Source organism: Condylostylus longicornis, unplaced genomic scaffold (genome assembly GCF_029603195.1).
Source record: "Condylostylus longicornis isolate FDR11 unplaced genomic scaffold, ASM2960319v2 ptg000016l, whole genome shotgun sequence".
Taxonomy (NCBI): Eukaryota; Metazoa; Arthropoda; class Insecta; order Diptera; family Dolichopodidae; genus Condylostylus; species Condylostylus longicornis.
Window position 1 is genome coordinate 3,448,939 of NW_026577985.1, and position 144,179 is coordinate 3,593,117.

Sequence of the window (144,179 nt, forward strand, 5' to 3'; positions counted from 1 at the left end):
TTTGAATGAGATTAGTAAAATAAAATATTGGTGTGAGTTACTTATAAAATGTATTGTTTTAGAATGAATGAATATGTACATATGTAAGTAGGTAAAGCTAGTTGATTAATGAGGAAGTTTATGACAATATACATCTACTTTAGTGAGTAATAATCAAAATAATAATTAAAATTTGTTTTAAATTATATAGTTTAAAAGTCATTTTGTGCCTGAAATTCAAAAAAATTAATAAAACGTCACTGAAATAACGTCACGTTAAAAAATGTTTTACTAATATGGTCATCAACTACATTGCAAGTAAAAACTAAGATGTCAAAAAAATATGTTCAATTTCTTTTCTTTTAATGTTCATTGTAATATAATAACATGTGCATATATTTAATTTCAATTAAAAAACAAATTTATACAAAAAAAAAAAAAAATAAATTAGTTTGTTTAAATTAAAATTCATCATTTGAAATTGAACAGATTAATATTTGTTCAATTTCAAATGATGTCGAAGAAAACCGCTTGCGGCAAAATAAGATTTATTTAGGCAATTTTACTGCCGGTTGCTAAATTTTCGGCGGTAATTTCGCTTAATAGCCTGCAGTCTCATGTAAATATGGCTTAATAAAAAATAAAATGAAGAAATATGAAGATAAAAAACTTGGAAAATTGAAAAAAAAGAATTATTTAGTATTTTATAAATAGCAAAATCTAGAAGACTTAAAATTAAGACTTCGAGCGTGTTATGAAAATTAACATAACACATAAGCAATTTGAACTAATATCGAATTTGTACGTATTGTCATTCTCTGTGTGGATGCAAGTTTGCATTTTGTCATGTTGGGAACCTCAGTAAAACTTTGAAGTTAAATCAAAAATTCTAATCTTTGCATTTCATAAAGCCGGTGTGGCTGTCAGTCACTGAAAAAAAATTTATTAGACTTTTAAAATAGAGTATAAATTCATCTCCTTGAACTTTCTTTGCCATATTTTGTCAATAGAAATCAATTATTTATGGCATTCAAATAAAGATAAGGAAATAAGTATTCTTTCCGTTCTGCTATTTGCTGTGGTGACAAATAGATTACGTGTATTAAGTTGTAAACTATGCGTTGAAATATTTTTATTTGATTTCTTAAGAATTTTACCCTTTAGCTGAAACACTAAAATGTTTTTGAAATATTTTTCAATATTTACAATATTTTCTGTTGTCTCCGCATTACTTTCAATTATTTGCCAAGCATACTTTGCTTTGAAACACTTAAATACTGTTACAACGATATTGGGTGAGTAAATATAACATGATATATATGCTGACTGTAATATAAGTCTTTAAAATTCCAGCTAGCCTTTTAGCAATAGAAAATTTAGGTCATGGGGGTTTGGCTAATCCTAAACAGAAAGTCGCAGTCGGCTATGGTGCTTGTGTAGATCTTATAGTTAATGGAACAACCTTTCTAAATTTTTCTGATTTTGCTGTTGGTAATGAAGAAAACTTTTATATTGATGATGTTACAAATTATAAAGAATTCATACAGAGTTTTGGCTATTATTTCAAAAACGGAGCTGCCGCCGAGCGTTTTACTCCTGACAAATTCTTTTTTCAAAATTTAGTGAATAAAGCCAAAACAGAGCATGATGTAAAATGGGTTTTAGGAGGAAATGCCCCTGTAATGGGTATTCGTTTTCTTGCTGAAGGTTGTAACGTGTTACTCGGATCAAGAATGTCTACGAAATTAAGGAAACATTTACCGGAAAATATACAACTAATTGGAAATGAAGTTGATGAAGACGATATTCATTTAATATTGGAATATAAAGCAAATGAAGAATGGGGTGATCTAATAGCGCCACGGGCAAATCGCTATATTTTACACAATGATAAAAATAATCCGCAATTGAGCACTCTTGAAGAATTTGGGGAAACTTTAAAAAAGTTCAAACCAAAACTTTTGGTTGTAAGTGGTTTGCAAATGATGGATAGTTATAAATACGAATCAGGTCTGCAAGTAGTCTTTGGTATATAAAATAATTAATTATGAATTTTCAGGAGTACGTGAAGAAAGGTTAGAAAAATTGCGAAAACAAATATCTGCTCAGCCTAAATCAACATTAATTCATTTTGAGATGGCGTCATACGTCGAACTAAAACTTTTGCAATTATTATCTGAAAATATTTTGCCATATTCGGATTCAATTGGAATGAATGAGCAAGAGTTAGATAATCTGCAGAAAGTTCTGTCAGATGGCCAAATTTCGTTTGCTTCTGATTCAAATCCTAGGGTTGCTACCGCTCTAGATCAGATGAGAAAAATATTTTTCATAATAAATAGCAATTATTTGCAAAATAGAGCTAAGAATTCAAATTGCCGTATGCTAACCAGAATGCATGTCCACACATTAGCTTATCAAGCAATTTTAACGGTAAATGATTCCCAATGGACCAATAATAAGTTGGGGGCCGCGAAAGCCGCTTTAACAGCTAATAGATATGTGTGTGACTCTGATAGGGTAAGTAATTTGTTTTAGCATTATCAATATTTAAATAAACGTTGTCTTTTTTTTAAGATAAATCCAGATGCAGCCACTTTAATTTTAGATGAAAGTTTTGCAACTTCTGCTAATGGTATAGAGTTTGATGTCAATATGCCGAAGCGCATGCAATTAGACCCCAAAGATCCTGTGCCATGTTGGAATGAATCTATGGTATTTTCTAAATTTAAAAATGAAAAAATTTTGTTTCAAATATGCGTGGCACCAGTTTTAGTTTGCCGAATAGCAAAAAAAACTGCTGGAGCTGGCGACAATATTTCTGCATCAGGCCTTTCACATCAAATATGGTGAAAGCAACAAGTATTTTATGCAAAACGGGCTACTTACGTAATTTCATAGATAAATAAAAAATACTCAAGTTGAAGACGCAAGGAAATTTTTAAGTGTTCTTAATCATATTTTGATTTGATTACCATCGATATTGATAGATTGACAAAAATCAGATTCGCATTTTTTGTAATATAAAAACATAGATATTGGAACGAAAACAACTTTTTGTATAAATATAAGCTACAAGTCATACCATATATTTTATACAAAATGAATTTATTTGGTTCTCTTTGGAGAATGTAAAAAATAAATATAAAATATTTTAAAACATTTTATGAAAAATATAAACATAAAATTTTACCAAATGGACGATTAAGTTGTCGAATATATTTTTATATTAAGAAATACATGAGATTTTATCTCTTTTAAATACTTAATACAATTTCGAGTCTAGAATAAGCCTTACAAAAAGATTATTATAAAAATAAAAGACAAAGTAGCAACTTAAGTCTGATCACATTTTGAAAACAAAAATATTTAAAATTGTTGGATTTATTTAGATGAATTATGTTTTACCCTGTTCCTGTTATGTGAAATTTATTGTGTTCGAATACTAAATTCCTATAAAAACCTACATCATAAAACATTCCCTTTAAAAAATTATTTTTAATATGTATTAAGATAAAATTTATAAAATTATATTATAAATATATATGTAATATATGTGTAAACTTATGTTGTATACACATTAATTATATTTTGTACGTAGTTAAAAATCAATAAAAAAATACTAACGCTTAAAATTTTCAAAAAAAAAAGTGAAACATGGAATGGCAAATATGAAAAATTAAAATATTTTTATTAAATATACAAGTTTTATTTTTTTTGAAGTGATATTCTTTATTACATATTTAATATACATTTTATTGTATGTATATTCAATATAAAAACTGAATTTATAAAAATAGTGTTTAGTTTTATTGAAAAAATGTTTTATAAAAATAAATAATCTTATAATTTACATTTAATCCTATAATTTACAATATTATTCATATAATACTCTTAAAGTCCAGGCATTATATAGGCAATGTTGTCTAAAGTTTTGTGCATATTATCGCGCAATTTTTTGTCTGTATCTGTACCAACGTTTGGAATTGAACAAGTTAAACACATTAATGGTCCAAGAGAACACAGTAAACTATCAAGTAAAACTGATAAGCTTCCACTAACTGTAATTTGCCCCTCGTGCTCCTTCAGCCGCTCACCGATAATGCTTAAACTTTCCCCGAGTAAATTTAAATGTGCAGCAACATCTAAAGGCTCCAATCCCGTAACCTTATAAACCCCTGGTTGTATTTGGGGTGCATTCTTAACAGGTGATGTTTGAAATATTGAAAATGCTGTCTCCTCTAATGTGTCTTGCAACTCCTTTTCTTCCAGTTCTCTTTTACTAATTTCTTTCGCGGAAGAGTTTCCAAAGTGATCTTGCGGTTTATTATTTGGAATTTGCTGTACCCGTTTTGGTGGTCGTCCAACAGGGTTTCCTGTGGGTGCATATGGTGATCGATTTATGTAACTGGATGTTCTGAATAACAAACAAGTACTGTTACTTTTATTAATATTACCTTGGTTTAATTTAGCGTCTTGTTTTTTGTTTTTATTTGCCAAACGCTTTGCCTTTCGGCGCCATATAATTTTTTCTTGTGTTGGAACATTAGCCCACATTTCAGCCAACCTTCTTGTTTGATCTCCTTGACAAAAAAAAATGAGTAACAGATAGTTATTAATTTCACTTTCGATAGCTACCTGAATCAGTTTGTTTCATGTTAGAACGATTTTCTCGGCACCATAGCATATAAGCTGTAATTCGAGTTTTTCCTTTATCTTTTCTTGTCGATTTTCCATACACAACCTAAGAAATTTTTTATTTACTGTATGTACATACATATATTTTTATTGTATGTAATACAACTCTTATAACGTAAACTTTCAAATTTTCTCACCTTCCCGTCCTTAAGTACCTTTTTTTTATTGAATTTTTCTTGCATGTATAAACTTTTTCGTACAGTTGGATCCACCAAACTTTCGTCTAATTCTCCTTCTTCTGCCTCAACACCTTGTTCTATATCATCAGAATCATCTTCTGAAGCCGACACACTTTCAGATTCATCAGTTGCAACTGATTGAAGGGTAACTTTCCGGTTTTTTTTTGGTTTAGTATCAATTTCATCTGGATTTTGAAAATCCATTAGTTTTGAAGATTTTTTTCTAATCCGACCGCTTCGAGAAACTCCTAACATTTCACCTCCTAAAGTTAAATGCATAACTCATGAATTTTAATAAACATGTGCGTAAGGTACCTTTCTGATTATTTGTTGAATCCATTATATTTTTACCACTTTTTATGCGTGTTCTGATTTTGCAAAAAATTAAGGAAAACAAATACGTACTGCCAAATTCTCTTAACTCGACGATATTATGATGAATATGAATAATACATGTGTTAATGACATATATGTCTATCAGGCCACCAAGTTGAATTTTTTTCCGAAATTTTGAATCGGAAAAAATTACAAAAACAATTCTTAGTGTTTTATAATTATTTTTATGCTCAAAAACTTCACAAAAAAAATAAAAATATATTTCAATCGGCATACTTGAAAAGCATAAAACATTAAGAATTGTTTTGTAATGCTTTTCCGAATCAAAATTTTTGGAAATAAATTCAGCTTGGTGGCCTGATAAATATATATGGCATTATGTATGTGTACATTTCATTGGAGTAAAATGTAGGATTGGAGCAACAACAACGAAAAATCGGTATATATCGATTATTATAATATCGTTGAAATTAATGATAATATTTAGCGATATTTAAAGCATAAATTTTTCACTTCACTTCCATTATTACTTAATTCTTTCAATTTAAAAACCTTCACATTTAATCTAAAAACTCTTCCCTCTTTTCTTTTTTTTACCCTTAAATTTTCCATGATAAAAAATTTTAATAATTTGGTCCGCTTTGTTTTTTCAAGTTGAAACATCAACATTTCCATTAAAAAATATTGAAAAAAAAATTAAAATATTTTGAAAATCTGAATTCTGAGTTTTGTTTGGCTATGGAAAATAGTCTGAATACATTTATGACAGGAAAAAAATCGAAAATACCAATAATGGCCATTATTTTTGATGACGGCATATGGAAGAAACGATATCAGTACTTTTTTGCATTATTTGAAATACGCACTTTGAAAGTGAAAAATGTTGGAACCACAGCATGCAATGTACATAGAGCTAATACAATTATCAAATACGAATATGATATGATATTACTGTAAAGAATGATGTTCTTAGAAGTTTTGGAAAGGGGACATAGCTGCTCATTCCTTTAAGAAAGTAAAATTAATTTTTTAAGATAACTATAGCGCGGTATTACCTAATACCTTCAACTAAATATGCAAAGTGTAAACTAAACTACAAAATAATAGGTCTGTCTATCCCAGCATTTACACGTACAAGTTACTTGCAAGAAAGTTGCAATACATACAAAAATAACCCAGCATTTACACATACAAGTTACTTGCATGCAAGTTTGTATAATATTAATTGTCAATTAGTTTTTCGAAATGTCAAATTACTTGCTATTATGACGTAGGCGTTTAGCAAGTTAATTTTTGAAAATGTCTTTGAGAAGAAAACAACTAGCAATATATATAATTGTTTATAAATTTTAGAAACCATAAGTTTGCTAAGTTTAATTTTTTCAAAACAAAATTCAAAAATTTTAAATTAAAAAAAAAAAAAATCAAAACAACAAATTTTTTTTTGTGAATTTCTCAATATGTCAAATTACTTGCTCAAATTACTGGCAGCAAAATTTTCTTGCAAGTTGAACTGCAAGTAAACAAGCAAGTAGAAATATTTCAATATGTTAGTAAAATTTTTGTATGTATTGCAACTTTCTTGCAAGTAACTTGTACGTGTAAATGCTGGGTAACACATTGAAATATTTCTACTTGCTTGTTTACTTGCAGTTCAACTTGCAAGAAAATTTTGCTGCCAGTAATTTGAGGAAGTAATTTGACATATTGAGAAATTCACAAAAAAAAATTTGTTGTTTTGATTTTTTTTTTTTTAATTTAAAATTTTTGAATTTTGTTTTGAAAAAATTAAACTTAGCAAACTTATGGTTTCTAAAATTTATAAACAATTATATATATATTGCTAGTTATTTTCTTCTCAAAGACATTTTCAAAAATTAACTTGCTAAACGCCTACGTCATAATAGCAAGTAATTTGACATTTCGAAAAACTAATTGACAATTAATATTATACAAACTTGCTTGCAAGTAACTTGTATGTGTAAATGCTGGGTATGATAAAACTTGCAAGAACTTTAAAAAGAGTGACGAAATTTCTCTCAAAAAGAAAAAAATTCTAACTTAAAAAAAAATTAACCAGACAGAAAACTTGAAAAAACTTTTAAAAACTATATAAATAGATGATAAATGTCAAATTTCAAAGAATTTATCAAACATAGACCAATATTTTTTGGTTATACCTAAAACCGAATATTTTGTTTTTGGATTATAAAAGTGTGAAATTTAGAAAAACCATTTTGGTTATTTTATTTTTAATTGAAAAGTTTTGAAAAAAAAGTTATTCTTGATGGAAGTTTTTTTTTCAAAAATAATATCTACAGACATAACCAAGAAAAACATATGTTTCGACAGCTGTAAGATTTGAAAAGTTTTTAAAACACTAAATTTTACTTTACAAAACTTGAAAAAAAACTTTAAACTAATGCCATATACATAACATTTTGCAGCCCTCCAAGCTGAAAATATTTTCCCAAATTTTGTATTGGAAAAAATATAAAAACAATTCTTAATGTTTTGTTTTCAATGTATGCCGATTGAAATACTTTATTTTTTTTCTGAAATTTTTAAGTATTCTTTATTAATCTCATTTTATTTAGTATATTATATATAAAAGCCATTTAGATCAAAATTATTATTTTTTTGCTTTTTTCTTCAATTTATTTTTAAATTCTATTTTTTATTCAAAAAATTTACGCTGTTTGCGATAAAAATTGCAATTTTTTTTTTTAATGCATTTTTCAGATGGAATTTAACAACCGATTTTTTTGAAATTTAAATTTAAAATTTGAAAAAATATGTAGAATCAGTAGAGGCAAAAATATTGATCAATTTCCTTCACACAAATAAATTCCGACACCCTTTCCCTTAAAACTCCATGTAAATTTGGAATTTATTTTGGATTTGCTCTCTCAGCTTGAAGGCCTGTAGATTATATAGCATGGCATTATTTAAACATTTAGAAAATGAGAATGTCATATTTTGTCTCATTTTTGTTCAAAAAGTATTATCCCAGACAGTTTGTATGCGAAAACTTTATAAAGTTTTTAAAAGTTTTTAAAAACTTTCTTATCCCAGAACGACTTAATTAGTAGTCAATAAATAGTAAATAGGTACTCAAATATTTTAACCGTTATTGAAACGGTTTAATTTTTTAAATCTGATTTCTGTGTAGTCAAAATTTTCATTATAAATATTGTTGTTGTAATATATATTTTATTGAAAATCGAATTTTTTGTTTTTGAATGTTTTTGTAAAAAAATGCAATCATTCTTTGTTTCCTTTATAGACTTTCGAAACTTTGAATCATATATAGGTGAGTCGAATGACTAAAATTTTTGTTCACAATATAGTGTCGAATCGGGACTGTTTCGGAATTACATTTTAAATAAATTTGGTGAATCCTTAACATGCTCACATTTTTTTGCTTATAATTTCCGTTTATAAGTTTTTGCTTAAAAGCAAAATAACACATTATTTGGGCTTTTATGTTTTTTCGAAAATACAAACATTCAACCTTAAGGAAAACCCAATTTTTCCATTTTTATTTTTTACTTTGTTTTTCCCTGACATGAAATTTTTTTAAATTTTTCAAAATGCTTAGCTACTTAACACGTTCCCTGTCCCAATACAAAAATGGAAAATTGACCGACAAGTCAAACGAGGTTTTTTGAATAATTTGTTTTTTTTGCAGTCATAGTCCAGTGCAGAAACTGTACAGTTCCGTTACGTCAAGCCGAATAATTTGCTTTAGAAGTTTCATATCACCCCCTGACGCACATATGGCTCAGGAACGTATCAGTGCTTATCAAGCGCACGTTTCCTGAACCATATATGGCTCAGCGGACAGGGAACGGTTTAAGCTTTACTTTGAGTCATTAAACGTTTTCTCCAAAACGTTTCAAAATCTTTTATGGTACAAGAGATATAGAAAAATAACTATTCGAATCCAAGATTTTAAAGAGTTTATTAAAAAGTATTAATTTAATTACTTTTGTTTTTTATTTTTTATAATTATTTTTCTTTTTTATCAGTTTAAGTTGAAAAAATTATAAATTATTAATAATTTTATGTTAAAATAGTAAAGTATAGAAAGCAGTTGACATTTTTAAGAACCGTTATTTTTCAAAAAAAATAAAGAATTTTAAGAACTTTATTCAATCCAATTCATTTTAGAGAAAAACTCCTATTGTTTTATTTTTTGAAGTTTTTTCCACAAATTAACCTTTTTTACAGGGGCTGCGAAAATAATTAGTTATCGTAGGTGACTCAAACTGATGTCACATTATTCACCCTTTATCGGGGTTAGTTTTTTGGCCACCAAGTTCCGTGTTTTCAATTCCGTCCAACTTATTTCGCTTCTGGAATTCCTGAACAGCTTGAGAAATTGAGTGTTTGTACCAAAAAGTTGGAAAAAAGTAAAACCAATGGGATTTTCCACTAAAATTTATGTATTAATCTTAAAAATAAAATTTAGTAAAATTATGTAAATTTTATTTGAAATTGATAATAGTTGAGATTTATGCCACTTGAAATTAAAAAAAATTAAAAATAATGATAGTTTTTTTAGTTTATACATTTCTCCTTTAATATAAAAGATTTCTTAACGTTTAATAACTTAACTTAAAACTTAAGCAGCCAACCAAGATTCTGTATAGAGCTTTTGGAAGATTCAAAAGTTTCATGAGAAATTGTCGTGATAGAAAAAAACAAAATAATAAAACATGAGGAAAATTAGGTTTTTCCTAAAATTCGAACGCTTGTATTTAAAAAAAAAACAAGCCCAAATAACGTGTTATTTTGCTTTCAAGCCCTCTTTTAGACCTATTTGTTTGAAGCTTTGTTGGATGGAACAAGCAAATAAACTTGGGTATCCACATATGTTAGGATTTCATAAAATATCCTTCAAATCCCTGTTTTTTGGAAACGGTTTCGATTTGACACTATGTTCCGAACAAATATTTTGCTCATTTTCGAACGTCTACCCGAAATTATGTGGCTTCTAGCTTGTTGCTGAAGCACCTTGTATATAACAGCCTATTTAAAAGATATCTGTAAAAAGGAAAAAACTATGCATTTCATTTCGTTCACTAACATTCAAATGTATTATTTTAATTGAAACTTAATTAAAACTTTCATATTCATAGAATAATTGGCAAAAGTAAAATATTTAGTTTCTGCAGATTTATAAGTACATATGTATGTGTAAAAAACTTTTAAAACTTAATTTAGAACTTTCAGTGCATGTCTGAATTATCGAAAGTCCCTGAAATTATAGATGAAATAAGTAAATAAGTTAATAATTTACTTAATAAATTAGACCGTAATTCAAAGGAATAAATTATTTTGCATAATTATTTAATTGAAATAAAAACTACCTTGTTCTTGTTTTTTAATTCTAGCTACAAATTTATTTTATATTTTAATATGAAATGTGGTAGTCCTAAATAATGTTATTTTGTTAAGTTTTTTTACTTTTTCCTCTTAAAACATGCATAATTTTGATTCATAATTAAATAGAAGAAGCCTGAAGATTATTACATTATAATATACTTTTTTCACATTTCTTATATGCAACTATTATTAATTTTAATTATTTTATTTTTTTGTCTACCAGAAATTATATAAATTATTATGTTCGAAATTACCAATTAATATATTAAGCACAAAATTTAAATTTTATCTGAACTTATAAAATTTTCATTATTATTAAATATTTTGCAAAATTTTGAATCAATCAAGTGTTTTTTTTTTACTATCAAATGTTTTAGACTTAGTTTTTTACTTATATGTAAGAATATAATCGTAAAATCTATGTAATAATATTTTATAATTAAGAAATTTTTACAGACAATTTCTTTAGTATGTTTTTATCTTTTTTTTTTTTTATTTTTTTTTTCCTTTTCTTATAAAATTTGTTTTAATTTTATATTTTATTTTCGTGGTGTCGTGTTTTTTTTTTTATATAAGTGTGTGGGTGTGATTTTTAAATATATTAAATATGTCCTTTACTTTTTAAACTTTTCTTTAAACAAAAAAAAAAATAAAAGAGTGAATACAATTTAAGAAATAAAAAATTATTATACTTAATTAAGACAAAATTAGAGTTAAAAAGCAAAAATACAAATAAAAAAGATATTTTTTTCAATCACTTCGAATTTTTTTCGATTCAGGTTGACTATTTGATTCTGAGTCGCAGCAATCAATTGACCGTTTTGCACTGCTTAGGGAATCACTGTTCTCATCAACTCCCGTTGGAATACATTTTGTCAATGGCTTCTCTAAACTATCGTCTTCAGATCTTGTACTACTTTCATCTAAGCTATCCAACGCACCATTACCATTATTATTTCCGTTGGCTTTTGCGGTTTCTTCTACAGGATTTTGTTGCAACGGCGGTGGCTCTAAATTGCTCTCATCGGATATAACTGTGTTCAGTGGTTCACCACCAGTTGTTGTAGTTGTATTATCTTCTTCAACTGTGGTTGACGAAGCTGTAGTTGTATCGTCGTTAACCAGTAACATTGGGGATGGGATTTCATCATGAGATTGATGATGATGAATCGGTTGTAATGTATTTAACTCGTTATTGGTATCTTGTGAGTTATGTATAATAGGTTGTAGATGTTCTGTGTTGGTTTTATCAGTAGTCGTTATAGTTGTTCCATCTGTCGATGAAGTTTCAGAAATTTTGTTATTATCAATGCTGGTCTGTGTATTATTTGCCGAATCAATAACGGCATCTTGAGAATCATTTGAAATGGAATTTTCATCCGTTGTTATACTAGCTGAATCAATACCGCCTCCACCATCACCGTTTCCATCACCATTACCTCCACCATTAGTTTGTTTTACATCTGTTGTGTTTGCGCTATCATTTACGCCAGTAACGACACCGTGAATTACGCTGTCCTCATTTTCGTCTTCTTCACCAGAAATGCCTGAAAATTTATTTGAAGGATTAACCAACATACTTTGATTTGGCATATCATCCAAAAGTTCTGGTTTTAAATCTCTAGCCACATAATGAGTCCATAATGCTAGCTCAACACGGTGGGGTGTCCAGGATGAACTACTATCTTTTTCTGAATTCAATCGATCAACAGTTGTCTGAATATGCTGAACAAAATTTAAATATTCTTTTGTTGTATAATCAATTCCCTCTATTTCAGGAATCGCCATTAAACATTCATCAGCCATAAAAGGTGCATGATCAGGAGCAGCTGCTGCTAATAAAGCAGATGCCATTGTTGTACCAACACCCTTTAAATTTGACAAGGCAGTTATAGCTAATTCCAAATTTGGTAATTTTCTAAATGCTTTTTTAGTTTCTTGCATTACAGCACGTGGAGTATTTACTTTAATTAGATATGAAAGTTGTGGGTAATATTTTCCACGAGATTGCTTCCATTTCATGCATTGAACAAGTTCTTCGTGTACCATATGTGCGTCTTTCCCCCTCTGCCTAATTAATTTTGGAAGTTCATGTTGATACCAATTATCTAATTTAATGAGTTCCTCTGGCTTTTTTGAACGAGCTTCTGCTTTTAATTTTAATATTTCAGGATATAGTTTGTAGCAGTAATCAAATTGTTTAGTATTTCCATTTGCAAAAAATGACGCTGTGTCTTTGACCGAAGCCATATTGTAAAATATTTTGCTTTTATATTTTCAGTTAATATCTAAATATTTTACACAAAAGTAAAGTTTAGAATTTTTTAAAACGTTATTTTCATTTGTTTTTAAATAAGTAACGCAGGCGCATATATATTTTTTTGTTCTTAAATTTTTTTATAAAACTTAATTTATGTTTAAATATTACATTAGTACGTGATGTCTTTTTTTTCAATTTTATAACTTAAATTAACTATTTTTTTTAATTACTACTTTTCAAAATTTTGATGCAGTTCGAAACAATATGTAGAATAGTTTTTTAATAATTTATAAATTTGTTCCTTTTTTTTCGAACTACAACCAATTTTAATAAATTATAAATGTCACCTCCTCACACACCGCTCAGTGAAATAAAACTAGAAAAGAAAGGAGAGTTTGGCGTGCACTTTTTATAAACAATTACATGTATATATATGTCTGTGGTGTTCGAAATCTTTTCAATTATATAAAATAATTTGTCCAAACTCCATATAAATCTTCCATTTCATATTGAATATCCTACTTGTTTACTAGACTCAATTTTTATGAATTAGGGATTGAAGTCAAATAAATTTAACTTAAACTTAAAAAAACGAAATACCTACTTGGTATTATTTGTTACATACAAATTTACTGAAACGTCAAATGTCAGAAAATGTAATGGCGAACGATATCATTTATCGAACTCTTTCATGCAAATTGAAAAGAGAAACATACATATTAAATTTTATTAAATGCTTTAATGATATGTCAACACTGCTCATGAAAAGAAGCAAGCTGCCAGTTTTCAAAAAGGTTAAATGAGCTCTAACATGTTATCAAAAACAGTGTTGTCAATCAAAAAAAAATATCGTAGTGTTTTTATAATGGAAGGAAATTATAATATAAGCAACATGTAGAAGGGAAATAGTTTTTATAAAAATCTTATTAGAACAAATTAATTTCTTTATTAATTGCTTATTATCATAAAAATTAAATAAAATTAGATTTTACAAATTATCACCCAAAAAATTTTAAAAAGTATTAAATAATTTTAAATTAACAGTAGTTATGTAGATTTTCGGTAACCTTTAAGGAATCAACCTGGATGGGTGTATAGCATACGCAGGCACGAATATACGCGTGGAATAATCGAATAGAACCCAGAATATTTCATTTATTGTCAAAAGTTTGTTACATGTATTCTTTTTTTTTACAAAAAAATATCTCTGTAGTGTACAAAATCTTTTCAATTATATAGAACAATTTGTTCAAACTGCATATAACTCCATTTGTTATATAACTTTGTTTTTTGTTAAAATGTATGGATTTGGACGTGACCGTATGATCAAAATACGATAGAGCTGGATTCATTTGTTCTTTCTAACGAACTAGAGATATTGAAGAAAACAGCAACTTTGTTTCTATCTCACTTACACTCTCTAAAAAATCGTATATTGAAACAAAAACATAGCGAAATCAAAAACTTCAGGTAAGTCACTTACACATATATTGTGTTTAGAAAGTGCAAGTGAGATGGAAAAAAATGCTATTTCCTTTAATATTTCAATTCGTTATAAAGCTTTTTCAACTTTTTTCCTGGTGTATATTATTTTTGAATCAAATTTTTTTGTCTTTACGAGAAAAAACGCCACTGTTTTTCAATTTTGCGAGAAAAAACCCCACAATTTTTCAAGTTTGATACCAGACCCAATTATACCATGTGGACATAAAAGGAAAGATATAAAGGAAAACAGTAAGTGTGTTGTATAGAGTTTCACACGAAATGCATAATTAAAAAAATCGTGCTTGTCAAAAATACAAAATCATTCGTTTATCGAAAGAAGTGTATCGAAACGAATATCTTGATATTTTTATAAAAAATACCGATACTTGTAAAAGAATATAATGGTGTATTCTTCAAAGAAAAATCAAATTCAAGAGACAAGTTCTTAAAACAAAACATTAAAATTTAAGATCAGAAATCATAAAATATTTAACAAATTACGTTAAAACATATTGAAATTACATTATTGCATATTTAAAATGACTTCAGAAATGAGTAGTTCAATGCAATCTCGACAAATTGGAGAAGAGTCTGAATTTAGCATATTCCAAAATTATACTGCTGCAGAAGTATTTAATTTACATTTTTTCGGGAAATTGAAAAAACTGATTTTGAAAATTTTAAAGGTTTTTATTCAAGGGCTTGCTGGAATAGTTAATCAAAGTGATGTTGAAAGTATGATAAGAGCGCAAAAACATATGTAAGATTTTTTCCTATTTTGCTTCGGGAAATCATTGGTTCTTTACTTTAGGCTTCAGAGATTTGAAAAGACAAATGAAATGATAGTAAATTGTAACGCATTATCTGTGAATAGACTAAAAGTTGCTAGTGAGGATTTTAAAAAACATGTAAAGCTGTTGAATGATATGAAAAAAGATTTAGATTATATATTTCGTAAGATTCGCAACATTAGAACGAAGATTAGTCAACAATATCCAGAAGCATATGCTGAAGCGCTACCTCAACGTAATAGCTTTGCTGAAGAGGCGGAAGATGATGATGATGTTTTAAGTGTCGTCGAAAACACTTTAACAACAATTGCGAGTAAGCCATCATTAAATTCTAAAACTCTGGAAACCGATCAGACAACCATCGAATATGTTCAAATGGATGAAAATTCAGACAATGGAAAACCGATTGAGAATGAGTTAATTAAAAGAGTATGTTCTATAGAAAATCCAAATGTAAACGATTCATCTGATTGCACATCTGAGGATACTGGCTAAAAGTTTAAATGAAGGCTATAAAAAAAGTAAACTTATAGAATTAAATTAATTTTCTTTAAGAAGAATATAAATTGAAATTTGGTATGGGAACATTTAAGTATTTTATATACTTACATGTTTACATATGCTAGGTATGGTTGAGGAAAGCTTTTTGAGCGAAATTTTTGTAAAAAAAATTATTTGTATGACATGGACCATTATAGCACATTAACTATAAAACATATTAAAGAATCCGATAAATTATTCTTTAATTTATATTTTATCCGATAAATTATTCTTTAATTTATTCACCTTACTTGTTTTACATACTTAACTAAACAAAAAATATTTTAAAAACTTCTTAAAAGCATTACATCAACAAATAAAAATGTTTCATTCGACCTTTACAGATACTAATTGTATACATCTTGACAATCTGATTATAAAATCAAAAACCTACCTGAAGAAAATTTTTAAGATATGTATAAACTATGATTTGGCTTTTTGTTACCGAATTTCCTGATGTCACCCCAAACGCTAGCGAATTTCAACCGAATTTTCTGGTGCTACACAGCTACTCAGCTGAAATGCCAAGACATATTACTAAAACTTCTAAAATATATATGTGCTGCAATTGGACACATAGCTGCAACCCTTCATGCACCTTAGAGAGCTTTAATTCTTCAAATATTTAAAAACAGTCAATGAGCTGTGATTGAACACATGTCTTTAATTAAATTTCCCTAAAATTAGTAACAGTCCGTGGTAGAAATAAAAAAAAAATTTTGAAAGTTGGGTGGTGTTTGCTCTTTTAAAGTGAACATTTTTGATCAAAATCGCACTGGATCTTGTCTAATTAATTTGCTATAACTCTTGATCCCTTTGTCGAAACTGAAAATAATTTTATAGTAAAACTCTTAAAACTATAAAACTACTAACAAAAATTGAAGGAAATCCCATCGTTTAGTTTTGAAATAAAGTGTTGTTAAACTTCAAACGCGATTTCCTCGATTTAAAATTTATGGCGTGTGGATCAAAATAGCACTTAGCCGGTGAATTGTTGAACGAAAACTCTTTGTGCGAGGTATTTTAAGGACATAATATGTTTTAAAAAGTTTTTCACAGTTACAATATACTCGCGTAGGTTTATGCGAGATTGCTTTTTGAATTTAGTAAAAAAATTACATATGTAAGTATGTTAATTTAAATTCAGATAAAGGTAATGTACCACATTACTTTTTTCTTAATAAACTAAATTTTTCGAAATGGAAGCTATTCTTTTATAAAGCATTTAATAAACTATGATTTTCAAACAATAAAACTAATAAGAACGTCCGTAGTAAATTTAAATACGATTGATATGTATTTACTACATACGTATGTATGAATGTGTGTGGCTATTTTAAATTAATTTCCTTTGTACGAAAATTTTGGGAAGAGCGTCTAATATTAAACAATGCATAAAAGATAAATTAATTTCAGTAGTTGGTACCTACCTGGGAACTTTAAATTTTTTGATTGAGTTAAAAAGAAATTTGCGTTACATTTATGTATACATATGTATGTATACGTGAGATCTGTTTTATCAAAATTTTTTTGCATATAAAGCAAGTGATATCACTGGCGGAAAGTCAGTGATGAATTAATATTCAATTCGAAAGCAAAACAAAATAGCAAGGCATTAATCATCTTGTGTTTTAGTTATACCTACATACATACTTACACATTTGTTATGTAGATACATTGCTATTTTTTCCAAGAGTTTTCAATCATGCTAGGGGGATTTTCGAGTAATTTGTGTTTCAAGATAACATTTTTTGTATTATTATTTTTAAATGAGAGTTATGAATATTCTATACCAGTTCCAACTTTAGAAATATTATCACCTAAGGGGTTTCGAGTGTATATCCCAGGTAAGTTGAATTTTTGCTTTAGATATGCGGGATTTAGACTTTTTCTTTTTTTTGGCTTTATTTCGTTACATTATATGTATTTTCATTACGTTCTTCCCCTTTGTTTAAAGAATTTTTTTTTATTTTTTTTTAAATAACAATTATTCATTAATACAACTTGTTGACAGGTACATACATATATGTATATGTACCTACTCACCTACAGCCGAACTCGTTTATGCAAAATTAAATTCTGGTGGTTTTATAGTTTCCAAAATATGGCCTTATTATTTTTTGAACTTTATGACTTCTACTATAAGAGCTGCTTTCTAATTAACTATTATTTTTCTTTTAAAAAGTTTAACAACTTTTCGTTTAGCTGAATGTTTTAATTTGAATTTAAATGTTTAATCTGTGGCAAGTGATGATAGACCCCTAATTAACTTTCGCTGATTAAAGTATTAAAGGGTCAAAATATTTAAAACCAAGACAAGGTTTATTGTATATAAAAGTATGTATTTAGTATTAAATTCATTGCAGCGTTATCACCCTCAAAATTAAAACAAATACTTATATATGCATGTATATTTAAGCTTAAAGCTAAATACAATATTTAAGCTGGGCTCTGTTTGGTTCAACTCAGTTCCATTGTAAAAACTCAGATGTTTGGGGAAAGTAACGATCCATATATGTAACGAAGTATATGTATGTGCATGTATGTATGTACATATGGATATTGTATAAACGATTTGCATATCCACATATATGTACATATGTAGGTATTTATGTAAGTATATTATATACATACATCCATATGTATCTTTGCAACTTTTGGTACCCCAGAATGACGAGCATTTTATGTTTGTAATTATTCTAGTTATACGTACATACATATTTTATGTTGTTCTATTTTAAGATGAACCTGGTATTGCTTTGTTTGGGTTTCATGGTGCTATTAATAGAAAACTAAATGGGATTGAGCCTGGAGATTTCGAGGAAGATATTTTAAGGGCAAATAATGGTCATTGGATTTATGAGAATAAGAATCAAATACTCGAACCCGGTGACATTCTTTATTACTGGGTTCATGTGCAGCATAATAATCTTGGTTACCGACTACTAGATCGTAGCTTTTTGTTATCTAATGAATCAAAAGTTGATAATGGTTTAAATGAACATTCAAAAATAGATAAAACTTTAACCAAATTAGTGGAAAAGAAGACAGACGAAGATATAAGTGACGTTGAAAGATTACAATTGGTTGACGAAAGATTGAAATTAATCGAAAATCAACGTATAAGTAATAACAGCATTGAGAACTGTATTATATCTAAAACAACAGTAAACGGGCGAAAGGTTTGTAGTAAAGCGTTAATATTTGAAGAAAATTTTGATTATTTCAATTGGACTAAATGGGAACGTCTTATTCAAATTCCATCGGATAGTGAAGATGCCGAGTTCGTTTCATATCAAGATTTTCCAGAAAATTGTTATATTACGGATGGAGACTTGCATATTGCTCCAACACTTTTAAAGGATGCTCCAGGTTATAGTCAAGAATCTATAAGAAACGGTTTTATAAATTTTGGATCAAGGTAACAAATGCTGACATACGGTATTTTGTTTCGAAAAATAATGAACACATGCGTATATACATACTTGCACATTTATATTTTTTATTAGGTGTACCTCAACAATTGATATTGACGTGACATGCAAACGTGAAGCTGAATTCTCTAGAATACTACCACCGATTGTATCTGCCAAGTTGCGAACGAAACATTTTTTTTCATTTCGGTATGGTCAAGTAGATATAAGAGCAAAACTGCCTATAGGTGATTGGATTTTTCCTCGTAAGTATATTTTTTTCTCTTATTTAAGGCACACAAAATGCTTAACTTACTTTTTAAAACAACTATTTAGAGCTGTTCTTGCAGCCCCTACATAATGAATATGGTATAAATGGATACGCCTCTGGACAGTTAAGAATTGCGTTCATTCGCGGAAACTCTTTTCTAAGGACGATAAATAATAAAGAAATTGATGGGCGTACATTGTTTGGAGGGCCGGTTCTTGCCGTAGGCGAAAAGTTTCGGGACATATGGCTAAAAAGCAAAACTCTAGACGAACACTTTGGAAGTAGATTTCATGTAATGATATTATAATGCATGTACATATTGTATACTCATTAAAGAAACATTCGAATTTCCATTTTAAATTTTAGAAATATACTGTAGTTTGGGATGAGCACTCTATTACTCTGGCGCTAGACGGTAGAGCTTTTGCAACCTTTCAAAAAGGATTCAAGAACTTGTACGACATTTACAATATAACTCACGCCGAAAAGTGGGAATTCGGAGAAAAATTAGCTCCTTTTGATAAAGAAGTTAGCGAAATTTTTAAATTTTTTCTTTTAATTTACTAAATGCGTTTTTTTTTTGTGGCATTCCCAGTTTTTTTTAGAAATCGGAGTTTCTGCTGGAGGGATTTCTGACTTTCCTGATGGTAGCCGTTCTGGGACCCAGCGCAAATTGAAGCCTTGGCAAAATTTTAATCCAAAAGCAGAACTGAAATTTTGGAATGAAATTAGCACGTGGCATTCAAGCTGGAGTTATGACAAATCTGCTTTGGTTATAGATTATATAAAAGTTTGGGCAATATAAAATAGAAACCATCATTTAGCAAAATAAAAAAAAAACATTCCGAATGTTTAATTTAAATATGTTTTTTACTTCCAATTTTTTCATATACATTTTCCCAGTTATTTAAAATTACTCCATTTTCTAAGTTATGTATTTCTTTTTAAATGATTGAGTTTTTCTATGCTTCCTGGACACCTTAAAATACATAAACGTATAAATGTTAAAGCTAATAATATCGATTGTCCTAAAAACTCTCGCTTAACGCCATCTAAATTTTGAAATCGTTTAGTAAAATCTTGCGGTATTGAAACTTTGCTTTCTACATTAGTAGTGCTGTGCTCTATGTTTGTAGAACATGTTTCACTTGAAATATTTGCAACATTATAATGGTTTTTAATAAGTTTTAATATAACTTCGGATGTAGTAACACTTTCTGAGCCAATTAATGTGTCGAAAAGGCGCGAATGTAAATATCTTTTTAAAAAAAATAAATTTGGAAAAGATTTTGAAGACAAATTTCTGTTATTTTCCACCCATTTTCTATTTCTTAGACCGTAAGAAATAATTGCAATTATTTGAGATTTTTGTATATTTATATTAATTTGTGGAGGGCTTCCTGGTTGTGCCATTTGAGCTACCTTTGGGTTTTCTAATACATAGCAATCTGAATCAGGTATTTCGTTAATCAAAACTAAACATTGTTCTACTAAATCATTTACATGCATTTTTTTATGAAGAATGTCAATACAATTCCAATGTGTCAACGTACATAGGTCACTCACATTTAACTCAAAACGCGTCCATGAAATTGTAGATACACCAATGTAGAGTGATAGACATGTTTTCATATGCATGCGAAGGGATTCAGGTATTGGTGGGATTGAATACTGCATTCCGACTTTAGTTTTTTTTTTTCCATTTTCAAAATTGTTCCGGTCTTCACATTTTGGATTTAAAATCTGATGTGCAAGTTTTTCAACTATTTTAATGCCAATGCCGTTGATACTTATCAGGTCATTCATATTTTTGAATTGTCCGTTTACTTCTCTCCAAGCTACTATGCGTTGGGATCGTGTTTTGGCAATTCCTAAACTAAATAATAAAATAGAAAAAATTTTCTATCGTTTATTTAATACCTAATAAGCTCTTTTTCCGTTGAATTGTTGATAACATTTAAAACGCTTTCCTCATCGTTCTGGTTAAATGTTTTACTAAGCCCGGTCATACACAAATTTCGTAAGAATTTAGCTTTGTGGTAACATTCCTGAAAACTTCGTTGAGGAACCAGATTTTTTAATACGTTTAATTGAATCTAGAAAAGATTTATTACATTAAATAAAATTAACCCCACAAGAAAAACAAAAAACAATAGCTGTATTTGTACCATTATGCAAAGGCTAAAGTAAAGTAATTTCAGATAATATGTTCCATAAATTTTTGTCAAATATTGGAAGGTGGGATATAGAAAATAATCGATTAGGAAGTCGATTTCCGTGATAAAATTTTTAGAAAAATCGACTTCATGTTGTTACATTAGGTCCTTTACAAATTAAGCAAATTGTACGGTTTAGTTTGTAACGATCAAAATTTGAAACATATTTGATTTGTAAGCATCCAATCCCATTATACTAAATCGTATGAGAAAAATAAAATCTTGTCATATTTTCCAACCAATTTTTTGATAGTTGAAACAATTAAAAATTGTTAATACTAAAATTTTCGATCTGTTGTAAGTGTGACAAGCTGATTTTTATTCTTTTTTAACTACAATCATGAAAAAACGACAAAGTAATAGAAAATTTAACCAAAAAAAAGGTCTGTCTGGTATAAAAAAGTTTTTAAAAACTATATAAAACTTGAAGAAACTTTGTAAAGTTTTTGTGTCCCAAGCGTCATTTTCTCAATGTCTAAAACTTTTTCAAGTTTTATAAAGTAAAGTTTAGTGTTTTAAAAACTTTTGAAATTTTACAGCTGTCGAAACATACATTTTTCTTGGTATGTCAGAAGGTTTTATCTTCCAAAAAAATTTTTCCTTAACAATTTTTTTTTTTCAAAACTTTAATTAAAAGAATTTATTTTCTTTTAACCAAAATGGATTGTTAGATCATTTTTTCCCACTTTTATAATCCAATACCAAAAAATGTTTGTTTGACAAATATTTTGAAATTTATCACTTATTTAAGTTTTTTATGTTTTTTCAACTTTTCCGTTTGGTGAATTTTTTTTTCTTTTTGCCGAAAATTTCGTCATCGTTTCTCTTTTCAAAGTTCTTTTAAGTTTTATACCAGACAGATCTAAAATTTGAAATTTAGCTTGAGCTGTAAACGCGGCCTTGTAATTATTTTGTTCTGTCATATTTTTTATAATTGTTGAATCGAATTTAAAATTTTAAATACATAGATCAATTTGCGTTTTATATTGTTATTCTTTAAAACACGTATGTACATACATATATATTTATTTATTTATTGTAATAACCAAAGTAATAAAAAGGAAGAGGTTTCCTATTCAAATTTTTGTAAAACGTTTCAAATTCTACTTATAGACTTTTTTGCAACTCAATTCATCAATTACATAGGTCTGATTCTTATCTTTATAAAACAAAAATAGACACATTGTTTGTCTTCTGATTTTAACTTGTTTCTTTTTTCATAATAACTCACTGATACAGTGAGTTATTAAACAAAAATAAAAATTTGATGTGGTCAAAATAATTTAAGTAGTTTATTTAATATTTTGTTTAAAAAGAGTTATTTTGAGAAGCAATTTAAAATTTTAGGATAATATAAAGTTTTCTTCTTCTTTCTGTCTTTCTCACATCTTTCTCTTTCATATGTCAGTTTTTGAAATTCAATACGTCAATAAAATTCTCCTCAGCTAAAGATTTTAATGTTATATCGTATCATAAATCGATTTGGTCAGATTTTTTTTCTCTGTTAAAATTCTTTGTTTGCCCATCTAATTTTTGTTGTATTGTGTGGAATTACGCAATGAATTAGAAATGCTAAAGAAAGGAGCATCTTGGAAAAACAGTGAACGCAAATTTTTTCTGGTTGTCTCTCTTTTTGCTCCGAGCATTGTCAAAGTCGCTAGCCAGCCCATAGCCTCGCTTATAGCAGCCACCTCCACCTGAAAGACGCTGCAGTGGTCCGGAAGACGAAAGGAGATCTCCACCCCAAGTTCTCTGGAGTAGACTCCCCCCCAACTCTCTCGTTTAACTTGGAACTCGTTTCCACCCGTGTAGAAGTGAATAGAACCGCCCCAAATGTTGCCTTCGCTCCCCTAAGTTTGACTTGACGGGAGCAAGGTGTTAAGGTTTCTCGTGAATGAAAGCAGAGGAGAGACATAGTCAACCTTCTGTGCCACATCCTCGCCGCCTTCTAATATGGCAGCGTGAACCACAGGGCTGCCGAACCAATGTGATGCCGCTCTTAGCCGCCTCTGCCGCAATTTGCCTCCCCCGGAATATCAAATGGAAGAAGATGAAAAACTACCTCGAGGGCCTGTGTAGGGGATGAGCGCAACGCTTCTCCAATGCACATCAATGCCTGTGAGTCCCATATTGATGGACCGGCTAAGTCTCATCACTGCGGTGTAGAGACAGTGAACCATGCGTGATTCAATGGCTCTTGCCAGAGTAAAGCACAGTTGCCTTCCTCATTCTCTCCCTGATATTGGGTCCCCAGTTTAACTTATAGTCCAAGATCAATTCTAAGAATCTCGTCTCAGAGAAGAAAGAGAGCCCAGTTCCATTAAGTTTTGGCGAAACCAAACTTGGTATTTTGTATTTTCTGCTGAATATGACCAGTTCCGTCTTACGAGGGCGCACTTTCAAGCCAGTGCAAGCAGCCCAAGCAGAGACGAAATTAAGAGCTCTCTGAATCAACCCATTTAGGGCGTGTAGGTGCTTTCCCGACACAGCTACCGCCAAGTTGGCAGCATAAGCAACCATCTTGTAAATTTAAATCAAACTCACTATTTTTTTCTCTTTGAATAAATTTATTTTATAAATTGCAAATATTTATAAGTATTTTAATATCACAATATCTTATGACCCTCGAATATGAACATATTTTATTATAAAATTTCTTATATTATCAGTTTTGGTTGACAATTTTACTGAAAAACTCTAAACAATATTAATAATAATAAATATAAATGCATACTTATAAATTGTAATAACTTTAACACAGTATAATTTTTAACAAATTTTAATTAATATGATGGTTATTACTCACCTTATTCATTAATTGAGCTTTACATACTTATTCATTCTAAAACAAATATTTTAGAATATAAATAATTTACGCTAATATATTATTTTATTTACTGAATTCAACTGCATCCGCACGTCTTCATATATTTTTTTGGTGACCACTCTATAAAGCGAAATATATTTCATTTCATCATTTCTAGGAAAACTCTAATTATACAAAAAAATAAAGTTGGGTCAAACCAATGGTTTGTATTGTAGCACTTTTCCCATCAACAAGTGAAAATTCTGCTTTTAAATACAGTCTATGTATACCTATCACACTAAAATTATTTTCATTCATATACAAAACTATTTCTAGGATTGCATATATTTAGGATGACGCATATATGCAGTCTTTGAAATAAAGCAAAAATTAATATAAAGTGGGGTTAACATAACGCTCGATTTTAAGGGTTAATTGCGTGAGTTAAGAAAAATAATTATATTTTTTAATGTCATGGAATTTACCGTTAGCTTTTTGTGTTTATAGAAATTTGAAAAAGCTTGTGGTTTCAGAAATATAACGTGTCAAAAATTCAAATTTTACAAATTTCAAGAGGCGATAACTTGAGAGGGGGTGGAGATGGAAAAAAATTTTCTTCTAACGAAATGAACTTTTTGTTAATGTCTAAAAGCCCCTAAAATTTCAAGCTTCTACAGGCTGGGGTCTAGAAGAAAAACGAAATCAAAAATATGAAAAAAAAAAGACTTTACATAACGGTAAATTTGGACGGCCATTTTGTTTTTCTAAAGTTTAACTATAGTATACCGTGCTAGGGGAAGCAAGCCGCTGCCTTTCTGCGTTTGCAAAATTTTAAAAATGCTTATGGTTTCACTGCAACAAATAGTTAAAAAAGGCCATTTTTAGAGTTTTGGGGGGGTATAACTTCTAGAGGGGGGGTGATAGGTAAAAATTTTGGTTTACGGAAATAAGTTTCTAGTGAAGATATATGTACGTATTAAATTTCAGCTTTCTATCTTCAAAGGTGTAGAAGTTTTGTAAACAGACACACGGACAGACGGACGGACGGACGGACGGACGGACGGACGGACGGACGGACGGACAGAGTGAAACTAATAAGCACTTTTTTTCAAAAATTTTTTGGAAAAGTGCTAAAAAGATCATTTAAAATATTTGTTTGTCTTCTTTGTTTACAAAATCTTCTTTATTTAGTTTTTATATAGCGGTGCGTAATTCTCTAGAAAAAAAATAAAACATTTACATTTGGTATTTAAAGTTAGTTTCATTTTGACAATGCTCGGATCAATAGACTTACCTGAAGTTTTTGGCTTCACTATGTTTTTTTTCAAGATACGATTTTTTGAGGGAGGGCATGCGAGATAGAAACAATGAAGCTCCTTGTTTTATTATTTTTAATTCGTTGGCATGATCATTCAGTGTTGTAGTTTATATTTTGTGTTTCATCTGATGTTTCTATCTAACAAGTCCCAATGCTAAGAGAGAAATTTGAAAGCACAATCTTTTTTATATGGATTTTTAATTCGAAATAGCTATTTTTTGAGAAATAACAAAACAAACTCATACTTATTATAAAGCAGATAAAATTCCGCAATCTATTTAAAAAACCAATTAAATATAATAATATTTTCATTCGCAATTATTTTAAAATTCTTAAAGTACATGCAAAAAAGCAGAAAAACTACAAGCGGAACCTTCCCCTTCAATATTCTATATGGTATTGAAAGCATTTCATTATTTTTAAATGAGGACCTTTTTACCCATAGGGTAAGTTGACTTAAGATATGGGGAGTAACTGTAGTGTTAAGTTGAAATATAATTAGTGAAAGAATAATTACTAAATAATGATACGAATACATAGTAAAAATAATTTGAAGAGGGAATTAGAAAGTAATATCTAAAATACAATTAAATATTATTTTACCAATACAAATTTTATATACACTTCAAAATTCTACCCCTATTTTCATTTAAGAAAAATTTTAAAAACTTAATATATCAATTACCTAAGCAAAAAAAATATTTAAAATTCTTTGAAAAAGACAATCATATATTTTTATGACCGGATTTGAATATTTTTTTTTATTTTTGAAATAAATAGTATCTTAGCAAATGAATCAAAAATTCCGATAGTAAAATAACAAGTACTTACATACATATGTACATATGTAAATTTTTGTTTATTTGCGTTGAGTATTAAAATGGGCCATACATACACAGGCATTGTTTCATTCAAAAAATGGCACATAAATAGATTACTCTTGTTTACCTACAAGGAAAAAGTGAAAGAAGAGCACAAATAAATTTTGCACGTACTAAATATAACACTTTTGAACTAGTTTTAAAATATTTATCTACAAAATAAATTGTTAGGAAGTAGGTGAATGTATGCTTTTTTTTGACGTCTTGTTCCACACTGCGTTTTATACATTTATAATGAAATTATTAGCTTCCTTTCCAGTTGTTTAGCTGCTCTTAATGAAATGTTTAAGTTAATACACCAGTTTCCACAAGAATCCACAGCAGTTCGTGGTTTTATTTGAGAGTTCCAACGGTTCGCTTTTTAAGATAATTGTTTTAGTCACAGTCAGGGTGATAGAAAAATGATCTCATGTCAGATCGAAGTTTTCAGCAACATAAGTGTACCTAATAGCTATGCCTTTCGAAATGAAAAAATCTATGAGATCTGGAGTACGGTTGGGATTTGTTGGCCAATTTATTGGTTTTCCAGATGATAAAAAGTTACATTTTAATTAATTTACAGTTTTAAACACGGTCCTGCCCCTGGGAGAGGTAACTTTCAAAACCCAGAATGTTTTTTAGCATTAAAATCTCCATTTATAATGAAATTATTCCTCAGCTCTCAAACAATGCTTTATATTCAGTTATTTTGAGGTTGTTCTATTCGGGCAATAAATAGTTGTGATTTTGAGCTTTTTATTATTTAATTTGATACATACTTATTCGACTTGCGTAATGTTTTTTTTATTTTTGGCTCCACGTAATGTTTAATGTTGTCTTCGATAATGACTGGCAATTTTTCATACAAATATAGCCTTTAATATTATATTTTCATTAGTGAATATTGTTTTCATTAGTGAAAATTATTAAATTTTCATTAGTGAAAATTATTAAATTTTCATTAGTGATTCAATATTTTCGTTGTATAAAAATGTTTCTTGAATTTGAAAAGACAACACACGATTCAAATATACATATGTATGTACATATGTTTAACACTTAATATTGTGTTGTTACAAAAATATTGATGTGGCCCCTCCCTAGTAAATATATGCCCGTGCGTAAGTCTTGGATGTCCTAACCTTATCCTGGTAAGTGCGACAGAGTCCCTTCGACCAAAATTGTCAATTGATGACTAATATTGAGTATCGTTTTTTAGAGAACGTAGTTTATTCGATGTTGAAGTTGACTGCCACTTATCTTCCCATTCATCGCAATTTTTTTTATAAATACTCTGTTTTAAATCTTTGTAATAATATCTAAAGTTGGAATCTTAGTTCATAGAACTTTTAACTAATTTGTCCACATCAACATTACCTGGTATATCAATGTGGCCTGGAATCCACAAAAATCCAATAGTTTTATTCGCAGAAAAGAGTAAATGTCGTATTTTTAGTGCAATAGGATGATATGGATAAATTTTCTTTAAAATTAGCAGAACACTAATGGAATCACTGCATATTACACAATATTTTACGTCCAAAGTTGTTGCATATTTAATAGACTTAAAAATAGCATAGAGTTCAGTAGCACAAATATTGATACGCCGCGTAAGATGATACATTCTCGGAAATGATTGAGCCGTCAGAATAGATTTTCTGATAGCTTAAATATTTCTTGTTAATTTCATTAAAAAGAGCCACAAAGATTTTCGAACAGATCTTGCTTTTCTGATGCGCCAAAAGACTCAAATTAGGAACTATTGCGGGGCAAAGTCAAGGGGGATGAATTGGAAATTTCTGTATGCCAAAGAGAAAGTTATTCAGCAAATTATTATCATTTAGTTTTCTAATTAGAGGAATATATGCTGGCTGGTATTTATCTTGTTTTATTGTATATACTATACAATATATATATTTTATTTTCCATAGGTTTGTTGCACATCGGATGTTCGCGATGGCTCAAGACCTTACACAAATAATTCAGAACCTGCTTAAGCCTATAACAAGTCAAATCCTTTTATCTTGGATCAATAAGAAAGCTTTCAACGGAACTTGTCCGAAGTGCTCCGGTGCAAATTCTCCTACCAGCATTACTGTACAGAAAATTTCCATAGTTCAAAATTGGAAGGATCAGAAGTCTTAACAGCCATTTTCTATCGCTACCGTAATTTGAATGGGACAACATTTTAAGTAGGTTTAATTTTTTTTTATGGTCTTTGAATTTCTTTGACTTATATGATTCTTTCACCTAAGTTTTTGAGTCGAATGTTACACCCAGAAATATATGTATGCAAAATAGTGTACACTAAATCCGAACCATAAAAAGTTAACCTTGGATATATCTTCTTGTGTTTCCGTGAAAACGCCATGATTTTGTTTTTTCCTATTGAAAAAGAGAGCCCCGTTTCTTCACACCATTTCCGTATATTTTTTAGAGCATTTAGATTTTCTAAATCTTCATATAGCTTATGAAGATTTAGAACGACAGAAAATTACTATATCAACACAATACAGTGAATATTTAACAGAGTTAGGAATATACCTGGTAATAGAGCTAACTAAAATCACAAAAATGGTAACACTTAAGATCGAGCCCTGGGGAATTCCATTCTTCATATTCCATTCATTAGAAAAGGTATTGCCGATACATAATTGAAAGGATCTTGAACTAAGGAAATTTTTTTAAAAAGTAACCATATTTTTCTAGATGCCCATTCCAACCAACTCCTCTAGTATCTTATACTTCCAGGCAGTATCATATCCTTTTTCAATATCAAGAAGGATCGATACAAGGTACTCCTTTTTACAGAAAGTTTACAATTTGTGTTTAATAAAAGGGTTAGACAAAAGCATAGATTTGCTTGCAGCTACTATGATCTGTTCCGTAATATAATGGCATTTCGTAATTATATTATCACAATCATTCAAATCAAAGTGTATACTATTTCTAAAAACATTCCAGTCCGTCTTTTTAACAATAAACTTTTTCCTTATTTCAATTTCAGCACATGAACTAGTTACAGGTAATACATGGGGTCATGATCGCTATCATGTAAATTCTCGTCAACGAACCACTCAAAATAGTTTAAAAGCCCTGGGTGCACAATTCTATAGCGCTTGAATTACCATTAAATGAATCGAAACGAGTTGATCTTCCGTTGTTCATTATAACTAAATTATACTTTTCAATTATTGATTCAACCACTTTTCCTCAAGAACCCAACTTACAAGACCCCCACAATGGGTTGTCGTCTTCCGATACAATATATATATGTTCTGCACCTGCTAACTATGCGGTGAAGACGAATCACCACGAAAACGGACAAATTTTAAAAGATATGTGCAGCCAATGCATTTTCTGTTACACTTAGTTTACATCAAAATATTTCTGGCACGTTTTTGTCTTAATGTTCTAGGTTAAAATACAGAAGAGAAGAGGAGGTACTCATTTAACAAAGTATCTTTCTTACTTTCTTCTAATAAATTTTTAAATCTGCTCAGTAAAGTAACATTTTTTTGAAGAAAAAGCTTTAATATTAGCAGCTCTTTAACAGTTTTTAATATTTATTTAGTGTTTGACAAAGAAATTTCCATATTTCAGCAAAATTTTCAACTGTAGCCAATTTCGGCATTTTTGCAGATTTGAGAACATTAGTATCCACGCCAAATTTAAGACTTAAATTTAGTTCTTGTCAACAAACAACATAAGCATTATACTTCTGAATTAATAATTTAAATTCCTCAAAATGACTAAAGAAACCATTACAGTTCCACTGTATTAAATTGAAATTAGAATTACTCATTTTCAATATCGTTTAAAGACAATGATTCAGAAAAATTACTTGCATTATCTGAATCCGAAATTGTTTTTTTCTTTTGCTTAGCTTCTTTGCTTACAGATTTTTTAATTTTTTGTAATGATCTTTTTGATATATTTTAAAAAAGGTAAGGTTTTTGTATTATTGTTACAATTTTTTTTATTATAATTAGATGGTGAACTTACCATGTTTTTAGTTACAACATTAAATATACTTTCATTTGAGGATTGCAGTTCATTAATAGTACTATCTACTGGTAAAGTTTCTGGTAATGGTAGTGGGAATGGTACTATTTCCAAAGTAGGTGCTGCCACCGTTGGTTTTGTTCTCAGTATTCGACGAGTATTTAGTAGAGTTTAGTATCGCTTCATTTGTGATAGATTCTACTAAACCCGCATCTGATGTTATTCTGTTTGGTGTGAATATGCTTTCTAAGTGATCAGCAAATAATTCGGCTTTCAATGCCATTTGCTTTTATCAGTTGCGCGAGCGTGCTTAATCGGTGTCCTTTTGCTCTTTGCTGCCCTCCATAATGAATAGATCGTTTGCTTAGTAGCTGACATGTTCTTTATATTATTTTCATATGTTGCCGATTTAAATTCTTGGATTTTTCTTTCAAGCATCTGGGAAAATCCGTTTAAAACAGTTTTACCAACAGGGAGACAGGAGCATTGGCACCTACGTTTAGCCCTTCTTTTTTCACTTATTAAATCAGTTATTTCTTTAAGATAGCTAATTGCTGTATTGGTTTGTAGTTTGACATTTTTTATTATTCCATGTAGCTTTTTGTATGATTTCAATAAATTTTTCTAACTCAAGATCTAATTGTTCTCTTGGTTGTATATTAATATTTACGTCAATATTATTTATTATTTCGCATTTAAAGCTCGCCAAAACTGTAATGCTATTTGTCAAAGTGGGTTTATATAATGTTGTAGTTATTTTTTCACTTATCATATGACAGCAGAGTGATCTGAATTAAAATCATAATTATATTCAAGGCTTAGAATGTTTTCTGATATTTTTTTAGTTATAAAAAAGTCAATAACGTCAGGAATCTTGTTGGTGTCAGTAGGTCAATAAGTAGGAGTGCTAGTGGAGTGATATCAACAACCAAGTTTTTGAGTAGCTTTTCTTAGCTTTCTTCCTCTAGTTGAGGTGATTCTAGAACTCCAGTCGGTATGTTGGCATTTTAGTAACCTCCTAATAGATATCTATGTCCATGTTTGCGTCCATCCAGGAGATCTTTAAAAGTATTTTTCTTAATGGTGAAATTTAATGGACAGTATACAGCACCAACATTAAAGTCCGGTTTAGTAGATTTTTTTATCGAAATAAGCTGGATTTCAGCTGTTTCTATCTTGAATTTTCATTATGTTCTATACTTTCTTTTATTAGTATTGCACTACCTCCGAGAAGAGTATTACTAATTTTATTATAATATTTTAAGGCCTATTTTAACAAGAATTAGAGATTTTTTAAGAAAAATCTCTAATTCTTGTTTCTTATTAAAAATACCATTGCATTCAAAGTTACTATACGTATTTGATTTACCTGTATCTTTTCTCAATTTTTTATTTGCTGTCACCGTATATACCTCAGTGTATCCATTTTCTATTTTTAATAGATCTCGTCATTAGATTATCTTGTAGAGATCTCGTCAATTCTATTCAACATACTATGGATCATTTGCGTAATGTCTTCGTCAGTTCTTTTCATTTGTGAAGCACCTGCGAATATGATACTCCCTTTAACACTTTGTTAGGTGTTGTTATTCTGGTTATTTTTCGAGCTCTTTGCTCATTTAATTTAACTTGATTTTGTTTGGTTTTACCCTTTTTTAACCTCCTTTTTTGCAATTATTTTGCAAGCAAACAACCTCGATAGCTGCTGGCAGGGCTGAAATTTGGGCTGAAAATTATCCTTTTTGTTGCACTATGCTGTCATATGATTATCAGCATATTTTACACATTCAACCTCTCTTTGGCAAAACTTTTGTGTTTGTCCAAATCTCTGGCATCTTGTGCATTGCGGAATGGACTTGCTGCTTCTCATGTGCTGTAAGTATTCTATTTTATAGATTTTGGTTATCTTTTCCGAATGGTCAGAAGATAACATAAAGAGCGGAAGTTTTACTGAAATATATTTTCCATTTTCTTTTTTCCTTTTGATTTTATTTACAACATCTAGACATTTAAAGCCTTAGCCAATGAGTTCATTTTTCATATCTTCGGGTTTACACGATGGAATGAGATTTCTAGCTTTAACTGGCCTTGTCAGTTTATTCTCATATGTGTGCCACTCCAGTCTAGCCTTATTTATAGCTTTTGTTAGCAATTTGTATTAATTTTCATTCTCTACATTTATTTTTAATTGGTCGTTATTGATCATGTTGATCCTAACGTTTATTTTTGCTTCTTTTAATATTTTAACTATGTGGGGGTTGTTTTTAATATTGCTCAATATAACCGTAGGAGGCCTGTGCTTCTTTGGATTTTCAGCCTTGGTTTTAGGGCGGGTTTCATTATTTTTTTCTTTAAATTGTCTTCCCTGAATTTATTTCAGAAGACTTTTCCATTTTTCATATGCAATAACTTTCGTGTCTTTGTTCTTCTTTTCTGTTGATGCAGATTCTATTTGATTTTTTAAATTTACGTTCTCTGCCTGTCTCTCTAACTCGGTTATTCTCATGTAGTCTCTCCAACAGATTTATTTGACTTTTCTCAGAGTTATCATCCTTAACTCTGTTATTTTTATCGGCAATCACCAATGGAGGTGATCGCATGACCCCCGATCTCCTTTTAAATGGGTCCATTAACGCCGAACTACCGCATCAGGAACTTTAAAGCTTATACAAGTTTCCTTATAATATTTTTATTATGTTCGAGGGGACAACTGATTATGAAATTACAAAGGCACTATAATAATAATTAAAATAATAATTAAAACTTAAAATCTAATGATTACAAATTTAAATTCTATTTTACAATCTAATAAAATTTTTATTAACTTTATTTTATGTCGCGTATTCTAGACTGATAAATATCACATCAAATTCTTTTTATTTAGTGTATTAGCCGTGGCCCAGGCCTTGATATTTTTGCTATATCAAGGTAAACACCTAAAAAATATTATCAAATATTATCAAATTATTGAATCAAATAGCTGAAAGCAAAAATTTTCTCGACAATTTAACAGACAATAAACGGGCAAAATTTTGTATGTATTGCAATGAAAAGAAAACTTCCTTTTATTCGGAATAAAATACTTTTTTTTCTGATAAAAATACTTTTTTCAAAGCTGATTTTCTTCTTTGATAAAGTGCGTACGTAAAAAAAAACAAATAAAAAAAGTATTTTATTTCGAATAAAAGGAAGTTTTCTTTTCATACCAATAAAAAAAAAAAGAATTATATTTCGGAAAAATTATCAACCATTGAAAAATTTTTTGAATGTATTGCGACTTTTTTCCCCGTAGATTGCTTATGTAATAGTTCGGTAATGGGCAAAAAATAAAATTTGTAAAATTTTAATGCTTGCAACAACAAATTAGAGATACTAAAGGTAGAAGCATCTTTGTTTCTATCTCGCTTACACTGCCTAAAAAATCGTATCTTGAAAAAAAACAGTAAAACCAAAACCTTCAGGTAAGTCTCTTTCTTTGCTCCGAACATTGCCAAACTGAAAATTTAAAATTTTTTTTCTTAGAAAATTACACGAGGCTAAAAAAAAAAACAAAGAAGATTTTGTTATATTGTTCATAAAATTAGTACAGTTTGTAAATAAAAAATTATAAAATATTTAATAAAAAGTGTTAAAAAAGGAATACTATTTTATAAAAACTTATAAAAAAATATAACAAGTGAAAAAAATCTGTTGAAAAAGCAAAAGGTGTATAGTTCTAAATTGTTATTCCCATTTGTAAAAACAAATAGTTTTATTACAACAAACATGTGAATATTATTCATTTTAATTATTGAAAGAAATATTTATTAAATAGCGCTTTCTTTGATTAATTCTTATTTTGTAATTTTATTTCATAATTTGTAATTCAAATGTTTTACCAAAATTTATAATTTTATAATTCATAAAATAAATTTATTCAAAGAGAAAAAAAATAATGAGTTTTGTTTAAATTTTTAACTTAACTTTCTTACAAGTTACACATATTTTTTAGTAGAGGCCAGGTAAGAAAATAAAATAAATACGCTCCTCTTACGACTTTGACAATGCTCGCAGCAAAAGAAGAGACAACTAAAAAGAATTTGGCTTCATTGTTTTTTCAAGATGCTCCTTCCTTTACATATACGAGTATATTTCTAATTCGTTCGGTTGCAAACTACCTAACATCAGGGAAAATGCGATTTTATGCTTCTAATCTTTCTATGATGTGATTTTATACGTCACTTTTTCTTATATTATATATTTTTCTTTTTTCATATATTATGCACATCTGTTGTGTTATCTGTACGAAAAAAGTTTATGTACTTTTTGGAAAAGCCAAATTCAGTTGGAACACAAGCAAGATTTTCTGAAAAATCAATTTTGTTATATATTAATATTGCATTCGAACGACTTTTGATTTTCCATACATTATACATAATATAACAAAATTAAATATATAGACCGATAGATGAACAGATCAATAACTCGCCAGGAAGCGCTTTTTAAACATGGAAAGGTCCGGAGAAAAATTTAAATTTGAAATTTTATATGATCATAAAAACTTCCGTGTTGTACATATGTAATGTAATTAATCGTGATAAAACATACACAAACTAAGGCAATGATAAGCTATAAATAAGTAATTATGTATGTATGTATGCGCATAAGCACATACGAGTATTATTATGTAGAAATAGGTTTTAGAGATTCTCTTTATCATTTGATGTTATGTTACTTTAGTACTTATAATTTATTTGAAAAGGAAAAATTTTTCTTTTATATACGTACATAATTTATAATGATGTTTAATAATATTGTTAAATAAGAGTTTAATCATAGCAAGATTTAGTTTTGATTTGTAATTCAAACGTTATCAATATTAGAAAAATTTCGAATATCGTATACGTTATGTACATACATTTATGTTTTTTTTTAAGTTTCAATGGCGTATATTTTTTTGAAAAATTTAATTATATCATTTATAATTTGCACTTTACTTGTTATAAAAAATGGTAGAACATACACAGTTCCAGCACCAATAATAGAAATATTGAGACCTAAAGGTTTTCGAATATCTATACCGGGTAAAAGAAATTTAACTTATCATTTTTGTTCAATTTGAGATTAATATGAAAGGTGATATATGTAGGTCAATGGTAATTTAAAATACTACTGATTTTAAACTTGTATTCCGGCTGTTATAGACCCATTATATCAAAAACTTAAACACAATTTAATCAAAAATTATTTCGAAGTGATTTTTCTTTTAATTTTCTGGTAATAATTAGTAGCTAATTTTGAATTTATACTCGTACCAAGTGTTGATGTAAGAGAAAAATTTATTGATAATGCAAGCTCATAACTGTGTACGTACTTTCATATGTACATATGTATATATACATTCACAATATTTTTATGCAATGATGATAAATTGAAATTATTTAAAATATGTATGTATGTATATACATACTTAGGTATCATATTTAAACATGTAACAATTTCAATTGTTAAAAATTATAAATTAAAATTTTTCATGCCGTTTCCTAAATCTGTAGAAGTTAATTTTGATTATATTGAGAGTTATTGAAGTTTCATGGCTATATTATGTACATATATTATGTATGTATTATTTACAACTTATATAATTTATATAATTTTCTTACAGGAAATGTTATTTATTTAGGAAAAATTTAGTTTTATAATTTCGATATTTATTTTAGATGAGCCTGGTATAACTTTCTGCGCATTTCATTTCAAAATTAGGTCTAATGAATACACCTCAATGACAACGGTTGGAGTTAATGACGAAAGTTGGATATTCGAGAATAGATTGGAAGTTATCGATCTTGGTCAAGGCATTATATATAAAATTGATGTAATGTATAATAACAATCTTTACAGTATAGAACGCTATATCCAAATTCCCTTTTCGTTAAATAAAAATTTTACGTATTTACGTTCAGATGACGAAAAAATAGATATGCGCAGAAGTGGATTTCGAATATCCTATCCCGGTAAGTAGGATAAATATAAAGGTATAAATAAATTGAGTTTAATATTTTACATAAAACATATCATCTGATTAATCGATCGCATTTGATACCAATTTTATGTGTGAATAACAAAGATATAGTTCTGGTAAATTTGTTTTGAAAATTTTATTTGAACGAAATATTTTCTTAACAAAAAATATTGTACTTACTACGTTAATTAGACATACTTATGTTAGCTGCAAGAGAACTAATTTCATAAACCATTATTTAAAAAAAATAAGACATTATTAATATAACATTTATTTTATACTAATATAAAAAAATTATAAATTGACATTTTTTTTTTAAATTTAATTTAAATGTATTAATTTTTATTTTAGTTAATCCTGATTTGACTTTTTTGGAGCTAACTGGTTTAATCTATAATGATTTTAATTTGGATTATATTTTTAATATTCCTATTATATCTGGTAAAATTTCGAATGAAACAATTGTTTATGAGATTAAAACACCCAAAAACAAATATTATTCGTTGTGCTTTTATACATTACACTATTGGATAAGAGTATTTTATAAAGACTTTGAATATCGAATTCACAATAGTGTTCACTATTTTTGTGTAAATAAAATTTTGACGTTGGAACCTAAAGTAGAAATATTAATGCCAAGAGGTTTTCGTGTCCTTATCCCAGGTATTATGTAGTCAATTTTTAACTAATATTAAAATGAATTTTGTCGTTTTACTATAAAAATATTACAATTAAAATAATTTGAAAAATTCGTTTGACTTGGTGCAGTTTACTGTTATTATAATTGTGCAAAAGCCCACATACAGTTGTGATTATTCATACAAAATATATTTCATCCGAAACCAGTTTGGATGATAAATGAATTTTAAATATAAAATATAATTAAAATCCTATTATTCCAAAAAATTTATTCATAAAATAAAGTCGGATCTTTTCAAATACATATAAATAAATTATTATGTAACATTCATTTCTTCGTTTTAAATTTAATAAATTAAAACAAATTAATTATTATTTTATAAAATAATTCTTTTTAAAATACAAAGTATAACTTATATTGAATCAACAAGTGAAAAAATCCTTTATTCTAAAGGGCTTTTATGCATTTTTATTATACAAAAATTAATTCTATATAAGTAGTAGTTGAATTTAAAAATTTTTGATTTGATGCTTGATATCCATGGATTTTTAATACTTCAAAAATTTTATTTAAATTTTTAAAATAATTAAATTATACAAGTTTTAGAGAATTTATTAAAAAAATTTATTTATGTATAACGTTTTAGATGAAGGTGGTAAATTTATATTCGGACTACGAGGTGTAATTCATAAGGGTTATAAACGCATTGAACCTGTAGAATTTACACTCGTGAGCAATAAAGAGAAAGTAGTCTTTGAAAATCTTAGGCAACTGATCAGTCCTGGAAGTACGCTTACATACACAATCTTTGTAGAATATAATAAAAGCTCAATCTACGAACAAGGCAGTTTATTTCTTTCTTATGAAACTAATACGACCGAGATGTTTTTGAAAAATGATTTTGAAAGGATTTTTATTAATAAAAATTACACAGCTCCAATACCTATATTGGAATCAGTAACTTCCAGGGGCTTTAAACTATATTTTGCAGGTGAGATAATTTTGCTGTATAATACAAAACTTAAAGCTTTTGTTTCAAAAATATTAAAACGTACAATATTAATTTATTTCTGTATTTCATAGCGCAATGAAAAAAAGAAAAATTAATAACACAAATTCTCGAGAAATTTCGAGTTTTATAAAAAAAATTTCAAAAAAAAAAATAAAAATTCTTACTTCGACGTTTATGTATTATTTAATCGTAATTTTTATTATTTTTACATTATATTTAGATGACCTTGGTATGAGAAGCATAAATTTTCGTGGCAAAATTAACCAAAATATAAAAAAGCATACAAAAGCCGATTTTCATTTTACTATAACAAGAAATGAATCAGTGGATGGGAGGTGGAGTTATGAATATTCAAAAAAAACTTTGAATCCTGGGGACCGCTTATATTATCATCTTAAAATTACATATGACAATCCAAATCCAATTACATTCCGGAACAGCATTTTTATTCCGTTTAAAACTGGAAATAAAAAATATATTTTGCCAATTAAAACGATAAATACTACAACGCATGCTTCGTTAAGTTCGAGACTTGAAACAATTTATGAGTCGGCTAAAAATGAAATTAATATTTCTGAAATTACTAGTGAGGAAGAAAATTGCGTGATGTCAGTGACAACTGTAAATGGTCGTCAAGTTTGCAGTCGTCAACTGATTTTTGAAGAAAAGTTTGATAAATTAGTTTGGAAAAAATGGCAACGTGTTATTCAAATCGGATCGGACAGCGGTGATGCTGAATTTGTGTCTTTCCAAGATTATCCGGAAAATAGTTTTGTATCTCGCGGATATCTGCACATAATTCCAAAGTTGCTAATGTTCATAGGCGATTATATTTATGAAACTATTCGGACAGGTTTATTGGATTTTAAAGAGAAGTAAGTTAAATGATCTCTGTAGTTAGAATATTTATTCGAGGATTACAATTATTGCTTGTTTCAAATACATACTTCATATTCACTTACACAAGCATGCATATTTTTGTATTTCATAATTAATTTAATTTTGTATTTCATAAACTTGTATAATTTGCAATAGCCACTCTTGTTTTGAAAATGTTATTAGCAAAAACTAGTTATGCATTTGTATACGTAAACAGTGTAATAAGTTAAGGTTTGCAAAAAGCCATCTTGGTCATTTTTTAGAGCTCTAATATAAAAATTAATTTTATGTACATATGTATGTATAGTTATTTTCTACATGTTCCTAAATGCTCTTTTTTACTAAGTGGTTGTTGAGTCTCTAATTTATGAAGACAAAATTGGGAAATGCGGCAATTTAAAAAATGTTTACCTGTAAAAATTCAAGAAAGTTTTAAAATTTGGGGAGCTTAGGCGTAAAATTTTAATTGTGTACATAATATGTAAAATACAAAATGAAATCTAAGTACCTATTTCTATTTTCAGCTGTACGTCAAATGTCAATGACGGTACTACGTGCAAACGACAAGCCCGTTTTTCTACAATACTACCACCAGTTGTCTCTGCAAAATTCAATACAAAACATTTTTTTTCATTTCGATATGGTAAGGTTGAAATAAGAGCAAAAGTGCCCAAAGGAGATTGGCTGTTTTCAGGTATGTAATTTTTATTTTTATTATTATTAAATGTTTACTTGCATTAGTTGGTGTTTTGATAGAACTACTTCTCCAGCCAACTGATAATTATTACGGAATTGAAAATTATGCATCCGGCCAACTAAGAATGGCTTTCGTTAGAGGAAATACGGCTTTAATCGATGCAAACGGCACAGATATTAGCGGTCAAAAAGTATATGGTGGCGCCGTTTTAGCTGTTGGAGAATTATTAAGAGAAATGTGGTTGAAAAATACAACAATAGATGAACATTTTGGTAATCGATTTCATGTACATACATACACATATACATATATTTGTAGAAAATTTCCTTTTCTACATTTTATTTTGAAATTGTTTTAATATTTATATTTTATTTAGAACTTCACTTTGATGTGGAAAGAGGATTCTATAACTACAATGGTTGACGGAGACGTTTATTCAGAATTATATCAACAACATTTTGAAAATTTATACGAACGTTATAATTTAAAATATGCGAAAACTTGGGGATCTAATACTAATATGGCACCTTTTGACAAAGAAGTTAATAATAATTTATTTTAAATTTGGTACCTATATGTATTTAATTTTGACTTATTTTTTTTGTGTTTAGTTTTATATAGAATTAGGGTTATCTGCTGGTGGAATGTCAGATTTTCCAGATGAGTGTTATTCTGGTGTATTCAGAGATAAGTTAAAACCTTGGAAAAATTTTGATCCTAAAGCCGAACTAAACTTTTTTACAAAGATAGATGATTGGTATGATAGTTGGCGATATCAAAAACCTGAAATGCTGATTGATCATGTCAAAGTTTGGTCACTTTAAACAATGACTATAAAATACCTAAGTATCTTCCTTTGATATTATCTAACTTATTAAAATATATATGTATACAGCTAAAATAAAACAAATATGAAAGAGCAAAATAGATTTAGAAATTAAGCATAAAAATTTAAAAATAAATAAGTAAATTTTTTTATGAATTTTCAATTACAAATTTATTAAGTAAACCTTTGTATTTAATTCTCAAAAAGAAAAATTAAGCACACTATTGAATTGCTGATTACAATTAATTTGTGCATACTTGACTAAAACTAACCTAAACATGTATTGTTTTACAAACATTTTATAAACATTTATTGTAAGAATCACACATGCATTCGTTTCTCAAAATACGCAAACCAAGCTTCATTAAGCTTTCCTAAAGCAATTTTAAAGTTATTAATTTTCAAAAAACATTTCAATATCTATGTATGTGATAATGAAATTCCTACACGCATGAAGAAAACGAATACTTCAAACAAAGAAATTATCACAATTAGAATGAATCATAACAAGGAATTTTAAATGCAATTGTATAATAAAAATAAACTGAAATTTATAATAATTTTTAAATAAAAATGTTTAAAATTTCATGAAAAATAACAAATTTTTTCAAAAAACTTTTGCTATGAAGATGCCAAATACACAGACATCTTTATTCTCAAGACTCCGTAATACCAGAGACTATAACTCCTATAATGTACAAGACTTGTTAATATTTTTGTATTTGTTTCTATAGCATAAAATAATATCTTTATATCTAACAAGTCCCAGTGCTCAGAGAGAAACTTGAAAGCACGACCTTATTTTATATGGGTTTTTTTAAATCGAAGTGGCTATTTTTTGAGAAGAAATATGAAAATAAATTTACACTTATTATAAAGCAGGTAAAATTCTAAAAATATATTTGAAAAATCAAGAAAATATATTAATATTTTCATTCAGAATTATTTTAAAATTCTTGAAATAGCGGAAAAACAACAAGCACATCCTTCGCCTTCAACGTTTTATATGTTACTGAAAGCATTTCATTATTTTTAAGTGAACACCTTTTTTTTCTCATAGGGTAAGTTAACTCAAGATATGGGAAGTAACTTTGGTGTCAAGTTGAAAATATAATTAATGAAAGATAATTATTGAATATTGATATAAATACATAGTAAAGAAAAAATTTTAAGAGGGAATTAGAAAATAATATCTAAAATACAATAAAATATTATTTTTTAAATACAAATTTTATATGTATACACTTCTAAATTTTACCTTATTTTACCTTATTTTAATTTTAAGTATCTTACGAATAGCAAATGACTCAAAAACTCCGATTGTAAAATGAGAGGTAGTAGGTACTGATGTAAATTTTTGTCCGTTTGCGTTTACTATTAAGATTCATACACAGGTAGGACCATTTTATAAATAGATTTCTCTTGTTTACCTGCTAATAAAATATGAAAGAAGAGCACAACAAAATTTTGAAGCATAATATGTTTGAAATAGTTTTAAAATAATTTAAAAAAAATTTTATTGAAAGTAGGTACATACATATTTATTTTTAATAACTTAAAAACTAACTGAAATTATTTGAAACAATTTTATAAGTAACGTATAAATAACCGAAATGAGATAATTCAAATTGTTGAAATGTGTCAACCTATATTACTTTTACTAACATTTTTGTTAGCCGACATTACTCAACTTACCTTATTGGGAAATACAAAATGTGCATGAAAAATCATACATCCTTCCTCATTAACATTTGAAATCATACTGAAATATGAATTTGAAATTTTTTTTCATTTTTTCTTTCCTCCTACCTTTCTTTCTTTTTCGTGCAGTAGAATTTAAATGGGAAGCTTTTTAAAAAATGTGTATAATATCCTGAGATTTTTTAAAATATTAAACTCTTTTTTACGTAAAAAAAAGAAAAAAATAATAAAAAATATGACACGATCAGTGGCATTTAAAGAAAAAACCAGCAACGAAGCCAAAAATTCGTATTATTTCGTAAAAAAAATTGAGTATTGGGACCAGCGTTCCCACTTGGATACAATTGTATCCATTTGGATACATTTTTGCTTTAAATTTGAGCTTGGATACAAAGATACTCAAATCTGCTAAAATGCCGAAATTGGCTACATTTTAAAATTTTACTGAAATATGGATACATTTTTTTTCAAACACTAAATAAATATTACAAAACAGTTAAAATGCTGCTAATATTAAATCGCGAAGTTGCTTTATCATCAATAAATGTTATTTGCTGGCTATTCTAAGCAGGCTTCCGAATTTTTTATAAGAAAGTAAAAAAGATACTTTATTAACTGCCTCTTCCTGTATTCAAATTTAGAAAATTCATACAAGAACGTACCAAAAATATTTTAGTGTTAGCTAGATGTAATAGAAAATGCATTGGATGTACATATTTTTTAAAATTTGTCCGTTTTCATGGTCAATCGTCTTTACCGCATAGTTCAACAACTACAGAAGGCATATATGCGTATGTTTTTTCTGACCTTAACTTTCACATTTAAAATATAATAGAAGTTGTATGTGATTTCTTAAAGAATTTAGTATAAATAACAAAACTCATGTTGTGGAATGAAGCAAATTAATATTAATTATGGGTTAATTTGTACAAAATAAGAGACTTATTATAATAATGCTATTTTACGAGGTTGGATACATTTTGGATACATTTTTTTCTCGAAATTGGATACATTTTGTTTTTTCCGAGTGGGAACACTGATTGGGACTTGTTAGATATAAAGACATTATAAAGACATTAACATTAGTTTTACACAAAATGAGACTATGGCATTTCTCTGGTCCATACGTATATATACATTTCGTACAGGAAGGCTGTGCCGCTGAGCTATAAAGTAATTTATTTACTGTTTAAAATTTAATTTTAATTTAGTGAATAATTATATTAATTTTTTTGTGTTATTAAATATTAATTATAATTTATATAAATAAATTTTTTCTTTGTTCGTAATATTTAGTATGAAACAAATGGGATTTTGAAAAAAAAAAACTAAAATTTATTTGAAAAGAAAAAATCACTTAATAAATTAGTAAGATTTAGTGTACTTTTTAAAATTTTTATTGTAATCATATTTAAATAAAATATAATAGTATATTTGATTACGTTCATGTAATACAAATGCCTCGAAAGTGTTGCGTTAAAGGATGCAGAAGCAATAGTAAGAGCTTTATATTTTATTCTGTTGCCTGTGGCAAATATAATTTAATTAATTATTTACTAATGTTAAGATTTTTACAATTTAAATAAGTAAGTAATTTAATCTCTAATAAAAAAAAATTAAATAATTTTGTAATATTTATGTCATAAAATGTATAGGTTTTCTCATCAAATATTACTAGTTTTAAAAAAAATGGAATAAAAATTTTATTCTTTTTGTAAATATGTTATGTAGGCAATAAAAGTGAATTAAAATTTTTTTTTTAAAAAACAATCGTTTTATGTATTTACTATTTTTGTTTTACTTAAAAAATGTTTTGCTACCTGTAATTTATTATTCTAGTTTGTATAAGAACATGAAATTTAATTTTTATTACTAAAGCGAAATAAAATAATTTCTATATATGTACATATATTTTGCAGTTAAGCGTTATTTAGTTATTTACAACAAAATAAATCTAGGTATATAGGTTTAGAAAATTTTTACTAAATTTTTAAAATATTCAATTTGTAGAAGGAATAATATATTTTTCTAAATTAATCTTTCGCTTAAAAGTTAAAAATTGAAATTTTTTAACAAAGTTTCTTAAAATTGCTAAAATACTTTACATATTATAGAGAAATTCTAAAATTTTGCTTTGGATAATTACTTTAAGTATACGTGCATTACCATATTATAAACCAGGCGATTCGAAGAAATATCATTTACAATTTTTTCATGTTCTCGAAAAAGTAGATTATTGAGAAAAGTTAAAATCAGAATATTAAAGATCAAGAAATAGAACGCTTATAAGCACCGTTGTTGATTATGATAAATATCATAATATAAAATACGTCACGCAAAAACCAGATTCTTAGAAAAAAATTGTTTTAATAATATCATTATTTTTTATTTCCTTTGTTTATCCTTTATTCCATATTTCTTTCCATTTACTTTCCTAAGAATAAATCGTATGACAACAGTTGGTTAATAGTAATACATGTTTCATTTAAGCTCATTAGAAAATGGGAAACATATTTTTCTTTTCTGGCAAAAAATTTTAGACTACATGTAGATGAATGTCTAATAAATATATGCGACTTTTAATGAAGTATGAAATGAGCTGGTTTTTTTAAAAGTGGTGTAAGTCCATTTTTTCATATATTGAGATATTTAAGGTTTTGCATTTGAATCAATTTAAAAATATTAACCATAATAATATATTTTGTTTGTTTTATGTTAAACAGAACTCTATTGAAATTGTAACTGTAGAGAGAAGGTCTCTATAGCTTATCAAAATTACCATTAACTTAGTCTTTTTAAAAATTAGACTTATATACTTTCAAAAAAACCAGCTCAAATATGCATTTTCGCATGTTTTTTGAACATATATAACATGTTTTACTGACAAAACTATGAGAAATAGAGAAAAAAGTTATATGGGTTACTTTTTTGCTCTTATCGTCGCGGATCGAAAAAAACAGAAAAAAAGGGAAAAATATAAGTCCAAAAATTTTGGAAAAATTTCGAGTTTTATTAAAAAAATTGAAAAACAAAAATTCTGACTTTTGCTAGCTGCATCTCGAAAACTATGGCAGCTCGCCAAAACTGTAGCTCGAAAACGAGTAAACGAGTAAATTGAATCTTCAACTTTGAAGTTTCACCTAAGTTCATGAACATACGAAATGTGAATTATCATAATAATCAGTCAATATTTCTCAGTGTTTACATGTAAATCATAGATTGACAATCATGATTCAGATTGATGAAAATTGACCAACTAAACATCATCAATCCACCATTTTTATAAAACTTTTATCGATGAAAAAATAGGCTTTGGTTATATTTTCGTCAATAATTTTTGGCAACAATAAATTAAAAAATTGTGTAAAGATGAGTTTTCGAATAAAGTAGGCTGTGATCAACTATTTTAATGTTTTTCCGTTTTTGCTGCGATTTATCATTTGATAGTTTTTAAGTTTTGAAATATAAAGTGCATATACGTAGAAGAATTGGAAAAAATTTATTGTCATGTAAACGTTAATTCTCGCGTACCTTCAATTGATTGTCAATTTTGATTGACATGAAAACGCAACCAGTAAAGATTTCTTATTGACATTCGACTTTTCAAACTTCAAAAATAAAAATCAAAACAGAAATTTTTGAAGAATAAAAAAGTTAATTCAAGTAAATACAAAGACAAATTTAACGTTATTCATTTTCCAATTTAACTTACATATTCGCTTTTTATGATACGTGTGCACATTTATGTTAAAATTTTAAAGGAATTAACAATTTGCATAATAAGCAGCCTAGCGTTAGCATCAGAACACGAGGTTATTTTGTTTACAACCTAGGACATTAATTTTTTTAATATGGAAGATAATATGAGTCTCAATGCTGAGATAAAAATTTCTGAAGATTTTTCTTATCTTGAGCGTGAAGAATTTACTTCCGAGATATTCAAGATCGAAATTCGGAATTTAGGAATATTTGGAATAGGTGTAGGTATAGAGATTATTGTTATTTTTAATGTTAGCTTTATTTCGAATTAGGCAATAAAAGGTTCGTGTGGATTAAATTTTTAATATAACATTGCAGGAACTGAAAAAATTACTAAGAAACCAATTTTCATTGGATGCAAGCAAAATTAAATCCCCTCGAAGGCGAGATTTTGCGTATGTGTGTTTTCGGACACAGGAAGATCAGGAAAGCGCACTAAAAAAGTTGAATGGTTTTAAATGGAAAGGGAAAATATTGAGCGTATCGGTAATTTTTAAATTTACTACAAATATTTAATTGAAACCTGTAATATTTTGAATTTCAGCCAGCGAAGGCAGCCCCAGATCCACTAGCAAGGAAACGTCGGGAAGAAAATAGTTGCCCAGGATTGTCAAAAAGAAGAAAAACTTGTCTTGAGGCCACTTGCCCCTTAGGTCATTTAAAGTACGAGGAGCAGGTGACTAAAAAGAAAATTGAAATGGAAGAACTGTTAAAAGTTTTTGGATGTGAATTAAAAAAACTTAATCCACAAGCAAAAAATTTATGCTTTAAAAGTAATAGTATGGATATGCCGTGTGAATTTCTAGGCTTGAAACTCTCTCCTCAGGTTGATGGTTATCGTAATAAAACGGAATTTGCAGTTGGAAAAAACGCGGAAGGTAGTATTGTGGTAGGGTTTAGATTAGGTAGCTACGCAGACGGTTCAGTGGAAGTAGGCTCTCTGGAAGGGCTACCCCACATATCAGAGAAAGTAAAATTGGCTGCAAAAACTTTTGAAGAATTTATAATAAGCTCTAAATACAAAATATTCAATCCAGAAAATAATTCAGGTCATTTTAAACAGCTGGGTGTAAGAAACTCTGTTACAAGTGGAGAAATTATGCTTATTATAGGCGTATACTCTGGAAACTTAAACAATGAAGAAATTGAAGGGTTAAAAAATGAAGTTACAGATTTTTACCGAAGTTACGACGAAAATATTTTCAAGTGCGACAGTCTTTATTATCAAGATTTGAATCGCCGCGATGCTGGTCAAATGATGAATCCAGTAGACCATCTTCTTGGGAAAACTTATATAACTGACGAAATACATAGCCTTAAATTTAGAATAAGCCCTTTAGCTTTTTTCCAAATAAATACGAAAGGTGCTGGTATTTTATATGAAAAAGTTATAGAGCTGGCCAGACCAACGAAAAATACTATTGTATTAGATATTTGCTGTGGTACCGGAACTATTGGATTATGTTTTGCGAAGCATTGTAAAAAAGTCTTAGGCGTTGAAATCATTCCTGACGCAGTTAAAGATGCTGAATATAACGCAAAAGAAAACAATATTAAAAATTGTAAATTTTTTACTGGTAACTCAGATGACTACATTCAAACCATGGTTAGAGAAACATATTATGAAAATGTTGAAAAGAATGAATTAGACATTGTTGCAATTGTCGATCCGCCAAGAGCAGGTCTACGTAAGTGTTAGAAAACTATTTTGATTATTAATATTTTTCTAAAATTTTTGATTCATAATATTAATAAATTTTTTAGATAACCGTTCTATTCTTGCTTTGAGAAGTGCACATGGTTTAAATCGATTAGTTTATATATCATGTAATCCAAAAAGTGCTCAGAGAAATTGGTTGGATTTAGCTAGGCCAGAGTCTAAATCTTACAAGGGTCAACCTTTTTTTCCTAAGTTAGCAGTAGCTGTTGATATGTTCCCACACACAGCACATACCGAAATGGTCGTATTATTTGAAAGAGTCACAGTTAATGACCAAAATTTAATATAAAACGAGGATAAAAATTTTCAGAAAAATGAAATTGATGACAAATGTAGTGTAAAAAATTTTTGTAATACGTGCAGTTTTGTTTAAAAAAATGGCTAAAAATTAAAATTTTACAATTCTAATTCAAAGATTTATTATTAAGCAGTAAGTAATAAACAATAATTTCCATTTGAGTTCTTTTCTTTATATTCGATTCTCTTTTATTGTTCTGAATAAAATAAGTACACATTATGTTCAATATTTACTTTTGCTGTTTTCAAAGTTGTGCAACAAGTGAAGTGGACTTATATCACCCTTGCAAAAAATTTTCATTTATAGCCAAAAAAAAATCTAAAAAATTTTTATACGAGAGAACTTACCAATAGCTCTATAATTTCCTAGTATCTAATTTAGAACTCGATTTAATAATAAACTTAAAAAGTTTTCAAAGGTCTAGAAGGATACTTAAAAATAAAATACATAGTGGATAAACCAGTTTGTTACATTTTTTTCACCACAACTAGTGGCCTTCCATCAGGACCGGAACCAGTGTTTCGCCAAGACTGTCCGTGAGTTCAATAATGCGCTTACGAAGTAAACTTTACAAAGTATCACATTCCAAAAAGTTTAGTAAAAGCTCTTGACATTATAGATTTTTCCTAAATGGGTTCTATACGCAGTGGATACTTTTATTTTACATAAAAGTAAATTAGGTATCGAAAAAATCGAGCATGTTTTTCTTATACATGTAATATAATGTTGCCAAAAATAACTAATCAAATAAACAAGCATATATTTTCAGCAATTTTTACAATATTAATACATATTTTGACGTTTGTTTGAAAATTTGAATTATTAAAGCTTTGTGCAAATGTTAATTTTTAACAAACGTTACCAAATTATTAAAAACAGGATTTTTATGCTGCATTTTAGAAAAAAAAAACTTAATAACTAGCACTTCATTGCTGAAAATGTATACTAGTTTATTTAATTAGTTATTTCTGGCAGCATTTATATGACATGTATAAAAAATGCGTGCTCGATTTTTTCGATACCCAATCTACTTTCATTTTACGTATCCACTGCGGATAGAACGCATTTTGGAAAAGTGTAACAATTAAAAAAGAAAACACGTTTTTGATCAAAAAAGTCAATCTTGCAGAAAATCATGCAAGAACTGGATGTAGTATTTTACTACACTTTGGCATTCTATACTACTGCAACGACATTTTTACTACATTTTTGCGTTTATATTAGAAAATATTATTTTCCTTTTTTTATGAAAATGCTATTATTTTATTATTTTTTTACAAAATCAGTTGCACAACACACAAAAATAAATTGAGAATCTTGTTTGAAATATGTACGTTATCGAGAAAGATACGTCTAACGCTGATATTTCGTATTTATTAATCAAAAGAAAATTTTTTTATCTTGTCATTTTTAATTTGAAGTATAAATGCGAAGTGTTGAAAGCAGGTACATTATAGATATAAGTTTCTTGAAATTTGTTTTGAATATAATTCCACAAAATCGTAAAAAAAGTCTTTACAAAGCTAAAAAATGTAATAAATATGTAAACCAGTTAATTTTTAATAACAAAAAAATATATATCAATAGTATATATTTTTAAAATTAAATATACTTCGTTCAACACCTTTGCAATTCATATATTCTTATTAGTTATTGCAACTAATTAACAGAAGAAAAAATATTAATTGCTAATAATTCATACTTTATTAATTGCTAAAAAATATTGATTGCTGCCAATTCATTACAAAATTCTGTTTCAGACTTGTTGTTTTTAGATTTTAAAAAATTGCGAAAAAAATATAATTGTTGTCATAAACGAAATTTGATTTAAAATCATTTTTAAACAAAAATGAAATGAAAAAACGAGTGTAATTTTTTTAATGTCACGTTTTTTGATAAAATCTTTAATCTTTTATACAAATATTGTTTCCATAAAAAAGTTGATGAAGACCTAAAAATATTTACGTAGATTGTTATTACGTTTTTATGTAGATTGTTGTTACTCCGTTTACACCACACTAATTGATTGCAAACCAATACATATTTGTATACCAAAAATTCTTTTAGCTAAAAGAGTTAAGCAATATACCTTATTTTTTCGTATATAAAGTATAGCAAAAAATATTAAGAATTTTGAAAGCGGGAATTTCATTTCTGTAATTTATTCCACTACGAGGTGGCAGAAATGGTGTATCCATATTATAAAAGTGAAGCGATTTAAAAACAAAATTTGACTATTAAAATAAAAAATTATTTTTATTTCAATTTTGTTTTAAAAATTTAAAACAAATATTTCTTGTGAATATAAATACATGCACACGTATCTGTACTAGGCATTTTTTTTTATAAATTGCTTAATTTCTACGCATCGTCAGCCTCATTGCCGCTGACGTGAAATCAGCTCGAAACTCAAGCTGCGTTTTTGCTGTGTTCGCTTTTTAAGCCCAAAAACAAAGTTTAGCTATCAAATTTCAAATCATTATTAACATTTTAAGTCAAGTAAGCGACTTAATTGAAGCCGGCTTTAAGTCAAGTAACATTTATATAGACAATAATAAGCTTGAAGCAGCCATATAAACGGGTTACATACATATTACTACCTTGAATAGGTACATATATATACTGTAAGTTAACATATGTTCCTATAGTATTCAATAATATCTTATTTTCCAAATTTGATTAGGCTGCAATATTTTTGTTATTCAATTTAGGATACGATAAATTTGTTATTGAAATTGATTTTTTATGTTAAACGCACACGATATTTGAAATTGATTATTATGCAATATTTTTATTATAAAAAGCTTGTAATTATTAAAGAAAAGGCAGAATAAAGATAACATTAAACCTTAAACGTTCTTTTTTATTCAAACACTGTGAACTAAGCCATTATTATTTCTAAGGTGAGGCTGCCTTAAACACAGTGCAATTTTGAATAAGAACTTAAAGGAACTATTAACTGGCGCCCAACTTGGGGCCATAGAGAAAAAAAAATCAATAAGGACAAGGCCCAAAGGATCCAATAATAACATATCGCTGCTTTATTGCTTTATTATTAATTCCACATGAAACTGTTGTAAGTCAAGATTGATTAATATCTTTTTAAATTTCGGTTTCGGTTATTAATTTCACATTTGAATTTTAAAACCCTCTTAAAAAGAGACAGTTATAGTAAAATATTTTTTTTGCTTCTAAAACCCTCCAAAATAATGAGTTAGAGTAATTTGTGAAATTATCGTTATATTTTTCTCGAAAATTAATTTTACTTTTGAATACAAAACCCTCCAAAATAGTGGGTTACAGTAATTTGTAAAATTAACTTAAAGTTTATTTAAATAAAAACCCTTAAAAAATTGCGTTATTTATCAAATTAATGAAATTTTTTTAATAAATTAATAAAAAATTTAAAGTTTAAATTTTTTAAAATAAATATTAAAAGTTTATAAAACTGAACAAATATTAAAATATTAAACCCCAATATTAAATTAAAAAATTATTATATTTAAAAAATAACTAACATAAAATAAATATTAAATGCTAACACAATTTTTGTAATCTTGCCATTATTATTAGCAAGATGAATATAACAAAAGACCAAGTTCAAGAACCAATTACTGCCGTTATAGAACGGACTAAAAATGAATTCTCAGTCCAAATTTACAATTCAATGATTCATGATCTGCACCCTACTCCTGTAGAAACATTTCAACCAGTCTCTATTCAACCTGGAGTTAAAGAAACTCACACCAGTTTAAATCTTGTTAAATCTCTTCCAGAATTCCAAAGCGACAGTACAGCGTATCCAGCATGGAGGAACAGGCTCAGAAACCTATTATGTTGCGACAGGAATTCTGCGTAATAAAATAACAGATTCTGCTAATGCAACCCTTGCAGCCTTTAACAGAGTACTGAACTTTAACGCAATTCTCAATAGACTAGACCAAACTTACTCAGATAAACGCCCATTACATGTCTTGGAAAGTGAACTAAGCATTCTAAGACAAGGTAGACTTACTATTTCAGAATACTATGACAAAGTAGACAAACAGTTAACGCTCATTATTAATAAAAATGTTATGACTAATTCAAATAATAAAGACCTGACAACATCTATAAACGAACGAGCACGTGACGCTGGCCTTAGAGCGTTTATTTCTGGATTACGATGACCACTATGTGATATCCTATTCTCAGCTAAACCTGCGGATTTAAAAAAAACTGTGGCAACAGCGTAGGAACTGGAAGTCAATCATAAACGATACGATTTCGCCAAAACATTTGCTGCCGGTTATTCTAATAATAATAACTTTAAAATACAAACCGCAAGACCGAATAATTATGATTCCAATCAAATCACGCCAATGGACGTAGATCCGGGAAGCTCTCAATTTAGAAGAACGACCCAACTAAGAGCTACAGCTCCACAAAACCAAATTAATTTTATTCAGCCCAATTTTAATCGATCTAACCCTAATCAACCAAATTAAAGATACCCTACAAACACTTAACGTCCCCGTGGTCATTATAATTCAGATAAGTCCCCATTACAAAAATTTCAAAAACTAAACTATATGTCTGTTTCCGACAAAGAAGATGATAATGAATCTGTAGAAGATGATAACATTACTGAAGATGTTCATTTTTTAAAAAACTATATAAAAAATCATGCCTTCCTGAACAATGGTTCACCAGTGGACAAACCCTTTGTAGTCAAATCAATTAATGTTAGTAACTTAATCACAAGAAAATGCAAAATTAATATTTTGGGTAAAAACTCAACATTCTTCATACTCCCAGGTTTGAAAACCTTTGATGGTATAATCGGATATGATCTTCTTAAAAAAATTAACGCTTTAATCAACTTTCAAAAAGAAATATTATTCCATAATACAGGCCAAGAAAAACTGCAACACGTTTCATCTGAACAAGCCAACTTAGTAACAATAAATAATGAGTCAGTCCCAGCAATTATCAAAAATGAATTTGACAACCTTATAAAAAGGAATATAAAAGTTTTCGCGGAAGCCAATCAAAGCTTACCGTATAATACTCAGGTAAAGACAACAATCAGAACTTCAACTAATGAACCAATTTACATCAAAGGATACCCCTATCCAATCTCTGCAACTGACTTCGTCAACAAAGAAATAGCAACACTACTGAAAAACAATATCATTAGAGAATCTAACTCTCCCTATAATTCACCCAATCATATTGTTAATAAAAAAGGCGTTGATGAAAACGGAAAACCCAAATTACGTATGGTAATTGACTTCAGAAAAATTAACGAAAAAACCATACCTGACCGGTACCCTATACCGGACACTTCGGTCATTTTAGCTAATTTCGAAAAATCTAAATTCTTTACTACCTTAGATTTAAAATCCAGTTTCCACCAGATTATTTTAAATAACGGCAAATATGAGTTCTGCAGATTGCCGTTTGACTTGAAAAATGCTCCTAGCATTTTCCAAAGAGCCATTGATTACGTTTTGAGGAATTATATCGGGAAAACCTGTCATTCAAAAATTTTTTTTTTTTCAATGGTTGATAATTTTTCCGAAATATAATTTTTTTTTTTATTGGTGTGAAAAGAAAACTTCCTTTTATTCGGAATAAAATACTTTTTATTTTTCGCTAATATATTTCGTGCGCTACATACGCACTTTATCAAACAGAAGAAAATCAGCTTTGAATGCCCACATTGTAAAGCCTTTAACTAAGTATCTTAGAGGAGAAAATGGACATGTAGGGATAAACCAGTCAAAAAAAGTTAAAATTAAATTAGACACGGATTCCCTAACCGCCTTTAATCGTATTAAAAAAATTCTTGCTTCAGAAGACGTACTTCTACCCTATCCCGATTATAAAAAACCATTCGAACTTACCACAGACGCATCCTCAGTAGCCATCGGTGCAGTCTTGTCACAATGTGGAAAACCCATTACCATGATATCACGAACTCTCACGAAATCTGAAGAAAATTACGCCACAAATGAGCGAGAACTTCTTGCCATTGTGTGGGCATTAAAATCCTTGCGGCATTGCTTATGTGGAATTAATAACATTCACATTTACACAGATCGTCAACTACTAATATTCGCTATATCTGATAAAAATCCAAACACAAAATTGAAAAATGACGAGCATTTATTGAAGAATTTTCGCCCACATTTCATTACAAACCTGGTAAAGAAAACATAGTAGCTGATGCTTTTTCTAGACAGTACATTGATAATCTAACAAATAATGACAATAGCGGCACAATGCATAGTGAATTATCGAGCACAAACATAATAAAAACAATTAAATACCCAGTAACCAATTCTCTCTCAATCTCCACATAACAGTAAAACCACTAAAATCATTTATCAAAAAAACATTAGACACACTATTAATTTTAAAACCTTTAAAGATCTCTTGAAATGTCTCAAATTTTGTATAAACACCGATGTCACAAATGCGATACACTGCGACTTGACAACCTTAGCCCAAATTCAAAATGTAATTTCGATTAATTTTCCTGGTGTTAAATTTATCCACACTGATAAATTTGTAACAGATTTAATAAATAAAGACGATCAGATAGAGGTGATGACTACAGAGCATAATAGAGCGCATAGGTCTATGCAAGAAAACCTCAAGCAGATCGAAAGTGAATATTACTTTCCTAATATGAGGAAATCTGTTATATGTTAAAATCTTTAACTAAGAATTGTAAAATCTGTATGGAAAATAAATACCAACGCAAACCCCCGAAACCGCAAATTGGAAAAACACCCATTCCGAACTTTCCAGGAGAAATCCTTCATATAGATATTTTAATTACAAACAAACAACATTTTCTAACATGTATTGATAAACTTTTGAAATTTGCTATTGTTAAACCTATAGCATCAAGGTCCACACTAGAGATCCACACTAAAGTTTCAGATAACGAAAGGGCATTTAATGCTAATTCTATAAAAACATTCCTAAGAGACCACTTTGAAATAGACCAATTTTTTATTCCGCACTTCACAGCGAAAGCAACGGTCAAGTTGAGAAATTTCACGCGACACTACTTGAAATCGCTCGCTGTATCAAAGAGCAACAAAATATCATTGAAACTACTGATTTAATACTATTAGCCTGATTTTAATACTGATTTAATACATACAAATACAATAATTCCATTCATTCTGTTATAAATGAGAAACCAATCAATATACTTCATCAACACTCCACGGAACACATCGAAAATTTAAAAGCAAAACTTAGACATTCCCATGGAAAAACTCTCAGCAGATTTAATTCGAACTCTAATACAAAAACATACAAATCGGGTGACAAAGTTTTTTTGCGCATCAACAAACGCTTAGGCAATAAATTCTCTAAAATTTTTGTTGAAAAAACTGTAGAAAAAGATTTAGGGACAACATTATTAATAAATGGTAGAAAAATCCATAAAAGTGATCTCCGTTAATTTCAGAGTATTTTTCGTCGTCATCCCTCGGCTGACCTTATCTAAAATAATAGACTACTCTTCAGCACACTTTATTGCCATAACGCAAGGAATGTAGCAATTTATGAAGAATTTAATTTTGAACTTCTATATTTCCCACATAACGAATCTTACGGACTATCAAGAAATTATTACAGAAAATTGGGAATACCTTGAACAATTACAAAACGCAACATGGCATCGTAGTATTTTAAATCAACAAATAGAAGAAATCTCACATGCAATGCATATCCTAGAAATTCCAAAGCGTATGACTATATCAATCAACTTCCTTGGCAGTGCATTAGAATTTATAGCAGAAACACCTGATCATGACGATTACGAACTTTTATCAACAAAAAATAATATACTGATTGAAAACAACAATCGACAAGCAAATATAAATTCAATTTTACAAGACAGAATAAACGATCTTACAAAACATATTCACTATTTGGGTATGAAATGTTTCTCATCAATTTGAATATTAGGTATTGAAATACCCAACAAAATCTTTTCGGATTACGGGGAAGGTTAATCAGATAACTTTTGGCTGAATATCAATCGTATGAAAACTTTAATGGTTTTCTCTGATGGCTAACTCTTTAAATATCGACGGTGAGGTTTGCATGATTGCAGTCACAATAGCAGGAAAAATAAATTTATATTTTACAATAAAATAATTTAAATTTATATTTATATAAATTTATATTAACGCGTCTCAAATATTTGACATACCTACCAATCCGATAGCTATTTCATATATCAATAGGAATCGAACGACCGTTTATACGAGTAGTAATTTTCAACTCTGCTCCACAAGCACGAGTTAAGTTATACAAACAATTTCTTCTTTAAAATCTTCTGCTGCGACTGGCTGTGATAGAATTTCTACAAAATTTATCTTGCTCCTGTACTTGTTAAGTTAAAAAACAGAAAAACAGTTCCTTCTTGAATTCAATTTTTCCACAGTCCTTTAAAACGGCGAAAGTCATAACTATACATAAGACGGAAAATACTTCTGAACCGTCAATATCAGAGTATGATTGGACCTTTTGGGCTCCATTCTATTATGCGGTAATAAAATATGCATCTGTGACAGAAGTCCTTCTGAAAGCTTTTAGCTTTGAGGGTGGCCTGAAAAAGATGAAGGTTGGAAAAACAATGATTTTATTACTAGGCAAGAGAATTTAAAGGTCCCTGTCGACAACCTGAAGTATTTGGGTTTTTCTATTTAGGTTAAGATTTTCCCATATATTTTTATTTTATACCGGGTTCATAAATTTATTTCTGGCAACGCGTTATGCACCATTTATTCCTCTTTTTTATATTGACTCGCATAGTTTTCCTGTGTAGGGAGGTGCCAGTCAAGAGATGTTAAATAAACTAGATGTCATACACAAAAAATTTTTCATTAACTTTAAAATATTCAATTTTTGCTAAATTGATATATAAAGTTACAATACGCGAAATTGTCCAAATTTTTATTTGTCACTATTTAGAACGGAGAAATAATTGCAGAAAAATAAATGCATAATTGCATAATAGGAGAAAAATAATTGTTTGTTTAATTGCTTGAAATTGTATAATGGACTGGCGACTAGATTGAAATAAAATGATGCTATACGCGTTTTTAAAAATTAAATAAAGAAATATTATATTCAATAATGGTAATTCAATCAGTGTTAGTTGATAGGTCTGAAGTAGAATTAAATCTGCGTAGTTATAAGATAACTAGTTAAATTTTTACTATTTATATGCTTTTGTTTGAATAAATATGTGTTATTATATTTTCTTAAATTTATAAATAAAAGCGTGGGTTTTATAAATGTTTTGAAGAATTGTAAAATATCTTTGAAAATCAGACAGCTACGATTTAAATCGTAGGCTACAATAAAAAAAAATCGTATTTGATTAACTTATATTGTAAGAATTGTTACCTTTATACATTTTGGAAAGTAAGCAAAAAAAAATCTTACATAAATGTCTCATTTTACGAATTTGAAAAAAAATGGTTTTAAATAATTAGCAAAAACATCACACAAACAAAGAATTTCTCATTTACTAACGTCAATAATTTACCTTAAATTATATAAAATAGTATATTTCTTAAGAAAAACAATAATGGGTTTTGCAAACTTTAATATAGTTTGAAAATGTATGAGTTTAAGAGCTCCTGTCTTAATCTTGCATTAGTAGAGTGCTTCATGAACTGAATTGTTTATCAATACAGTATACCTGTGATTTGAAGTCGGTTATCAAAATAACTTGCTATATTTAATTGGCAAAAATTTTAATTTTTTTTGATGCTGTGTCAAAAATGTCATATTGGTGCCTTAAGTATTAAATTAAATGTCCGCAAAAATGCAAGTCTAAATACAATTTAAAATTTCACTTATATTTAAACAACTAAATTCTGTTATCTGCACAATTAAGTTTTAAATAAAGCTATCTTGACATCGACATTATGATAATATTAAATGAATACGCAATGCAGTAATTCAAGTTAATAAGCTAAGTAAGTGTGTATTAATACCGTATTACTACACCGTATTTTAAAAGTCAAAGACTTTGATAGAATGCAATTTTAATTTATAAGGCTTTAATTATAAGAGTAAATTTATAGATAAATAGGGGACACATATGAGAGTAGGTGAAAAAGTTTATTCTTTTGTATCATGCATTAATTGTCTTTTTGCGTGATGCCAGAGTAATTCCAAAATCAAAGCAAGTAACGCTATTCCACATCCAAAAGTAAAATACAGTAATGGATATCGGCTCTCAGTTAGCCCAATTGATACAAAACCAGCAACTCTGTTTTCGCACAGTGGCTTTGCTGGTAACCATTTTCTGAATTCTCTGTTCATAAGCCCATTCTCACGTTGCCATCTCAAACGTTGTCTGAATAATTCTTTATAGGGGAATTTCTTTTTAACTGGAATTGCCATAACAGGTAATTGAAATAGTTCAAGTTCTTTCAGACCACATTTTTCATGTTCATCATATGTAGCACTTACTACCTGATAAGCGGCTTGCGATTCGACTTGGTATGCAAAGAGACCTTTACGAACGCTTTCCATGCCTTCGTGTGGTCTGATAAAAGCATTTTCTCCTTTCGGAGCGATTTTTTTCTTATAAAGAGCTTGAGTTTCTGGATCAGTTGTTTCTTCAAAATAGATTTTATTATATTTCACATCCTGAGCACCAGCGTCCAGTGGAGAATGACTTAAGTCGCTGTAAAAAAGGAAATATATCATTTTCTACATACTTACATATTTTTAACTTGCTTTTTATACTTCACAGTTTTTATAGCTTCGCTAGGACTTTGCAACAATGCAACAATATTTGCCGAAAATGATGTAAATAAGAATAATGTTGATATAAACGTTGTAAGAACGATATAACGTCCAGATGCAGAAGAAAAGTCTACATGAAATCCCTGTTGACATACAGCACCCCAGACAAAAATTAGTGACTCTTTCAAATCCACGTTATTTGACATTGGGTGAAAAATTATATGAATGATGAGAAGAATAGTTGTAATTACTATAAAAATTATGCACGATATCCAAACATCAAGTGAAAACGGTAAAGTAAAAATATTTTCTACAGCTGAAAGTGGTGGTTGACGAAATATTATGCATGCTCGGATATTAATAGTTTCTGACACAAAATCACATAACGTAAAACGTTCTAAACGCATAAATATGGCATTAACACCAAAATCTATTGTGCCATGTTGAAAATGACCCATCATTCCATCAAAATGCGCGTCAGAATGATTCCACCCATAATTATCCATTTGCATTAAATCAAAGCTAAAAAAAGGCATCAATATATTTAGGTCTTTTTTATTAAAGATGGAAATATTTAATATAAATAATTTTAATATACTTAATATGATATATTTAAATGAGATAGCGTTTCTTGATCGCAACAAAGTTTTTCAGCGACATGAATAAACATGTTCTGAACTGTTGGCAAATTTTTTATTGAACAATTAGTTTAATATTTTTAACATATACTTTGCCTGCAAGAGATTGCGTTAGATTATATTTTTCGCGTGGATGTTGGAGAGTATCATGCGAGTTTGGTCCAGAATGGATGGCGTCCTCGTCTGATCCCAGAGCACGGTTGTAGAAAAACCTTGCTGGGTTAATAGTCATATAAATTATAATAATAAACAAAATTTCCAATATTAAGAATATAAATGCGGTAGAGACATCTGCCAAAGCGGCTACAGAGACCATGGCTGTCGGCGAGAGCTTGGCTGAATGTTCAAGACGCTCAGAGAAGATGGCAGTAGAAAAAAAGAACACTTGGCAAAATTAATGAAACCGTTTGGCAAGAGCTCAACGGATCAAGAAAGTGGACTAATGATCGATTTGCGTATAAGCGATTTGGAAAACCTGTGTAAAGGGTTAAAAAAAGAGATTTGCAAACCTAAGGCAGAGAATTAAAGATTATTGGGGCAGCAGAATACAGTTTTAAATGGCACTGAGAGAAATAAAATAATTGTGGTCGTATACGAATCAGATGAGTAGAATGGCCAGTAAAACCGATCGGACATTAAAAACCAGAAGAAACTCAAAGAAGAAAAAAGCCAAAAGTTCATAAGAAATAGAACCGGCATTAGAAATTAATAGCACTAAAGTAGAAAAATCTCCATCGCTAATAATTGTGTGAATGTAAACATGATGAACAATGATCAACAAAAAATAAATGTTAAAAATGAAAATGGATGTAGAAAATCAACTAAAGCTGTTAATAAACCCAAATTGGAACGGCGTACTTACGAAAATATATAAAAGAAGCCAATTAAATTAACGGTTTGAAACCTACACCCATCATGCGAGCCGAGGATATTGAGTGCGAACTTATCTAAAGAGGATTCTAATATGTACAAGTCATAAATAAAATAAAAACAATAAAAGAAAACGACGTCAGTATTATTAAAAAGTTGTGCCTTTTCATGTTTTCCTTCGATTATACCGAAGACATAAATTAAATATATAAGGCTTCAGCACGTGGGAGTAAAAGTTGAGACTCTTAGAAGGAGTTGGTCCGTCTCGCGACGTAAGAGATGCCACAGCGTAGGACAAACACAAAAATTTTGCCAAAGTGCAGCAATTTTTTTTTGTTCTTTGTTTTTTTTTTTTTTTTTTTTTTAAGATAAACGTAAACTATATAAAGTAGCAAGACAATTAAGAGAAATTTATGGTAAGTTGGATAACAAAACTTATTATTAAGTTGTTCTCTATTTTGTGACAAATCATCAAAATTTTTATAGTTCTTAACATTAAATAGAGGAGAGGGACAAAGGGAGCCATTCGGTAGTTAGGATGTTCCCATCATTCTACTGGCAGTCCGACTTATTGGCCTACTGATGCTAACAAGGTCCCGGATTTTTTTTATTTTTCTATATCTAAAAGGATTTTAGCAAATTTTTGAACTTGAAGATGATTTTAATTTGAATTGCAATCACTCTGCTGTCATATTAATCGTTAGTGAGAAAATAGCTAAGAAACGCTTCACTTTAGTCAACAAAAGATTGGGCAGGTTTCAAAAATGATGTTGTTAGAAATATAAATCTTAATGCTGAACTGAAGGCTAGAGATCAAATAGGTTCTGAAGTGGAGGATTTTATCAAATTGATACAGAAAGCCGCCTGGAAAAATACAAAAAAAAAATTCTCTGAATTCAAACCTGTGTGTCATGTAATCCTTAGAATAATACAGATTTAATAGCACAAAAAAGAAGGGTTAGACATAAATGACAAGAGTCGCGTCCCCCAGACAATAAAATGGTTATGAATAAATAAAAAATAGAAAAATAGAAAATTTTAAATCAGTTTCATACGAGAATTATATAAAGAGCTTACCTGCAACTAAAGAAATGAAGAGCTTGGTTGGGAAAAGCAACGAAGAGTACCAAGAAACCGATAAAGCGAATTCCCCACTGAAAAGAGTGGAGGGATCATAGGCAAAAAGGAACAGGGATAAAGGTGAACTATTTGCTGATTACTTGGAAGGAATTTTTCAACCAAATGAAATGAACTTTAGTGTTTGTTTAGTAAAATACAAACTTGTCTATGTGCCTTTAGGCAAAGTCACATAGACCGATTTCTCGACTATCAATGATATAAAAGTTTTTTGAAAAATTGTTGTTTACAAGGATGATGCCGATAATAGAAAATAAAAAATTGAAAATAAAACAAAGCATGCAAAAGTTGACCGAGTACACAGAATACCAAATTCGTTCGATAAGGTTTGGCGCGACGGTTTATTAGTTAAATTTAAAAAATTGATACCTTTGCAATTTGTTGAGTTACTTGAATCATAAATACAAATAGGACGAGGAATACTCTACATTTAGATAAATTAGGGCGGTGTGCCTCAAGGCAGTAGTCTTGGTCTTATATTATACGTGCTTTATATGAGCAAATTTAGAGATTTAGAAAGGTGTAAGTTTGGCTGCATTTGCCGACGATACAGCAATATTGGCAGTGGGATCTAATTCGATTTTTTTGTTTTTTAATTTTTTCAACTCTTTATCAAACCACGATGGTGAGGAGTAAGCGGATCTATCGCGCCTAGCAGGAATAAATAAGGTGAGGGCATGATTTAGAACGTTGTAAAAATTAACCACCACTTCATCGATCTCCAAGTTAAAAAAAGGAAAATAAAGTAACTGTGGGAATATAATTATTTAAGGCTATCAAGTTGGCTTTAGAAAAGTCAAATTTTAAACGAACATCCAATATGTTTTCGATTTTATAATTATAAAAGTAAGAACAACAAGTTGGAGGATAATAATTATCTGCTTTAAGCAAATGTATACCGCAGTCATTTACAATTAATTTACACCAATCTGTAGTAAAAATTAAGTTCAGTTGCGTGTTTTGAAAATTAATTTTATTAGACATTTGCTGTAGGTCATTAACGTTTTAAATATTTATGAAAATTGCTTCATAATCATTTACAATATGACCAGTTATTAAAAAGCCTTCTTCAACATGAAGCATCAATATTGGTTGAAATCTATCTGATTCGTATTAAATCTATTTTTAACTGATATCAGAACATCTCCTCCCTATGCGACCAATTATAGTCCGACCGAATCACTTGAAATAGCATCGTATCTGTCTTTTCTGTAAATAGTACTAGTATAACAGTAATTATTGATATGAAAGTAGGTTGAAGATTTATATTTTAATTGAAATAAAAGTAGGTTGGAGATTTATATTTTTACAGTTAAAAGTGGTAGTGTTATTAATTAATTATTAATAATAATAAAATTATTATTAAAAGTGGTATCAGTACTACTTTAATTTGGCATGTTAGGAGTGAAAATATTTACTGTGGTTTCCTCTGGTCAGTTGAAGCTAGCTAATTCTTCTCTTGGAAACGTCTCTTCTTCTCTTGGAACGCAGCTTTTAAATGTTCTGCGATATCTTGGATGGTACCCATTTGTTTATAAAATTTCGTGTACAGATGTCTCAATTTCTGAAAATCGCATAGAAACTTCTCCAGGTGAATCAAGACCTTGACGTTTGTCTTTTTTCATCAACACAACCATGAAACATTTCATCAACGTACATGTATTTGCAAACATTATAGTTAGTTAATGTAAATATTTTCCCATAGATAACTTTATCACAATATTTTAGTAGGAGTCAAATCACACATATTTTGTTTATTAATTTTACTTTAAGTAAATTGGAAATCTATATGATACGTAAGTTAGCATGGAAAGATTATGAATTTTATAAATGCGTAAAATTGCTTACTAATCTCTTTTTGTTGGAAATAATTAATTTTAAGTCATATAAATTTTGTATAAAAAGAAATAAATAAATAAATTAATTAACTTCAAACCAAGCAACAAGAAGTTTTTCAATTAAAATATTTAACATTTTGGGCGCTCAACTAAAAAAAAAAATACAAAAAAAATGTCACAAAATCTAAATCTGGATGAAACTTCTGCCAAACAGAAGAAGTTAGGAGAAGACATAGAAAAGTTACTGATTAACTTTAAGAAAGATCCAGCTTCAAGAAAGACAGCAGAATATCTAGCTGCTAGGCACGATAAACTCAACAAACTATGGATTAATCACCAAGGAAGATTATTTGGAATTATGTTAATACAACTGTAAGTCCCGCTGACTTGGCGCCAAAAGGAATCTGCCCGAAACAAATTATTGAAAACCAATTGTGGTGGTCAGGGTCATAATAGCTACATAATGATACAATAAATGTGACAGGCAAGGCACTTCAACCAACATAGTTGGAGTTAAAAATTAGTTCCCTTACGTCAACAAGAATGCCAATCAAAACTCTTTCCATTGAAAGATTTTCATCATTACCAAAGCTGCAAAGGACCATCGCCTTCTGTCAAAGATTTTGTAATAACGCAAAATATCTAAAAAGGAAGAATACTGGACAACTAATAACAACTGAATTGGAAATTGCACTGTATTCCATAATCAAACTAGAGCAAACTGTCTATAACACAGAAACTATACAAATTAATTACAATACGGGGGCGAATAACATCATCTCGCTTCATATTTGATGCAAAATTCCGTTGCTATAAGCAGAATTTTTTTAAATTTTCCACATAATCCCAATGATTGTAGTTATCAACCCATCATCGGAATACATTGTAATTAATTTAGTTCGTGACTCATATTATGCAATTAAGGAAAATGAGTTTAAAAACTGCCTATCTTTTAACATTAACAAATTTTATTACCGGAAGTTGCATCCTATATACAACGAAAAACCTGAAGTTGCTCAATGTGAAGTTAAACTAGTCAATCACCAGACAGAATTACCTGAAAGTTGTGTGATCTTAAAGATAAATCGGTAACAAATATGGATTCCTATGAAACCACCAACAACTGCATTTACGTTATGGACAAAAGAAGAATGTTCAACTTAATTTTCAGCGAAAATATAATAAGTTTAACGTTATAATAAGTAGGAATCTTACAATTTCACAACTGCCAGTTGAAAACACCAACAGTAACAATTTCTTTGGGCGGTGCTATTACCAGTCAAGTCGAATTAGCCTATGAAAATCACCAAGTTCGTAAGCTCTATCCACAATCTACCACAACATCTATTAGACAAAATAAATACTGGGTTTTTAGGAAATGTCACTAATATTATAAAAACATTTTTATTATTATTGATTAGTGTCGGCCCTAGTGCACAAGCACATCCAACGTCCTTGCGGTAAAGACTAGGAAAGTCCGGTCTGACAGGAGCTCTGCCAATAAGTCCAAATCTAACCTCTTCAAAGCTAGATAACATAATTGTTGGCCGGGTATCTCCTGGGAATCTTCTCCGGTAGAGCCAACAAGATTTTGTAAAATGTGAATGGCTGGCACTTAAAATCACCAAATCGATGGGAAGCCGGGTCCGTATAATTACCCCAGGTGGTAATGTAGATATTCTAAAGGGAGCAAATCTGAATAATGCACAAACAGACGAAGGCTATGATCTAGGCGGCCACAAAATAAAAAATATGAGTATGGAAACTAAGAATGGGTTAACTAAGCTGGAAGAATCCATAGAGATGCTGAGGCAGTGCAGGTAGCAGCGAATTTTGTATCGTAAAGGGCGATCGAAGAAACGTCGAATTTCAGTGATTGATCGGATGCCTACAAGTACAGGTGCGAATAATAGAGCAAGAGATTATAAAATGGGGACTGGGTGAAAAGAGGTGACCTACACAGAGAACCGGTTTGCTGCCCCAGGGAAAAGGGAGTTCGCTAGCATTTAACGGAGTAGGAAAAAAATTGGATAAATCCTGGGAAACAACAAAAACACGAGCGGAGGCAGTACTTCTTAAGCCAACCATTGGGAAAACTCACGCTGAGATTTTAAAGGACATTAAGGAGAAAGTCAACACAGAACAAACGCAAATGGTCATAAGGGGCATCCAAAGAACGCAAAAAGGTGAAGTAATATTAGAAATGGGAAATGGAAACAAAGATGAGTTTACCAAGGAACTGGAAGAAATACTAGAAGAAACCGCAAATGTGAGAGGGTTTGTAGATAGTATTTTATAGACTTTTAAGGTGAACCGGGTGGCCATTTGCGACTTGTTGTAGCTTTCCCAAGCCACCACCTATCATATCCCCGCTACAAGTATGAAGTCGGAGATATCCCCAAGGGATATTCCCTCCGCACCAGCCCATCGGCAACTTCGTTGCCCGTACGTTCAGTGTGGTCAGGCATCCAAATAAGCGTTGCTCTGTTTACCAATGCCAATTCCACAAGTGCAGTGAGGCAACTCCAGACCAGCTTGGATGTAGCCTGGGCCGACTGAAGCACTAAAAATAAATCCGAGAAGACATAAATGGTACGGTTTTTATACCACTTCCCAAACTGACCCTCAGACAGATTTCTATTGCATGTATTTCGGCCTGAAACACTGTGGAATACGGGTCTAGGCTCACCTATAAACGTGTGTCCGGGGAGACACCATACTTTCTAACTCAACTCAAGTATCGGGCCGCCCCAATCCCACGTCCATCGATCGGGAAACCTTTGCCTGAGGTCAAAGTTGTATCGTGGCAGGCAGGCATCCGGCATGGTTATTATCGGATTGCTCTCAATAAAATCTTTGCGAGTGCTGTGGGCCAATTTTCACCCTGCCTCTTCCTCGTCAGAGAGGAGTCGGTAAGTCATTGGCCGAACTTGCTTCTGTATGAAGAGATGCAGTGGGGGCAACCCAATCATTACCTCTAATGTAGCAGTGGGAGGCGTCCGCATTGCCCCGGTAGCACCCAAGCAGGCCAACATCTGAAGCTTTTCAGCTTGACCCGAACATCCAAATGGTTAGCTTTGCGGGACTATACGATTGACACGTAGGTGAAGATGGGCTTAGTAAGGGTCGTATATAGTCACAGTGCTATCCTGAGGCTGATTCCGCAGGCCTTGGCCGATAAGCTTCTACACGTCCATATGGCCGCCGTAGCTCTCGTGATGACTCTATTTATATGGGAATTCTAGGAGAGGCGAGCATCCAGGGTTAACCCCAAATACTTCACCTGGCTAGAGTAACCAATACGCTCACCAAACAGAATTGGGCTCATTAGTTTATCCTTGCTTCTGCATCTGGTGAATGCAACCAAAGTGTTTTTCCTGGGATTTATATTTAACACAACGCATCTGCACAACTCGCCCACAACACGTAAATCTCCCTGAAAAAGGCCAGAGATAGTGCTCTCGAATTTGCTCAGTATGACAAAGTCCACATCGTCGGCATAGCCCAACACCACGGAGCCTCAAAACGCATCCACTACATTATATCATCCACTACAACGGAAAACAGAAGGAGCGAAACCAACCCTCTGGACACCCTTTTGCACCGGGGATAAGGAGTGTGTTTTCAGCTATGGTGGACTTAATGATCCTATCCTGTAGCGTTCGACTAATCCATCTGCTCGTCGTCGCATCAATTCCGCGTTTGTGCAACGACTCGCAGATGACGTGATATGGGGTGTTATCAAAAGTATCCCGTAACTAGACCCCGTAGAGCGAGTGTAGCAGCCTTTCCCGGTTGATAGACATACTGAGACTTGCGCAAGGGATTGGTTTCCAGTGCGCCGTTCTTATATATCTATCAAGCATCTTTTTCATTGCTTTCAATAAAAAAGAGGGAGGGTAATGTACGTTCCCTTGGCCAAGCTCCATACTTAGGGAAACCCCTCTGCCAAAACACAGAATATATCCCGTCAACATCCGTAGATTTAAAAGGCCTGAAAGAAAACACTGCCCACCAAATACTACATTTCTTTAAGATCGTGCGAGAACGTTCTCAGTCATATCTCCTGGGCCAAGACGTCCTTGGTTCAATGACCGCATTCGAGTGATTCTGAAGAATTTCCGAGTCAGGAAAGTGTGTTGAGGTTATCAGCTCCAGTGTTCCGCTTTCCGTTCTCGGTCATGGAGCCATCAGGGTGTTCCATCAGGCCCAACCCGCTAGCAGAATTTTTGGAAAGTACCCTTGCAGAAAACCTGCTGCCTTCTTTTCGCTTTCTTTATTTCCTATTGTATTTCGTCTAGTCCTTAGTCTAAGAATTGTTCTGACAGAAGCAGGAATGAAATTAGCCTCATCCATGAGGAGCGTTTCGAATTGACTGTGGATTGAAGCACCCGATACGATATCAAACCCAATCCGCCTATTGTCGGACATTGATGTCTCTTTAAGACATGCCCTCCACCAACCCTCTTGCTAATAAACTCAGTGAAAAGGGTGATGTTAAGAACCTCTTCGTTAATTGCATTTATAATTGTTGGCCTATTGCCCTCATGCATAATCGTTAATTTGCCTCGCCTTCTCCAACGCAGCTACCTGATCCTTGGAGCAGTGACCTGGAATGGAAAGATGCAGCAGACGTTGGTCTTGTCAGCTTCTTTGAGCCTACCCCGACCCCAGTACACTGAAGAAATTTTTTCCCTTTCACTATTTATTCGGGAGAAATTAAGAAAATGACCGAACGTGATGGAACAACCCCCGTTGTTTTTCTTATCCATTTGCAGAACTCTCAAAGAACTTATCTTCTTATCTTAAACGGTTGTTTATTAATTGGGACATAGCTAACACAGATGTGCTGTTTGAGAGCATTTTCGCCGGCTAGCACAGCTATGTTGCAGCCGCCCCAAGGTTAAATGCTGCTCCAGACACTGGTAATCCAATTCCTGGTTTCTCGATTGTTGTATTTGACAGATATTCATCCATCCCTTTGCGACGACGCAGTAAATTGAGGAAGCGAGTTGGTAACCTTGTCCATTTCATCCATGATGACTACTTTTATTTTCTCAGTTTAGTTCTTCCGCGAACATACCATTCCTGAAGTATGACGCAATACGCCTTTTTGAAGCACCAGAGAAATGATGCTTCTTTCCTCTGATCTCCAACTTCTCCAGTTCCTCTTCGGCTTTTTGGATATGAGGTCCCATGCGATCTTGTTTATTCGTTTCCGTCGGAGTTGCTGCTGCATCTTCCGTCAGCGTGAGAAGGTTTAAATAGGCCAGTTGAAATAGGCTTTGGTTCTGAAGACCCTGGAGCACCGATGATTTTGTTACCGGGCACTTTATTGTTGTCCTTGCCGTTGTTGTTGCTGTTTTCGTTGTTGTTGTTGTTATAGTTTTTTGTTTTTTTTAATCCATTTGTGGTCTCACAAGTAGCACGGGAAGTACGGTCACCCATGGCAGACCCCGGCATACCATGGGAAGACTAATTTAAACTGGAGTGCGCTTGGTATCGACTAAGCTCTCCCTTAGCCATGCAATCATCGGGAGAGAACAAAAGATGGCAATCATAGGACTTGATGAGAAGAATGCTCAAAAGCTATGTACAATATCAAAAATCAAAATGAATGAATCAATTGTAGAATAGGACAAAAAATGGAGGTTGTGCGGTGCTACAGCTGCTTTTTGGAACATATTAAAGTTTTGGACATATTAAGAGGAACTGTAAGACACCAGATGGAAGAGATTTTTGCTACAAATGCGGGTGGGCGGGCCACACAGTGGAGTACGTAGAAGAGTATGCAGTAGCGGAGACAAATGGAGAGGTAATACTCGTTCGTGATTTTAACGCAAAGTCAGTTGTTTGGGGAATGCCACACACGGATGCGAAAGCCACGCAGATTTTAAAGATGGCATCTCCACAGAGCGTAACAGTGATGAATACGAGGAATACATCAACTTTTTGCCGACCAGGCTACACCGAGACCATACTTGATATGACATTGGCGACAAATATTCTAGCAAGCAAAATTGAAGGCTCTGTGGTACTTGATCAATATATTATTTACAAATTATGCGTGAGAGCAGATGTACAACTTAGAGATGCGGGTCAGACCCCTAAATGGAATATAAGTAAATTGGACACCAACAAAATTATTGAAATGCTACAGGACGATTACAATCAGGGAATACATATTTTGGAGAATTTAAGTGAATTAACACATATTTTGGAGAATATTATCAAAAATGCCTGCGAAAAATTAATGCTACGGAAAACACGTGGCGGAAGGAAACGTTCGGTATACTAGTAGACAGAAGAAATCGCAGAATTAAGGAGAAAATATTTACATATGTGACAAGTGGCTCAACGAAGAAGAAATACAGGCAGGGAAGACTATCGGGATTGCGATTAGAAAAAGCAAGAGTGAAAGCTGGAAGGCACTGTGTAATGATGTTAACCAAGACTCATGGGGGCTTAGATATAAGACTTTTCTGAAAAAATTCAAGACTACAATGGTTGGGGATCACGAAGAAAAACCATCATTCACAATGGACAAATAGAAATCAGCAGCGAAAACAATAAAAAACAAGAAGGCTCTGGGTTTGGACGGAATTCTAGAAGAAGTAATAAAAATAGTTGTTAATGTATGTCCACAAATGATGTTGAATATGTATAACACCCGTCTGGAGTATAGAATTTTCAACAGCGCATGGAAGAAAGCGCGGTAATCATCGAGAAGGGAAAGGGCGACAGTTTTCGGCATCGTCTTATAGACCATTGTGCGTGCTGGATACGGCAGGTAAACTTTTGGAGAAATTAATTAAAGGTAGACTGCAAACAGCAATAGAAGCATCAGAAGCATAAACGTAATTTGAATTTAGGCAAAGAAGATCAACAGTGAATGAAATTAGAATGGTTACAGAAGTGTTAAGAGCAGCTTAGTCTGGAAATCATCATTCAAGAGGAATGATATTGCTCGTGTCGTTAGACGTTAGAAATACATTCAATTCGGTAGAAAGATGCGATAGAGGCACGAAGAGAAAGTTTTAACATTCCGCGTATCTCCTAAGGATAATAGATGATTATTTGAACGATAGATGGTTGCTGTACAACAGAAAGGATGGAAAAAGAAAGAAGCAAATAACAGCTATGAAGGATAGAGGGTTAAAGTGCAACACAAATGATGGAAACAGAATGAAGAAAATAACAGCAGGAGCAGCGCGAGGATCGGTTTTGCGGCCTGACATATGGAATTTATTGTACGACAGCATATTTCGAATAGAGATGCCAAAATGCACTGTTCTTGTAGAGTATGCAGATGACATAGCGGCAGTTATTACAACGTAAAACATGGAGGAAGTACGAATTAAACTTAACCAGCTATTGTGAAGACTCAACACGTGGGTTGAAGACCACGGTTTAGAGCTAGCAAAAGCCAAGACAGAAATCGTTATTTTAACAAAGTAAAGGTTTCGTACAATTGTAAAGATGCGAATAGATACAAAGAATTCAAACAAAGGCAGCAGCAAAATATCTAGGAGTTACATTGGATAATGAACTTAATTATTGGAGGGACATCAGTCAGGTGGCAGACAAGGCAGAAATCCTTACCAACAAGCTAAGAAGGCTTATGACGAACATCGAAGAACCAAAACCGAAAAAGAGGAAAATTATTTTGAGTTCAAAAAAGTCAACACTATTGTATGGCGCGCAGATAGTAAATTACTACATAACGCAGTTTTTGCCAGATCCTTTCAGGCGTAGTAAGCTATTGGCCCAAATAGGAGGAGCAAACAGGCAACATAACAGGAAAGAGTGGAAATAAAGAGAAAGAGGCAGACCTATTAAATTTTGAAGTGAACGGTGGACAAGCTCATTGGCACGCAGAGCATCATTGGGATGATCTTAAAAGTAGCCACTGTACAAAAAACGTGGGTATGAATATCACGAATCGACTCGGGTTTTGTTAGGAGCTTACCGGATACGCTGATCACGACGGCCGTGATAAAGGGCTTGACTTAAACTGTTTCCTTAGGAATAAGGAACCTCGATTGTCTTATAACGGGAAGAGACGTAAGGGCTGCACTGAAGGTCGCCATAGGGGCAGCAAGAGGTCTGGCAGACTTGCAATACGGCTTCAGGAAAAGGAAGGTTAACGATGGATGCAACAAAAGTGGTGCCGGATGCAGTCAAGACCGACGAATCGGAAGATCATCATTCAAGGAAAGTGGTGCTATTGGTTACGTTAGACGTGAAGAATACTTTTAACTTTGCAAAATGAAAGAAGATTTTAAAACAGTTACGTGGTAGATTTCGAGTTCGGTTGTATTATTGGCGAATTCTGGAGGATTATCTTAAGAACCGCAGCCTGGAGTACTCGATCGATGCTGGTATAAAATATAAGAAGACAAGTAAAAAAAGAATCGCGCAGACGAAAAATGTAAGAAGACCCAAAAAAGAATCGCGCAGGATCATTATGTATGACAGCTTACTACAGTCGCAGATACTCATGACACGCATAACAGAAGAGGGCGAAATTAGGCTCCAATAGACAATGAGGATAGTAAACATATGGATGGGGCAACACGGCTTGGAGTTAGCTACTGCCAAAAAGGAGATAGTCATGATAACTAATGGTTGGATGCGAACTATAGCGTCGATACAGGTCGGGTTGGATTCTGAGGAGACAAAGTCGGCAGCTAAATATTCATAAGTCACACTACATGCAAAATTTAACTCTTGGCAATATGTTCAAAGCGTTTTAGAGATAAAAGTGAAGACTATCAGTTAACTCAACATGCTGATTACAAATCAAGAAGGAAAAAATTATTTTGAGTTTAACAAAGTTAATACTATTGTATGGGGCTCCACATAAAAGGAGACTTTTCATGTCAGCAGGGCATGTCTGTGTTATTATATGGAGCGGAGTTTTTCGTAATGCGGGCGTGATTCCGATAGATTTACTGGCATTTGAGAGGAAGAATATATACCTGTAAAATCGTGAAATTGGAAAAGAACAAGAGGCTGTAGAGGAAGAGACGTCGAGAGGTAAAAGCAGAACGCTGAAGAAGCGATGTACAAGGTAGATGGACAGCAAGGCTTATAACTATATACATGGTTTTCGAGTCTGATATAATAGCTGTAGAAAAGAGGTTTTTAGATGACTGCGTAGGTGAGATAACACCGGACACTTCGTTGAGAAGATGATCGACAGTGAAGACAAGTGGAATGCAATAGCAAAAATTCCAGTGATGCAACTAAGGAGGGGAAGGGAGCTACACTACGTAGATAGCGCAGAAGGGAATGAAAACTAATTTGAACATCGACATTAAAGCATCAGCATGAGGACCACAATATATAAATTGAGGAACTCAAGGAAAAGCATGACCTAACATGAAGTATCGAATATTGTAATTATCGTTATTATTCATTTTAATATTGTTATTTTTATTGATATTACTATTGTCGTTATTGTTGTTTTTTTTTATAAATACTTTTTTTTTTTTATTTTTACCACTAATAATCAGATAACCAAATAATGAAGCCTGATATGTGCATACTAGTGAAATTCTTAGGGATTTGGGTGTCCCCGAACTTAGTGAAGAAATAAGGAACTGCGCCATAGGGTGCGTTTGGAACAGCATATAAATATTAAGGCTTTTCAACTTATATGAGAGAGGGTTAAGACAAAAACACTAAAATGAACGAGACCTATCGATTTAGTCCAATGATGAAACGTAGATACAAAAACACGGTAGATCAAAATTAATGGTTAGTCAGTTTCACTAGCTTAAGGAGCTTATAATCATCCAGGTGCTTTATAGGTTGAATTGAATTAATATTTCGCCACTATTAATAGGTCTGTCGACAGTTTGGGTCTTTCTTTGTCTTCCGATGATTTATGGTTTTTAAAACGTTTATTAAAAAAAAAAAAAATTATCAGTATAATATTATATTATTTGGAGTATAATATTAAAGATGTAAGGGTGTATGTTCTGGTCAAAACGTGATGTGTGATAAAGTAATTCTGAAACGATAATTTAAAATAATTAGGCGTGTTTCGGTTTCATATGAAATTAATTTTAAAAAATTAGTGGAAATGATTAATTTCCATTATCTGATAAATATCAGTTGAAATAAATTTACATATATATGCAATTTTTCTATATTTAAAAGCCAAAGAGTTTAGAAAATCTCTTTAAATTAATAATATATTACTAATATTAATTAATTAACTAAAAAATTGCAATGAAATCTCAAGCTATTCAAAATGCAGCAATAAACATAAATTTACCTGAAATTTAAATCTGTTTCTATATTTTTCATTAATGGATAATTAACTTTTGCAATTGTATTAATATGCCGTGTGCTCACATCTTCAAATGTTGTGAAAGCATCTGGAAATTCAATGACTACACCACATAAAATTTTGATATTTTCCAAATTTTTTCGTTTTGCTGCAAAAACTCCAACTTTTTTTAAAGATTCAATAAAACTATCAGAATTTGTAATATTCGCTGATAACATTTGAATTTTTAATGGTTTAAAAGAAGAAATACGATATATATCAAACAGCATCCATTTAAAAAATTTCAATTTATTAAATACTCCATTTTCCTTTAGTGGACTTTCTTTAACAACGTTGGTATAATTTTCATATTCGGTGTAAGTAATATATCTGCTTATTCTTTTATTTTGATTTAAATTTTTGCTATAATTAAGTGATAACGGTTTAATATAAAATGGTACCCACGATACAGTTGGCACAATATTTGGTATTAAAATTTTAACATCTGAGTCGGGCATTACAAATATTTCTTTAAACATTAAATCTATTATATGTAAATCATTAATGTTTGTAATAGTTAACAACCAAAAATTATTGCTTGTAAAAAAATTATTTTTGTCTGCAATCTTAAAAATCTCTCGGGAACTTTCTATTGAGCAGTCGTCAATTGTACGCATTACAATTCCATTTTTATATGCACGATCTAATTTAAAATCTGCAGGGTATCTTTTATTGAATTGAAAAATATTAAGATAAAATCCAGCTTCAATAAAATTTCGCATTGATTTGAAATTTGAGTTGATTTTATAATTGTTATTATTACTTTTGTTATAAATATTTTTTGCTGAAGCAAATGATGTATCCTTGAATAATTCTAGGAAATAATATATATAAATTTATATGCATATGAAAAAAATATAAAATGATTAATTTTCTCTTTTCATAAAAATTTGTATGTCGTTCTCATATACAGACATAATATGTATGTATATATACTTAAATGAAAAAGGACGCAAATCAATCAAACAAATTGGTTTAAAAAGAGGCATATTTTATTTCGATGATTTGACTGAAAAACTGAATTGGGAAATGTTTGAGGACAGAAATGTTAAAGTGGAAGATCATTTATTGCAAGCGTTATACATTATATTTATAATTAAAACTTGTATTGCATTATAGTAGTAACTCTGCCTGTTGTGAAGTTAACTGGGTCCTAGGTGGCAAGACGTGATGAACATTCGTGCCAATTTAAAAAAAAAATTAAAAAATCATTTTTTTGTACTAATAAAATCGAGTTGAAAGTTCGACGTTATTTCTACAGTTTTAGAAAAAATGATAAAAACTTTCCACGTGCTATAGAAAATTTGAGACGTACCAATCTTGACATACATGCCATGAATTGCCATCCCGAAATTAACACTTTATATTTTTTTAAGAAATTGTAAATTAAGTTTTGTAAATTTATTCTATTATTTTTTTAACAAAAGGAAGATGTAAGAAGTCGAAAATTGAAGTAGAAAAATGTATTTTAAACAAAACGAAATATTTTATTATATCTATAATCTAGGAAATCTGTTTTATCAATCTATAATTTATTATTTTTTCAGAAAACTTTGAACTTTCTGCTTTTGCGGAATTCAAAAATTTTGTTTAGTTTTAGTACAACAAGTAGCGAAAACTATAATTTCAGAAAAAGGAAGGTAAAAGAAGAAATTATTCTGAAGAAGTAATTTTCTAAGTAAGATCTATTCATTTGGAATTTCCATTTTTTACCTCGAAGATATGTGTGACGACTAAAAAGAAACTGCTGCCGGAAAATTTTTAAAAAAAATTATCAAAATGTGCTTAATATTTAAAATTGGTGCGAATATGAAAAAAGGTATAATTTATACCGTATAAGTATATAAAGAATTTTTGATTGATAGAACGTTACTAAAAATTTTTATGATGGGTGATAGACAAATTGTGATACCATGCTAAGTTGTAGTTTTAAAATGGAATGCTGCAACATTTGTTATGCTCCCTGTAAGACAAAAAGACAAACATTTAATATTAAAATTAATCGGTTAATTTTCCTTTTATATGACATAGGATTCCTATAGGTAATATAGTACTCCATTCACAAACTATTCTCAACTACTTCGAAACGGTGTGAAAATATTTACAATATTTGTTTTAATTAGTTCCATTAAACCTATAAGATTTAAATTTATTAATGTAAATCCTAATGAAATCAATAAATTAATTATTTTCATCTTGAGCTTAAATCAAGTGAACAAGGAACATTTAACAAATTACGTGTTAGAATACTATAAATTAATAAATTATTAAAGTTAATTATTGGTAGTTATTTTTCAGACATTTTTGTTATTCAAAATTAATTTTTCAATTTTCAAAATGAATAGCAATATTAATAACGTAAAATACTGCGAATGTATGAAATATAATGGTTTTTGAAAAACACTATATACACTGTAATTGTATAACATTTTAAACGTATTGGATTGCTTTCGCTACCAATATTTTATAAATCCAACCTGTGTAGCTACAATGTGTTAACGTAAATTATGCATAAATAGCCTTATCAAATTGTAACTTAGAGTTTTCTAATAATTTAAAGTTTCAACGATTTAGACCAAGGGGTGATTATGGAACAAAATTTTCAGTTTTAGTTTGATTTAAGTTAAAATCCAGAGTAGATTTTCATCGAATTCAATTGAAGGTCCAACCTAATTGGCTCAAAGAGCCAATATTTCTTAGATCGGCTTTATAAATTAAAAAAAATTTCAGTGAAACGAATGAAGTTCCGATAAGTCTATATGTACAAAATTAAGATAAATATTTATAACTTACCACTTTTGCTATCACTATTACAATGTATTATAACAACATTTTTAACTCCTTTAAATAAAAAATATTTTAAAATTATGTTATTTAATGATTCCTCATTTATTTCTGAATCGATTTCGGTTGAAAAGGCTCCATGATGCATGAAAAAAATTATTATTGGAATGACAATGATTTTACGTCTTTTCATAAATTCCGACATTTTATCACTCTTTCTTATATTTTTAATCACCAAAACTTTATAAACAAATACTTCAAAAATTAAAGAAAAATATTAAAGAAAAAGTAAAAAAGTTTTAGGTTAACATATTGAGATCCTTCCACAATTGATGAAATAAGATTTTAAATACTTTCTATTATATTTGAATATAATATAATTTCTATTTTATTGTATTTGATATTTTATTATATTTGAACTTTAACCACTTTTTTACTCTTCTTTATATAAGATTTCTAATCCAAATTGATGAAATTCAATTTTTAACTTCTTTTTATAATGTCATAGTTTCCTTTATATATAAATCAAATTAAAATAATCAAAGAAATTATTTTTCAATTATGCCTGAATAATAGATGATCAACAAATGTAGTTCGAAATTGGCTAAGTAAAAAAACTGGTTTGAATATGTCTGTCCTAAAAAAGACTAAAAATATATGCGATTCGGTACATTTGCTTTTTAAAAGTTTAACAACCTGATTGCAACATTGATTTTGCAACATTGTTTGCAGAAATATCTTCCTCTTAGAGAGACTTAGAGTGGTAAAATTTCAACTCCAATTCACCGTTTGGCTCGTAATAATTTCATGTTTTAGTTTTCGTTCTGGTTCTTAATTTTTAATTTTGGTTCAGATTTTTATTTTCAATTTTTAATTTCAGTTTTGTTCAGGTTCGGGTCTGATCCCAAATCACTCCAAATGTAAATAAAATATAAATATAATTCAATTTCATTTAATCAATTCATTGAAACAACTAAGGCAAATATTACCAAACGTTTAGAAGTAAAATAAATAAAAAAATCAGCATTTCAAAAATATTGTTAATATATTAAAAATGATTAAAATATTTAGTTTCTTCAAAATGCATTTTATTCTGTTACTACTATATTTTATAACCGTATGCTGCCAATTATTTTATGCGGTTTGCTAGACTTGCTGATTATTTATTAATTATTTAGATTTCAAACTACAAATATCAAGATAATTCGATTACCATTTTTCAATTTGAAACTGGAACGAAAATAATCAAACAAAAGAATCGGTGAAATATAAATTGTTCCCGTTCTTTTTCAATTCTATAAAATAACTTGGTTCGGTTAACTGTTCTATTCGTTATCAATTAAGCTACGCTTCATATTTTTGCGTTTAAATATCCTTTATAGTTTAATATTAATTACTATTAAATGTATGTATCTTTGTACAAAACAACAATAACATCTGTGAGAACAGTACATGTACAAGCTTTTTTCAAATAATTTTATAAGTCAACCTGAGTTAGTTGATTAAAAATCTTTAACTTTTCTGTAGGTAAAAGTAGAAGAATTATTAAAAACTAAAATTTAATAAAATTCTGGTAAATTTTATAATGTTTTTGAACACCTTTCAAGAATAAATTTTAGTTTATTGACCTAGAAAGATCGATTTTAAAGGTCTATATGTCATGCAAAGAGTTTATATGTCTATTCTATTTGTCAAGAACAGTTGTCATGAAGGTCTTTTCGCACCAAAGTGTTTACTTTTAGCTTTTAACTTTTTAAAAGTGTCTTTAGCATTAGAGCCCATTAGCATTTGGTGCAACAGATATTTTCCAATTTTTTTAATTAATTGATTAAAAAAAAAGTAAAAATTGGTTAGTGCAATAGGGCCTAGTACAAGTAAAGTTGACTTACTCAATGCTTTTGTAATAATTATTCAATAAAAAAACTCTACCTGCTGTTGAATTTCTATCAGTAAAACTTCGAACTTCAAAGTAACCTAATAAATTGGATTAGATTTTCTTGATTTGCGCGAAGGGCCAAACAATAAAAAATAATTCGTTTTCTAATAAAACAAATTTTTTTCCTTTCTCTTTTGTTTAATTTTTTATTTCTTTATGTATTTTAAATTTTATACAAATTAAGTATAATTTGCGAACGTATAAATTTTGCAAAGTAAACTATACGTAAACTATACATGTCTAATATATCATAAGTTTAGAGTGGCCGCATATACATTATCTTCGTTTGTAAGAAAAAAAATTCAATTTACAACATTCTTCTGTCGCAACTGGGAGCCAAGAAATTTTGAAGTTAAACGTTTTTTTGTAAGTAGGCTATAGCTTTGCTAATATTAGACATAAACCGTTATGCTAAAATTCTTTGTAAAAGAGAAAAGTTAAGCACTTAAATATTCCAAAAACGCCATTTGAAGGCCATTTTCTTTAAAATAAATGCAATAAATTAGTTTCACCTCCCATGTTTCCAGAGTTATCAGAGGAAATTAAAAAATTAGACAGTCTTTAGGGAAAAACCTTAAAAGCCTCATCGTATTCCCCTAGAACAACATTGAAGGAGTGTGAAAAAATATCCCCCTTTATTTTTTGTTCACCTCAACTCCACCTACAAGCCCTGTATATACATACATATAATATACAAGTAATATGGGTATGGCAAATGGAGTAAAAACTTGTAATATAAATAACTATTCATAAAAGCAAATTTTTAATAATTTGAAAATTTATTTTTATTCTAGACGGCATTATTGTATGTTTTACTTATCTTACAAAAAATTTCTGTAATGTTCTAATATTGTTTGTATGCGTAATTTTTGTAAAAATGGAAAAAAAAATAATGGTTTATATACAAAAACATACTCCAATCATCATCAGAAAAATTGAAAGTAATTTATGGAAATTATTAGAAACTGATTTTAACAATAGTACATACATATTTGCAAATTCTCCATTTATTTTTAAAGAATTTTAATTTTTGTAAATAATTTGAATGGTTTAAAAATTAAGTTAATAACTAAAAGAAAAACGACATTAAAAATTTGGAAAATAAGGACTTTAGATAACGGTAAATTTGAACGTCCACTTTGTTTTTAAAGTTTAACTATAGTATACCGCGCTAGTGGAAGCAAGTCACTGCCTTTCTGAGTTTGTAAAATTTCAAAAATGCTTATGGTTTCATTGCAACAAATAGTTAAAAAAGGCCATTTTGAGGGTTCTGGGGGGTATAACTTCTAGAGGGGGGGGGGGGAGATAGGTAAAAATTTTGTTCAACGGAAATAAGTTTCTAGTAAAGATCTATGTACATATTAAATTTCAGCTTTCTATCTTCAAGGGTGTAGAAGTTTTGTAAACAGATCGTGTGACAGACGGACGGACGGAGTGAAACTAACAAGCACCTTTTTTATTTTTGGAAAAGTGATAGACAGTAAATGTCGATTTAATTTTTCAAAAATTGTACACCTTTTACATATGTACTTGTTTTATTTAACTATTTTGTATAAGATTCTGTGATTCGAAGAAAATCATAAAATCTCAAAATTGCTTTTTATACGGATCAGTTATCTGGTTTCCCTTTTTTGTTTTTGCTAAAATAATTTCGTTAATATATTATACATAATATTCAGTAATATATTATACATAAATGTGTGTTCATATGTATATGATTATAAAATGTATGTATGTAAATGTTTGTATTTAAAAATTTGTTCTTTCTACCATAATAATGCGCACGAAAATTTACCAAACAAATTATGCAAAATAAATAATTCAAAATAATACCAATAAAATACAATAACAAAAACAGAAAAAAAAATTGTAGGGAAAATTTTAGAAATTGAAAATTATTACGGTTATAAATGGAAAAAAATTATGTATATACATACATACAGAATATAAAAGAAAATGTGAAATTGAAAAAAAAAATTATAATAAAATTTTTATGTAAATTTGAATATAATTAAAATGAAGAGTTTATGAAATATTTCAAAATATTTAAAATAGACCTATTAATATGCAAAAACAATTTTTTACAAAATCTATATATTATGTGTATGCTAATGAATTTAAGCTTAAAACGGAAATTTTCTTAATCCTCATTAATACAATATTTTTTATATACTTTGGTGTTATGATTGAAATGAATGATATCCTTCAATATCATATTTATTACCATATTGATTTATTTTGAAGAAATATGCGAAAATCTGTACAGTACAAAAAAATTTAATTTGACTTTCAAATGTGTCAGTGTTTCACCGAAAATTTCATTCTTTAAAACGGTCAAACGAAAACATTAAAGTTGTCAATAAATATAAATATTCAATCCTTTTTTAAAATACATATACTCGTAGGTTCACGAAACAAGATCAAAACGACTTTATTTAAAAAAAAAGTAACTAGAAATAAAATCAATACAAAAATAAAATTGGGTCAAGTCAATGGTTTGTAATATAGCACCTTTGTCTTCGACAAGTGAAAATACTTCTTTTAAAAACAGTCTATGTATACATAGCACACTATTGAAATTACTTTCATTCATATATGAAACTATTTAAAAAATGGCATTTTTTTTTTATTACATACATTCTTTCTAAACGTAGTCTTCGAAATAAAGCAAAAATAAATTTAAAGATGTGTTAACATAATTAAGGAGCATTAAGGGTTAATTTCGTGAGCTAAGAATGGAAGTGCGTGAGTGGCATGGAATTTACCGTTAGCTTTAGCTGTTCGCCAACATATAAGTTGTCAAAAATTCAAATTTTACAAATTTCAAAAGGTGATAACTTGATAAGGGGTAAAGGTGGGAACAATTTTTCTTTTAAAAAAATGAACTATTTATTAGTGCTAAAATTTTAGACTTTCCCAACCTAGAGTCTAGAAGGTAAACGACATCAGAAGTTTAATGAAAACGTATTTTAGATAACGATAAATTTAAAGCCTACTTTTTGTTTTTAGCTTTCGTTTTTATTTTTTTCAACTGTTGGACGATTAAATAAAGTTGGGTCAAACCAATGGTTTGAATTGTAGCACTTTTCCCTTTCAACAATTCGTGAGAATACTGCTTTTATCTAGTATATCTACCACACTATTAAAAATATTTTCATTCATATTTTCATACGAAACTATTTCTAGGATTGCATATATTTCGGATGAACGATTTATATGGAAAAAAATTTTCTTCTAACGAAATAAGCTATTTATTAGTATCTAAAAGTTGCTAAAATTTCGGGCTCCTACATCTACATTCCTCTAGAAGAAACTCCTACATTCGGGTCTAGAAGAAAAACGACATCAAAAATTTGGAAAAAACGGATTTTAGATAACAATAAATTTGAACGGTCATTTAATTTTTTTGAAGTTTAACTACAGTATTAAGGTTTTCGTAAAAGATCCATTTATTTTTTAAAACCCAATACTAAAACTGAATAATGTCTTACCATCAAAAATATTAATAATAAAAGAAATTTTTGAAAAAAAGTGCTTATTAGTTTCACTCTGTCGGTCCGTGGACATGTTTACAAAACTTTTACACCCTTGAAGATAAGAAGCTGAAATCTAATATGTACATAGATATTTACTAGAAACTTATTTCTGTAGAACAATATTTTTGCCTCCCTCCCCCCTCTATAAGTTATATCCGCCCAAAACCCTAAAAATGCTATTTTTTAACTATTTGTCGCACTGAAACTATAAGCATTTTTCAAATTTGGCAAACGCGGCATACTGTAGTTAATTTCTGCTATCGCGGCATACTGTAGTTAAACTTCAAAAAATTTAAATGGCCGTTCAAATTTACCGTTATCTAAAATTAGTTTTTTCCAAATTTTTGATGTCGTTTTTTTTCTAGACCCCAGGTTGTAGGAGCCTAAATTTTTGTAACTGTTAGACACTAATCAATAGTTTATTTCGTTGGAAGAAAATTTTTTTCCTTCTCCACCCCCTCTGAAGTTATCGGCTCTTAAAATTTGTAAAATTTGGATTTTTGACGCCTTATATTTTCGAAACGGCAAGGTTTTTTAAATTTCTATAAACGCCAGAAGCTAACGGTAGATTCCATGACATTAAAAAGTATAATTATTTTTCTTAACTCAAAAACTGCATAAATCGTTCAATCTAAATATATGCAATCTTAGAAATAATTTCGTATATGAATGAAAATAATTTTAATAGTGTGCTATGTATACATAGACTGTTTTTAAAAGCAGTATTTTCACTTGTGAAGGGAAAAGTGCTACAATACAAACCATTGGTTTGACCCAACTTTATTCTTTTTTGAAAGACGTTAATATAAATATTTGAAAATAACATTTATATTTAACATTTTTTTGATACGTTCTTCAAATCACTCTCCATATATTCTCCACTATAATATACAAAAACAAAATGAACATGTATGTAGGAAAAATAACTTCTTCTTCTTTTGGCTCTACAGTTTGGGGTGAACTTTAGCCTCCTTCATGATTTGCCTCCAACTATCACGATCCTTTGCTGTAGTTTTCAAGTTTATTATTGTTAGTTTATGAGAAAAAACTTTAGTTAGTTATGTTGATAGATATTTAGTTAGTTATTACAAATAAAATGTTACTATCCTTTGTCTGTACAATAAGGATGAGCAGATGTAGTTAGTTCAATTTCCCTGCATGCAAAATAATTTGTTCCCACAATTAAATTTTTGTTATTAAACATGAAAAATCCTTTATAATTCTTTTCATATTTTATATAGTATTACACTAGAAGAATACATTTGTGTTTTATACGAATACGTGTGTTTTTACCAAACATAATATGTATGATTTGGATTACGATTGTATTCTCTTTATTTTCTTCGTTTGCAACACTTTCTATTTATTAAGTCTTAAAAAACTGTTTATATTATAAAATATTTCGAAATCATAATAAATTTTAAAATGCCGTCATGGCGTGGAAGAGTGGTTTTCCCGTTAACCATACCAATTGCACGTTAATAAATCTTAAATTAATTTAATTTTGAAAAGTTATATACATATATTGAACAAAGCTAAACTCATAAACTTTTATATTTTTTTCTAAATCGGTTTGCATAATTAAGCATAGTTGTTCGAAAATATCCACATACATAGAATAATTGTTCAATTTTAGATGTACAATATTGAATTGATACTCGTACAATTTTTGTGTCAATAGCCGTACACATCAGGAATAGAAACTCAATTTTCAATAGTTTCATTTTTATTTTTGTTAAATTTAGTCATATGCATTGGGTATAAAGTGCATTCGATAGAGAATGTAGAGTCGAAATAAGTAATCAAAAATTGACGTTAGGCAAATTTTGAGAGGAAAGAAGTTACAAAGAATTTTTTTTTGTAGTAAAATAATGCACCTAATAATTTATAAACTGTTAAAATTTCAGACACACTCGAGTTGCCATGTACGAGAATAATATTTTGGAAAATTGGCGAAAAACATTCATTACTTTAATTTATATAGTTGATAATGAAGGAAGAAAAAATTTGTGACGTCTTTGCATTTCCACAACTTTGAACATTAAAACTTTGAGTAAGGAAGAATACGAAAAAAATTTATTTTATATGAAAACAATTTCTTCACTAAGATGCAAATTTGCACACAAAAGTTCATCTTTTAATCCTGTTTCAGGATTAATAATATACAACTACAATTGACTTTTAGTAAAAATCAAAAGTTTTTCTTTTTTATTCTCTTAAGGCAATTTCTAGAGTATATAAAAGATTTCATATCGCTCTTCCTTTTGAATCTTAATTTTTTTGTCCTTTGTTTAGAATACGAAAATATCATCAAATTGTTATAAAAAATACAACTTTTATATGTGAGCGCATATATGCGTACATTAAACGTTATATATACACAGGGTAGCCCATATCAAATTGCACTGCCATATACTATTGTATTGGCCCTCATGAGTAGACAAAACTTTTGTATGGAGACGATGTTTACAGTTCAACAGGCTCAGAGTCAATTTTACTAAGGCTTAAAGCCAATTTTGATTGAATTTTTTACTTTTTAATTTTAAGTATAACTTCATGCGTGTGTAAGGCAGGCGCATTATGATTTGGAAACTTTAGAATAAAAACTTTTTTATGAATATCTACGTTAGTTATAATTTGCCCAGATTTCGCAATTACGTGACTCTAAAGTTTAAAAAATTTAAAATGATAACTCTCCCTTTTTAAAAAACGTTAATTTTCTAGATGACGCAGCAGTGCACTTCGATACGGGACACTGTGTATATTTAAATTTTTGTTTCTTTTAAAGAAAACTAAAGTGAAAATTATGTGGTGGACTGGGTTGGTTTTTTCTCGAATGATTTTTTAACAGACTTAATAGATTCGTTAGAGGTTGTAGGGAGAATATTTTTACGTAATTTTAAATTGTATGTAAAATACTAAATACTTAGCTCGTATTTCTGCTAACTCAAGTATCATCAACAATAAAGTAGATTTTAAATAATTATATAAAATGGGACTGCGTGCTTGTTTTTTTAAAGTTTCCTGAAGCGTAAAAATAAACCAATTTTTATCCTTTTTCAACATAATTTATATTCAACTCACATGTTGTCTTGATATGTTAAACAATAATTTGCGACATTAATCTGTTGAAAATTACCTGTATTTAATTTTTTTATCAAATGAGTCGGTTATATATTTTATAAGAGTTTATGAGTTAATATTTGCTCCACATTTACATATATGTACATATGTACATTATGTGGGTAATGCATATTTATTAAACTGAAATTCTTAAATATATTTACGTATTTAATTTTCTTATTTTAAAATTTTCTGCTTTAAAATCTGAACTTTACAGAGTGTTTAGGCAATGTAATAGCTTTAAGGAAACATTAAATTATTGTAATGCTTAATAATATTAAAAAATATATAAGCATATCTGTGCAATTATTTGAAAGCAATTACAGTTTAATAATATACTATTTCTGCGTTCTATTATGTAGAATAATTCAGCTTTGACAGAACTCAATTTCGATTGTCCTTTAGCTTAGCAACTACTATTCCGTTACAAAATTGTTGTATTTGGGAACTACTTGTGACTTGTAGTGCAGAATTTGAGATGCATTTGACATGTGGAACATGACATGCATTTGACTAAGTATATTTGAGATGCATTTTACATGTGGGAATATATGAATGATGACAAATATAAAAATATAGTTAAAAAAGTGAGTCGTCAATTATTCGGCAGAGTGGAATAATTTTTTTCCCTGGGTATGTCAAATTTTTTGTTAAATCCCTTCATATTAAACTAAAAATCTTTAATTTTTGAAATCTTTTATAACAATTGTGTCGCTAAACATATAAAACACAATTTTATGTTACGCATACATTATATTAAATTAATAAAACTACAAATTACACTTAAAATTAAGTTAGTAAAAATTAAAAATTGCATAAAATAAAATTAAAGTTGTTACATAAATAAATATTTTAAAAATTTTGTTTTAATAATAAATGTATGAAATTTGAAAAGTTAAAATCCTATTTTTTCGCTATAACTCATGTCGAAGTAGTAATTTTATTTGCTTCATTTAATTATATTATTTTTAAGACATTTTAGTTGAATACCTATAATATAATCTGAAATAATGAATAAGTTATAAATATGATTTTGATCAATCAATGAAAAACTAAATTAACAAATAAATTATTGTTTTTTTTGCGATTTTTGTACAAAATGTATAATTATATTGACGTATGTTTTTGATATTTCTTTCTTGGTTTATATATATAACGTATATATATACATATAAAGTTCAACAAATGTTCAAAAAAACATTCTATTTTTATAGAAACAAATAAACATATAGTAAATATACATTATGGGAATAGATAACTTTTATGGTTGCTTTTGAAAAAAGGCTAAATTGTATTCAAAGAGTTTTCCAATGCGCACAATTGAAGTATATAGGTTGAATTTTTAATATTACATATCGTAGAAAATGATTAGTCAATGAAGAATATCACAAATACGAGGTTTGTATAAACAAGGTAAATTTAATGACCTTGATACTATTAAATTGAGAATTTTGTTTTCATTTTTATACCCTGCACTTCGTGAAGGGTATATTAACTTTGGTATGGAGTTTGCAACTACTTGAAGGAGTCATCTACGTTATGGACATATACATACATATATATATTCTTGCTCAACGTAAAACTCTGCGTTGATTTAGACACGTGCCATTCGTGCGCCCGTCCGTCCGATCGCACGATAACTCAAAAACGAATAATGCAATCGACAACAAATTTTCACAAGTTGTGACAGTTTGGAAAACTTTTGTGCCAAGGACGAATCCTATTGTAATTGGACTAATTCGGACAACGGGTTCGGGTAGCTACCATACAACTCAAATAATTTATTTTAAATATTTCAAAAACTAATAAAGGTATAAATATTAAATTTTGTACATGTATGTCTAATAACATTCTACATATACTCTGAAAATTTTAATGGGATGGCGGTACCGGTTCAGATGGCTGCCATACAACTCCAAAAGCAAATTTTCTATATGCGGAAAAATAATACAGTTAGATTCATGAAACTTGGCAGTCGTCTGTCCAATTTTAGGTCAGATATATTTCTGAAGTTTTGGTGGAATTACTTGACAGGTTCGAGTAGCTCACATACAAGCCCAAAAGCTAATTTTAAATATTTGGAAAAATAATGAAATCAGATACATGAAACTTGGCAGTCGTGTGTTCAATTATTGGTCAGACATATTCTTGAAGTTTTGGTTGGACTGTTTGTCAGGTTCGGGTAACTGCCATAGAAGTCCAAAAGCTAATATTACATATTTGGAAAAATAATAGAGTCAGATTTATGAAGGAGCGTATGTCCAATTACAGGTCAGACATATTCGTGAAGTTTTTATAGAATGGTTTCACAAGTTTGAGTAATTGCTTTACAACAATCAAAGGTGCAGCGCATAATTCGATCGGTTTTTACCGACTGAAACGTTTTTACTACTATTTTATTTGATTCAGTAATTATATAAAATACAAGTCTGAAACCTTGCAAACTTTCAACTACAAATTTTTCCTACGACTTCTTGAATGATTGTTTTTAATATTTGATGTAAACAAAATTGCTTTATATAAAAAAATTTTTACGTTGTCGATTTGTTACAAATAAGTATTAGATTGCAAAAAACATTGTCAGAATCGAGTTTTATAATTCGCAATTTTTATATCCAGACGATTTGTGAATTATTGCTTAATTAGCTCACAAATAGCAAAAGTTGAGGCAATCAGTTACTAAAACCGTCACCAGTATGAGCGAAGCCATTGTATTATTATTATGAAAACCAAACGCAATGTCAATTATCTAGTTAGTTGAAAGGATTACAGAATATTTTAAAAATGCCTTTTCAATACTTCTTATAGAGATGCTCGTAGTAGAATTCCGCTTTGTGTCATTCGAATTCTCTGAAATGCTCGCTAATTAGTTTCGGTAACAACCAGAACTCAAATAGAAAATTTCAAGAAATTCCATTAATTAGTTACATAGATATGATAAAAAACGTAAATTCGGCCCCTAGTTTGGTTTTCGAGCCCTGATCGTTCCCAAAAATTTATATGTTCATTATTTTAACACAACAAATTTAAATATTAAATTTCAATGAAATCGGTTGAATATTTCTCTTTATATGGGGAAAAATCTAAAAATGGCACGCATTAAAGTCCAGTTCCCAATTCCTGATATATCCCAAGAGTTGATCAATCGTGACATAGTCAAAACAAACTCACATATAAAATTTCATGATTTGATTAATGAGTTAAGTTTTAAGTTCTTAAAATTCTAAATACAAATATAATTGACTGAAATCAATTTAGTTAAATTTTATTTAGATTATTTTAAAATTTCCTATTATACTTAACCTTAAAATATATTACGACTTTTTTACTGTTTTAAAATTAAGTTAACTCAATTTTTGAATGCGAATTGTTCTGTTGCTTGAATGAATTTTCGACATGTATGTTCCTACAATCTTTGGAATAGAATGAAGCATCCTATATACGTATTGTGTTTTGCATTCTCTTAATTTTGTTTTGAAATTTTATATGTATATGTATGTATATACATATGATTTCTCATAATAAAAGCTAGGAAATAGGAAATAAAGAATTGTAAATAAAGTTGGAACAAACCCATGGTTTGTAAAGGAGCACTTTTCCGTGAAAAAGTGAAAATACTGCTTTTAAAAGCAATTTACTAGACCAACCGCCGACAAACTTTTGTGGGCTATAGGCAAAATTTTTACTATGTGAGTATGAGTATATGCCGTTCGGATTTCCTACTAGAAGAAATGACATTTTCAACTGACCTTATTAATTGTTTTGTTTTTGATAAATAATAAATTTGTATAGAGTTTTATGTACGTATAGCTAACGTATATTATTTATGATTGAGTTCTTAAAATTTTGTTTTAAAAAAAAATTTCAAATTTTAATAGTCGTAATCGAATATTTTTTTCTTTCAAGCAAAATTATGGGTTGCATTTTGAAGTTGAATGGGCCACATGCTGTCCATGGACCGCATTTCGTCGACGACGAAACTAGTTTATTTCAATTAGTTTTATTGATATATCAAAATATATATGTATTAAGCTATTATATTCGTTTATGATAAGACAAAAAAAAGGCAAAAGAATCGTTAACATAATGGTTGAATTGGACGGCTAAATAATTGGGTTAAGAAAAATAATTTTTTACGACACAATATTTACCGTTAACGTTCTGCATTTATAAAAATTAGGGAAAGCTTGCAGTTTCGAAAATATAAGGTACTGGAAATTCAAATTTTACAAATTTGAATTGAGTTAAAAAAAATTCCTAGTAATTGAACTGTAGTTCTAGTATTTAAAACTCATTAAAGTTTCGGACTCCTAAACCTTATCGTGGTAAAAAGTAAAAAAAAAAAATGATTTTGGATACTGGTTCATTTTAAAGGCCATTTTTTTTCTTTTAAAGGTCAACAAAGCTGTGCCGCGATAGAAAAAGTTCACCACAATTTGACTGGGTTTGCAGAATTTAAAAAATGTTTGTGGTTTCGTCACGATAGATAGTCAAACATTTTAAGGATTTTGAGGGTATAAGGATCTATTTATATTTCAGTTGCCTATTATAAAGGGAGTCTTGTAAACAGATACAAGGATATACGGACGAAGGGACGCACAGAGTAAAACTAATAAGCACTTTTTTAATATTTTTTCTTCTTGAAAAGTGCTAGAAGGATGGAAATTTTTGTTTTTACTTTCCAAGTCTGCAAAATTCAGAAGGGAAAACGTAGAAAAAAAATATTAAAACTGGAAAACGCAAAAATGAAAACGTACAATTCCGGATTCATGTCTTTTCCTTTATCTAAAAGTATAAAAGGACTTGAATCCTTACAGGAAATACTTATTGTTCGAAGAATCATTGATGATACGACTCTCTTTTTCCGATTTAATAAAATTGTGATCCATTTTTTTCGCAAACGAAATTATCAGGAAACAGATTAAAATATCATTGAGAAATAATAAATTACATAAAATTCTCATCACGAAATTACAATAAAATTTTAATAATTTCGTTGAAAAATAATAAATTGGAAACATACAACTCTCACTAAATAGACATATAAGACTATTTTATTAAACTGCATATTTATACAAAAAAATTCATAAAAAAATCTATATATAGATACATAGAATGGGAAAAACAGTAACTAATTCAAAACGTAATGAATTATCATCAGTAACAAAAATATCAATCATTTTTAAACCAATAACAACACTACCTTGGATTTCTTTTACAATTTCACTTACAATATTTTTACTTGCATTAACAATAGAAATCAGTAATGCAAATATGCTAGAATTTCCATTTGAATCAATTTTACATCAAAGTGAAACGGATAATAACGTATTACAATCTAATGAAAACAATAACATAAATAATGCTGGTGATATGATTGCATCATCAGCATCTAATGACATAAATTCCAATGAAAATTCTAATATGAATAATAATCATCATAACAATAACAATATTAATAATAATAAAAAGACTACTTTAGCAGTTGATGATGGAATACCACCACTTTTAAGCGCTATATTTCATTCAGCAACACCATCCTTTACATCAACATCACTACAGGAGGATACTGATGAAAATTTAAAACATTCTATTCCAAAAATATTAAATGCAAATCATTTTAAATATAAAATTCCTGGGAATTCTGGAAAAAATAAATTGGGAAATTTTTGCACTATCGAAATAATTAAAAAAATACCGGGTAAGTGTGAATATTTTGGACGTACTGGTAAAGGCTGTATTGCTGGTGATTATATGGATTTATTTAATTCTGAATGCCAGTAAAATGAATGTATATATAAAGAAACATAACAAAAAACTTTGCATCTCTTACTTCAAAGGTAATTAAAATAATAACAGTTAAATATATATATATGTATCTAAGAAATATTTATTTAAGTTTCATTGTGAAAGTTGAGCTATTTGCTAATTAAAATAAAAAATGATTGTGTCAATGTGTATACTTTCAGCAATCTTGAATTAAATTATCTTATTAAATTTATTTAATTTTGTAGATAGTTTGTATACAGGGGATTCAGAAAGTTATACAACAACATATACCATTGGTTAGAAAAACGAAAATGGGTAAAACTTTTCTTCCGGACTGGATGCGAAATCTCAAGGGTTTCCGAATTCTAAAAATTTTAACGAATTTTCACGAAATTTTTACTTATCCAAGTTTTTTGTATTATAACTTCCATTTTGAAAAAGATAGGAACTTCAAACAAACAGCTTCAGAAAGGCCTAGTAAAGGACTTAAAATAGACATGCTGCTTGATTCTGTATTTTATGTACCTTCGGAATACTAAGCATTCGAACTTTGGAGAAAATCAAATTTTTCCCTTGTTTTTTTCAGTTTTTTCTAGTTGGATAATTTCGTAAGAAATATTTTGAAACCTTGAATTTTTTTTTATAGAATTTTGCCCAGCTGTTTAAGCTTTAATTCAAGTCCTCAAACATGAACAAAATTTTTATGGTACAAAAGATGTAGGACAAAAACCATTTCTATACTAAGATTTTAAAGGCCTTAAAGGCAAAGATTTTAAGCGTTGTAATTATCAACTATCATTAATTTTTGATGATAAGACTCACTCAAAAAAACAGTTGACATATTTTTTGACATATTGAAATGTAACAAATAATAATAAAATTGAAATGAAATTTTATACAAACTTTTAAGTTGAAAAACAAAAATTGATTTTAAAAAATTTGAAAAAAATATTTTCGAAATCTAGACACCATTTGGCATCTGAAATTATTAAAATTATCCAGCTGAAGCTAATTTTTGAAGGCATGCCATATAAATTTCGACATTTATTTTAATAGAAATTTCTTTTAATAAGAAAATTTAATTTTTTGACAAAATGGAGTTTGTGGTATTTGAACATTATAAAGATAATAAATAATTAGTAAATAATTTAATGGGATTAATAAACTTTAAACCTATTTCTACAAAAGTTAAAATTGGTGTACGGTTGATGCAACTAAAGAGGTGTTCCAGTAAAGCAATTAATTTAAAACACGTGATTGAATAGAAATAGATTTGAAAGAACAAAAACCATAAATTTTTTCAGAATTTGGTGAATTGAGAAATTTGTAAATTTTTTGGATAAGGAATTCATATTGCTCCAAATTTTTTGATAAAGGAATATTAAATAAAATTTAATTTTGGTTTTATCAACATCTGGTTTGATTTTAATTGAATTTGTGGTTCACAATATTTGTGGTTTTTATACTATTTATATCTTCTGTACCATTAAAATTTTTTCGATGTTTGAGAGCTTAATTAAAAATTAAATTTTAAGCAGCTGGGAAAAATTCTATAAAAAAAAGTTTAAAGTTTTAAAAAATTTTTTACGAAATTATCTAGTGAGGAAATAAAACAAAGAAAAAATTTGATTTTTCCCAAAGTTTGAATGCTTGGTATTTCGAAGGTGCATAAAATAAGATTAAGCAGCATGTTTATTTTAAGCCCTTTACTAGGCCTTTCAGAAACTGTTTGTTTGAAGTTCTTATCTTTTTCAGGACCGAAGTTATAATCAAAAAACCTGGATAAGTAAAAATTTTGTAAAAATTGGTTAAAATCCCTGGAACTCTAAAACCTTTAAGATTTGGTACCCAATCCGGAACAAAACTTTTACCCATTTTCGATATTCTAACCAATGGTATATGCGATTGGATAACTTTCTGAATCACCCTGTATATATATGTTGATAATAAAAGAATAAAACGAGTAAAAATAGAGTTGACCGCGTCAATTCTGTGATACCCGACGAAATTGTTATCCTACGAATAAATATGCCATGGCTAACTATGGAACAGACTATGACTTTAAGTTGCCTTATTACGATATTAATTTATGTAAAATTTCAGTACTGTGTTTTCAATATTTTCTAAGATATGGCCAAACTAGTATTGAAGTTGTGTGGCTGCTACATCAATGAGTTAAGAAATTTCAATGATTTTCATCACACATAACAGCCCTACTTATATATTTACTTGTGGGAAATTTCAATATCACAGCTTTTACAGTTTCTGAGATATAGCCAAATAACTTTTGAAGTTGTATGGCAGCTCCCGAACCAGTACCCCTATCATGTCCAATTTAAATAGGGTTCTGACGCTTACTACAATGAATCATTTGTCAGCATTTGGTAAACTTAGTTCAATTAGTTTTTAAGTTATCGCTGGGACGGAAGGACGGACAGACAAAGCTAAATCAACTTAGAATTCGACGCTGATCAAAAACATACACTTGAGTCTATATCTCAGTCCATTAATTCTTAGTGTTACAAACTGTAAGTCAAATTTAATATACCTTTGGAACATACGTTTGAAACTTAAATTAATCGACTACTATACTTGCTGAATAACAGAATGTTATTGAGGATGCAGAATTAGTGCATGTTGACACAAGTATTTATAATCTTAAGCAGCAAAGTGAAAGGGTGGCGATTAAAATTTGTACACATTTAAAAAAAAAATTAAATACGCAATACGAAAAAAATTCTTAAAATTCGAACATTACATTATATGAATTTATAATAATCACTTACTTTCTTCCAACTTATAATCGTTTTAGACCAGCTCCACACGCTTTGTGTAATTTTAACAATTCACTGGTAATTTAAATGAGCACTTTCTTTTATTGACATTTAACATACATATATAATATATTACATATATAGATTTTTTATTTCATTAAACAAATATTTTTTTATTTTAATTTATTATATCAGAAATTAGTAATTAAAATACTCATTTCCAAAATTGGATGCTTTATAAGTTTTCCATTAATTACATACAAATTTTACTTGGGTACTGCATTTCATTTTAAATTTAAGCTAATTTTATGTGAATTTAACTTGAAAATTCATAGAATATTCTTGAAGTAGTTGATTTTACTATTGTGAGTTCATGAGGTGGCACACGGAATATGAGTAAAATCAATCCTTGTTGTCGCCAGAGTCTTCTTATGCTGTTTTTTACGTTTCAAATAATCCTTTCGAAAACAGTTTTAAATCTTTCAATATAAAGCGCAATAAATCCTGCTACATATCCTGAAGTTATTATAAAGATAGGAAACAACAAATGATCAAATTCCAATATAGGTAGTTTTTGATCGTTCTCGTCTTCAACGTATTTAAATAAACCAATTTCTTTTCCCTCTTCTAAGCTATCCAAATACAACCATTTATTGAATATACCACTTTCATATATACGAAAAAGATAATCATTAAATTCTTCTATATATGGTGAATTTACATGCATCGGATAAGCAAGAATTAAAGCTGATATATTGGCTTGTAAAGCTTCTCGCATACGTTTAAACTTTAAATGATCCTGTTGTGCCAAATAAAAAAAAGACTTGTCATTTGGAGCTGTATAACAGTAATTAACATTTAAATTACTTCGTGCATTATAAAATGTATCTACATCAACTAAATGTAATAAATCTTTGTATCGCGGATAAAATAAAGGATCAAGTTTAATAATTGGAGCTTCCGAGTTAATTGTCATAATTTTTAAATGTGCTTTTTCAATATCGTCAAATGAATCAATTTGTTTTTCAAATAGTTGACTTACTAAGAAACTCGATAATAAAGCTAAATAAATATTTGTAAGAATGAATCCTAAAAGAGAGTACAAAATGAAAATTAATATATTTTGCATTTTAGTTGGTTCCTTTAATGAATAATTTCCATATCCAATAAAAACGCATATAACTTTGCAAAATGATTTTCCAAAGTCGTATTTCTTGGAGTTAGTAAAGTTTGCAATTGCGTCCAAAATAGTTAATAAGACAATTCCTAAACAGATTGTTACCCAAACACGCTTTTCAAAAGGTGATAAAAAATATAAAAATTTATCAATTTCTCTATTATTTGGTACAATTATATTATATGTTGCGTGCTCCAATGCTATTGAATATGTATGATTCGTAAATTGTTCCATTATCGGAAAACGTGATGGTGCAAAGTCGATTGATAAATTTCCTATGGAATTCATTTGTAACATGGAATTAGCATTATCCCATGGTGACTTAACACTACCTTCAATCAATGTTGTATTTTTGTATTTAGCGAATTCTAATAATAACTTTATTTCATTGCCACCTGTAATTTTTTTTTTACCATTAGGTTCGTTTTTGTAGTATACTCGCGGAGGATCTAATGCTAATAGAGTCCTGATAGGATATCCTTTGAAATTTTTTAGCTTATTTGAAAACAATTTTTTCAAATTCAATTTTTTTTTAGTTAAATTATTTATTTGAAACTTTGGAAATGGATCATATGAAAATACTTCAAAATTCTTTATTTTTCTGTTATTAACCCAAAATAATGCGATAACACGTACAAATTTCATCTCCCAGCACCATTTTAAAATATTTTCAACTTCTCGCAGCGAAAGTGTTTCTACTAAATCGATCACAATTATAGTTCTAGTAAGATGCAATCCTCTTAAAATATAATGTGCAGTTTTAAGAATAGGATCGAATATGCCATTTCGAATTATTATTAAACTGATAAAATTTTTATTTACTATTTTTTTTAAATTTATATTTTCTGTAATTGAATTTTTAAATTTTATAAAGGCTACGTTCAAATATACTTCTCCAAAACATGGCTCAATTTCAGAATTCTGTAAATTGTTATAGTTCAGTGAATCAAAAGTTATTATGGTATTCAAATTTAAATTATCTGTTAGATATTTTAGAAAGTGTGCAATTGCTTCACATTTTTGTCCGCAACTTACATAATTTATTTGAATAATTAATATAACTATTATCGTTAAAGACATTCTAATATTAAACAAGGTATTGGTTTAAATCCTTTTAAAAATGTGCACTTTATTGGTAATTTTAAATGAAGTTCTTGTTCTTTTATTGGAAAAAATTTAAATATTTGCTTAATTAAATAAAAAAACCCTCAACATTTTTTTAAAGATAAATATTAATTTTAATGGTGGCTATAATAAAACTTTTTATAACCTTGTGGTTAATTACATTTTAATTTTTAGAGTTGCGCTAATTAGACGTACATAAATATTTACTGATATGCGCATATTTGAATAAAACGTTATACAATTTCCACAATATATGAAACAATGAAATAATATGAAGACAAAAAGTTTAAATCCTCAATGAAAATATGAAGTATTTCTAGAGGATTTAAACTTTTTGAGGGTAGTTTAGGTGTCTTAAACTTGTATTAGACACTTAGGTGTCCTTTCAAATAACTGTTCTACCATTATATATGTGCACATGATCGCCCGATTTGCCTTGATATAGAATTTTGAAACTAAAAGTTTTAATTGTCAATTTTATTATTTTTATTTAGCTTATAACTATTTATTAAATATTGGTGTAAAAAATACATCCTTTACAAATGGAGCGAAATATTTTTGTGAGAAGTGGCACTTAGCGATGTCATGAGTTTTAATATTACATCTACCCAGTCAGCTGAAAGATTTTTGAATGTACGTTGTTTAATTTTATATAAGCCCTTTATTTTTCAATGAATCTCATTCCCTTAGTTGCCAAGTATCTAAGTTTCGTCTCGAACCTATATAGACAGTACTGCAAATTTTTGTTGTATATTTAGTCTGAAGTTGTAAACAGGTCATTTGCAACTGTAAATGCTAAAATTGTTACATACATATGTATTTGAAGAAACAGCCCCACTATATAAATAGAAGCAACTATATACAAATAACATCTAAGAAGCAACTATATAAATAACATCTTGCAATCTTATAGAAGATGTCTTACAATTTATAAAGGATCTTTCAAAAATTACGCATAACATTCGGAGCGAGATTGGCGCACTTTATGTGATAGTATGTGTGCGAACCTTTGAAAATTTTGATTTTCGTATGATTGCTGCAAACTGTGGTGGACGTTTGAAGAATGCAATTTTTCACATCTTATAATACACTTTACTTTTAATAAAAATGGGTAAAAATAAAAAACGTAAATTTTTGCAAGTTTCGTTTTAAAACAACATCTTTTTACTTTTCAAGGACCCTATATTATAATACATAGCTTGGAACTTCCACTTGATCACTAAGAAAAATTAATTATTGCTTTAAGTTTTTATAGTCATATTTGATAAAGACTTCATTTCAATTTTATTTGTACGAGTTGCAATCGTAACAGTTGAAAAAAATAGGAAAGTATAGTGGATTGAAATAAAAGTAGATTTTGGAACTAATTACAGAAAGCTAAAATGATGTAGCTGATGTATTCTTACCCAAGAATACATCAAAAAACATCAAAGAAAGAAGTCACCAACATGACATGAGCAGAAGTAAAATGAATGTACCCTAGCTGAGTTCGTTGGAGAAGATTTGTGGAAGCCCTATGTTTCCAAGCGGAGTAGAGCAGGAACAAAAAAGAATATAGAAAAATTACCACCTTACCGTATACAAAATACACATAAAACAACTTTTATATTTTTCGTAATGACATTTATTATTTTATAATGTGCACACATGCATACATAATACGTAATATCTTTTTATTTAACATAAAATTTGTTAGTTTTCAAGGGTTTCTATGCAAAAAGCTATAAAGCTAGCAATGTAGCCAATAATTATGAGAAAAATTGGAAAGAGTAAGTAAAATATGTGCTTTTATAGCTTCTCTCATTCGTTTAGTTTTCAATCGATTCTGTTGTGATAAATAAAAATATGCTTTGTTTCGTGGCGCTGTATAACAATAACTCATATTTAAAGATCTTTTGTGTTCATAGAATGTATCAACATCAACTAAATAAAGGATATCCTTGTACTTTGGGTAAAATAATGGATCAAGTTTAATAATTGAAGCTTCGGAGTTAATTGCCATAATTTTTAAATGTGCTTTTTCGATATCGTCAAATGAATCAATTTGTTTTTCAAATAGTTGACTTACTAAGAAACTCGATAATAAAGCTAAATATATGTTAGTAAGAATGAATCCCAAAAGGAAGTTTAAAATAAAAATTAATATATTTTGTATTTTAATTTGTTTTTTCAATGAATAATTTCCAGAACCAATAAAAACGCATATAATTTTGCAAAATGACTTTCCAAAATCATATTTTTTGAAGATAGGAAAGTTTGCAATTGCGTCCAAAATAGTTAATAAGACAATTCCTAAACAGATTGTTACCCAAACACGCTTTTCAAAAGGTGATAAAAAATATAAAAATTTATCAATTTCTTTATTTTTTGGAACGATGATTTGGTATCTTGCATGTTCCAATGCTATTGAATATGTATGATTTGTAAATTGTTCCATAACCGGAAATCGTGATGGCGCAAAATCAATTGACAAATTTCCTAAGCAAGTCATTTGTAAAATGGAATTAGCATTATTCCATGGAGACTTTACGCTACCTTCAACCAGTGTTGTATTTTTTAATTTAGCGAATTCTAATAGCAATTTCATATCTACTCCTCCGATAATTTGTTTCCTTCCATTTGGCTTTAATTTATAAAATACCCGGGGTGGATCTAAAGCTAATAATGTCCGGATGGGATATCCCTTGAAATTTTTTAGTTTATTTGGAAACAGTTGTGTGAAATTAAATTTTTCTTTAGTTAAATTATTTATTTGAAATTTTGGAAATGGTTCGTATGAAAATATTTCAAAATTGTTTGGCATTGCATTATTTAACCAAAATAAAACGACGACATTAATGAATTTTACGCTCCAACACCATTTTAGAATGTTTTCAACTTCTTGTAAGACATTTGAATTTGGAAAATCGATCACAATTATAGTCTTAGTTAAATGTAGCCCTTTTAATACTTGATCTGCTGTTTGAAAAATCGGATCCGAACTGCCATTTCTAACAATAATTAAGTTAATAAAATTTTTATTAATTATTTTCCTTAAGTTTATATTGTCTGAAATTGAATTCTTGAACTTAATCCAAGTAGAACCCAAAATCAAATCATTCAGATATAGTTCACTTTGAACACCAATACTGTCTACACTGTTGGAGTGCAGAGAATCAAATTTTATAACTGTATTTGGAATAACAAATTCTTTCAGAAGTTTTATAAAATGTTCTAGAGTTTCGTACTTTCGGGAACATTTGGAATAACTTATTTGTATTAAGATGACAATAATTACTTTTAATTGCATTCCGTATTAGTAAATGTATATCAAGTAAAACAGACCAACAAATACTAAATTTTAAGGAGGCCTTTATTCGGAATCGCTACGGTCATATGTATAATATCATAATTAGAAAGAAATTAATTAAATTATTAAGTTAAATTATTACGAAGAAGTTTTTGGAAGTCTTGATTAATTATATTTAAACAAGAGCATACTTTCCAATGTACGTTTGCTATTGAATTTAAGAATAAAATTTAGTAAAACTTAAATATTTACAATTGTATAGAAATATTGTAATTATTTATATAATTGCTACTGTTTGAATAAAACCTTGTTATACTAAGGTATTAAATTCATACGACTTTCTTTGATAACTTAAAAGGCAAGAACAAGAACAAACGCAAAAAAGTTTGTTCATATCGCATTGAACAGACTGATGGCTAAAAATAAGTTGTTAACCTTCGACTTTACTCGGTTCAAAGATCTTCCACTTCCCAAGTAATGGGAACAAGAAATAACGAACGCAAGTTATCTATGTATGTAAGTTAATAAAATGGTGATATTTTCGCACAATTACGGAAATTGATTACTGCTTATTTGAAAGATTATCGTTAACACAAAAATCCTCAGATTGTTGGAATAAAATCGTTCTTTATTAAAAAACGATTATTAATCATGCATTACTCTATAAATTTCCCATATGAATTCTTTTTACCAAGTATTCCGTCTTGAATACTAAAATATAATCAAATAGAGTAATTCAATGTTGCTAATTTTTTTGATATTTGTTGTGTATTTTTATGATCTAAAAATAAATAGGGCTCGTGTCATAACTGCTGCAAGCAATTTATGAAAATTAAATTTTCCAAGCTCTTACCGCATTTAAATTATGTGTGACACAGCAAAATGGAATCAGATTTTGAAGCTTAACAAAATTTTACGAACGGAATGATAAATTTATAATATTCTCTACACATTCGATCGTACTGGCATATAAACACGAAAAACCAAACGCAAGAAATCGCCTACATAATAATATTATATGCTCACAAATTTCAAAATATAAAAAAATATTATATAATGTTTAAATATTTACATAAAATCTTGTAATATATACACGAAACCTCATAACACGTATGTATACATATATCTGCACGTAATATACATACATAAATATGGAAGAGCAGGTATTGATATATACGTAGATAACTTTTTAATGTTTATTTTGTTTTAGAAAAACAGCATGTTAACAGCATGTTTGTACACGTAAATAGATAAAGGAAAGTTGTAATTGAATGTGCGGCGCGAAAAACATTGTAACCAACAAATTAACAACTTTTCCGCAAAAAAACTGTTTGGAAGTGTTATATTTTTGTTTATATAAATCTGTTATTGGCATATTCTGATATATTTAGCAATTTTACACTTTCATTTCAAAAATTATTAAAATATGATTTATATAAGAAGTCGAAATCGGAAAAATAAAAATTTTTGCGTGGAAAAACGACGTAAATAATGTGTAAATAATATTATTCCATATTTTTTTCTAACTAGAATTTTTGTTGCCATCTACGACTTTTTCCCGCAAGTAAAATTTGTCAGTTTATGTGATAAAATTTATCATTACTTTTGTTGAAAAATTTTTACATTTAAAATTACATACGAAGTCTAAAAATCGCATTAATAAAATTTTGTTACATATAACGTGATTCCACGAACCATTTCTGGAGCTTTTTTTCAGGTAGAATTTAATTTTCCTGTATTCTTTAATCTTTTGCGTTTAATACTCGTATCTTTCCATTCGGAAACATTTGCACGTCAATTTTGTCTCTATTTAGCTTCTTAACATGCCACTTTCCATACTCCCTTTTTTGACTTCCGAACGATACAACGTTTTTCCACGGACTGGCTATTTTTGAAGCGAAATTGACCAAATTCTTATTCGAATTTAGCGGTACTTTACGTATTAAAATGTAAAGTTTAGAAAGTATAACGTTTTTGTAAAAAAAAGTAATAAAGTGAAAATTGATGGTTATAACGTTATTCGATTATTAAAAAAACTTATGTATATCAATATGAAAACGATACTACCTAAATAAAACTTTAATTTATAATTTATTTTAAAACGAGAAAAAATAGAGTTGACCGTGTTAACTCTGTGATACTCGTACAAATTTATTACCCTATGTGCGAATATGTATGCCATAGCTGACTATGGCATAGACTATGGCTTTTAAGTTGTCGTACTACCATATTAATTTATGGAAAATTTCAGTACTGTGTTTTCAATATTTTCTAAGATATGGCTAAACTACTATTAAAGTTGTATGGCAGCTACCAGAAGGAGCCAAGCAATTTCAACGACTTTTATCAAACACTTGGCCCTACTTATATATTTACTTGTGCGAAATTTCAATATCAAAACTTTCATAGTTTCTAAGATATAGTCAAATAAATTTTGAAGTCGTATGGCAGCTGGCAGCTACCCGCACCAGTACCCCGATAATATCCAATTTAAATAGTCTTCGGGCATTCGTTATAATAAAAAATTTGTGAGAATTTGGTGAACTTAGCTCAATTAGTTTTTGAGTTATCGTTGGGACGGACGGTTGGACGCACGGACAGACGGGCTTTGATTATTATTTTTTAGCGTTACAAACGGTAAGGCATATTTAGTATACCTTTCGAACATACGTTCGTACAAGTTTAATAATTATTTAATCCAATTTTTTACTTTCAAAAGTTCAATATGTAGGTCAGTTTATACATTACGATTATAATGCCTGCTTTATTTGTAGTGGTTTTGTGCCTTGTTTGTTGTGAAACTTGGAGCCATCTGCGGTATGGACATATATATATATTCTTGCTCAGCGTAAAATTCTGCGTCGATTTAGACATGTCCGTCCGTCCGTTTACCGTCCACCCGTCCATCCGCCCGTCCGATCGAACGATAACTCAAACACGAATAATGCAATCGACACCAAACTTTCACAAGTTGCTTCTTTTGTGCCAAGGACGAACCCTATTGTTATTGGACTAATTCGGACAACGGGTTCGGGTAGATGCCATACAACTCAAAGAGCTTATTTTAAATATTTCAAAAACTAATAAAGCTATAAATATAAAATTATTGTATACATGTGTCCAATTATACTCTACACATGCTCTAAAAATTTTAATGGGATAGCTGCACCGGTTCGGGTGGCTGCCATACAATTCTAAAAGCAAATTTTTTATATTCGAAAAAATAATAAAGTCAGATTCATGAAACTTGGCAGTCATGTGTTTAATTATTGATCAAATATATTTCTGAAGTTTTAGTTGAATTGCTTGACAGGTTCGGGTACCTGCCATACAACTCCAGTAGCTAATTTTAAATATTTGGAAAAATAATGAAGTCAGATTCACGAAACTTGGCAGTTGTGCGTCCAGTAATAGATCAAATATATTTGTGAAGTTTTGGCGTACTTGCTTGACAGGTTCAGGTATCTGCCATACAACTCCAAAAGCTAATTTTAAATATTTGGAAAAATTATAAAGTCAGATTCATGAAACTTGGCAGTCGCTTGTACAATTATAGGTCAGACATGTCCGTGAAGTTTCTATAGAATGGTTTCCCAGGTTCGAGTAATTTGTATACAATAACGAAAGGTGCAGGGTATAATTCAATCGGTTTATACCGACTGAAACGTTTGTACTTGTTTTAACTCTAAATTAAGTATAAGAAAAAAAATGTGAAACTACAATTTTTCATTTCTTTGATCGAAATTTTTTTATAGTTTCTTCTTTCTTTGTGCTGAGTTTCGTCAATTTGAAACAGGGGTGTATTTTTTGTAATTTGGAATTCACTATAAAGTTAGTGTGTGTAAAATATAAGATAAACATATTATAAAAAATTCCTACTAAAAAAATAAAAAACTTTTTTTAAGTTCAAGAAAATACTTATTTAAAAAATATACATATGTACACATCTATTTATGTGTGAATCTATGTAAGTGCGAATCCATTTTCTAATAATCTTACAGTTGTGCTGTATTGTTTGAATGATTGTCGCTCGAATAATTTATTTTAAATATAAATTGTACTAATAGTAGGTCTTTAAGTTTGTAATGGAGAAGTTGAAAGCTTATCTAATTTATACGACTAATAAAAATGATTGTACGGATTGCATTAAATATTCGAAATAAATCGATATTTAAAAAGAATGGCGAAATTTCAAGATTTTATAAATAACGTGATTCTTATAATTGTCATAATTTTATATTTTTTTGCAAAATTTTTGGTCATACCATTTAATATTAAATTAAGATTTAGAAAGAAAAATTTTAAAAATAAGAGTAAATCAAAATTTTTAACAATTTTAATTATCATAATAAGTTTTTGCAATTTGTTATACCAGCCTTTTGATTCTAAAAGCATAGTTGAAGACCAAAATGTGGATAAAGTTGGAAAATTTTTAATATCTGCAATAAATTTCACAAAATCATTACTTTTATTTACTTTGGCAATATTTCGTTTAAGGTTTTTTAAATTAATAACATTAATAAATAAATTAATAATATTTTCGAAAAAAATATCATATAATAATTTGCAATTAAGAAAATTTCAACTAATTTACTTTTTAATACTCATATTAATACCATTAATAGTAAATTTTTCAATATCATTATTAATAATATTAATTGGTAATAATAAATATAATAGAACAGCTACTTTAATTTATTCACAAATTTGTTATGAAGTATTTTATATAATATACAAAGTATCATTTATAAATATTTTCAATATAATTTCATTATTATTTTCAATAACATATATTAATATTGATAATTTACTTAATAATTTATATCAGAATTTAAACGATATTACAAATTTAAAATATAAAATCAATAAAATAATATATGTTCAAGATTTATGTGATAAAATCGATGAAATATCAAAATATTATTATAAACTATATAAAATTTATAATAAATTTCAGAAATTTTGTCAAATTCAATTACTTGCTTTTCTAATGGGTGAGACATTAACTTTAGCTTTTATTTCTTCAACAATCATTTCAACAAAGTTTTCCGGCGATTATTATACAGTTACAAGAATATTTTTGTATATTATATTATTAATTATTTATGGCATACAAATGACAAATCCAATTTTTGTTATAAATACAATAATGGAAAAATCGAAATTAGAATATTGGAAACTTTTCGGCGTATATACAAGTAGAAATTTTCCAGATTTAAATAAAATTGTAAGTTTATAAAATGATAAATTAAGTGTAATTTAATACCCCTTCAATGTTTTAGGAACACACATATTGAAAAATAAAATAATATATTTCAAAGAAAAATTTTGCTTTTTGAAAATTTAGTAATTTTTTCAAGTTTTCAATTACACCTGATTTTTTAGTGGCCAGATAAAATTTTAGGTTCGAGATAGTGGCATACTTTGTGATATTCTATGATGAGACAAGAAACTTTTGTTCTACAGTTTTTGTTTAAAATGTACTTGAAGGACAATAATTTTGATTCTCAGGGATAAAAATTTTAAAATTTTTTAAAGTTTAGATTTCTTAAACTAAAAAAGTTATCAAGGTCAATCAAAGGTAAAATTAAAGGTTGGTGGCTTAATTTGATTAAGAGCTTTTTAAATTGTTTTTTTTTTTTAAAGTATAACAAAAGTTTCGTGCATTGTAATATGTTATGACCCTAAAAAGTATGAAGCCATTATCTAGAACCACCTACGTGTTACAATACCTGGTAAATTGATAGCAACAAAAAAGGTGCAATTGATTAATTCAAAAGTTGTTGTCTAGAATCGTGTCTAGAATGCATGTGTTTAAAATACAATAAAGTTGGGTCAAACCAATGGTTTGCAATGTAGTACTTTTCCCTTTAAAAAGTGAAAAAACTGCTTTTGAAAACAATCCGTGTACTACATTATTAAAATTACTTTCATTCACATACGAAAAAATTTCATGGCAATGGCATGGAAATTACCGTTAGCTTTCTGCATTTATAAAAACTTGGAAAAGCAGTTTCGGGAATGTAAGGTGCCAAAAATTTGAATTTTATAAATTTCTTGAGAAGCGATAGCTTGAGAGGGTAAAAATTTTTTTCTAACGAAATGAACTATTTATTAGTATTTAAAAGCTGCTAAAATTTTAGGCTGCTACAACTTGTAATCTAGAAGAAAAACGTTGTCAAAATTTGGGAAAAAACAAATTTTAGGTAACGGTAAATTTTAGCGGCCATTTCGTTGTTTAAAGTGCAAATGGGAGGAGATAGGTAAAAATTTTCTTCCACGGGAATAAGTTTCTTCTAAAGATCTGTGTATTTATGAAATTTTTTATTTTCAACGTTGTAGAAGTTTCGTAAACATGACCACAGGCGGATGAACGGACGGACAGAGTGAAACTAATAAGCACCTTTTTTCAAATTTTTTATTGGAAAAGTTGTAAAAAATAAATTAATTTTTTTTCAGGTTGAAGGAATGTTTTATAAACATAATTTTGAATCAATTAAGTTTAAGATTTTGAAATATCTTGACATTAATCTGAAGACGATTATTATTTTGGCATCATTTTTTCTTAATTATGGATTCATAATTGGACAATATTATGCAGTTTACATTCAAGAGTTTTCAAAATCTTTTAATTTTACGTTTTACAATGAAACAGATGATTTATTTAATTTCCTATAAAATTAAAATTTTGTTGCAGTTCCTCAAAATGTCATACAAAACTTGTAATAAATAAAATTTTTAAATTTGGAAATTTAGTTTTTATTTGATATTGATAAATGGCCCGCATAAGTTTGCACTCGTCAAACCGATATGTGTGCTTTTCTATTTTATAATTTATTTAGGAATTAGAAAATTTTGATATTTCGTTTGAAAATTTAATTTCTTAATTAAATTATATAAGATTTTTTCTTAATCGTTCCAACTACACATATATACTTAGAATATAATGGCAATGTTGATTGTAGAAGTTCTCTGACCACTTAAATATAAAAAATAAGAAAAATATAAAACATATAAAAAAAGGAAATCAATAAAAAGGAAAAAAATTCCACCCTTTTTAAGAGAAAAATCAAATTGACATAAAATATTACTATAATACATTTGACATGACAACGGTTGACTTGTCTATTAATCAAACTTTCAAGAATCATGAATATGAAATAGATGAAAATGTTAAAGAATTTCTTTAAACCTAATTCAACTTTGAATATTTTATAGACTTTCCTTGCACACACACAAACATTTGAAAATTTATTTATTTTTTCCTTTTTATGAATAAATTTTGTCTATATTGACTAAAAAACATTCTTGCTTTAAATATTTTATTATTATTTTGCGTATTCGATACATTTAGGTATGTATGGAATTTCCAATGTAAAACATTCTTTAGGTTAAAGTTATTCTGACCAAGCTTATATTATTTTCTATTTTATGCTACCTTTCCAACGTTAATTCGAAAGCCTCAGAACGATTTAAATTTCACTTTGGTTAATTTAATTAATTCCTTAATAATATGAAGAATTAAGTAAAACTAAATTTTTGAAGTAACTCATACATATTTCGATCATATCCTTCTCGAATATTTTAGCTTATATTTTCGATTTATTTTTTTGATAAACCGATTTACTATCAGTGTTCCATACGCTTTATTATGTTAAATTTTTTTTGCTAAACTCTAAATATTCGATACGGATTGTCTTGAATGGGTCAAGTGGTTGTAAAATTGAAGTTTCAAAGTGTCGGTTAAAAAGTGTTGACTTATAAGTAATCTTTTAAAAAACGTCATCAAAAGCAAAATTGAAAAACAAAAAGCGAGAGATGATGTGCAAGACAAAGTCTGTTTTGCAACCTATTAAAATTGGTTTTATGCAAGGATCTGTTTTTTTAACCGATGGAAATATAGCACATTAGCAAAAATATACAAATTCAGATGTCGCAATCAAAATTGAATAAAGACGCGGATTTATCCAAACTCTGTCAACATTTACACTCTCTGGGCAGTTGACATTGATAGCATAAAATCTTCTGCTTAGTCAACTAATCATCGTGGCATTATATCAATGAAAAAATTATTTCATTTTTATTATCGTATTATCCTTTGACCCTTGTTGTAATTTAATGCATCTGTGGTGATTATTGTCCCATCGATATATTCAGTAACTCGAAAAAATAGACTTGACCCTGTCAACTCTGTGATACCCTTACGAATTTGTCATTCTATGTGTGAATAAATAAACCATAGTTGACTATAGGAATATATTAATTTATGCAAAATTTCAGTACTGTGTTTTCAATATCTTGTTAGATATGGGCGAACTACTATTGAAGTTGTATGCAGCTTTTATAGTTTCTGAGCTATAGCCAAAAAACTTTTGAAGTTGTATGGCAGCTACCTGAACTACTACCCCAATCATATTCAGTTTAAGTAAGGCTCTGGCATTTACTATAGTAAATTATTTGTGAAAATTTGGTGAACTTAGCTCAATTAGTTTTTAAGTTATCGTTGAGACAGACGGACTGACAAAGCTAAATCGACTCAGAATTTGACACTGATTAAAAACATACACCTGAGTCTATATCTCAGACCATTATTTCTTAGCCATACGTTCGTACGGGTATAGTTACGTAATAAGATCTTTGGTTTTGTTTCGAATTGTTGAATATTATATTTATCGTTATTGTGAGTGGAACCGATTAAAATTTTTCTTAAACACAAGTTATTTCTTGTTGTGGCGTGTGCTCGATTGATTTTGTAGTTTTTCTTTGTTTTTTAAAATAATGGTTAAAGGGGCATATATTTGCATGTACTTCATCCTTAACCGCTTTACCAGAGAGAAGTTAACTTTTAAAATTTAAATTTCGAAACGAAATTTTATTCATGAGAAAAAAAGAAAAGAAGTCAAAGATAAAAATTTTCTTAAAGGATTGGACATGTTTACAAAACTTCTACACCCTTTAAGATGGAAAGTTGAAATTTGATATCTTTACTAGGAATTTATTATCGTGGAAGAAAATTTTTACTTATCTTCTCCCTTTAAAAGTTATAGCCTCCCAAATACCAAAAAACACCATTTTTTTTAATTTTAATTTTAGCAAAAGAATTCTCTCTAAAGTTATCGCCCCTTGAAATTTGTAAAATTTGAATTTTTTTCTTATATTTCCGAAACTTCAAGCTTTTCCTAATTTATATAAATGAAGGGAGGTAACAGTAATTGCCATGCCATTAAAAATATAACTACTTTTCTTAACTTACACATATAAGCCTATTATGTCACCGACTCTTTCAACTTGATTTTTTGGCCTCGTCCGAAATATATGCAAACTTTGAAATTTTTTCGTAAGTGAATAACAGTAATTTTATCAATGTAGATAGATTGTTTTTAAAAACATTGTTTTCTCTTTTTAAATGAAAAAAGTGCTACATTACAAACATTGGTTTGACCCAACTGTATTTTTTATTTTTTTTAAATATTAAAGTATAGGCATAAATATTTTGTAGCGAAGGCAAAAAATAGAGGCGGGATTTATTTTTTGCAAGATAAAAAGAAGAAATGCAAATATGCTACAAAAAGAATATTAAAGGAGATGAAAGAGAGACTATAAATGGATGCTATTTAAAATGTATTTGTATAAAAAAAAATTTTAATGAGTTTAGAAGCATTCAAACGATAAAATTTTCCTAAAAAAAGATAAATCATTTACGCTTTTGATTGAACATTAAAAATATAAGTTGTCACTTAGTGCAAATGAATTACTTAAAATTGATTTAAATTAAATTTTCATATGCATGCATAAAAATTTACTAAAAGTTGTTTCGTTTAAACGTAAGATCTTTTGTTAAAATAGATTTGAGAGCTATATATCAAAGAGATGCTACGAGTATTGGATGAAATTTCTTTATTATAATAAGGTTAAATCAAGCGTAAATTTGAGTAGAATTAATACTTTTTTCACTTTTTAAAAAGGTAAATTATTTTGTTTTATATATAATTTCATTTTAAGGAAAAGGTTTCAATTTGTAGAGTCTAATGCTTTTAACTCACTGATATTATGAATTTGTTCGAAAATTAAGTGTTGAATGTTCTCTTTAATATTAACACCTATCATAACGTTTTGAGTAGGATTTATTTAATAGTTCTATAAAATACTACACTAGTATGAAAAATATATTTAGAGCTGAATTTACGGTATCAAGGATCATAAGCTAATAGAATTACTAGAATGAAGTAATGAACGGAAATATGTAAAGCATAAAAACATAATTCTGTAGATTTTTGTAGATTCTAAGGGAACTGAGTGGGGACAGGAGCATCCCCCAAGCCACCGCAGCCATTCTTGACTTATTGTAGCCACCCCACTCTCCCGTCTATAATATCCCCGTCCCAATCACAAAGCCGGAGATATCCCTAAGGGAGTTGGACAATAGTTCCCGAACACTTAGGGACCCATGTCCAAGACAATTGCGGCGCCGAACAGCCAGTGCCGGACAGTCGCAGAGAATGTGCACGGCGGTCTCATCGCCACCCCCACAAAATCTGCACAGGGGGGAGCCCGACTTCCCCAGCCTGTGCAGGTGGTATTTCACCGGGCAGTGCCCCGTGAAGAAATTCGCAATAGTGCGAACCCGGCTCCTGCTCATCCCCAGCAACTCCGCAGCGAATCCGCCGGAGCACGCCGGAACAAACACCTTCGCATGACGGCACCCTTTCGTGTCCCGCCAGTGACGACTGCATTCCGCCGCGAGTAGGCAGGCAAGCCTGGCCCCCACGGCGGAAGAAGGCAGACCACAGAAAGGCAGCGGCTGCACAAAGGCAGCCCCAGATCCCCTCCGCGCCAACTCATCGGCAACTTCGTTGCCCGCATGGCCACTATGGCCCGGCACCCAAATGAGCATCACTCTGTTTTCCGATGCCAATTCCACAAGTGCAGCAAGGCAGCTCCAGACCAGCTTGGATGTAACCTGAGCTGAACGGAGCGCCAGCAGTGCAGCCCTGCTGTCTGAGAACACATAGATGGTGCGGTTTCTATACCCCCTTTCCAAATTGATTCTCAGACAGATCTCTATTGCATGTATTTCGGCCTGGAACACTGTGCAATACGGGTCAAGGGTTGCATATACACGCGTGTCCGGGCGGACACCGTATACGCCCGAGCCCACACCCGACTCCGTTTTGGATCCGTCCGCATACCACACGCTCGAACCCGACCTAAGTACCGGACCACCCCGATCCCACGTCCATCGATCAGGAAACAGAACCCTGTACTTGTGGTCGAAGTTGTACCGCGGCAGACAGGTATCTGACATGGTTATCCTTAGAATCGGATCGCCCTCAATGAAGTCTCTGTGAGTTCTGTGGGCCAACTTTAGCCCTGCCCCGTCCTCGCCAGAGAGAAGTCGGTAAGTCACCAGCCGAGCTTCCTTCAATATATGGAGGTGCAGTGGCGGCAATCCGATCATCACCTCCAATGCAGCGGTGGGAGCCGTCCGCATCGCCCCGGTCACTCCCAGGCAGGCCAGCCTCTGTAGCTTTTCCAGCTTGGCCCGCACACCCGCCTGCTGAGCTTTACGGCACCATACAATCGACGCATAGGTGACGATGGGCCTAGCAAGGGCCGTATATAGCCACAGTGCTATTCTGGGACTAATTCCCCAGGTCCCCCCGATGAAGCTCCTACACGTCCACAAGGCCGCCGTAGCTCTCCCGATAACTCTATCGATATGGGTATTCCAAGAGAGACGATCATCCAGGGTTACCCCCAGATACTTCACCTCCCTCGAGTAACTAATACGTTCACCAAACAGAATTGGGCTCGTTAATCTGTCCCTGCTTCTGCGTCTGGTGAAGGCGACCAAAGTGCTCTTGCTTGGATTTATATTTAACTCAACGCCTTTGCACCACCTTTCCACAACACGTAAATTTTGCTGTAGAAGATCAGAAATAGTGCTCTCAAATTTTCCCCGCACGACGAAGGCCACATCGTCAGCGTATCCCCAGACACGCGCCCCGGAGCCCCTGAGAGCAGCTATTAGATCATCCACTACAATGGACCACAGGAGGGGCGAAAGAACCCCGCCCTGCGGACATCCTTTTGCAGCGGAGATGAAGAGTATATCGTCAGCTATGGTGGACTTAATAATCCTATCCTGTAGCATCCGATTGACCCATCTGCTAGTCGTCGCATCAATCCCTCGTTTGTGCAACGACTCACAGATGACATGATATGGGGTGTTGTCAAAAGCTCCCTCTATATCAAGGAAGCAGCCAACTGCTACCTCCCGCACTTCCAGTGAGTTTTCAAGGACCGCCACCAGACTCTGCAGAGCGAGTACAGTAGACCTTCCCGACTGATAGGCGTATTGAGATTCATGCAAGGGATTGCTTCCCAGTGCACCGTCCCGTATAAATCTATCAATCACTTTTTCCATTGCTTTCAATAGAAAAGAAGTAAGGCTGATTGGACGGAAAGACCTTGGGTGGTTGCTTGGTCGCTTACCCACCTTCGGAATATACGTCACTTTAGCCACCCTCCATGCCTGAGGGATGTAACCCCACGCATAGCTGGCGCGAAAAATTCCCAACAGTGCTCTAGCGATATGTTGGAAACCCCTCTGCAAAAATGCAGGATATATCCCGTCATCACCAGGAGATTTGAAGGGCCTGAAAGAGAAAACAGCCCATCTAATCCTGCCCATCGTGAAGACTAGACGGGATCGTTGCCAGTCATCCCTCCTGGGCCAGGGTGCCCCCGGTTCGATGACTGCATTTGAGTGATTCCGAAGAATCTCCGAGTCAGGAAAGTGCGTTGACGCCATAAGCTCCAACGTCTGCCTTCCGTTCTCAGTCATGGAGCCATCAGGACGTTCCATTAGGCCCAACCTACTAGCATACTTTTTGGAAAGCACCCTGTGAAGACGCGCACTGCTGGGGAGTTCATCAATGCCCTTGCAGAACGCCCTCCACGAGATTCTCTTCGCTTTCCTAATTTCTTTATTGTATTTTGTGAGTGAGTCCTTATACTCTTCCCACGAACCTGACGCTTTGGCCCTATTGAATAGCTTCCTGGTCTTTAGTCTAAGCCTTGAAAGCTCCTCATTCCACCACGGGCACTTCCTATTGCTCCGCCTCGGCTTAGCACGGCAGCTCCCGTGATAGGCATTAGTAATAGCCGCCGTCAGGGCCTCGCTGGCCAGTTCGATATCCATCACCGTTCTGACAGAAGCAGGAACGGATCTAATCCCATCCATGAGGAGCGTTTCGAATTGACTCCAATCTGTGGATTGGGGCACCCGATATATTTCTTCTGCCAGGCCCCCGGAGACCATGATATCAAACCTAATCTGCCTATGATCGGACATGGATGTCTCATTTGAGACATGCCATCCACCAACCCTACTGCCGATAAATTCAGTGCAAAGGGTGATGTCAAGGACCTCTTCCCTAATTGCATTTATGAATGTCGGCCTATTGCCTTCATTCATAATCATTAATTTATTGCTATATATAAATTCAAGTAGGCACTCACCTCTTTTGTTTATATTGCTGCTTCCCCAGACGGTGTGGTGGGCATTGGCATCACTTCCTATTATAAGTTGGAAGTTCCTCCTTCCACAAAAGTCCACTAGATCCTTCAGTTGCTCGTCCGGGTGGGCACAGTCCCCCGGGAGGTAGGATGAGCAAACAATGAACTCTGTCCAGCCCCCGCAGGACTTCACCTTCACCAACGCAGCTACCTGATCCTTAGAACAGTAATCTGGAATGGGAAAATACGTTAGCTTTTTACTAAACAAGATGCAAGCCCTAGGCCTGCCCCCAGTTGTATTATCATACAATAGCTCACCTGTTAGGCCCTTAACCTGATCCTTCACTATGTAAGGCTCTTGGATAAGGGCGATATCGAGGTGATCCTTCATAAATCTATGAGCCAGAACATCAGTAGATGCCCTAGCATGCTGTAGATTTATTTGGATGCACCTCACAGCCATATTATTTCCTCCGGCTCTTGTCTATGGGCTTTGGCCCTTTAGACAAAGGCTTTACATGAGCCTTACCTCCCATTTTCGCCTTTTTACACATCTTGGTGGGCGCCTGCCCTGCCACAGCCTCTTTTGCCGCCCCAGGTGCCACGCTAGCCCCTGCAACAGCAAATACCGAAGCATTTCCGGGCTTCCCAATGGGCTTGAGCCCTTTTGGTTCCCCCGGGACGCTTGTATTTGGCGTGCTGGTCGATGGTCCTTCCGTTTCCCTTGCCGCCATTTTCGGAGCGACTTCAGGCTTTCCAATGAGTTTTGGCTCTTTTGGTTGGCCTGAAGTGCTCGTCGTTGTCGTTGTCGCGGTGGGCACTGGTTTTTTATTTTGTCCTGCCCTGCCGCCAGCACCTTGAGAGGATTTCCTTCCTTTAACCCGAACGGTAACACGGAAGAAATTCAGGAAAAGTCGGAACTCCGCTTTCCGTAGATCTTCCAATCCGGAATCATCCACGGAAAAGGTGATGGAGCAGCCCCCGTCCTTTTCCTTATCCATCCTCAGCACCCTCCAGGAACTTATCTTGAGGCTGGGATTTTGCTTCCCTATCCTACTTAGAAATTTGTCCCTGGAGAGACTGACGGTTGTCTCGTCCTTTGGTACGTAGGTGACGCAGACATGCTGTTTGGGCATGCTGTCGCCATCCAGTACCACGACATCGCAACCGTCCCAAGGCTTTATCTTCCTGCAGACACTGGTTATCCACTCCCTGGTGTCTTGATTGTTGCATGTTACGGATATCCATCCGTCCCTTTGCAACGCTGCAGTGAATTGTGGATGAGAGTCCACAATCCTATCCATTTCATCCATGATGGCTACTTTGATTTTCCCCATCTGGACTTCGGATAGCCTTTCCTCTGGATGCAGTCTATGAGTGATGGCCACCTTGACCTGTGCTACTGCATCCCGATAAGAAGTCATTTTCGGATTTTGTTGAGGAATGTTCCCAGGGACCTTTTCCTCAACATTGCCCTTCATCGACCTCTTCTTTGAGGGCCCTGCATCAGGGGTGTTGCTTTCCGACCTTTCCCTCTTTTGGGGATGGTCGGCCACAACAACCGATCCGCAGGCCTTCAGCTGTTCCAGCCTTTCCTTCTCGTATCTGCGAGCTTCCTCTGGGGACATGCCATCCCTGATATAAGCCGCGATACGCCGCTTGGATGCACCAGAGAAATATTGTTTTTTTCCCCTGATGTCCAACCTTTTCAGGTCCTCCTCAGTTTTTTGGATAATAGGTCCAAGAGGATCCTGATTATCCGTCTCCATCGGAGGCGAAGCCTTTTCCTCCACTGGCGTGAGTAGGAGTTCCTCCTCTGCGTCAGTTGAGAGAAGCTCTGGTTCCGAAGACCCTTGAGCACTAAGTGGTTGTATGTTGTCCTTAGTGTCGTTGTTGTTGTTGTCACTGTTGTTATTTGTCTTGTTGTTGTTGTTGTTGTTTTCCATTTCTGTCCCACGAGTAGCGCGGGAAAGTAAAGTCACCCATGGCAGAGCCCGGCATACCATGGGAAGGCTCATTCAAACTGGAGGGCGCCTGGTATCCAGAGTCCGCATACTAACGACTAAGCTCCCCCTTAGCCACGCAGTCATCGGCATATGCTGTTCCACCTTGACTTGGGACGCCATAAATATAAACATAATTCTGACTAAAGGGCTAAACATTGGCCAGGCGTAATGAAAAATCCATAACGCGATTGAATTTTCTAATTGGGTCTTCTCTAATTTAAAAAAAAAAGAAAAACTAATTAATCGAAATTATTAATAACCTGTGGAATAGAAATTATTCTTTGGAATCCATTTTTATACCCGTACGAACATATGTTCGAAGGGGATACTAAATTTGCCTTACCGTTTGTAACGCTGAGAAATAACGGTCTTAGATATAGACTCAAGTGTATGTTTTTGATCAGCGTCGAATTCTGAGTTGATTTAGCTTTGTCTGTCCGTCCGTCCGTCCGTTCGTCCCAACGATAACTCAAAAACTAATTGAGCTAAGTTCACCAAATTTTCACAAATGATTTATTGTAGTAAGTTCCAGAACCCTATTTAAATGGGACATGATCGGGGTACCGGTTCGGGTAGCTATATCTCAGAAACTATAAAAGCTATGGTATTGAAATTTCACACGAACGAATATATTAGCAGGGCTAATGTGTCTGATAAAAGTCGTTCAAATTACTTGGCTCCTTCTGGTACCTGCCATACAACTTCAAGTGTTATTTGGCTGTATCTCAGAAACTATAAAAGCTGTAATATTGATATTTCACACAAGCGAATATATTAGTAGGGCCGAAGTGCTTGATAAAATTCGTTAAAATTTTTTGGCTGTTTCGGAAAGCTGCCATACAACTTCAATTGTGGGCATACACAGTATTTTGAAAAACACAGTACTAAATTAAAGTCATTGTCTGTCCCATAGTCAGTTATGGCTTATTTATTCGCACATAGGATAACAAATTCGTACGGGTATCGCAGAGTTGACAAGGTCAACTCTATTTTTTTTCTCGTTTTTAAAGGAATATAAGATTCTCAACAACTCCGAGGTTATTGACAGAAGTTTTCAAATGGAATTTTGTATGAGAGTTTCCCAGGATTTCACATTTACTTTGCATATAAATTTCTAATGTTTCTTTATAAGTATTACTTGATTTGTTTACAATGTTTTCAATTTACAAAATAATCAATCAAACTTTTTAATAATTTCCAATTTTTAAAGAGTTCGCTTTTTACCAGATTTACCCGATGTGAAAGTGTTTTCATGTAAATATGAATGATTGATTACTATTAACACTTTTATTTGCATTTAAATTCATTTTGTTTTTCATTGTATGTATTTTGCTTTTAGGTAAATAAACATTGAATGATAATACAAAGAACACTTTATTGCATATAAAAATAGCTTTTAAGAAAGCATATTTCGCTATACAAAGCTTCTGGTTTCCAAAAAATAGAATCTGAAAGAAGTAGGGTGATTCCGTTTGGTTGCATGTATTCACATAAATATATACATACATACATGTATACCATATGATGTTATGTATATTAAAATCGTGAAATCATAAACATAAGGTTGGTTCAACAGCTGATACGTTTCAATTGTATTTACAAAGCTTTTACATTAAGAAAGCTGAAATTTTGTATGCAAATAGGTCTTTTTTAGAAGCTTCTCCAAAGGCCTACAAAAGTAGTAATTGTCTTCTTCTACTTCGATACAGTATGGTCATGTACAGTTATTGTTTTGTTAAAATTTTTTGTATTATTTTTCTTTTAGACGGCAAGTTGTCTAAAACTATTACATTATAGTAGCTTTCGAAATGAGCTATAAAAAATAGTTCATTGCATTATCGCCTCTCGAAATTAATAAAATTTTAATGTTCAGTGCATTATATTTTCACAACTGCAAGCTTTATGAATGAAAGTTATAATTCATGTAGTACACTGTTTTCAAGAACATTATATCCTGTATAAGGGAAAAGTGCTGCATTAAAAACTAATGGTTTTGTTCAACTTTGTTTACTTTTATTATTATTTGCGTAAGTGTAGTTATTAATACTTTTAACTACAGTGATTAATTATAAAATTCGATAAAAAATTAAATGTCCAAGCCCAATTTCAGTCAAAAACTAAAAAACAATGAAAGTAGTTTTAATTTTAATTTTGTTGAGATCTTGTTGCGAAAGTTTTGCAATTCAAATTAAGCAAACGAAATCAATTTTAAATATAATTGAATTTTCAATACAATCTTATAGAATTGAGACTTTAATTATTTTTGAAAATCAAATTCTGAGCAATAAAAAACAAAATTTCAGTAAAGAATTACATATTGAAAATATTTTATGGAAAATACCAGTTATCTTCAATAATGAGAAATGTCTTCAATAATGAGAAATGTTAAAGCAAAAGAAAATCTAAATAAATTTTTCCTTAATTTAATAATTTTAAGAGACAGAAATGATAACATTTTTAATTTATTTCGAGACTTTACCAGGGGATTCAATGGTGGTTCCAAAACAATTTTAATCATTGCTATTTATAATTTAAGTTTAGATGATATTAATGAAATTTTTAAAAAATTTTGGCTTTTTGGAGTTTTAAATATTGTTGCAATATTTTGGTTAAGTAAAAGTGAAAATTCTATGTATCAAGTGTTTACATATAATCCATTTCCCTTATTCAAACTAATAAATCTAACTACAGAAACTAATATTAATAAATTTTTTCCAAATAAATTATTAAATTTATATGGATACAAGTTAAAAACACAAATAAGGAATGATCCACCAAGAGTAATAATTAAAAAATTAGAATCGGGAGAAGAAATTGTTTTTGGTGGTATGTCTTTAAAATTGTTCAAAGAATTTATTAATTTAAGGAATGCAAGTTTACATGACGTTTTCAATTTAACAAAATTTCAAATTACCGATCCACAGTACAGTGTAAATTGTTTAGAAAAGAAGGAAATAGATATATCACTTGGACCATATCCAATTTCGGATAAATTTGATGAAATAAAATATTCGAAATCAATACGTCATAACATTTACTTACTGATGGTACCAAATCAAATTGAAATTCCCAAATCATTATATTTTGTTATGCCCTTTCATATAGATTTATGGATTACAATATGTATAACAGTTAATAGTTTTGCAATTATTCAATCTATTATTGAATATTTTGCTTTAGGAATATTTGATGTTTCAAAATGGTTCTGCAATATTCTTGACATTATGATTTTAAGTGGAAACTCTTATAAACTTAAATGTGATTCAAACTTAAGAGACCGTTTGATATATCTTTTATATTGGATTTATGGTTTTATAATAACTAATATATATTTGGCTATACTATCAAGTTTTCTTGTAAGTCAAGTATTTGAAAAACAAATTGATTCAATTAATGATATTGAGAGCGCAAATTTAAAAATTATGACATTAGATCAAGAGATAGAATTTTTACACAACGACATAACATTATTTCCAAAATATAATAATCTATTATATCCAGTTGATATGAAAACTTTACACAAAAATCGTTTAATACTAAATAAAAATTATAGTTACACTGTTCCAGAAATTACATCAAATTTATATTTGACTCAACAAAATAAATTAAAAAGACCTCTTATGAAAATTGCAAAAAAAACAACAATTGCACCAATTTTAGTCGGCTATCCTATGCATATTGATAGTCCGTACATGGAATCATTTGAAGATTGCTATACAAGATTAATAGAATCAGGGATTTATGATAAATGGATGTACGGAGACAGTGTTTATGAATCTTTTCAAAGTGAAAATTTCAAATATATTGAAGTTGATGAGAAATACTGGATGCCTATATTAAAATTTGATAATTTTTTATTTCCATTTTATTTATTAATTATTGGAAATAAGATTGCTTTTATAGCTTTGTTATTTGAGCTATTGATATGGAAAATTAATAATGCTGAATTAAAAGATTTTTCGTGATCTAAGTTGGAAAATTCATTGTTAATATATATAATTCATTTATAAATTTATTTTTATTTTAAGTATACAAAATATAAAAAATTATTATTCAATAAAATTTAAAAACAAGTGAAATTAATAATTTATGTTCATTGAAAATATTTTTTCCCACTGATATATAATTTTAATGTGTTTGAGGATTACAAAAAGGACAATTTTTTATCATTTTGAAAGTATTGCGTGACTTATGAATTCTTATGTTATATTTGTACATAAATGTAAACAAGATAATTAAAATGTAATTAAGAACTACAATTTATTAATGATGAATTCACAATGGAGTAACGTAATTATTAAATGTACACAAAATATTAAAAAGTGAAGGAAGCCATATTAAAAATTAATTAAATTAATTTTCCTTTATTTAAGATTTCGTGCAATAATTGGGTTTTTATTATAGTGAGCTTTTTTGTGATAATTTTTTCCAGAAATAGAAGTGATTTTGTTTGTATTTACAAATAAGTTATATGGATATAAGTTTGTTTTTATAAGAATATTTTATAATTTTCATTACAGAACTTTTGCTCTTTATAACATTCCGTCAGCTCTTCAAGCATTTGGGAAATTTTATTTTTTCTCGGATCATAATTACATAAACACGATAAAATTTTGGTTTAAGACAATGGTTTAATGTGTGAATTGAATTTTTAATAACAGAAATGTGAAATAAAATTTAAAAATTTTACTTAATAATTTTTATTGAATTCGATATTAAACAAAAAAAAAATTCATATATAGGTAAGTAAAATGGTGTAAACACTCGTATTAATGTTCCAGTCAGGTGAAAAATATATATTTTTTGTTGACATATTTAAATGGAACGCAATCATATGTTTTAAGTTTTATATAATATATAGCACTAATTAAACTGTGCTGAGAGTATATAAAAGGAAGTAGCTGTAATTGAATATCATTAATTTAAGACTTTAAGTTTTGTAGTTTTCTCATATTTATAATTCAAATAATTAATCGTAATTGAAATGGATATAATGTGTATTTAAACTTTTTAGAACAAAGGTGATTGAATAAAAATTCAAATTGCAAAGCAAAAATCTGATATGTTCAGACTTAACCGCCCGCCATGTGTATTTTCTAGTTAAGTGAAAGTGTTACAGGAGATTATAAAAATGGCTTTTAAACACTTCTTTCCAATTTTTAAGGCATTAGTAAGTTTATACTCCATCAATCTCTTTCGTAAATATGGTAAAAAATGTAAAATCGGCCGCCAGTTTGGTGTCCGAGCCCAGGTCGTTCCAAAAAATGTATATGTTCATTGTTTCAACACTCCAAATTTAAATTTCAAGGAAATCGGTTTAGTTGAACTTGAGATACACGCGTGCACTCACAAACAGATAGACCGACAGAAAAAATCTATTTTAAAACTTTTTTAATTATTCCGTTTTTTTAAATTTAAGGTTTTCACTTGTGATATAGGGGACTTGTAGTAAGTTTTTTTTAATTGCTGATTTTTTACGCTAAGACGTCTCAATCTATGTATGTACAATGAATTGATGTTTTTTAAATTACTTAATTTTTTAAAGTATGTATGTGTATTACTTCAGAAAACCGATTAAATAATCGAAAAAAATATAGAATTCTTAAAAAAAATTAAAATTTCGGTTGAATAAATAGCAAAATGGGTTCCTCTGGCGCCCTCAAAGATGCCAGTGTACATAATGTGTATATAAACCTTGGAAACACGTTAAAAAGACTATATTGTAATGAACACCTTCTGTAGGACACTTCACTGAAATGTAATCAAATCATTTACGTTAATTTTGCTCTCCTGCAAGTTTTTTGTTATTTGTGTGAAAATTATGAAATTTAAACGTTGTAGAAAACGTCACTACAGTCATATTAGGAAATTAACTTTAGTCATAAACTTTTGTTCTACTATTTTTGGCCAAAATGTGCTTGAAGGACGATAAAAACTTAAAAATTCAAAGGTAAAAATTTATAAATTTTGAAAAACCTTTATCCCTTAAAAGCCAATAAAGTTATCAAGATGAACTAAGAACCGAGCCAAATTAAATGTTGGACCGTGACAGGGGCCATCCTTTACGTTTTTAAAGAACATAATAACATTAATTAGATGGTTTTGCTTATATTATAACGATTTCGTTTTTAAAATATTACTATTTTAACACCGTTTTTTAGCACTTTTCCAAAAAAAATTTTGAAAAAAAAATGCTTATTAGTTTCACTCTGCACGTCTCTCCGTCCGTCTGTCCGTCAGTCCGTCCGTCCGTCTATAAAGCTAATATTTCATACGTACATAGATCTTTACCGTAGAAGAAACTTTTTACCCCTCTAAAAGTTATAGGCCCTCAAAGACCAAAAAATGCCATTTTTTGACTACTTATTTTAAGGAAGGAGGAAAGCATGAATGCTACTAACATGCCATTCCCTGGTAACCCATAGTTAGTTATGTGTTTTACCACAAAAACCTCCTCCTTATATTCTGATACCAGTTCTCTTAAACCAACCATCAAATTTTCTTTAATATAGATTGAAAGAGATTCAATGCTCCTCGATTTGGTGAAGCGCATTTTGCGCTAAATCAGAAGGGAAAGCCCTCTTTAGCCTTCTGGAAAAATTACGGATAACAAGGAGCCGACAGGCCTCTACGTAGACATGTTGCTCCAGACGAACTCTATTCCTCACTGCCCTTTCATGAATTTTGTCAACTACACATGGAATCTTTAGATCTCTTTGCAAATATTCATTTCGCACATACCAAGGAGCATCCACCATATTCCGCTAAACCCTATTCTGGAACGTTTGTATTCGCTGGACATTTATTTGTTTATTTGTTTGGCACATCCCCACAACTGGATACCATTCAACCAAACCGGTTTAATAATTTGGTTATAGAGCAGGGTCTTATTCTGTATCGGCAACCTTGAATCGCGACCTTGGAGCCAATACGTTTCTTTATATTTTAATTCTGCCTTTTTCTTTTTAACATCCAGTGTCATTCCTAGATATTTTGCCGCATTTTCCTGCGCAACATTTACCACATTTTAATGAACACGTGGGGGTTTACAAGAACTTTATTTGTAAAATTTGTTAAGACTTAGTTTCATTTACTTTTATTTTCCATTTCTTGGTCCAAGCATCAAAACTATTGCTTGCTTGCTGGAACTTTCTTGCGGCGCCGTCAATATTTGATGCTACTGCCATAATAGCAGTATTGTCAGCATATGTAGCCACAATTGTGTTTTCTATTTGAGGCACATCTCTCGTAAGGAGTAGATATAGTATTGGACCCAAAATACTGCCCTGAGGCACACCTGCTCTTATTTCTCTAAGTGTGGAATAGTCCCCCTCCTGTTGGACTCTAAATAATCTGTCGGTTAAATAAGAACAGAGAATATCTACATATTGCCTTGGTAATATATCTTCTAACTTGTATATTAATCCTTCGTGCCAAACCCTGTCAAAAGGCTGTGCCAAAATTGCCAAAATAACTCTTCTCTTTTACTTTTTATTATATTCAGTATTTTTCTTGGGTAAGTCATACCCACGCATTTATACTCATGTTGTTTTGTATTATTCCAGGTAGCGCTTTGTATGATTTTATTAAAATTCTCCACCACAGAATTTAAATCATCTTGGGTTTATATTTTGACTCTTAAGTTTATTTTATTCTCCATCTCTATCTAGTTTTAAAGAAAACTAGTCCAGTCAGTGGATTTATGAATTAACATAGGTTTATTTTGTTTCTTGGTAACTGTCTCAGTTAAATTTAATATAATTGCAGAATAATCCGAATCCAAATCATAGTTATCTTTTAAACTAATGAAATTTGGCGAGATTTTCTTGACAAGAAAGAAGTGTAGCAGATCTGGTATCTTATTTCTATCACTTGGCCAATATGTTGGTCTACCAGTGGATTGCTAGTGACAACCAATCTCTTTCTACCTGTTGTGGAAGTTAATCTAGAGCCGCAATCAATATGTTTGGTATTATGGTCACCTCCCAGAATAAACCTTTCTTTAAGGAGACTCAGGTGATCTTTGAATGAACCACTCTTTATAACACGTCCTGGAGGATAGTAAAGAACGAAATTTTGTTTTTAAAACTCTATTCGTACAGCAACAAATTGGCTATCGTCTCTTTCTACTTTACTTATTTTATTATGTTTTATATTATTCCTTATCAAAATAGCTCATATAATTGGTCCTTAGAAATATTTCTAACATACGCTTTTTATTAAGAAAGCCATTTGCGTTCCAAGTCGCAATTCTTATTTTATCTTTGTCCATTTTTTTCGTACATATGTACATAAACATTATCATGCATGTCTTCTAATCTGTTCAACCTCAATGACATTGCGTTCATATTTTTAATCATATTTTCCATCATTTGCATTATATCTGTATTGCTTTCAGCAGGTTTTTGAGGTGGTAGATCTCTTCGTTCTTTGGTATGGTTATATGTTTCACCCCTCGCCACTTGGGCATATGGTACTCCCTGCACTCTTTTACTCAATTTAGTTTTTTTTTGGGGTTTTTGGGGTTTTGGAAGTATTTTTTGGCATTGTTTTTATCTGTTTCTGTTTTGTAAGGCTATTTTTCCTTTTTTGTAATTCCTTTGCGACTATACAATCCCTGTAATTCGCAGGATGTGCCTCAGAGCAATTTCCACAATTTGGAGCATCAATTTTTTGCTTACTACAATTTATCGTTAAATGAGCAGCATACTTGGCACATTGAGCTGGACGCTGGCTAAACCTCTGTGTGTGTTCATATCTCTGACACCTTCTGCCCTGAGGAACTAAATTATTTTTCTTAGTGTCTCAATTTTAATATTCATGTGCTGAAATACATCAATTTTTTTCGTAGGTACGCCACTCTACTCTAGATTCATTTATTTTTCTTGTTAATTCTCTGTAATCTTGTTCTTGCTCAACATTGATTTTAAATTGATTATTACTCATCATGTTGGCCTTAAAGTTCATTTTGGCTTCTTTTAGCATCTTTTTCATTTTTGGATATTTCTCCACATTGCTTAATCTAACAGGAGTGGGTTTGATATTTTTTGTAGTGTTTGATCTTTTTTGTAGTGCATTTATGTGCACAGATTTTTCTATTTTGTTTACCTTGCCCTCAGGACTTATTTCAAGTGACGTATTTGCTCTTCGCTTTTTGCTTTTTCTCTTGACAGTCTAATCAGTTTCCCAAGCCAGATCCTTTTCGTATGTGCAGTATTCCACTCTGTTTGTCGCATCTTTTTTTTCTTTTATTGCATTTACATTGCTTGATTCCAATTTCAACTTATTATTTTCCTCTCTGAGATACTGGATTTCATTTTTTAATTCTTTACAAAGCGCTTCTAGCTCACTTATTCTTATATTTAAGTGGCAGTTATCAGTTTTCTGATCTCTTATTTCATGAACTGCACCCAAGTTCGTTTTTTTCTTCTTGTCGCCTTTGAACATATTTTCTTTACTTTTACCACATGGTGGTGTTCGCATAACCCGATGAGTTCTTTTAAAAGGGTCGGTAGTATTAGTTTGATTCAATAAGTGGTCCCCCACAGAATCCGTGGATCCAGATTTACTGGATTATCATCTAGGATATAAAATCCTTTTATTTTGTTGATTGCATTTGTTTTTGTTTTATTTTGGAGTTTATTTCTCCTAGCCTTTGGCAATAAATACCTCGTGCAAGGCAATTTTAATCTTCATGTACTTCAGCACATGAAAACTAGAATTGTATCACTAAGGAAAAATTTTCGCCGTCCCTTAGGGATCAGTCGCAGACCAGACAGCCGTCCATTCTGGGTCAGACGCTTCTGAATTTGTACTGGATTTTAAAGGACCCTTGCCACAAGCATTCCCACTGCGGGTATTTCACATCCCCATCCGCCGGGAAGAAAACCACACACACCATAAACATATCTCAAATTTTGTCGACGCAGAGAAGTAGTGTAGGGCTTTTTCTACCGCGGTATAGCATAATTTTATATTAAAAACACAAAATGGCTGCTAAAATTAACTATTATCTTAAGTCCGTTTTTTCGAATTTTTGATATAATTTTTCTTCTAAACCGTACGGTTTAGCAGTTTGAAATTTAGGAAGCTTTTAGAAATTGATAAATAGTTTATTTCGTTAGAAGAAATTATTTTCCATCTCTTCTCAAGTTATCGCTTTTTGACATTTGGAAAATTTTAATTTTTGGCCCTTGTATTTCCCAAACTGCACCTTTTTCCAAATTTCTGTAAATGCAGAAAGCTAACGGTAATTTCCATGCAATTAAAAAATATAATTATTTTTCTCACTAACTTAATTTTTTTTTTTTTTTATTTTTTTTTATTTCTTAACTCACGTAATCAACCCTTATATTCAAGCATTATGTTAACGCCTTTTCAAATTTTTTTTTGGTTTTATTTCAAAAATTGCTAACATAGCCCATCCGAAAGGTATGCAATTATGAAAAATATTCGTATATATATGAAAATAATTTTAATAATGTAGTACAGTTTTGATAGTTTTTAAAGCAATATTTTCATTTGTTGAAGAGATAAGTACAACAATACAAACCATGGGTTTTACTTAACTTTATTAAGATACATTAATAAATTATATTAGTTTTTAATAAATTGTATACTAGTTTTTTAAAATGTTTGACTAACTTTTTTTCTTAAATTTAGATCTTTAAAATAAAAATTTGACATTTTAACAAATTACTTTTTCATAACAATTCAAAATGGATAACAGATTTTTAATTTTTAAAGGAAAGTATTAGTAGAGTTAAAAAAATATTATTCTAACGAAAATCAGTAAGTATACATTTCTCTTGTTGAATCGAGTTAAACATTTTGTTCAGCTTTAAAAAAATTTCTAAATAAAAAGCATTTAAATGTAAATGTATCGGAAAAAAATTCAGCTGCTTAAGTTTGTTTTTTCATATTATCATATTATCATATTCATACCTGTGATTAAAAAAATTCAAAAAGTTTGTTTTTAAGAAGTTGCGTTCATATTATTATTATGATAGTGTAATTTGATTAAAATATTATAAATGAATATTACATTAAATTTGAATTTTCAACCAAATTCATTAGAAAGAGTATTATTTTATTCATAAAAGATTAATCTTCTTGCTTAAACATAAACTTTTCTATACAATATCATAAAATATTAGGTTATAATTTTAAGCTCTCTCCTTTGAATTAACTAAAACGTAATTCGGTTACAATATTTTTTGATTATATAATGCAAACTATTAAAGAACAAACTTCAATTAATAATTAAAAACTTTAATCTGTAATCACACTATGTAGCTATCTTTCACGGTTTGAGTAGCGCCACACAGTATGAAGCCATTGTATAGAACCATCTTTTCGATATAATCTACCTAAGTTCTGAACACATAAATTTTAAATATATTTGCGTTAAATTTATTTCATTTAATTAAATTAGATTGATATCTTTTTGAGAGAAGATGAATTTTCATTTTAATGAAGTCTGGTCAAACCAATGGTTTGTACTCGTAATGTACAACTTTTCCCTTCCACAAGTTAAAGCAATGCTCTAATAATTTTATTAATGCAAAACTACATTAATAAAATTACATTCATTCATGTACGAAAATATTTCGAAGATTGCATACATTTTGAATGAGGCAAAAAAAAGTCATATTGAAAGAGCCAATAACATAATTTAAGAGTTAATTGCCTGAGTTGAGAAAAATAATTATATTTTTTAATGTCATGACATTTACCTTCCTGCATTTATAGAAATTTAAAAAATATTGCTGTCTCGGAAATGTGAGGCCCCGAAAAATCAAATTTTACAAATTTCCAAAGAAGCGATAACTTGACAGGGAGTTGAGATGGAAAAAAATGTTCTTCTAACAAAATGAACTATTTATTAGTGTCTAAAAGCTGCTAAAATTTCCGACTTCTACGACCTATGGTCTAAAAGAAAAATAAACTTTTTAAATAACTTTTGTTGTTTCAAAGTTTAAAAATGGTTTGCCACGGTATACGTAACCACTATAGAAGTCACTACTTTTCTGTTTTTGAAAAATTTATAAAATGCTTATGGTTTCGCTAAAATAAATAGTTAAAATTGAATTTTTAGGTATTTGTGGGGCTATAGCTTTTAGAGCGAGCGAAGATCCATGTATACATACAAAATAAGCAGAATAAAATTTCTGCTTCCTATTCTCAAGGATGTAAAAGTTTTGTAGGGTCCAAGGAATGACGAACGGACTTTCACTTTGAAAGTTATAAGAATTTTTTTCCAAAATTTTTTTCAAATGCTAAAAGGCATAATATAAAAAAATATTTCATCAATTTGTATGTTTTCCTAATAAATTCAAAAACAATACTTTTTTGAAAATATAACTTTGGGACACTATAAGTAATTCAATAAAATTACAAATTTTTTGTGTGTGTATTTAATGGTAGGTGTGTTTGTTTATGGGTCTGTTTCTATATAAATAAATCAATGAAAGCCATCAACAACGTTGTACTTTATCAATATTTTAAATTAGATTTTTTTTTGCGTTAGCATTAACTTAAACAATATAGAGCGAAAACAAAATACTGGTGATCATTTACTACTAAAGTTAAAAAAAATGAAAAAAAAGTTAATGAAAACCGCTTTAAGCTCTTGTTGTTTTGGTTTTTTTTTTTCAAAAAAATTCAATATATCAAATTCATTAATACGGATGTTTTGTACTTTCTTTAAAAACAGATTCAACACAAATAGCGAAAAATAACAGTAGAATAAAATAATAACAGAATTGAAAAAATGGTGAAATAATAATTATAAGAGTCTTGAAAACGTTATTTTAATAAAACGTGACAATTTTGCGTGGGAGGACAAAAATAATAAAGTAACAAGTAAAACGTTTCAACAAATATTAACCGAATTAATTATATTCAGCAACTGTTTTAAAAGTTTGTTTTTGAAATATTTAGAATTAGATTTCATTGTTGTGGGGCAATTACTCAAACCTGTGAAACCATTCTATAGAAACTTTTGTGTTCTATGGCAGCTACCCGAACTTGTCAGGCCATTCCATGAAATCTCCATCCATAACTAGTGTAATTGGACACACGACTGCCAAGTTTCATGAATCTAACTTTATTATTTTTCCAAATATTTAAAATTAGCTACTGGAGTTGTATGTCAGTTATTTGAGCCAGTGCAGCCATTTCTTTAAAATGTATATAGAATATAACTTCTAGAATTTGATATGAATATCTTAGTTCGTTTTTTAAATAATTAACTACTATGAGTTTACGCAGCCATATTCTTCATTTTTGAGTTATCGTGATCGGATGGTCCGACGGACGGACATGTCTAAATCAACGCAGAATTTTAGGCTGAGCAAGACAGTGGTTACAAACTCCATACCAAAGTTAATATATCTTTCACGAAGGTGCGGGGTATAAAAATTAATGGGAAGATAAATGGGAAAATAAATGGGAATAACAAAAAGCATATTTATGTGTGCATGGAAGTATATACTCGTAAATTTTAGAATAAATTTTACGTTTTCAATCATTGTAAGCAAAAAGTGTTTCACTTTTCCGGTTATTATTATATCTTTAATGTCAAGGTACACAGCGCATTTTGAAGAAAAACTATAAGATGAAACGAAAAAGAGAATAGTTAATTTGAGGCGAAAAATAAAATAATTTCACAGAAAATTTATTTCGTTCAGGAAGAGGAAGAGTCCCATGAGTTAAACACAATATTGTTTTTTTTTTTTTAAATTCTGTCATGCAAGAGCTAAAAGTAAACTATAAATTTAAATATCGTGAATTTGTCATTTATTTTCCGTGCAAACATAAAAAAAGATTTGGAGTAAATTTGCATATTTACTCTTTTCTCAGAGTAAATGGGCTTAACTACTCTTCTCTACAAATTTTTTATACAGGCTTGTGCAATCAAAAGTTATGAACTAACGCTTTATGATAACGCTTGGTGTTAAAACCGGCTAAACAAAATGCACTTAATTTTCGAATTGAGCGAAATATGTATTCATTTTGTAAGTTCTTTTGATTTAATATTATATAAAAAACATATTATCTCAAAATTAGATACGTAGTTTAAAGAAATAACATGGAAGTTAAGATAAAAAAATTATCGTTTTCCCCTTGAAAACATTATACTTACATCCTTTTTAATTGATAAATAAGATTGCATTTTCAATTGATTGAAAATTTTATGCTTTCATATAAGAAACTTAAAACATTTTTTAAATATTAAAATATTATTAAATGTTTTTGAATCACATACGGGGAACAAATTTTATTATACTTTTTTATATTTTACAGTTTACCAATAAAAGAAATAAAGAAAGAACAAAATTAAATTCATGATAAATATTGTGAAATAAATTTTTCATTTTTACGATTTATTTGTTCAAAACCAAAGTACATGTTTAAAGTGAAATACTGAAAAAAGAAAAAAAAAGGAATTTTTTATTGGCTGGTTAAATACCGATAAGAGAAAATATTTTCGCGCAGGTAAATAATTTTTTGCCATCATTAATATAAAAAAAAATCTGATGTGGTCAGCACATAACCGGCCGCGTTGTGTATTGTGCAGTTCAGTGAAAGTGTTACAGAATATTATAAAAGTGTCTGTTAAATACTTCTTTCTATTTTTTAGGGCATTAGTACGCTCATAGTTAACATACCTAGAAAAATGTAAATTTGGCTCTTAGTAGAGTTTCGCTTTGTGGTACCCGAATTCCCTGAAATGCTCGCCATTTATTTTCGGTAACAACCAGAACTCAAATTTCAAGAAATTCCATAAATTCGTTCCGTAGATATGGTGAAAAATGTAAAATCGGCCCGCAAATCAGTTTTCGAGCCCTGATCTTTCCAAAAAATTTATATGTTCATTGTTTTAATACGAGGAATTCTTCCAAAAGTTAGGAATTTTCGCATACGGTCGAGCGCAGCTTATATATGAAATTTCAATTAAATCGGTTGAATATTTTCTTCAAAGTGGTCAAAAATGTAAAACAGGCCCGCTAAAAAATGCAGTTCCCGAGGCCTGATATATCCCAAAAGTTGATCAATCCCACAGGTTGCTAAAAATAGTTTATTTACACTTCCCTACTATGGAGAAGTGCATTCCAACCGAAAACTCGATATGCAAAATTTGTTGCCATCATATGACCTACCTATTGTATACACAATACGGTTGGTAATAAATGTTAATAATTGGAGGGAAATATTTTGCTAAAAACGAAAAGAAATCAAAATGCAAAGCCATGATCGCAAGTATCGATATGGATGTTTGAATCGATTTCACTTAAAAGAAAAAAAAATTAAATTAATTTTAAGGTTGATGTAACGAAAAAAATAAATAAAAGTGAAAAGAAAAAATCAATTTGATACTGGCTTAAATATAGAACGATTTTTATCGTTGATTATTTTACTTTCGGGGAGAAAAATGTAAGGTTATATTACGAAAGAAGTGTTTAACATGGAAATAATTTATTTATATAAGAACATAAAAACGTTATAGGTTATTAATTTAATTTAATTTTGCTTGCGGGCAAATAAAGAGAAGATAAAGTAAGATAAACATTGCGAAGATATTTCAGTAGTGTTACTATAGCAACATAATCCAAAAGTAATCACGAAATCAGCTGATATAAGTAACTTAATAAATTTCTTAACATGTGGAAATATTTTTAAACTTCATAAATATTAAATGGTGGTGTTTAAGAAATGTTTAAATCAGGAATCTAAATGCGAGTTGACAGATTCTGAAAATAAGAACATTTCAGGATTGTTTGAGTTATGAGTTGACAATCTAAAATTTCTATCCCTGCTGATGTTCACCAGAGGTCAGTCTTTGGAAAAACGTCAATTTTTTTCATTTTGTATTTTTTCATTTTTCTTCAACGCCACAATTTTGTGTAAAAATTTTAAAAACTTCAAGTTCTTTTATTACAGAATATTGGTCACTTTATTAAATTTTAATTTAAGTCCTCAAACGTTAAAAACTCTTTTATTATGCAGGAGATATAGCATAAAAACCATTTATATGTCAAGGTTTTAAGGATCCTAATAATATGTAAAAAATCAAAAAATTGTCACTATTTCAAAATTATGCTAATTTTAAATGGTGTAATGATCAACTACTACTAATTTTTGATCACAATAGTTACTTCAAAAAGCGGTTGACATATTTGAAAACCGTTATTTTGGCAAACCGTTAAGGTGGTAAAATCCAAGTTTTACAAATTTTGACAAACGATAACTTGAGAGGAAGTGGAAGTGGAAAAAGATTTTCTCTTAAAGAAGTGAACTATTTAATAGTATCTAAAAGCTGGTAATTTCACGCTTCTGCAGCCTGAGGTCTAGAAGAAAAACGATATCAAAAATTTGGAAAAAGTGGTAAATTTTAACAGCAATTTTGTTTCTTAAGTTCAAATATGGTATGCCGCAGTAGAAGAAGCCGCAATTAGTTTTCTGCTTTTACAAAATTTGAAAAATGGCATTTTTAATGTTTTAAGGGGCTATAAGTTTTAAAACGGAGGGATAAGTAAAAGTTTTCTTGTACGGAAATAAGTTTGTAGTAATGATCTATGCATATTTGATTTTGCTTTCTATTTTCAAGGGTGTAGGAGTTTTGTAAACGGGTCAATGGACGCACCGACGATAGGACACTTTTTTCAAAATTTTTTGGGAATGAGTTAGAAAATAAAGAACGAAACAAAAGGTGTTTGAAAGGTGTTTTTTATTTATTCAATATTACTACCTTTTTATTTATTTCGTTTTTTGTCCGAAAATCATAATTCAATTTTTTATAAATTTTTAAATTCGCAGCTCTCATATTACCTATTGGGCTGGGTAGGGCTTGTTGGAAAAATTTTGATGACAGCAATGGAGCAACCCTAAATAGATTTTCAGGCAACAAATGGCCCTTTCAGCGCATGTGGGGTATTGTTGAAAAGGTCCTGAAAATCGATAGTTAGAGTCTAATTTGCTATACGTAAAGTCTTTTACCTATAACGACCATCCGCCACTAATTGGAAAATACCATTGAATGTGTAATAAATGAAGCTTCGAATGAAATGTGGAAAAAGTGAGTTAAAATTGGGCCTTCCCAATGGACTATTTTGTGTTGTGTTGTTACATTTAGATGACTTTAAGTTAAAATGCAAAAAAATGTTTATTATGAAAATTTTAAAATTTTGTGTGTTTCTTTTTAAATTCAGTAAAAAAATGCGTGCAGTAAATATTTGAAATGCTTATTAATTCGAACACTAAAAATTAAAAATTAATTAATTAAATAGATACAATTATATGACATATCAGCTACATAACATTTCATATATTCAATGTAAATTGACAAAATCAGTTTATGCACATATATGAATGTTCTTAACTTTACCATAATTGTAAAACTAAGATAATTGAGTAATTCTTTTTCTGCTTTAGAAAAAGTCATTGAAATTGGTCCTTTTAAAAAAAGCTGTAAATTGTTTTTCGAAATTGCAAAAATTTACTGCCTTTGAAAAAGTTTTGAAAAATTTAAAAAGTTTTCTGATTTACTTTTTATATACATGTGCAACCGTTGCCTTTCTTAAACTAAAAAGGTTGGATTTTTCTCTCTTAGAATAGTTTTTTTCACAAGTATAATAGTTTAAAAGTATTTACTAACTAAATATATGATTACTCGTACACAGGCGCGGTTCTGATGTATTCGTCGCCCTAAGCGGTTCCTAAAAAGTGCGCCCCCCCCCCCCCCCTTCAACCTTTTCACCTATTTTATTACTGTGAACAAAATTTAATAGGCATTGCACATTGTGCATCATAAAGCAGTTTCTTGTAACCTTATTGTACTGAATTATAGAATTAAAGTCTGGAACTAAACTTTAAATTTTTTGTTTTATAAATTCAAAAACAAGGTAATTTATTTAACTGTACGTTTTTTTATGAAGTTATGATCAGATTTATATCAATCACTTAAACTTGATTTTTTGATTTTAACAACCAAAAAATTTACTTTTTGACGTAAGTGAAACTTATTGTAAAAGGTTCTATGAAAATTATATCAAATGAACTTTTTCAAAGCTTATTTGAATATGAAAAAGTAAAAAATTATTTTTATTTTTATTCGTAATTTTATTTTTATTTTTATAATTATTTTTATTTTTATTCGTAAAATTTGGCTTTTTATTTCACAAATCGCCTGAGAAATGAAGCAGCGTATAAAAAAAGTTTCGACTTGCATTCAAAAATTTAAGGAAAATCAAAGTTTCGTTCTAAAATTTGTGACTTAAAAACTAAGCTTTTCATGTACATAGCTATAAGCTTTTATACTGTTCATTATATTTTTTAGATTTTATTAAAATAAATGCATTTACTGGTATTTATAGGCTCGTGGTTTTTAAATTTCAGAATGTCGTTTTGCTTAACTATTTTAATTTTGGAGATAAATGTGTGAAGCAAATTATGCGCCATTTCATTTTACTCTTATTTTTTGGATGACTCACACTACATCAATTCAGCATAAAAATTCTTAACATTCACTTGATTATTAAACAACATTTTTCAATTCAATATAAGTAGTAGATTTTATCAATTAAAATTTAATTCTGTGATTGATAACAGTTTTTTCAAAAACGAAAGCAGAACATAGTAGTAGAAATTCATAACGATCATGTAATTTTAAAATTCATTCAAAATTTTTTGTTGTTAAACAAAAACAAAATATTGGTATACACAATCTCAATATCAAGCTATGCTTTCCATCATTTAAGAATATTGCTCTCATTCTCTTTTTCTAATTTCTTTCTATTCTCATTCTTAATTTGTGTTTTTTTTTGTTTTGTTCTTGTTGTTTACTAATGCAATAGTATACAAAAAAGTAATACATTATAATAATGTGTTTGTTTGTTTGGTGAGTGGGCGCCAACTAAGCAAAAATAAAATTTTGCATGTATGAAACAATTTAAATATAATGTGTACGAACGAGTGTAGCCACTAAGCATAATAAAAACATTGCTTTGTGATATAATTATATGTGTACGAGCGAGTGTTGATAGGGAGCAATCTCAGCAAAATAAAAATTTTGCTTTATGAGATAATTATATGTGTACGTATGAGTGTTGATCTTATTCATATTAGACAATATAAATTATGTGTACATGTGTATTTTTGGATATTTTTATTTGTTGCGTACATTGCTTCTATATATGTATGTATATTATATGAGACGATTTCACTTATATATATGAACGATTGAATGTATACAGCTGTGTGAAATAATATTCTGTGTTTATAGGCATATACAGTACATAAAAAATAAGAATGAAAGAGTAGTGTAGAGTAAAGAAATGTATGAGTAATTTTAATTCTGTGAACATTTTTTGTTATATGGTGCAAATAGCAAATATGTGTAGGAACAAAATATTATGTTTGCATGTAGGTAGATTTTATTAAGTTAATTTCGCTATAAATTGATGTATAAAAAAAAACTTGGAATCCTTTTTTTTGGGTGAAAATTTTTTTTTTTTAAATTTAGGGGTTTTTTAAGTTTTCAATGGCGCCCCTATTTTTTATCGCCCATTGCAAATGCATACTTTGCATGTATGATAAATCCGGGGCTGCTCGTACATATGCATGAATATTGTACGTACGAGTATATCTAATGTAACTTAATGTATGACCTAATATTTTAAAGAAATCTTTTTAGAAATATTTAACAGTAAAAATCTTTAAAACAAATATATATCTATAGGTGCAATTCCTTTTCTCTAGATATTAAGTATAAAAAGGATTTCAATATTTCAGAGACAAATTATAGTGGCAGGACTTATTTTCTTTAAAATAATGGTATTTGTATTAAGACGCCAAAAGTTTTTATACCCTGCACTTCGTGAAGGGTATATTAACTTTGGTATGGAGTTTGTAACTACTTGAAGGAGTCATCTGCGGTATGGACATATATATATATTCTTGCTCAGCGTAAAATTCTGCGTCGATTTAGACATGTCCGTCTGTCCGTCCGTCCGTCCGTCCGTCCGTCCGTCCGTCCGTCCGTCCGTTCGCACGATAACTCAAAAACGAATAATGCAATCGACACCAAACTTTCACAAGTTTTTTCTTTTGTGCCAAGGACGAGCCCTATTGTTATTGGACTAATTCGGATAACGGGTTCGGGTAGCTGCCATACAACTCAAAGAGTTTATTTTAAATATTTCAAAAACTAATAAAGCTATAAATATAAAACTTTGTATACATGTGTCCAATTATATTCTACACATGCTCTGAAAATTATAATGGGATAGCTGCACCGGTTCGGGTGGCTGCCATACAACTCCAACAGCAAATTTTTTATATTCGGCAAAATAATAAAGTCAGATTCATGAAACTTGGCAGTCAGGTGTCCAATTATAGGTCAAATATACTTCTGAAGTTTTAGAGGAATTGCTTGACAGGTTCGGGTACCTGCCATACAACTCCAGAAGCTAATTTTAAATATTTGGAAAAATAATAAAGTCAGATTGATGAAACTTGGCAGTTGTGTGTCCAATTATAGGTCAGACATATTTCTAAAGTTTTAATGGGATTGCTTGACAGGTTCGAGTAGCTCCCATACAAGTCTTAAAGCTTATTCTTAATATTTGGAAAAATAATAAAGTCAGATCCATGAAACTTGGCAGTTGTGTGTCCGATTATAGATCATATATATTTGTGAAGTTTTAGTGGAATTGCTTGACAGGTTCGGGGACTTGCCAAACAACTCCAAAAGCATATTTTAAATATTTGGAAAAATAATAAAGTCAGATTCATGATACTTGGCAGTTGTGTGTCCGATTGTAGATCAGATATATTTGTGAAGTTTTGATGGAATTGTTTGACAGGTTCAGGTACTTGCCATACAACTCCAAAAGCTAATTTTAAATATTTGGAAAAATTATAAAGTCAGATTCATGAAACTTGGCAGTCGGATGTCCAATTATAGGTCAGACATATCCGTGAAGTTTCTATAGAATGGTTTCACAGGTTCGAGTAATTGCTACACAATAACGAAAGGTGCAGGGTATTATTCAATCGGTTTATACCGACTGAAACGTTTTTACTTGTTTTATTTTACAATAATGTGTTTGCTATTTTCTATTTTCTTTTAAATTATTTAATTCGTTCTTCTATACAAAATAATGAAAGGGATTTTAAGAAAAATGTGACACAATCCAAATTCTTTTAAAACTACATAATCATACATCACATTTTAACTATACAATTATATATACACAGAAATATGCTACTATTTAAAGTTATACATATAAGAGTTTTCGAAAGTTTTAAAATTATTTAAGAAGATCTTAATTGTTTGCTTAGGATTGTTGAATTGGGAAAAGAAAATATTTCAGTTATTGCTTTGAAAAAAAGGATTTTGGTCGAATAGTTTAGTTATTTTTTGTGAATTTTATGTATGCGAATGTGTTTATCTGAATAATATTATTATATTTATACATTCATGATTACAGAGGGTAAAACTTATGTGGTGAATTTGATTGCAAAACTTTGCTTCATAAGTAAATCTTACTTGTATGCTTTGAACTATTAATTTTAACAATTCAAAAATATATTGTGGGCTACATCATAGGGTCTAATAATGTCCCTGTTCTTGTCTCAGTTTTAGGCTTTTCCAAAAAAAATTGGAAAAAAAGCTAATTTATTTCACTATTTGTTCGTCCGTGTATTTATTCAAAGCCTCTACATTTTTTTAAATAGAAAGGTGTATATAATATACATACATGTTCGGCATATTTAATTCGTGAATCCATAAATATGATGTCTGCTCAACCGCTGATACTCTTACTGTTTTTTGTTTACCATATTGTGTAAATTTTCATTTTCAATATTTTTCCAAACACAATTGGACAAAAACTGTTTATTAATTTGTCTGAACGTCTGTTGGTTTACAAAACTTCTACGTCCGTTAAGATAAAAAGAAATTTAATACATCTAGGTCGCCCCGTACCGCACTTCAGAAACCAGGGGCTATAGCTGAAGCCCTACAAATGCCATTGTTTGACTATTTATTGTAACGAAATCACAAGTATTTTTTAAGTTTCGCAAATGTAAAAAGGTGGCCACATTCTCCTTCTACCGCGACATAGCATAGCTAAACTTCAATAAAGTTGCGTCAAACCAATGGTTTGTAATGTAGCGTTTTTCCCTCCAACAAGTTAAAATACCGCTTTTGAAAGAATCTTAAATTCATATTTTCATTTCTTCATGCCTCTGTAGCTCAGTTGGTAGAGCGTCCGCCTAGAAAGCGGTAGGTCACTGGTTCGAGTCCAGTTCGAGGAGAAAAATTTTTTTAATGAATTTCATAACTTAAATTCATATATTTTACTGGGCTATTTGATAAAAGTCGTCAAAATTACTTCACTTTTTGGGGCAGCGTGCAACTCAAAAAATGGTATTGAAACTATACAATGCATTAACGAATATGGTCTTTGACTTAATACAAGCTTTGTGGCAACTGCTATATGCTTATATATAGGCATTATGAAAAGAGAAAAACTTGTGAGGAGCAAATAAGTAATTGTAATTTGACATAAAATTATTCATTCATATTAACTTAATTTATTTGTCACAGAGTTAACACGATCAACTCTGCCTATTCTCGTTTTTAAAAGTACTTTATAAGAGACTGGAACTCGAATGCAATATCACGTCTTAAATATTTAAGTGAATTCACTAAACAATCTGTGATTTCAATAATGCTTTATAAAAAGTTAAAGTAAGGTATTAATACGATTTTTAGTACCGTCACAGAGCCTTCAATACCTTTACATTGTAAAAAAACTGCTAAAGCTTTTAATACATTTTGGAATACAATTTTTACAATATTAATACATGTTTTGACGTTTGTTTGAAAATTTCAATTTAAAGTTCTGTGCAAATGTTAATTTTCAACAAACGTTATCACATCATTAAAAACACAGCATTTTATGCTGCACTTTACGAAAAAAACTTAATAACTAGCACTTTATTGCTGAAAATATATGCTAGTTTATTTAATTAGTTATTTTTGGCAACTTTTATATGACATGTATAAGAAAAGCGTTTTCGATTTTTTCGATACGCAATTTACTTTTATATTACGTATATACTACGTATAGAACGAATTTAGGAAAAGTATGCAATGTCAAGAGCTTTTTTAAGCGTTTTTTCATTTCGTCCTATTGCGATAACTACTGTATCATCAGCAAATGTAGCTGTTGTCACTCCTTCCGATTCAGGAATATCACACGTGTATAGCAAGTATAATATCGGGCCCAATATACTCCACTGTGGTACCCCCGACCTGATATCCCTAAGCGAAGAGTACTCCTCTTCTTGTTTAACCCGAAATACCCTATTAGTCAGGTAAGATTCGAGCAGGTCAACATACTGCCTTGGTAGTAATCGCCTAAGTTTTTTTATTAATCCACAATGCCAAACCTTATCGAAGGCCTGGGCTACGTCCAAAAATATGATAGAACGTATTGTTTTTTCTTCCAGTGAATTTTCTATTAGGTCAGTTATTCTATGAATCTGATCTATGGTTAAATGGTTCCGGCGAAAACCAAATTGATGATTCGGGATTAATCTTTTACTTTCAATTATAGGTTAAAGTCTTCTCAACAAAAGTTTCTCTAGCAGTTTTGAAATCATCGGCAACAATGAGATGGGTCTATAAGAAGTCGCCCTGTCTATAGGTTTGCCAGGTTTGTGCAGCATGATTATCTCTGCAAATTTCAAACTTTCAGGCACGTAATTGAACCTTATACACGCATTTATTAGGCGCGTAAGCATCATTATACCTCTATATGTTCTTGACAATTGAAATAGTCACGCTATCCTCAACCAAAGCAGATTCCTCATTTTCATGCACGGCCTGGCTGTCATGCGGGCAAAATATATCGGCTAAATGATCCGCAAACGTATTTGCCTTGTCCCTGTCAGTTTTTGCCCACGTTCCATCTTTGTTTTTAATAGGAGCGATATGTTTGATAGGTTGCTTCATTTTCTTTCTTGCCCCCCACACTGAGTAACTAGTTTTCTCACACGCCATCAAATTTTGAACATAATTAGCAACCGAATCCTCTTTGTATTTTCTAATACAGCGTCTTAGTTGTTGCGATTCACGATTATATCTGGTTTTATCAGTAGTTTTGCTGTCACCTCTTTCGCGCCCGCCTGCTTCGTCTTCGTCCAAGCCGCATTTTGAATAATTTTAGTAAGGTTTTTGGCCTCCTCATCTATGTGCTGCGTCGTTCTTATTCTTTTCCTTAGATCTATTTGTCGTTCAATCTCTAAGCGAAATTTTTACCAATCTGTAGTTCCGTTTTTCAGCGCTACTACAAGCAGTGTTTTTCATAACTACATTTTCCTTAAGTTCAAAAATAACCACTGAATGATCGGAGTTAAGATCATAGTTATCATGTACCTAGATGAAATTTTTCGCAATCCGTTTTGTTATGAAGAAATCTATTAAATCTAGACACATATTAACATCAGCTGGCCAATACGTTGGCTTCGCAGTAGAGTGAAAAAGGCACCGCGTGCCGCCAATTGCTGTCCTAAGTTCTCTTCCTCTAGTTAAAATATGTTTTGGACCCCAATCAGCGTGCTTGACTTTAAAGTCACCCCCCAATATAAATCTATCACCTAGGTCTGTCAGAACGTTTTGAAACATTTCCGCCGTAATTTTAAATCTGGGGTGATAATATAATGCAGCCACTCTAAATTTTTGCTTAGTCGAAGTGATCTGAACCGCCGCCATTTGCATTCCTTCGGTTTGCATCTGGTGCAGATCGCAATGCACTATATTTTCTTTTATTATTATCGCCGTTCCGCCCTTCGTTATATTTCCAGGGTGGTTCGCGTTCTAAATTCTATAACCTGGAAACCGAATCCTGGTTCCTAAGGGCATATGTGTTTCAGTTACGAGGCACATGTGTATATTCTGTGTATGTAGAAAAACTTCAAGCATGTCCTTTTTATTTGCAATACCATTGCAATTCCATGTTGCTATTTTAAAACTACTTCGTGCCATCATTTGCCAGGTCTTTTGGTACTCGATTTTTTCCCTTCGCTCTCTAAAATGCTCAATTTCTGAGAGATTTTGTTCATCATATCTAGCATGTTCTGCATCATATTTTGTATTTTATACAAAACATTCGCGTCACTGGCCCTTGTTTTATTACTCATGCCACTGTATGTTACATCTTTTGAAACCATTCTCGAGGCGAATTGACTCGGTGGCCGTTCAGAATTCTTCTTTAAGTTGTTGTTGCTGTTCTTATTTGTACGTTTTTGTAGTTCCTTAGCTACAAGGCATCCCCTATAGTTTGCTGGGTGCGCCTTCAAGCAATTGGAACACTTTGCTGCAATACTCTTTGGCTTATCTGATGTTAAGTGCCTGCCTGCACATTTAACACAATTCGGTTCTCTGGCAAAATTTTTGTGTATGCCCATACCTTTGGCACCTTTTACACTGCGGAATTGTCCTATCCTTTCGAAGTGCTTCTATTCTAACTTTCATCCTGTTTATGTGATCGATTTCATAAATTTTTTTCATCTCTCGTCATTTGAGAATGTTAACATAAACAGCGGTAGAGGCACCATAATATTTTTTCCATTTTCTTTTATTTTTTTAATTTTATTGGTTACATCTAAGATCTTGTAACCCTAGAGCTTAAGTCCTCTTTTATATCTTCCGGTTTACAATTGGGGTGAAGATTTCTTACCATGACTTTTATTGGTCTGGCCTGCTTGTTTTCATAGGTATGCCATTCTAGTCCAGATCCATTCATGGCCCTGGTAAGATTTCTGTAGTCCATTTCGGAATTTACAATAAGCTTAAATTGATTGTTATTCATCATTTTAACTTTATAATTGATGTCCTTATTTTTTAATGTTGACTCTATTTGAGTATAGTCAACCACATTACTTATGACTACTGGAGACGGCCTAGAGTTTTTCGTGACATTGCCTCGACTTTTAGAATCAGGAACATCCGCTTTCTCAGCGTTGATTGTCACCTGAACCACTTCCCAAAATGATTCCGCTTTTCTTTTTTTGCTGGACCTCTTTTGCTTTAGGACCTAATCTGTTTCTCTGGCGAGTTCTTCCTCATCTGTTGAGTAGGCGTCCAAAATCGACTTCACTTGCTTTGTTTTTGGTGCAGCGTTCTTTTCTTAATGACTACTATCATTAGACTTATTGTTTGTAATTTGCACATGTTTCTCTTTCTTTAGCTTCTCATTCTCAGCCCTCAGTTGAAGAACCTGGTTTTTCAAAGCCACACAGAGCTGTTCTAGTTGGCTTGAGCTTTACTCATGTTTATATCCTTATTGTTCTGTGGAGCTTGAGTGTTCGGTAGTCCACCTTCTATATTTTTATTCTTTTCTAAAATCCGCACATCAGATGTAGGTGGTGAACGCCGGGTTTTCGCGTTCCTCCTGAATGGATCAATCAAATGCAATAAATGGCTCTCCCCAGAATCCGTAGAGCCTACCTCCGCAGAGGGTGGATTTTCCAACGTAGTTGAATTACCACCTGGGGTATTAAATCCTTTTGTTTTGTCCATTCCACAAATGATTAAATTTTGCATTTTATACCTAATGGTATGTAAAAATAATACCTAAAAATAATGGTTGAACCCTGGGGTTCAAAAACTGCCGTCCCTCAGGAATCAGACGCAGACCAGGGAGCCGCCTATTCTAGGTCAGACGCTTCTGGATTTACCGCACGCGTCCTAACCAACGAAACCCGGATGAAGCGCCGAGTACTCGCTTTCACCCGCTCTCGCCGGCCTTACTAAGTAAGTTGCACAGGAGACACCCGGCAAATAACTATGTTACCTACCTTCTGGGAGGTGAGAGTCGGATTTGTTGGCAGAGCTGATGTTTTCAGAGGGCATTTCCTAGCATTTTCAGCTTCACATGTTAGGAAAATGTGAAACTAACTAGGATCCATGCCAACCTTTGTCCCCCAATATTAAAAATATTAAAAATATTGAAAATTACAGCTGCGTATTAAATTCAACCAAATTTCGAAGATTTAGTAATAGAAAAACGTTTCCAAAGTTCTTTAAAAAAAGATTTTATATTTTTTTGTATGGCTATATTATATGTGTTTTATATTTTTTATGTTGGTAATAAAAATCAAAATTTGAGCATAATTTTGTAGTTATACTCTATTGCGCGGTACGAAGCAATGTACGGAAACACTGAAATTGTTCGTGATGATAAATTAGTCTAAAATGCCTGCTGTACAATAACAACTTCAATAATTCAATAAACTAAATGAAAAACAGAGGACAAGCTATGTCTGCAACAATAGCGCAGCGAAGCAATAATTTTTTTTTCAGAAACAAATGTAAATGATCCATTACCAGCAAGATCAACATAACCAGAACGTTCACTGGATTCATTCTAGGAAATCCCATTTATATACATATTTCTATAGGGATTTCGGCATTTTGCAGCGGAAAATCTCCTTTTTTCTGTTCCCAACATAAATCATACTAACATTTTATAATATCGTACTGCGCAAGTATTACGTATACCAAAAAAATAAAATAATCAAAATTTTGTTCTATGAACAAAATTACCATAATCCTTTTCGTACTTAATCGATTTCCGAGCCATGACATTTCAAAAAATTCGTAAGTTTTATTCATTGCCTTAACACCCAGAATTTAAATATAAAATTTCAAGGAAATTGGTTAGTTATTTCTCTTTATATGCGAAAAATGTATGTTTAAATGGGTGGATCTTTCCCACATTATGTATGTAATTGTTATTTATTTTAATAATTAAAGAAAAAAATTATTCAATAGTGTTAAGTTTAATTCATAATTCGTAAATTTATTAAGTTTTTAGTTTTGGAAAGAAAACATTTGTTTTTGTTTTGTTGTAAACTAAAATTACTTCCGGTGACATAATTACACCAGGAGCGTCTTTCTTTAACCAAATTAGCTTAACAAAATAAACATGTCTACATACGCTACTTAAAATGGACTGTTTAATAAATATAAATACTTACACACTTTTCCTTAAAATGATGATATGAAGAGAGGATTTCAGATCATTTATCAGTACAGGAGTTTTCATTCCAAATCTTTTATCGAATAGTACCATATGTTCAGAATATTTTGATTTATAATGTAATAAAGTTGGTTTATATAAAACCTTTCAAAAGTTGAAAATTTTTTCAAAAGGTGGTAAGATTCCTGTAGTCCATTTCGGAATTTACAAAAGGTGAAAATTATTCTTTTGAAAACAATCTATCACATTATGTAAATTATTTCCATTCATATTAAAATGTTTCAAAGGTTGCATTCATTTAGGATGAGCAATGTATGCAATCTTTGAAATAAAACAAAAAAAATTTAAAGAGACCTTAACTTAATAGTCGAATTCAAGGGTTTCCTGCGTCAATTAGCTGATTAGCCAAGTCGTTGGCATGGCATTTTGCGTTAACTTTCTGCATTTATAGAAATTTGAAAGAGCTTCCAGTTTGAGAAATATATGGTGTCAAAACTTCGATTTTACAAATTTTCACAAACGACAGCTTGAGAGGGAGTGGAGAAAAATTTTTCTTCTAACGAAAAGTGCCCAAAAGCTGCCAAAATTTCAGACTTCCACAATCTAGAAAGAAAACATACCAAAAATTTGAAAAAAAAAAAAAATGATTTTAGATAACTGTAAATTTTAATTATTATTTTATTTTTTAAAATTTAAATATGGTATGCTGCGGTTGCGTTTATAGAATGTAAAAAATTTTTTAAGGTTTCGTTACAGTGAATAGTTCTGGGGGGCTATAACTTTGTGATGAGGGATATACATAGGGAAAACACAAATAAGTTTCTAGTAAAAATCTATGTATATATATGTGACATTTCAGCTTCGTATATTCAAGGGTGCAGCAGTTTTGTTTACAGAACTTAAATATCAAATTTCAACGAAATCCGTTAATTAGTTCCTTACAACTCTTTCCTTATGCTAAATGTAAATTCGGTCCTGATATATACAAAAATTTTAGAATTTCATTGTTTAAACATCCTGAATTTACATATTTAATTTCAAGCAAATCGGTTGATTATATTTTTTATGCATATAAAAAAAGTGCTTATTAGTTTCCCTCTATCCGTTCGTCCATTGACCCATTTGCAAAATTTCTGCACCCTTGAAGATAGAAAGCTGAAATTTCACATAAAAATTTGAAAGCTGAAACTTCCCAGAAACGAAAATTTGGCCAAAAAAAAAAAAAAGTTAAGTGGTTTTTCACATTGTAAGACTAAGGTTATACGAGTATAAAAGTTAAGGAAAATATGCTGATTATGATATTAGTTAAAAATGTAAAATCGGTTCGTAGTAAAAATCCAGTTCCAGAGATCTGACATATCCTAAAAGTTGATCAAACCGTCTCATTCTTCATAAAAAT

General features: G+C 30.2%; 10 protein-coding genes across 22 annotated transcripts; 6 read left to right on the forward strand and 4 right to left on the reverse strand.

Moving 5' to 3' along the window:
* Positions 1–686: 686 nt before the first annotated feature.
* Positions 687–3,573, forward strand: LOC129605917 (ADP-dependent glucokinase). 2 transcript variants are annotated; one of them, XM_055515940.1, is made up of 5 exons: positions 687–1,274; positions 1,333–1,989; positions 2,039–2,499; positions 2,557–2,694; positions 2,750–3,573. In XM_055515940.1, the coding sequence occupies exons 1-5, from the start codon at positions 1,157–1,159 to the stop codon at positions 2,753–2,755; spliced, it is 1,380 nt and encodes a 459-aa protein (XP_055371915.1). In that variant the 5' UTR covers positions 687–1,156; the 3' UTR covers positions 2,756–3,573. The 2 variants fall into 2 exon arrangements, with proteins under 2 accessions (XP_055371915.1, XP_055371914.1); XM_055515939.1 differs by having other exon boundaries at positions 690–1,274; positions 2,557–3,570.
* A 106-nt stretch (positions 3,574–3,679) lies between these two features.
* Positions 3,680–5,549, reverse strand: LOC129605922 (uncharacterized). 3 transcript variants are annotated; one of them, XM_055515948.1, is made up of 5 exons: positions 5,172–5,546; positions 4,815–5,119; positions 4,618–4,723; positions 4,437–4,562; positions 3,680–4,355 (listed from the first exon to the last, which is right to left on the reverse strand). In XM_055515948.1, the coding sequence occupies exons 1-5, from the start codon at positions 5,464–5,466 to the stop codon at positions 3,874–3,876; spliced, it is 1,314 nt and encodes a 437-aa protein (XP_055371923.1). In that variant the 5' UTR covers positions 5,467–5,546; the 3' UTR covers positions 3,680–3,873. The 3 variants fall into 3 exon arrangements, with proteins under 3 accessions (XP_055371923.1, XP_055371922.1, XP_055371921.1); XM_055515947.1 differs by having other exon boundaries at positions 3,680–4,559; positions 5,172–5,549; XM_055515946.1 differs by having other exon boundaries at positions 3,680–4,562; positions 5,172–5,549.
* Positions 5,550–10,616: 5,067 nt separating this feature from the next.
* On the reverse strand, positions 10,617–13,490 carry LOC129605909 (striatin homolog). The gene has a single exon (XM_055515925.1). The coding sequence runs from the start codon at positions 12,831–12,833 to the stop codon at positions 11,334–11,336; it is 1,500 nt and encodes a 499-aa protein (XP_055371900.1). The 5' UTR covers positions 12,834–13,490; the 3' UTR covers positions 10,617–11,333.
* Positions 13,491–14,718: 1,228 nt separating this feature from the next.
* On the forward strand, positions 14,719–15,614 carry LOC129605952 (kxDL motif-containing protein CG10681). Of its 2 annotated transcripts, XM_055515988.1 has the most exons (3): positions 14,719–14,957; positions 15,015–15,088; positions 15,140–15,614. In XM_055515988.1, the coding sequence occupies exons 1-3, from the start codon at positions 14,868–14,870 to the stop codon at positions 15,612–15,614; spliced, it is 639 nt and encodes a 212-aa protein (XP_055371963.1). In that variant the 5' UTR covers positions 14,719–14,867. The 2 variants fall into 2 exon arrangements, with proteins under 2 accessions (XP_055371963.1, XP_055371962.1); XM_055515987.1 differs by having other exon boundaries at positions 14,719–15,088.
* Positions 15,615–17,315: 1,701 nt separating this feature from the next.
* On the forward strand, positions 17,316–20,190 carry LOC129605906 (beta-1,3-glucan-binding protein-like). The gene is made up of 6 exons (XM_055515913.1): positions 17,316–17,506; positions 18,402–19,080; positions 19,169–19,338; positions 19,409–19,635; positions 19,710–19,871; positions 19,939–20,190. Exons 1-6 carry the CDS (start codon positions 17,365–17,367, stop codon positions 20,146–20,148), a joined length of 1,590 nt encoding a protein of 529 aa, XP_055371888.1. The 5' UTR covers positions 17,316–17,364; the 3' UTR covers positions 20,149–20,190.
* A 10-nt stretch (positions 20,191–20,200) lies between these two features.
* LOC129605907 (transcription elongation factor, mitochondrial) lies at positions 20,201–22,130 on the reverse strand. 3 transcript variants are annotated; one of them, XM_055515916.1, is made up of 3 exons: positions 22,113–22,130; positions 21,264–21,439; positions 20,201–21,219 (listed from the first exon to the last, which is right to left on the reverse strand). In XM_055515916.1, exons 2-3 carry the CDS (start codon positions 21,350–21,352, stop codon positions 20,274–20,276), a joined length of 1,035 nt encoding a protein of 344 aa, XP_055371891.1. In that variant the 5' UTR covers positions 21,353–21,439; positions 22,113–22,130; the 3' UTR covers positions 20,201–20,273. The 3 variants fall into 3 exon arrangements, with proteins under 3 accessions (XP_055371891.1, XP_055371890.1, XP_055371892.1); XM_055515915.1 differs by lacking the exon at positions 22,113–22,130 and adding an exon at positions 21,512–21,685; XM_055515917.1 differs by lacking the exon at positions 22,113–22,130 and having other exon boundaries at positions 20,201–21,214; positions 21,264–21,503.
* A 12,875-nt stretch (positions 22,131–35,005) lies between these two features.
* On the forward strand, positions 35,006–40,712 carry LOC129605908 (gram-negative bacteria-binding protein 1-like). 7 transcript variants are annotated; one of them, XM_055515923.1, is made up of 10 exons: positions 36,034–36,146; positions 36,222–36,402; positions 36,491–36,541; positions 36,901–37,212; positions 37,836–38,180; positions 38,422–39,076; positions 39,605–39,774; positions 39,822–40,063; positions 40,154–40,318; positions 40,389–40,712. In XM_055515923.1, exons 3-10 carry the CDS (start codon positions 36,508–36,510, stop codon positions 40,599–40,601), a joined length of 2,136 nt encoding a protein of 711 aa, XP_055371898.1. In that variant the 5' UTR covers positions 36,034–36,146; positions 36,222–36,402; positions 36,491–36,507; the 3' UTR covers positions 40,602–40,712. The 7 variants fall into 7 exon arrangements, 6 of the variants coding, with proteins under 6 accessions (XP_055371897.1, XP_055371893.1, XP_055371894.1 ...); XM_055515922.1 differs by lacking the exon at positions 36,034–36,146 and adding an exon at positions 35,006–35,043 and having other exon boundaries at positions 36,248–36,541; XR_008696743.1 differs by lacking the exon at positions 36,034–36,146 and adding an exon at positions 35,469–35,611 and having other exon boundaries at positions 36,248–36,541; positions 39,822–40,049; positions 40,389–40,525.
* Positions 40,713–46,010: 5,298 nt separating this feature from the next.
* Positions 46,011–48,237, forward strand: LOC129605927 (tRNA (uracil-5-)-methyltransferase homolog A). Its single transcript, XM_055515956.1, has 4 exons — positions 46,011–46,284; positions 46,382–46,549; positions 46,608–47,751; positions 47,828–48,237. The coding sequence occupies exons 1-4, from the start codon at positions 46,156–46,158 to the stop codon at positions 48,070–48,072; spliced, it is 1,686 nt and encodes a 561-aa protein (XP_055371931.1). The 5' UTR covers positions 46,011–46,155; the 3' UTR covers positions 48,073–48,237.
* A 9,990-nt stretch (positions 48,238–58,227) lies between these two features.
* LOC129605882 (uncharacterized) lies at positions 58,228–89,904 on the reverse strand. The gene is made up of 5 exons (XM_055515879.1): positions 89,819–89,904; positions 74,110–74,348; positions 73,629–73,923; positions 58,861–59,382; positions 58,228–58,798 (listed from the first exon to the last, which is right to left on the reverse strand). Exons 1-5 carry the CDS (start codon positions 89,902–89,904, stop codon positions 58,228–58,230), a joined length of 1,713 nt encoding a protein of 570 aa, XP_055371854.1.
* A 14,440-nt stretch (positions 89,905–104,344) lies between these two features.
* Positions 104,345–118,687, forward strand: LOC129605883 (uncharacterized). Its single transcript, XM_055515881.1, has 5 exons — positions 104,345–104,422; positions 117,470–117,860; positions 117,903–118,274; positions 118,383–118,508; positions 118,626–118,687. Exons 1-5 carry the CDS (start codon positions 104,345–104,347, stop codon positions 118,685–118,687), a joined length of 1,029 nt encoding a protein of 342 aa, XP_055371856.1.
* The last annotated feature ends 25,492 nt before the right edge of the window (positions 118,688–144,179 follow it).

Bases quoted from the DNA above. Each gene is read 5' to 3' on its own strand.
- LOC129605922 (XM_055515946.1), bottom strand. From the start codon at position 5,466: ATGCCGATTGAAATATATTTTTATTTTTTTTGTGAAGTTTTTGAGCAT. The intron at 4,724-4,814 runs GTGAGAAAATTT...AAAATTTCTTAG, and splicing joins AGGTACTTAAGGACGGGAAG to GTTGTGTATGGAAAATCGAC. The intron at 4,563-4,617 runs GTAGCTATCGAA...TTTTTTGTCAAG, and splicing joins CATGAAACAAACTGATTCAG to GAGATCAAACAAGAAGGTTG.
- LOC129605927 (XM_055515956.1), top strand. From the start codon at position 46,156: ATGGAAGATAATATGAGTCTCAATGCTGAGATAAAAATTTCTGAAGAT. The intron at 46,550-46,607 runs GTAATTTTTAAA...TTTGAATTTCAG, and splicing joins GGAAAATATTGAGCGTATCG to CCAGCGAAGGCAGCCCCAGA. The intron at 47,752-47,827 runs GTAAGTGTTAGA...TAAATTTTTTAG, and splicing joins TCCGCCAAGAGCAGGTCTAC to ATAACCGTTCTATTCTTGCT.
- LOC129605907 (XM_055515915.1), bottom strand. The intron at 21,220-21,263 runs GTATTAAATAAA...TTTATTATTTAG, and splicing joins ACGGAAAAAGAGCTTATTAG to TTTAGGAATTGCCAAAACAC.
- LOC129605882 (XM_055515879.1), bottom strand. From the start codon at position 89,904: ATGATTCTTCGAACAATAAGTATTTCCTGTAAGGATTCAAGTCCTTTT. The intron at 74,349-89,818 runs GTACGTTTTCAT...ATTCAATAAAAG, and splicing joins AAAGACATGAATCCGGAATT to ATACCCTGCAGATTTTAAAT. The intron at 73,924-74,109 runs CAAATATTGTGC...ATAAATTGAAAT, and splicing joins AGATGTTAAAATTTTAATAC to TTTTTAAATGGATGCTGTTT.
- LOC129605917 (XM_055515939.1), top strand. From the start codon at position 1,157: ATGTTTTTGAAATATTTTTCAATATTTACAATATTTTCTGTTGTCTCC. The intron at 1,275-1,332 runs GTGAGTAAATAT...TTAAAATTCCAG, and splicing joins TACTGTTACAACGATATTGG to CTAGCCTTTTAGCAATAGAA. The intron at 2,500-2,556 runs GTAAGTAATTTG...CTTTTTTTTAAG, and splicing joins ATGTGTGTGACTCTGATAGG to ATAAATCCAGATGCAGCCAC.
- LOC129605909 (XM_055515925.1), bottom strand. From the start codon at position 12,833: ATGGCTTCGGTCAAAGACACAGCGTCATTTTTTGCAAATGGAAATACT.
- LOC129605908 (XM_055515918.1), top strand. From the start codon at position 35,470: ATGGCGTATATTTTTTTGAAAAATTTAATTATATCATTTATAATTTGC. The intron at 39,775-39,821 runs GTATGTAATTTT...TACTTGCATTAG, and splicing joins AGGAGATTGGCTGTTTTCAG to TTGGTGTTTTGATAGAACTA. The intron at 40,064-40,153 runs GTACATACATAC...TATTTTATTTAG, and splicing joins ATTTTGGTAATCGATTTCAT to AACTTCACTTTGATGTGGAA.
- LOC129605883 (XM_055515881.1), top strand. From the start codon at position 104,345: ATGGAAAAATCGAAATTAGAATATTGGAAACTTTTCGGCGTATATACA. The intron at 104,423-117,469 runs GTAAGTTTATAA...TATGGATACAAG, and splicing joins TTCCAGATTTAAATAAAATT to TTAAAAACACAAATAAGGAA. The intron at 117,861-117,902 runs GTTTTGCAATTA...ATTTTGCTTTAG, and splicing joins AATATGTATAACAGTTAATA to GAATATTTGATGTTTCAAAA.
- LOC129605952 (XM_055515987.1), top strand. From the start codon at position 14,868: ATGACTTCAGAAATGAGTAGTTCAATGCAATCTCGACAAATTGGAGAA. The intron at 15,089-15,139 runs GTAAGATTTTTT...TCTTTACTTTAG, and splicing joins ATAAGAGCGCAAAAACATAT to GCTTCAGAGATTTGAAAAGA.
- LOC129605906 (XM_055515913.1), top strand. From the start codon at position 17,365: ATGCTAGGGGGATTTTCGAGTAATTTGTGTTTCAAGATAACATTTTTT. The intron at 19,339-19,408 runs GTAAGTATATTT...ACAACTATTTAG, and splicing joins AGGTGATTGGATTTTTCCTC to AGCTGTTCTTGCAGCCCCTA. The intron at 19,636-19,709 runs GTAATGATATTA...TTTAAATTTTAG, and splicing joins ACTTTGGAAGTAGATTTCAT to AAATATACTGTAGTTTGGGA.